At 41.9% G+C, this 144,179-nt stretch overlaps 2 protein-coding genes across 2 annotated transcripts; one reads left to right on the forward strand and one right to left on the reverse strand.

Moving 5' to 3' along the window:
* Positions 1-8,404: 8,404 nt before the first annotated feature.
* Positions 8,405-9,226, reverse strand: LOC137836371 (uncharacterized). Its single transcript, XM_068645102.2, has one exon. It carries the CDS (start codon positions 9,224-9,226, stop codon positions 8,405-8,407), a length of 822 nt encoding a protein of 273 aa, XP_068501203.2.
* A 1,834-nt stretch (positions 9,227-11,060) lies between these two features.
* On the forward strand, positions 11,061-12,568 carry LOC137825806 (trans-resveratrol di-O-methyltransferase). Its single transcript, XM_068631597.2, has 2 exons — positions 11,061-11,899; positions 12,134-12,568. Exons 1-2 carry the CDS (start codon positions 11,129-11,131, stop codon positions 12,419-12,421), a joined length of 1,059 nt encoding a protein of 352 aa, XP_068487698.1. The 5' UTR covers positions 11,061-11,128; the 3' UTR covers positions 12,422-12,568.
* Positions 12,569-144,179: the final 131,611 nt, after the last annotated feature.

Here is a 144,179-nt window from a genome sequence, read left to right on the forward strand (position 1 = left end):
ATTTCACTATTCAATTAATCTTTTCAATACATGAGCCAAACCCTCTTATTTATAGTGTTTAAAGGGCTGGAAATTCAAAAGAAAGTGGAGGGAAATTCAAATGAGAAGCATTTGAATTTGGAGTCAATTCCTAGTCACAAGGGAAGTGTGACTTGGTTTCTTTTTTTGGCACCTCCTAAATCTATACCTACACCTTCTTTTTGTTGGGTCTATTAGTGTCTAAGTTCAAGAGGGGAGGGGTGAATTGAGCTTATAAAATTTTCGCAAGAACACACAATTTTCAGTATACCAGAGGCAAAAAGAACAAATTGTTTTTACATGAAACAGATTGATTCTTCAGAGCAGTCTAGCACAATTTGAATTTGTTCAATATAAAATTGTGATCAACAGAGGATTATAACAGAGTCAGATCAGCTGAATATTATGAGGATGAAGGATATAGCTATGCTTAGAGATCAAACAAATTTACTCAACACAAGGTTCTAAGGAGAATGATTCTTTCTCAGATTTTAATGAATAGACTGTTTGTTCACAGATCACTTAAACCATCATATACAACTGCCTTGTTTGTGATTGGAAAGCTTTAACAAATCAGGAAGAACAGTTCTTACTTAAACCCAGAATTAACAGATTCAATTTCAAAAGAACAGATTTAGTTCTTGACAGAATTAAGCAAAACCAGGAATGAGTGCAGGGATGAGAAGAAAAGGCACACAAGTGTTTATACTGGTTCACTCATACAGAGCTACGTCCAGTCTCACCTTACCCCAAGGTGGAATCCACTAAAAATAGTACCAATTACTTACAAACACAGCAGTTCTTGAACACTACAAGAACAACACAATCAATGCTGAAAAACCCTATTTCAGCACACCTTGCACTCCAAGAAACCCTATCAAGGAGTGACTAACACTTACACCTTTACAAACCAGAATAAAGGAAAGATTACACCTGAAAAGAAGATGCAAGAACTCAAAACCAGTAGTTCAATTTGTTGTAGAACTGCACCAGCACCTTCACCAAGATCAAAGGTTTCCTAGAACAAGCACACTTGAAAACCTCTTTGGAAAACCTTTCAAAAAATCTTTCAATCCTTCTTCTCACATGGAAATTGTTTGATCTTTGTCAAAAACGTAATTGCTCAGCACTTTTTCATGTGAGAGATACTTTTCTTTATATAGAAAACAGTTTCTAACCTCTTTTCAAAAAACAGTTGAGAAGTAGTTATGAAAACAACAGATTCATTTTTGAACTTAACAGATTTATTTTGTGAAAACCGCCAACTCAGCTAACTGAAATAACTGTCTGAGTTGTACCTTTGGTGCCCTAACTAACTTGTGAAAAAACCTTTCAACTGACCAAAGGGCAAACCGATTCTTTCACAGTGAAACAGATTAAATGATAGCAAATAGGCCAGCTCAGCTTTAACTGAAATAACGAACTAAGCTTTGCCTGTGGTGCCCTAACAGAATTTTAGAAAAGCCTTTTAACAGAGAAGAAATAAAACGATTCTTTCTCCATAAAACAGATTTATTTGTGTACTGATTTAAAACTTTTAAAAACACTTTAAAAAGCTTTTCAAAAACCATTTAACCACATCATGTGCTTGATCTAGACTTGGTTAGGCATCTAGGATAGGTCTCATAGCAAAAGGCAACCATACACAATTACAAGCCTAATTACAAACGAATCTAAAAGCCTATTACAATCTTCAAAGCACTCAAGCTATTTTCTTCATCAAACACACATCAAGCCTTGGTAGGGAAGAAGCTTCCTCCAGCTTCAACACTTTTTATGTCACATGGATGGTGTGACTTAGCTTTATACATTTTCACCTCTTATATTTATATATACACCTCCCTTTATGTTCTACTAAAAATACTCAAAAGTAATTACAAAAGAAAGACATCCAATGATGCTTAGTTGGCCCATATCTTCTATTTGTTGGGCTTGAGCTGAAGCTTGAACTTGTATTTGGTCTTGGGCTTGGGCTTTTTTCTATCATGGGCTTGGGCCTCTTCCATCATCCCCTCCCTCTTGAAAAGAATTTGTCCTCAAATCCAATGCTTCTTCTTCAGCATCATTATGTGGATGTATGTGGCTGGATGGTTTCCATCACTTACTTTAAAGAGTTAGAAACGCTTTTAATCAAAGTAGAAATGCATGAAAGTGAGGAAGCTAAGATAGCTAGATTTGTAAGTGGTCTTAGAAAGGATATTCAAGATGTTGTTGAACTTCATGAGTATTCATCTTTGGGAACTTTGGTTCACCTTGCCATCAAGGTGGAATCCTAACTTACCAAGAAAAATGCTTTCAAAAACTATCCTAATGATGGCTACTACAACAACTCTTGGAAAAATAAAAAATCTTTTTCAAAGTTTCCTTCTAAAGATTCATCTTTCAAACCTAAGGAGTCTAAGCCTTCCATTTCTACTCATAAATCACCAATCAAATCGTCTAGTAAGAAATGTTTTAAATGTTTCGGATATGGTCACATAGCTTCTAATTGCCCTTCTAAAAGGAATATGTTTGTGCATAATGGGGTAGTGGTTAATGAGCATGATTCCGACTCCTCTAGGCATTCTTCACCTTCTAGGACATCAAGTGAGCATGAGAGCGAAAGTCCACTTGAAGGGGACTTGTTGGTAGTGAGACGTCTTTTTGGTCAAGTTTTACAACCCTTTGATGAAAGTCAAAGAGAAAATATTTTTCATACAAGATGTCTCATTAATAACAACATATGTTCTTTGATAGTGGATGAGGGTAGTTGTGCCAATGTGGCTAGTACAAGAGTGGTAGATAAGCTTGGATTGTCGACTATCTCTCATACAAAGCCCTACAAATTACAATGGTTAAGTGAGGTAGGAGAGATCATTGTTAACAAACAAGTCCTCATTACTTTCTTTATTGGTAAATACAAAGATGAGGTTTTGTGTGATGTTGTTCCAATGGAAGCTACACATGTTCTTTTTGGTAGGCCATGGCAATTTGATAGAAAAGTTTTTCATGATGGCTTTACCAATAAAATTTCTTTTGACTTCCATGGACACAATGTCATATTAAAGTCTCTCTCTCCAAGAGAAGTCCATGAGGACCAAAGTGAAACTAAAGATATTCGCCAACAAGTTGAAGAGTTAATTGCCAAAGGGTGGGTGCAAGATAGTGTGAGCCCTTGTGCCACGCCTATCATACTTGTCCCTAAAAAGGATGGGTAATGGAGGATGTGTTCGGATTGTAGGGCCATAAACAACATTACCATCAAATAAAGGCATCCCATTCCTAGGCTAGATGATTTGTTGGATGAATTGAATGGATCAAATTTTTTTACCAAAATTGATCTTAAAAGTGGGTATAATTAAATTCGTATTAAACCGGGAGATGAATGGAAAACCGCTTTTAAGACAAACTTTAGCTTGTATGAGTGGTTAGTTATGCCATTTGGTTTGACTAATGCACCAAGTACATTCATGCGTCTCATGCATCATGTCTTAAGACCATTCATTGGCAAGTTTGTAGTAGTTTATTTTGATGACATTCTCATTTATAGCTTGTCTTTGGGTGATCATGAAATGCATGTTAGACAAGTTTTGGAAATCCTTAGGAAAGAACATTTGTATGCTAACCTTGCTAAATGTATGTTTGCACTTGATCATATATAATTCTTAGGGTTTGTTGTAAGTAGTAAAGGGGTGCATGTAGATCAAACAAAGGTTGTAGCAATTCAACATTGGCCAACACCCACCAATGTGAACGATGTACGAAGCTTTCATGGCCTTGCTTCTTTTTATAGAAGGTTCGTGAAAGACTTTGGTACAATTGTCGCACCTCTCATTGACATATTAAAAAAGGATGTGGTTTTTAAGTGGGGAAAAGAGCAACAAAAAGCTTTTAAGATTTTGAAGGAAAGGTTAACTAATGCTCCCATCTTAGCCCTTCCTAATTTTACTAAGACATTTGAGATAGAATGTGATGCTTCTAGTATAGGCTTTGGGGTTGTTCTCCTTCAAGAGGGCCACCCCATAGCTTATTTTAGTGAGAAATTGAAAGGAAGTCATCTCAGTTATTCCACTTATGATAAAGAGTTATATGCACTTGTTAGAGCTTTGTATACTTGGCAACATTATCTTTTTCCTAAAGAATTTGTGATTCATAGTGATCATGAATCTCTTAAATATTTGAAAAGTCATAACAAGCTTAATAAGAGGCATGCCAAATGGGTGGAATTCCTTGAGCAATTCCCTTATGTGACCAAACACAAGCAAGGCAAAATTAATGTTGTTGCCGATGTGCTTTCTAGACGCTATACCTTGTTAAACCTTTTAGATGTCCAATATCTTGGGTTTGATCACATCAAGGAACTTTATCATGATGATCTTGATTTTTCTCTCATCTTTCAAGAGTGTGTTAAAGGTGGACACAAAGATTTTTTCTTACAATAGGGATTTCTTTTTAAAGGTAAACGACTTTGTGTTCCCCAAGGATCTATAAGACAATCTCTTGTTAGGGAAGCTCATAAGGGTGGGCTTATGGGACATTTTGGGGTTACTAAGACTTTATAAACATTGCATGAACATTTCTTTTCGCCTCACATGCGCAAATCCTTACATAGCTTCTGTAATAAATGTATAGCAGGTAGGAAGGCTAAATCTAAAGTCCATCCCCATGGTTTATATAACGCTCTTCCTATCCCAACAATGTCTTGGGTTGATATTTCTATGGATTTCATCTTAGGATTACCCAAGACATCGAAGGGTAAGGATTCCATCTTTGTGGTAGTGGACCGTTTTTCTAAAATGGCTCATTTTATTCCATGCCACAAAGTGATGCTTGTCATATTGCAAATCTCTTCTTTAAGGAAGTTGTTCATTTACATGGACTTCCTAGAAGTATAGTATTCGATAGGGATTCCAATTTCTTAAGTTACTTTTGGAGGACCTTATGGGAGAAACTTGGCACAACACTTTTATTTTCTACTACTTGCCACCCCCAAACTGATGGTCAAACTGAGGTGGTCAATAGAACTTTGGGCCAAATGTTGCGATGCTTTATTTCCGGGAATCCAAGGGTTTGGGAGAATTTACTACCACATGTTGAGTTTGCTTATAATAGAGTAGTAAATTCTACCACATCCCACTCTCCTTTTGAGGTTGTGTATGGGTTCAATCCCTTAACACCTATCGATCTTCTTCCAATACTTGTACTTGATGATGTATTATGCAAAGATGGTTGTGAAAAGGCTTCTTTTGTAAAAGATTTGCATAATAACATCAAGTTACAAATTGAGAAGAAAGTTGGCAAGTATGCTGAAAATGCCAACAAAAGGAGAAAGGCATTATTGTTTGATGTTGGTGATTGGGTTTGGCTTCATTTGAGATAGGATCGTTTTCCTACTCAAAGAAAGTCCAAACTTATGCCTCGTGGTGTTGGACCTTTTCAAGTCCTCAAGAGGATTAATAATAATGCTTATGAGTTAGATATGCTTGATACTTTTCTTGGAAGTCATACTTTTAATATCAGTGATCTAACTCCTTTTTCTGTAGGTCTTTAGAATTCGTGGTCGAATTCTCTCAACCTCGGGGAGTATGATGAAGATCAAGTTGAAGAAGAGAATGAGGTTCAAGTTCAAGATTCTCAAAGACAAATTAGGTCATCATCCTTTATACCTCAAAGAATTACAAGGAGCAAAGCTAAGGATTTGGGAAATAAGCTTCAAATGTTTTCCCTTTTTGTATAAATTTATAAAACATATAGGAGTGTTTAAGGAAGGTGCTAAGAGGGAAACCAAAAAGACACCTCTTTTGTAAGTACCTTAGGCGTTACTTTTTAGGAAAGAGCTAGAAGAAGTGACTTTTCCTTCTCCTGCTCATTTAGGCGCCAATTTAGGAATAGACTAGAAGGTGACTCTTCAAATGTTCCTTCCCTTGTACTCTTGGCCGGTCATATGTCTCTATATAAAGGCATGATAGGCACCTTCAATAACAAGATTGATTTTGGGAGTAAAGAACCTCTACCAAATTGGTGAGTGATTGAGAGAGACTTGTGTCTTCTTCTCTTCTAGTCTTATCTTGAGTGAATTCTTAGGCTCTCAAGTGGCGGCAACAACACTCATCTTGAAGCCAACCATCCTTCAAGTGGCGTGCACAATTCCAAGAGCTCCATGCAGACCTGCAATAATTCTTCCCCAAGCACTGGGAATGTGCATATCCTGGGCGTCTGCAGTGTCTCCTGGGTTAGTGAGCGATGACTCGTCGACACCCCTCTCGATGTGTTGACCTGGTGCACCCATCGGCGGTAAATGTTCGAGGTGTCTTCAGGGTTTCCTATATGACCTTCCTCTGCCTGCCCCCCTTGCCCGAGCTGGCGAGCTTAGCCAGCAAGTTTGCTCGGGCATTCTGCTCTCTTGGGACATGCACCAACTCGAATACCGCAAAATACCCCTTCAAAATCTGAACATACCCTAAGTAGGCATCCATCTGAGGGTCCGTGGCCTGATATTCACCAGTCACCGGACCTGTGACCAGTAGGGAGTCGCTCTTCGCTACCAGACTCCTCGCCCCCATCTCCTTTGCCAACAACATACCTGCAATGAGGGCTTCGTACTCCGCCTGGTTGTTGCTGGCCTTGAAGGCGAACCGCAGGGCCTGCTCGATCAACAACCCGTTCGGTCCTTCTAAGATAACACCTACTCCACTGCCTTGTTGGTTGGATGAGCCATCTACATAGAGCACCCATCGGAAGTTGGCTTCTTCTTGGTGTGCGTCTGTTGAGGAGAGCTCTACCACAAAGTCAGCGTAAACTTGGCCTTTGATAGGGCCTCTAGGCTCGTACCGAATATCGAACTCAGAAAGTTCCACCACCCAACGCACCATCCTACCTGCCACATCCGGCTTCTATAGGACCTTTTGAATGGGTAGATCTGTCATCACCACCATAGTGAAACTCTGGAAATAATGACGAAGCCTTCTCGCTGAGAATACCACCGCCAGGGCCGCCTTCTCCACCGCCTGGTACCTTACCTCAGGCCCTTGCAGTACCTTGCTCACGAAGTATATGGGTTTCTGAACCTGATCTTGTTCCTGAACAAGGACTGAACTGATCGCCCGGTCAGTCACCGCAAAATATAGGTGAAACGGTGTGCTTGGTTTCGACTTGCACAGGACTGGAGGGTTGGCTAGGTACTCCTTCAGCTTGTGGAACACCTCTTTACACTCTTGGGTCCATACAAACCTGGTTATACCTAGAAAAGGCATCAAGGAAGCTGAGTATCTTGCAGCCTGAGGCACTGTCCACCAATGCGTCGATGCTCGGTAGAGGATAAGAGTCCTTTGGGCATGCCTTGTTTAGGTCCGTGAAGTCGACGCACATTCTCCAATTACCATTGGCCTTCTTCACCAGGACCACATTCGCCAACCACTCTGAGTACTGGATTTCTCTGATGTGGCCGACACTTAGCAGCTTCTGCGTCTCTTCCCTGATTACCTGGCGCTTTTCGTCATTAAACTTCCTTCGTCTCTAGCGGAAAAGTCGGACCTTGGGGTCCATGGTTAGGCGGTGGAACAGGAAGTCTGGGTCTATGCCGGGCATGTCCAAAGCAGACCATGCAAAGGCGTTCGAGTCTCGTGCTATGACCTCGGCAATCTGATCCTGTGCTGCTCGGTCGAGAGCTTTGCCAAGCTTGAAAACCCTTCCACCAATCTTTCTTTCCCCTACCTCACCGGCCGGCTCGGGTCGCTTCTCCCGGGCGATCTCCACACAGGGGATCTCTGCTTTGGTCGCCCTCTCTTCACTCTGTTCCCGAGTGGTTTCGGTGGGTACTATTCTCTGCACTCGCTCCCCTCGGGCGATTTCGACGTGATTGGTCTCGGGCTGGGCGACCTCTTCTGAGTGCGGGGCACGCGTAGTGACCATGAATACCCCTCTCTTTGTCTTGGGGCTGTTCTCATAACACCTCTTGGCCTCCTTCTGATCTGACTTGATGGTAATCACCTTTCCCGCCAAGTCAGGTAGCTTCATCTTCATGTGTCTTGTCGATTGTACCGGCCCTAGCCTGATCAGTGTAGGTCTTCCCAGCAGCATGTTATAAGCGGAGGGGGCATTAATGACGAGGTACCTAATGTTCTCTGTGTGGAATGCAGTGCCATCCGTGAAGGTGGTTCTCAGCTCTAAATGCCCACGTACCTCCACCTGGTCTCCCACGAACCCATATAGGCAGCCAGTATCAGACCTCTGCATGTTGGGGGACACCTGCAGCTTGTTGAAAGTCGTCTAGAATATCACGTCTGCCGAGCTTCCTTGGTCTACCAGTACCCGGTGTACCTTCCTACTAGTGGTTACCACCGAGATCACCACTCGATCGTTTTCGTGGGGAACTACATCTTGGAGGTCGGCCTTGGTGAAGACAAGGTCAACGTCGAATGCATCGTTTGCCCTTTGTGCTTCTACCGACATTACCGCCCGTGCGTACCTCTTCCGCTGAGAGGAAGTGCACCCTCCACCAAAAAATGGGGTGGCCAAACGCTTGGTGAAACTCACACCAGACATTCTTGTTGGGCCCGAGCTTCTTATCGGTCTTGGGGGGCATCTTCAGACTCTCCGCTATGTTGGGGATAGCGATGAGGTCCCTCAACTCTACCACGAAATTGTGCCTCGGTGGCACATTCTCCCTTGCACGCCCCTTGGTTTGGGGCTTTCTTGGTTGGTAGGGTTGCTGCTTCACAGGAGCCTTCTTCTTTGTCGTTTCCTCATGTACCCTTAGGGGTTGAGGTCGACCTGGTGCTCGTGGGCGCGTGGGAACCACGCACGTGCGCTTGTCATTAACTTCCCCTTCCGCCGCAATATGAGCCACCGCGCGACATCTTATCTCGGCGAAAGTCCTGGGGCGGTTCCGGACGAGCGACTCGCTGAAGGGTCCTGGCACGATGCCCTTTCTAAACGCATGTACCATCATCGTTTCGTCTTTGAGGTTCAACCTCACCACCTGTGCTCCGAAATGGTGAATGAGCTCCTTCAGGGACTCTCCATGATATTGTCTTATGTCAAAGAGATCATAAGCGATAGATGGGGGAGCCCGATTCGCGATGTACTGTGCTTTGAACAACTTCGTGAGTTGTGGGAACGACGTCACGTGGCCATCAGAGAGGCTGATGAACCAATCCATCGCTGTTCCCACCAAAGTGGTCATGAACAGCTTGCAACGCACCACGTCAGAGCCCCCAACCAACATCATCTACGTATGGAAAGCCATGAGATGGGCCTCTGGGTCCTCCGTACCAGTGAAGGTAACTTTGGGCCCTATGAACGTGGCTGGTATCACGACATCCATGATCTCTTATGAGAATGGCATCGGGAACTCCCTGGGCGGTGTCGCAGGTTCTCGATCTTCCTCCTCTCGTTTGTCTTCCTGATTTAGCAAATCCCTGCGCAATTCCTCGTTCGATCGGCGCAGTTCTTTGTTTGTGGCCTGCGACGCAGCGAAATCAACCTGGATGCGTTCTTGATTCGCTCTCGACGTAACCACTTCTTCTTGGAGGGCCTGCATCGTCTCCATAATCTGTTGCAGGGTGAGGCTTTCGCCCTCGTTTGGTGCAACAGATCCTTGCCTCGTACTTCTCATCTTTTTAGTCTTTCTGATTCTTGCTAGTGGGACGGTGTTTTAGATCAAGCCCCATGGTGGGCACCAAATTTTCCTACCGGTTGACCGAAAGCTTCTTCGTGCATCTACGACAATCTCACGTTCAAGAATCCTTGTGTTCACACGTGTTTTCCTCCTGATTGAACACCTAGAAACACAAAGACAAAGGGCGCCCTCGAGGCTGTTTGCACTCCGACACTCAAGTCAATCTTAGGGCTAGGAAACATCGAAATTGTTAAGTGTAAATGCTTTGTGTAACTGTGTGTGTTAAGCGGCGCATAATGAATAGCGTACCTTGTTATGTCTATTACTTCTCTTTATATACTCTAGGGTTTCCACTGTTTTTGCTAACCATAATTAGGTTTACTGAGGGTGTGCCTTAGCGCCGCTATTGCCCACTCTTAGGGTAATCTGGCGAGTGAGGCTTCCTTACTGGAGTGCAACCTCTAACGGGATGACCACCTGGGTGCCACCTCGTGCACCTGATCTCTGGGGTCACCCATCATGGGAGTGCCCTAGCTGCTCACGTGCCATGCGTGCAGCTCGCCCCTGGAACGTAACCTTCTCAGGTCGTATCTTTCCCAGTGGCTCTTTACTTGTGTTACGCCTGAACGCGTCATCCACACCACACGCATGGGCTCCTTGTGATCTAGGCTTCTCCCTCACTGATAACTGGTGTGTAGTTTGTCACTGATGTCCGATCTCTCATCGCCCTCACTATATTGTCGAGGACACATCAGTACATCCTGGTGATCGGCACCAGACCGCTCTTCGGCACCCTGGCCCGCGTGTCTCGCAAGACACTGGCCCACGCCATTCGTGGGATCCACCTTACGTGGCCCCATCACTACTAGCGGCCAAACGAGGTCCAAGAACTGGTCGGTACATTAATAATGTTACTCTACATACTTAAAGTCAAAACAATTCATCTTCACAATAACATAGCTTTATTCACAATCTTTCATGACAATAACTCATCATATTGTAAACACTGTATTAAAATAAATAATATGCAGTTCAAAAAAATATATTAAGAGTGCTTTCTTAAAAGAAAGTAGTGACAGTAAAATCACAACCCAATTACCATATATTGCCTCAGGGCAACTATACCTTGTTTCCTGTAGGTAACAAGCAGAAGCATAAAATCAACTTTTACGACAATTGATTTTTCAATATATATAACTTTTATCTTCTCTGCAACGCTGAAAATGTGTGGAGTGCCTCAAAACATGAATACCATTTAATTTATATAGAGTTAATGACTTCTACGTAAGATTGAATAGTTAATATTTTCGGTACAGTAACTTCAATTTGTTTATCACGGAGTAGAACTACACACCTTAAAAACGTGAAATATATAATATAATTTCATTTACGGATATATAAGAAACGTGAAAAATATGTTGTTTGCCTTATAAATTGAGCAAAACTAATTTGAGATTTCATCAAAGTGAAATCACATATCCATAGATCTATAGTAGTTAAGGAAGAAAAAGTATGGAGTGCAAAAGTGAAGAGCGTGTCTCTAAACTACTTCGAGCCCAAACCCATGTTTGGAATCACATTTTCAGCTTCGTAAATTCCATGTCCCTCAAATGTGCAATTGATTTGGAGATACCTGATATCATACACAAGTATGGTGAAACCATGCCATTCTCACAACTCACTGCTTCACTATCACTCAACCCTTCCAAAGCCAACTGCATCTACCGCTTGATGCGAATCTTGACCCATTCTGGCTTCTTCTCTCAACTCCAGGTCAATGAGAATGATCTTGAAATGGGTTATGTCTTGACTGATGCTTCCACTCTACTACTTAAGGACAACCCCTTAAGTATGCTACCTTTCTTCCATGCCATGCTTGATCCAATTTTGACAAAGCCATGGCATCAATTGCCTACATGGTTCAGAAATGATGATCCTACGCCATTCCACACTGCACATGAGATGAAAATTTGGGATTATGCTGGCCGAGATCCAAAACTTAATCAACTTTTCAACGATGCCATGGCAAGTGACGCTCAATTGGTTTCCAATGTGGTGATTGAGAGGTGCAGCGGAGTGTTCAAGGGCTTGGAGTCACTTGTTGATGTTGGGGGAGGCACTGGTATCATGGCAAAGGCAATTGCCAAATCATTCCCTCACATAGATTGTACTGTATTTGATCTCCCACATGTTGTTGCCAACTTAAAAGGATGTGAGAACTTAAAATATGTTGGAGGTGACATGTTTGAATCAGTTCCTCCTGCAGATGCCGTTCTACTGAAGGTAAAATTAATATAAGTTTTCTTATCTTAGATTTATTCTTTTAATAGTAATTAGTTAATTCCAATTTTGATCATCATCACTAGTGAAATTCTTAGAAAATTTTAATTTTTTCAAAATCTCTTCATTTTTATAAATTCAAACTATATTTAGACCATTTTCATAAATTTCTCTAAATACTTTTTGTTTTTCAAATTAATTGGTCCCTGATTCATTTAATTTATGCATGAGATGCAGTGGATATTGCATGACTGGAATGATGAGCAGTGCGTGAAAATACTTAAGAAATGCAAGGAGGGAATAAAGAGGAAGGTGATTGTGATAGACATGGTGGTGGAGAGTGAAGAGGAAGATTTTGAATCAACTGAAACAAAGCTCTTGGTTGATATGGTTGTAATGGTATTGTATCCTGGAAAAGAGAGGACTGAGAAAGAATGGGCTAAGATAATTTTCTCTGCTGGCTTCAGTGACTACAAGATAACTCCAGTGGTGGGTTTGAGGTCTTTCATCGAGATTTATCCTTAACAGTTAACTTCTTATGTATTGTGTGTGGCATATTATTATATACCACAAGGACCACCACTACCAATAAAGGTCCTTTACTTATCCTTTATTCTATTACGTGATGGAATGAAATCAATAAATAACTTTTTCTAATTTATTTTTAACCTATATACATATCTCCTTTTGCTTTCCATAAGTTTTTTACCTTTTCTTTCGTGTTTGTGTTTCTTCTACCCCACATGGCTGTACCTGTACTTATTGGTGACAAAGAGCAAAATAGTGTCATCTCAAATAATTTTGCATTGTCTGAAAATGATTTAATACTTTAATAAAGTTTTTTTTGTCCTTCCTTCTCGTCAAGTTGTTTACAATAAATTGGTCTTTTATATTTGTCCCAATCACAACACCCAACCGGTGTCTCCATCCACAGCAATTCCGCAATCAATTTTGGTATCTCGTTGTGGCATATGCTGCTTTTTGCAAGGATATAATGTAATTTTGTATGTATATTACGTAAATTGGTAACTTTATTTTTATTATGAGTTTGGGTAACACAACTCCACTATGAAGAAGTCGTGTTAGGAACACACAAGGTTATCTTAGAATTTGGTTACGTGAAAGTCGTGTCAAGTAACATGATTTTAGTATAAAATATAGAATGGAAATGTTGACATTCTTTTAGTATAAAATATAGAATGGAAATCTTGAATGTCAACTATGACTTTGATTTATTTTGTAATTATGACTTAATTAAAGTCGTTTCATGATGACATAAATGTAAAAATAATACAAGTGAAGTCGTGTGACACCACTTTAGTTTAAAACTAATAGAACTGAAGTCATGTCATCCACACACGACTTCAGTTGTATCACTACAAGAAGATCTAGTTTTACATACAGTAGAAATCGGTATGTAATAGACAAAATATGTATATGTAAAACATAGTTACATACGGAAAGAAATCTGTATGTAAAATTGTCGTAGGTAATTGTAATTGTACCGACCAGTCCTCGGTCATCAACTCCGAAGACAGACTTCATACATCGCACACCGGTGCCTGGTAGTAAAGATGGGCAACGTAAGGTGGGTCCCAGATACACCTATCAGGGTATTGGTCAGTCTTCGAACATCGATACCATAGACATCGACGCCAGGGATCGAAATCAGACGCTGTGTACTGCAAGTTGCAGATGAGCACGTTGGCAGGCGCGACGTTGGAGTTGTACATCACTCTCCCTGATGGACACATCACTACCTTCGACCAGTTCCCAACGCTGTTCAGAAAACAGTACCTCACCAACAGGGTTCCCCCTCGAATCCCCTACGATGTCTTTGACATAAAGCAATACCAAGGAGAGTCCTTGAAAGAGTTCTAGAACAGGTTTGGGGTCCAGGTGGTGAGGTTAAAACCCACAGATGAGGCCATGACGGTGCACCCTTTCACCAAGAGAATGCTACCAGGGCCTTTCAGCGAGTCGCTGCTTAGGTACTACCCAAAGACCCATGGCACACATTGCCACAGAAGATCGAGTCACGGAGAAACAAGGCTTCGTCGGTCCTCTCCGACCTCGAGCAGCAGGTCGACCTCAATCCATGAGGGTGCACGAGGCGACAACAGAGAAGAAAGGCTCAGGGAAGCAGCAGCCTTATGAGAGGCCTCAAACTGGAGCACGCACACGAAGAGACCCGCCCCCCAAGCACAATTTTCGTGTAGAACTCAAGGAGTTGATCGCTATTCGTAACATAGCGGCAAGGCTAAAGGTGCACCCAAAGACTGACAAGAAGATCGGGCCCAACAAGAGCGCTTGGTGTGAATTCCACCAAGCATATGGCCACCACATACGCAACTGCTTGGCTCTGGTTACCAACTGGATGAGCTAGTGAAAAATGGCTTCTTAAAGGACTACCTTCAGGGGCCACAGGACGATCGGGCGTTGGTAACCGCAAAAGTAGATCAGGGGCACGAGGTGCCAATTCATGGTGAGATCAACATTATCTCTGGAGGGTTTTCAGGAGGAGGATGCACCGCCTCCCAGCGAAAGAAGTATGCACGAGAGGTGATGGCAATGGAGGTACATGAGGCAGATCAGACTCCCGATGTTGACCTCATCTTTACCAAGGCCGATCGTCAGGACATCATACCCCATGATAATGACCAGGTAGTGATTTTGGTAGTTACAACAGGAAGAAGGGTGCATCGAGTCCTCATAAACCAAGGAAATTCGGCCGATGTGATGTTCTGGTCGACTTTCAACAAGTTGTAGTTGTCTCCATACCATTTGAAACCTTATACCGGTTATTTGTATGGTTTCGTTGGAGACCAGGTAGAAGTGCGTGGGCATATAGGGCTGAGGAAGACCTTCACAGATGGCACAACTTCACGCACCGCCAATATCAAGTATCTCATTGTTAATGCTCCATCAGCCTACAATATACTGTTCGGTAGACCTACTTTGAATAGGATTGGAGCGATTGCCTCTACGAGGCATTTAAAGATGAAGCTGCCTTCCCTCGAAGGTACAGTGATCAACATCAAGTCTGACTAGAAAGAGGCTAAGAAGTGCTACGAGAATAGCCTCGAGACGAAGAGAGGGGTGTTCGCTGCTACCGAAGATGTGTTGGAGAGGGAGATCGGTGGAAAGATGTTCAAACTTGGCAAGTCTTCAGGCTAGGAGACTCAGGACCAGATCAACGAAATCATAGCACGACACCTGGACACATTTGCCTGGTCTTCCTCAGACATGCCTAACATAGACCCCGATTTCCTGTGTCATCGTCTTACCATGGAACCACAGGTCTGACCTGTTCGCCAGAGATGAAGAAAGTTTAGTGATGAGAGGCTTCAGGTTATCAGGGAGGAGACACAAAAGTTGTTGAGCATTGGCTACATCAAGGAGATCCAGTACCCAGAGTGGTTTGCGAATGTGGTGTTGGTGAAGAAGGCTAACGGGAAGTGGAGGATTTGCGTAAACTTCACAGACCTCAACAAGGCCTGTCCGAAGGAATCCGGCCCGCTGCCTAGCATTGACGCTTTGGTGAACAGTGCATCCGATTGCAGACTGCTCAGCTTCGTGGAAGCCTTTTTTGGTTACAACCAGATCATGATGCACCCTAGGGATGAGTGCAAGACAGCGTTCATGACAGAGCTGTTGATGGAAGAGGGCCAAGCACCAACCCAAAAGAGACCCAAACATCAAGAGATATTGGGCCAACTACAAGGGCCATGGCTAAGAGGCTTGATGAGGATTGGAACACTGCCACTAATGGCAGAGAAACTTACCTTTACATGTTCCAAGAGGTCCAAAATCAACCGTAGCATAGTCTTTAAATTCTTATCAAAGTAGTATAGGAATTTTCTTTTGTAAAATTGTTTAATTTGTAATTAGGATGAATTTTGGCTCCTAAAAACCAACCTAAGTTAGATTAAAGAGCAATGGCCAAGGTGTGAAGGCAGGAAGAAGCTGGTGTCGCCAAGAGTATCTGGCGACCAGGAAACGTTCAAGCAATGGCGAGAAGTCAAAGACCCGTTTGATGAAGCAGATCGGGTGTAACGGCGTCATAAAGCCAGGGGTTTGAGTTAAAGTCCATTGCTTGAAGTATCATTTCGCGCTAAGGTTCATTGCCTTAAGTTACGAGTTGATAGATGTGATTATTATTCGAAGTTGAGATGGTTCGAAACGGCTAAGTACAAGATCGTGCCTACGAGTTTACTAAGTTATTTCGTTGAAGTAAATCACGCAAGGAAAGTTAAAGGTAGACGAAGAGGTTACAAGAAGAAATGCGAAAGTGACTTTATTAAGTAAATTATCAGTTCAAAAATACATGTCCAAGAAAATACGAGTTTATTACAGAAGTATATGCAAGGGAAAGGCACGAAGGTAGCAGATGGAGAGAATCGATTAGTCTTCAGCAGGAACCACCTTTCCATCCACTACCTCGTTATCAAGAGACACCATGCTGAGGTCCAGGTCGGGGAACAAGCAGGCAAATTGTTCCCGCGCAGCTTCGAATCCAACAGCCAGAATTTGAGCAGAATTCAGCTTAAGTTCTTCAATCTGTTTCTGAAGTTCCTCAATCCGTTTCTTGAGATCTTCAGTTTGCTCTTTCAGCTCCTTATTCTGCTGCTCCAGCTCTTCAACTTGTTTCTTGAGTTGTTCATTGGTTTCTTGAGCCTGGAGAAGGTCTTCAGCAACCTTCTTGGATTCTGCTTGCGCTTGTCCCAATTCGGCGGCCAGCTCCCCTTTTTCCTTGTTGGCTTCAGCAAGCTCAGCCATGGCGTCATCCCTCGCCTTTTCCACCTGTCCAAGGAGGGTCTCTCGGTCGGCTGACCTTTGCTCCAATTCCTTCACCTTAGCGGCGTCAGTTTTTATGAGAGCCTCCAGGTCAGCCACCTTGACGCGATAAGGCACAATCTTGCTCTCCAGTTCAATCTTTTCTTGAGCCAGTTGCTGCACCTTATGGCGGAGATCAGTGGCCTCCTTGCGTGCCAATCTGAGCTTAGTGCTCATTGCGTCTTCTACTCGGGAGTGTTCAATCTCCACGAGCGTCAAGTTGAAGGACAACTTCTCCACCTCAACCTTCATGGTGTTGTTCTCTGTTTTGAGGTTGAAGAGGTCGCCCTGGAGCTTCTTGGTGGAGCTCTGCACCGCCCTAGTTATGATGGCGGGAATGTCTTCCGCTATCGTCTTCAGCTTGGCAGACAGAGGCTCCCACATCCTCGTGACCTCGAGAGGGAGGTTTGCTGCTTGGAGAGGCGCTAGTGGGGCCTGTTGTTGGTTTCCGTCGCCACCCTCTTTAGTTGGTTCTTCAGCGGGTGCTTCTGCTCGTGGTGGCGACGTCGGGGACTCGGTGATCAGAATCGGAGAGGTGTGGGCAACCTCATCCCCGATTGGAGCGGCATCTGCAGCTGAGGCGTTAGAGGGAGGACCCCCTCCAGCTGATACATGTGGCGTGGAGGCGCTTGGGGGGTCCTCCAAGAAGTTGTCTTCGGCGGCCTCGACCGTGGCGCGGTTGCCAATGGGATGGCTTGGACTGGGGAGGCGGGAGCTGGTGGAGATGGCATTGTTGGAGGCGGAGCAGGTGTGGATGGCGGTGTGGAGGTTGGAAGAGGGGGCGGGGCAGGTGGTGAAGAAGGTGCCACCCTCTTCCTCTTTGTAACAAGGCCATCTTCGGTGACCTCGTCATCTTCTTCCTCATCCTCATGGACTATCTGGGGAGCTTTCCTCTTAGGCCTCTTGAGGACAAGTTTCTTTCGCTGGGCGGCGGGTTGGACGTCGGAGGGAGCTGGGCCCTTAGGTGGCGATCGGCCCTGAGTGGCGGCGATCTCCACCATAGAATTTGGCACTGTTTGAGAGCCCGTCGCCAACCCGTGGGTTCGGGCGAGCGCCCTCAATTCAGCGAGCATACCCTTGCCCAACATGTTATCTGCATAGAACGAAAATGCATGGGTTAACTCAGAGAGAAAATAAGTGCATAAGGTAGTATGCAGCAAAGCAGATGATCGGTGCAGAAAAACAAAACCAAAGTCTTGCGCATAACGCACAAGACGCCCAGAAACAGTTAAACAGAAGCAGTATTAAAACAACAGTTTAAATGTTCTAACCTATTCGAATTTCGAGTTGATCCTCGTAGAATTCGAAGCAGATCAGGGTGGTGGTAAGGAAGGTGATGATGGCATCCGCCACCTTTTTCCAGAAAAGGCAGAGATCTCTGTCCAACGCTCCCATGCTATCAGGACTTCTGGGTCTCCTGAAGCAGCTCTTGGATTCTTTTTTCCCCTTGTCCACCCAGTACAAGGGGAAGCCATCGAGTAGGGAGTCGTCTTTGTCGTTGGGGCGTACCTGGACGAACTTCCCTTTCCAGTCCTTATAGGATTGCTGGAAGATGGAGAAAATTGACCTCCCAGTAATCGCATTCAAGCTAATCCACAGGCGGTCTCCTGGGTGCTTGGCCTCGAAGAGAAATAGAAACACGTCTACGGATGCGGGCAACCCTAGATGGTCGCACATCACTTGGAATGCTCGCACAAACGCCCAGCTGTTGGGATGAAGCTGGGCGGCGGCGATGTTGAGCTCGGTAAGGAGCTCCCTTTCGAAACGGGTGAAAGGGAACTTGAGCTTCACCTTCTTGAATAAGGTTGTGTAGACGAAGCAGAAGGGCCCGTTGGCGCTCACCTTGTCGTCGGCACAAACGGGCAGATCGGGGGGGCAAGGTAGCACTATCATCTTTTCATCGTGCTCCTTATGAAATGATTGGTGAGGCTCATCCCCCTTAGTCAATCGCAAGACTGCTCCAGCAGTATTCACGGAAGACGTTTCCCTCAACAGGGTCGAGTTGGCCCATGGGTAGAGTTTTTCGAAGTCTGGCGGGGGAACGGGGGCTCCTCCGGCGATAGGTGGAGTCGCCTGGGCCAGGTTGGGGCGGGAAGGTGCAGGCCTCTCAGCCTGGGAAGATGAAGCACCGCGTGCTCGCGGTGGGATGAGTGCTTGAGAAGAGGGGTGTCGCGATGAAGGAGGAGGATTCGGGGTGATCTTTGAGCGAGTCATTCTCGAAGCTGCAAAGGAAGAAGAAAAGGAAAAATGATCAGGGTTCGCAGAGGCTGACTCGATCATGGGAGAAGGGTGAAAAGCGAACGAACGAAGGTTCGTTGCGACGATTGACGAAGCCCTAAGTTACGCAGAAGGAGAAATGGAAAAAGCAACCCACAGTGTATGCACCAGACAGTTACAGGATGATGCGAAACGGTTAAAATGCAAGAAAAACCAGTGGAAGAAAGAAAGTAGGTACCTTTTGATGATCAGGAAGACGTCGAAGGATGATGGTGATTCAAAATGTTGGAGGGCGCTGAGAGTTTTTTGCAGGAGGAAGTTAGAGCGTTTGTGAATACGAAGAAAGGTGATGAAACAGTGTGGAGTGAAAATGGGTTTAAGAGTTTTTTCGAAATGGGTTTGGGAAGCGCAAACGGTAGCTGAAGGTAACCGTTGATGAAGCCACGTGTCGAACGATGGGTGAGGGGTTTGGTGGAGGGTCAGAGAAGCAGAAGGTACAACCGCTTGGAATTCTGCGTCAGTGCCACGTAGACCGGTGTTGACGTGACTCTTCTAGTCTTTTCGCTGGACAAGTCTTCGCTTAAGACTGGGGGGCTTGTGTACCGCCCTGGTAGTCGAAAGTGATGACGTGGCATCCAGCTACAGTATAGGCGTGTTGACAAGGCGCCAGGTTGGCAGAAGGGAAGGAAGTCGGGGGGCTCGTGAAGTCGCCAGTTATTAAGTTGGCATGTTCCGATCTCCAGCATACCAGAACCGGCGGTCACCCGGTTAAAGATGAAGTCGCCAGATGTAAACTCAGGCGACCTCGTGATTGGAGATCGCCAGAGCAAGCACATCGCCAGAGATGAAGGTGGTGCAGATTATGAAGGCGGCCGGCGAGACCACAGGGAAGGTGTACGAAGGCACCCTAACTCGCCAGTTCCAGTAGAGATCGCGCTCCCAAGTTAGCTATGCACTGGGCAGCACCATGCATAAGTAACTTAGCAAAATGAGAGTAGAAGCAACGCCCAAGTCAAGGAGGCTCCAGATGAAGGCACGTGTACGACTAGATGCGAGCCACGTGTCCAAGTCTGTAACTGCCAGGAGAGAGAAAGTAACCAGGTATATAAGAGTTCTCAACGAACTTTCTGAGGTACGCACGTTCAGATATACTCTTTACGCTTGCGAGTTCTAGAGCACACTGTGAGAGAGAATTTGCACGGTTCCTGTTCTCTTAGTATTTGGTGATTCGGTCACTGACTTGGGCGTTGGAGTGCGATCGGCCGCAGCGGCGCCGTTCTGTTCCTTTGCAGGTTCTTGAGGTGGATCTCGAAGAGGAACGGAGGTTCGAAGCGGTGCGCACGTCGATCCCTTGACGAGGCAGTTTCCAGCGTTCCGGTCAACAGGCAGGATCAGTACCATAACAGAAAAACTGTTTTGTGCTTTGACTGAGCATTAAATGATTCTAACTGTTTACGCTAATGCTTTGACCAATCTTTAAATGCAATGAATAAGTTTGTTAAGATTTGATAACAAACATCTTTAAATAAATTTAGAAAAACAGATTTAAGAAATAACAATCTTTTGAGAACAACAAGATTCTGATTTTCAAAGAGTTGAGATTGCTTAGAGATTGAGATTGATCAAAGATTGTGAAATAGGATTTCTGCTTGTATTGATTTCAGATTTACTTCTGTAACAAGTGTAATCCTTGTATCTGTTGAACAAGTGTGTGTTTGCTGAGAAGTGTTGTGTGTTCTTGAGGGGATCAAGATCAGCATTCTTAGTGTTGGTGTGTTGGCCAAGAGAAGTGTGTTTCTTGAGGGGATCAAGGTCACTTTCTTGGTTGTGTTGTAAGTGATCTAGGTTTGATTGCTTAGTGGAATTCCTCAGTGGTTTCTGAGAAGACTGGATGTAGCTCTGGGTTTAGAGTAAACTAGTCTAAACATTTGTGTGCATTCTCTCTTCTTTAACTCTTTAAATTCAATTTTGATTTTGTAAACTGGTATAAACAACCGATTGTTTCTGCGAAACAACCGATTGTTTTTCTGGTGCTGTTGTTTTTGCTTATTGTTTTGGCAAACTGGATTCCTTATCAATTTTTTCTTGAGATAATTTCATTCTTGACTTAAAAGTTTTCGAAATCCCTCTTTAAACCATTCACCCCCCTCTAGTTTAAAGTCATCCATTCTAACAAAGTATAGGAAAAAAATGGAGCTTTATACGATGAAAGCCTCCATTAGGGAGGATGAGTCCACCACCATAGCTAGATTCTTAAGTGGGCTAAATCTTGATATAAGAGATAGGGTTGAACTTCTACCTTATCAAGACTTGAATGAATTGGTTAAACTTTGTATCAAAGTTGAACAACAAAATTTAAGGAAAACTTCAAGTCAAAGGGTAGGTTCATATCCTAACTCCTATCCCAAGAGAGATTTCAAAAGGGAGGGTAGTACATCCAAAGAAAAACCAAAAGAGACTACCAAACCCTTAAGCAAAGATACCCTCACTCCACCCATTCGCACTAGGGGTGTTATATGTTTTAAATGCTTTGGAAGAGGACATGTGCAAGCACAATGTCCAAACCAAAGAACCTTGTTTTTTGAAAGGAATAGATGAATATACTAGTTGTGAAGACGAACCTAGTGAGAAAGAAGAAGAAGGGGGAGATGATGAGAGAGTGTATCCTTTAGAGGGGGAATTATTGATGATTAGAAGAACCCTCAACAATCAACCTAGTGCAACCAGGGAAACACAAAGAGAGAATATCTTTCACACAAGATGAAAAGTTTTAGAAAACATATGTTCTCTCATTGTGGATAGTGGTTCATGTTGCAATTGTTGTAGCACTAGGTTGGTTGAAAAGTTGAATCTACAAGTAGTCCCTCATCCTAAACCTTACAAGCTTCAATGGATAAATGAAGATGGGGAACTAACTGTAGATAAACAAGTGAAGGTTGAGTTTTCTATAGGTAACTACCTAGACAAAGTTTTATGTGATGTAGTGCCTATGGAAGCTTGCCACATTTTATTGGGTAGACCATGGCAATTCGATATGAAAACCTTACATAATGGTCTAACCAATGGAGTTTTCTTCACCCACAAGAAAAAGAAGTTTGTACTTAATCCATTACCACATTCCCAAGTGGTAAGAGATCAAATACAAATGAAACATAAGAGGGATGAGGAGAAAAAAAAACAAAAATAGAAAAAGAGAAAATCCTTAGGGATCAAAAGGCATGGGAGAAGAATGTTCCTTTGGTCATTCAACAAGACAAAACATTTGAAAATATGCTTCTTGTTGAAAAACCTAGCCTTATCTTTTGTAAAGGAACACTTACATGCACTGTCACAAACCTTGAGACTATGATCCTACCTCCTCAAGTTGAAAATCTTTTAAATGAATTTGATGATATATTCTTTAAAGAGGGACCCATAGGACTTCCTCATAGAACATCAAATTGATTTGATTCCGGGGGCAAGCCTACCAAATAGGCCAGCATATCGAACTAACCCCAAGGAAACAAAGGAGATAGAGTCTCAAGTCCAAGATTTGTTGGAGAAAGGATGGGTGCAAAAGAGCCTAAGCCCTTGTGATGTACCTATCTTGTTGGTGCCTAAAAAGAATGGCAAATGGAGAATGTGTTGTGATTGTAGAGCAATCAACAACATCACCATCAAGTATAGGCCTCCAATCCCAAGACTTAATGATATGCTTGATGAACTACATGGGTCAATCATATTTTCCAAAATTGATCTTAAAAGTGGATATCACCAAATTAGAATCAAGGAGGGTGATGAGTGGAAAACCGCTTTTAAAACCAAATTTGGACTATATGAATGGTTGGTGATGCCTTTTGGTCTCATTAATGCACCTAGTATATTCATGAGGCTAATGAATCATGTCTTGAGAGATTGTATAGGTAAATATGTAGTAGTTTATTTTGATGATATCTTAGTTTATAGTAAAAACCTAGAAGACCACCTAAGTCACCTTAGGGAAGTTTTTCTAGTGCTTAGAAATAATAATTTGTTTGCAAATAGTGATAAGTGTACTTTTTGTGTTGATAGCATAGTTTTTCTTGGTTTTGTAGTAAATAAAAAGGGGGTACATGTTGACCCCGAAAAAATCAAAGCCATCCAAGAATGGCCAACTCCACAAAATGTATGAGATGTTAGGAGCTTTCATGATTTGGCTAGCTTCTATAGGCGTTTTGTGCCTAACTTCTCTAGTCTAGCTTCACCAATCAATGAGTTAGTGAAGAAAGACACTACATTTTGTTGGGGTGAAAAGCATGAACAAGCCTTTCAAAGGCTAAAGGCTCAACTTACTAATGCACCCATTCTAGCTCTACCAAATTTTGCTAAAACTTTTGAGCTAAAGTGTGATGCATCGGGGGTTGGCATAGGTGTGGTTTTGTTACAAGGGGGGCATCCAATTGCTTATTTTAGTGAAAAACTTCATGGAGCCACCCTTAACTACCCCACCTATGACAAAGAGCTCTATGCACTTGTGAGGGCCTTAAAGAATTGGGAGCACTATCTTGTTTCAAAAGAATTTGTTATACATAGTGACCATGAGTCTTTAAAATATTTGAAAGGCCAACACAAGCTCAATAAAAGACTTGCAAAATGGATGGAATTTCTTGAACAATTTCTTTATGTCATCAAATACAAGAAGGGAATCACAAATATAGTGGCGGATGCTCTCTTAAGGAGACATGTGCTCTTTTCAAAACTTGGTGCTCAAATTCTTGGATTTGACAACATAAAAGAACTTTATCAAGAAGACCAAGATTTTGCATCCATCTTTGCTAAATGTGAACATAGAGCACAAAAAGGTTACTATGTGTCCAAGGGATATCTTTTTAAAGAAGGCAAACTTTGTATTCCCCAAGGTACACATAGAAAAATTCTTGTAAAGGAATCACATAAAGGGGGTCTCATGGGCCATTTTGGAGTTAACAAAACTCTTGATCTTTTAAAAGGAAAATTTTATTGGCCACACATGAGAAGAGATGTCCAAAGACATTGTTTTAGATGTATTTCATGTTTAAAAGCAAAATCTAAAACAATGCCTCATGGACTCTATACCCCTCTACCAATTGCAAATGCTCCTTTGGAAGATATTAGCATGGATTTCATCTTAGGACTTCCTAGGACTGCAAGAGGTCATGACTCCATCTTTTTGGTAGTGGATCGTTTTAGTAAAATGGCACATTTTATTCCTTGTCACAAAGTGGATGATGCTCAAAATATTTCTAAACTCTTCTTTAGAGAAGTGGTAAGACTTCATGGTTTACCAAGGAGTATAGTATCCGATAGAGATCCAACGTTTATAAGCCATTTTTGGAAAACCCTTTGGGAAAAACTTGGCACTAGACTACGTTTTTCAACATCATGTCATCCTCAAACGGATGGACAAACCGAGGTAGTCAATAGATCTCTTGGTATTATGCTTAGGGCAATCATGAAGGGTAACCACAAATCTTGGGAAGAGTACCTTCCCAACATTGAATTTGCTTACAATAGAGTAGTTCACAAGACCTTGCTGAATTTGTTAAGAAAATGCATGAGAAGGTTAAAATGCAAATACAACAACAAACTGAGAAGTATGCCAAATACAACAATAAGGGGAAGAGAGAAATCATTTTTGAGGAAGGAGACTTAATTTGGCTTCATCTTAGGAAGGATAGGTTTCCAACTAAGAGGAACTCCAAACTTAGCCCCCGTGGTGATGGACCCTTCCAAATCCTCAAGAAAGTCAATAATAATGCATATAAATTAGATTTACCTACCGAATATGGAGTACATGATACCTTTAATGTCATTGACTTGTCTCCTTTTGTAGGTACTAATGAAGAAGATGACGTCTTGGATTTGAGGACAAATCCTTTCCAAGGGGGAGGGGATGATGGAAGAGGGCTAAGCACCAACCCAAAAGAGAGCCAAACATCAAGACATATTGGGCCAACTACAAGGGCCATGGCTAAGAGGCTTGATGAGGATTGGAACACTGCCACTGATGGCAGAGAAACTTACATTTACATGTTCCAAGATTTAAATTCTTGTAAAAGTAGTATAGGAATTTTCTTTTGTAAAATTGTTTAATTTATATTTATGATGAATTTTGTTTCCTAAAAACCAACCTAAGTTAGATTAGGGTTTCTAGAAACTCCTAATCTAACTAAGGCCGGTCACTTTAGGCCTAATAGCATCACATGAGACACACCATGATATGATTCCAATTGCAAGATAGATGATTCTTTGACATTTTATGGAATCAACTTGGGTTGAAGAATGAAGAGGCACTTTTATAGAAATGGATCAATGTTCTATGTTACAAGAACTCACCAAAACTTGCGCCAAACACCAAAACTCATATGGAAGTTCCATTTCTTGCCAATTGAACCGATTAATAGGTGCAAGAATGCAAATGAACCTATTAAATTGCTTAAGAAATGAAATGAACCGATTAAAATGCTTCACAAATGAAATACACCGAACAAAAGCAAGGAAGAAGGAAGATGAACCGATTATATTAAGCAAATAAGAAGATGAACCGAACAAAACATGAAACTAAGCTAAAACACCGAATAGAAAGGACCTAAGACATGTTTAGGAATTCGTATGGACATGGAGATGAAAGGAATAGATGGAAAAAAGAGAAGACTTATGTGGTTGAAGAACTTGGTTGATGAACACGCCACTTGAAGTATGAATGCTCCAAGATAAGTGTGAATTGCCGCCACTTGAGGGAACCAAGGCTCTCAAGATGAGACTAGGAAGAGGAGAAGACAAGTTCTCACTACACTCAATCACCAATTTGGGAGAGTTTTGTTACTTCAAATATCAAATTTGAAATTAGAAGGACCCAAGCCCTCCTTTTAAAGGAGCAAGGGCCGGTCATGATGCTACAAAGCTTGTACCACAAGCTACCCAAAGGTCTCCTAAGCTAACGCCTATAGTGACTCATGAAGAGTCACCTTCTAGAAAATTCTAAACTAAAGCCTAAAGATGCTTTACAAAAGAGGTATCTAATGTTTCCCTCTAAGCACCTTCCTAAAAACTATGTATTTAAACATTCTACTTTTTATACAAAAGACACTATAAAAAGAGAAAACAATCTACCACTACTTCCTAATTCCTTAAACTTGCTCCTTGTAAGCCTTTGAGGTAGGTTAATGACTTCTTGAGCTTCTTCAACTTCGGCCTCTACCTCCTCTTGTCCTTGATCTTCGACCTCTATCTCTTCTTGATCTTGATCTTCATCACACCATGTCACGCTTATCATGTGTGCTTGCATTAGGCGCCAATTTCATTGCATTTGGTTTGAATTTCCTTCACATTTGGTTATTCATTTTTGGTCCTCCTTAGGCTATAAAAGGAGGAGCCTACCTCATGTTTTTCCAAGATTAATTAAATAGTGAAATGCTGCCAAAATTGTGCCATTCTCACTCCTTGCCTAAACTCTCTTAAGAATAGGCTTTTAATCTTCAAACCTTCACCTACAAAGGGAGTTGGCCGAACCACTCCTACTCTTCCTACTTATCATGCACCTCCAAGGCTATCACAACTCTTAGGAGAACCTTGTTCCACCATCAATCCATGGAGCTTTCGCATTCATCAACAAAAACCGCAAGAAAGGAGACACAGATCCATCAGTTGTCTTGTTATTGTTATAAGGTGATGCCCTTTGGGCTTAAGAATGTAGGGGCGACTTACCAAAGGCTGATGGACAGAGTGCTAGCGCCCATGTTAGGGCGGAATGTCCAAGCATACGTAGATGACATGGTCGTCACCTCCCAGCAGAGGGAACAACATGTGGCAGACCTAGAAGAGCTATTCACCACAATAGCTAAGTACAGACTGAAGCTGAACCCAGAGAAGTGTGTGTTCGGAGTAGAAGCAGGCAAGTTCTTGGGGGTTTCTACTCACTGAACGTGGGATAGAGGCGAATCCTGAGAAGTGCGCTACGATAATAGCGATGAGGAGCCCAGTTTTAGTAGAGGAGGTGCAACACTTAACATGACCGCTCTGTCCAGATTCGTATCGGCAGGAGGAGATAAGGGGAATCCTTATTTCCAGTGCTTGAAGAGAAACAATAGGTTCGTGTGAACCAGAGAATGCAAGAGGCGTTCTTAAAGCTGAAGGAGTACTTGGCCAGTCCACCAGTGTTATGCAAGCCACAGCTGGGTACTCCACTTTGCCTGTACTTCGCAGTTACAGAAAGGGCAATCAGTTCGGTTATGGTGCAAGACCAAGACCAGATGAAGACTTCGCCACTACTTTCAGAGCTTCACCGTAATAGTAATGACAGACCTTCCAATTTACACAAGCCAGATGTGGCAGGCAGGATGGTGTGATGGGTAGTAGAGCTATTAAAGTTGGATGTGCAGTATGTGCCTAGAGGCCCCATTAAAGGCCAAGTTTATGTTGACTTTGTAGTAGAGCTCTCATCGGAAGTCACGCACCAAGAAGGGGCGGGTTTCATATGGGTACTCTTTGTAGATTGTTCCTCCAGCCAACAAGGTAGTGGGGATGGTGTCATCTTGGAAGGGCTAAATGGGTTGCTGATTGAGCAGGCCCTGCAATTTGCTTTCAAGGCCAGTAACAACAAGGAAGAGTATGAGGCCCTGATTGCTGGAATGTTGCTTGCGAAAGAGATGGGTGCGAAAGGTTTGTTGGCGAAGAGTGATTCCTTGTTAGTCACAGGTCAGGTCACAGAGGAATACAAGGCTAAAGACCTTCAGATGGCCGCATATCTAGAGTACGTCCAGGTTCTAAGGGAGACGTTTGAGGTGTTCAAGCTAGTCCACGAGCCTAGAAAAAGAATGCCCGAGCTAACTTGCTAGCAAAGCTCGCCAGTTCGGGCAAGGGGGGCAGACAGAGGACCGTCATTTAGAAGACCCTGAGGACACCTCGAACTACCACAGATAATATGGCAGAAGTCCAGCAGATCAACACTTCGAAAGGGGTGACGAGGAGTTACCGGTCGCTGACTAAGGAAATGTTAAAAACGATCAGAATAAGCGTGTACCCAGTGGCTGGGGAAAGGTCGTTGCAGGTTTGCCTAGTTCAAGTAGGAGAAACTTGGATGACACCCTACCAACGCTACTTGGCTGATGGGGTACTCCCGCTACAACCTACGGAGGCGAGAAAAATTTGAGCAAGTACACCTTGATCAATGGAAAGTTGTTCACGCATGGGTTCACCCACCCTATCCTGGTATGTGTAAGTGGTGAGCAATGCACGCGCATTATGGCAGAACAACATGAAGGGATTTGTGAAAGCCACATCGACGGCCGATCTCTCTCTTCAAAGGCCATTCGTGCAGGATATTATTGGCCAACCATGAGGGGAGATTGCATGGGATATGATGGCATTTTCATGTGTTCTTCTTGAATCAAAGTAGAAAATAAGGTGCGGAAGCAATGGGTGAGATGATCAAGACCCTCCTAGGAGTTGTGTTGGCCTTGTAGGTGCATGATGAGTATGGTGTTTGAGTGGTTCGGCCAGCTCAAGGGAGAAGGTGAAAGGATTGAAGTTTAGAGCCTAGATTTCTAGGAGAAGTAAAGCTTGTGCACAAAAATGGCAGCATAACCTTACTCAATTAAACTTGAAAAATACAATGAGATAGCCTTCCTATTTATAGGCTATCTTGGACGTAAATGTTAAGCTGAATTCTAAGGAAAAGAAAACCAAAATTAAATCTAAATTCTAAGCCATGTGCCATGTGCAATGACCGGCCACACAACCCTAGATTCTAGAATGTTTCCATCCAAAAGTGCTTTCTACACTATCCTATCTACTAAGTACCCCTAATGGGCCTTTATGCAAACATATACAAAGCCTTCTCTCTTCCATCCGTGGCTTCATTTATTTGTGTTTGAGCATGTTTGGCCATTGATCTTGTAAGGGGGCCTAGACGGTCTAGCTCCATGGATAGCCTCCCTCCTTCACGTCCTAGACGCTCACCTTGGTCTTGGTCTAGACGCTCTCCTTGGCTTGGGCCTTGGCTTGGGCCTTGGCTTCCTTGGGTAGGTGTGCTTGGCCCTCCTCCATCATCCCCTCCCCCTTGGAAAGGATTTGTCCTCAAATCCAGCTCGTCATCGTCATTGGTACCTACAAATGGAGAAAGATCAATTACATTAAAAGTGTCATGTACTCCATATTCAAGAGGTAGGTCCAACTTATATGCATTGTTGTTGACTCGCTTGAGAACTTGGAAAGGTCCATCACCTCGGGGACTTAGTTTGGACTTCCTTTGATTTGGAAATCTATCTTTGCGAAGGTGAAGCCAAACTAAGTCTCCTTCCTCAAAAATTATTTCTCTCTTCCCTTTGTTGTTGTATTTTGTGTACTTCTCATTTTGTTGTTGTATTTGAATTTTAATCTTCTCATGCATTTTCTTGACAAAATCAGCTTTGAGTACTCCTTCCTTATGCACAAAATCTTGTGGATTAGGAAGGGGTATCAAATCCATGGGCGTGAGAGGATTAAAACCATATACTACCTCAAAAGGAGAAGCATTAGTAGTCTTGTGAACTACTCTATTGTAAGCAAATTCAATGTGGGGAAGGTACTCATCCCAAGATTTGTGGCTGCCCTTCATGATAGCCCTAAGCATAGTTCCAAGAGATCAATTGACTACTTCGGTTTGCCCATCCGTTTGAGGATGACAAGAAGTTGAAAATTGTAGTCTTGTTCCAAGTTTACCCCAAAGAGTTTTCCAAAAGTGGCTTATAAACTTGGGATCTCTATCGGACACTATACTTCTAGGGAGACCATGGAGTCTCACCACTTCTCTAAAGAAGAGTTTAGAAATATTTTGAGCATCATCTACTTTGTGGCATGGAATAAAATGGGACATTTTGCTAAAACGGTCCACTACCACAAAGATAGAGTCATGGCCTCTTGCAGTCCTAGGAAGTCCTAAAATGAAGTCCATGCTAATGTCTTCCCAAGGAGCATTTGCAATCGGCAAAGGGGTGTAGAGTCCATGCGGCATTGTTCTAGACTTTGCTTTTAAACATGAGATACATCTAGAACAATGTCGTTGGACATCTTTCCTCATGTGTGGCCAACAAAATTTTGCTTTTAAAAGATCTAGAGTCTTATCAACTCCAAAATGGCCCATGAGTCCCCCTTCATGTGATTCTTTGACAAGGAGTTTTCTATGTGTTCCTTGGGGAATGCAAAGTTTTCCTTCTTTAAAAAGATATCCCTCGGACACATAGTAACCTCCTTGTGCTCTATGTAGACATTGGGCATAGATGGATGAGAGTTCTTGATCTTCTTGGTAAAGCTCTCTTATGTAGTCAAATCCAAGAATTTGGGCACCTAGTTTTGAAAAGAGTGTGTGCCGTCTTGAAAGAGCATCGGCCACTATATTGGTGCTCCCTTTCTTGTATTTGATTACATAAGGAAATTGTTCAAGAAATTCCATCCATTTAGCATGTCTCTTGTTGAGCTTGTGTTGGCCCTTTAAATATTTTAAAGACTCGTGATCACTATGGATAACAAATTCTTTGGACACAAGGTAGTGTTCCCAAGTCTTTAGGGCTTGCACAAGAGCATAGAGCTCTTTGTCATAGGTGGGGTAGTTGAGGGTGGCACCATGGAGTTTTTCACTAAAATAAGCAATGGGGTGTCCACCTTGCAACAAAACCGCACCTATGCCTACCCCCGATGCATCACACTCTATCTCAAAAGTTTTGGAAAAATTTGGGAGAGATAGGATGGGTGCATTGGTGAGTTGAGCTTTTAGCCTTTGAAAGGCTTGCTCATGCTTTTCATTCCAACAAAATGCAACATCTTTTTTTACAAGTTCATTCAAAGGAGAAGCTAGGCTAGAAAAATTAGGCACAAACCTTCTATAGAAGCTAGCTAACCCATGAAAACTTCTTACATCACTTACATTTTGTGGAGTTGGCCACTCGCGGATGGCTTTGATTTTCTCGGGATCTACATGCACCCCCTTTTTGTTTACTATAAAGCCTAAGAAGACTACACTATCTACACAAAAGGTACACTTATCCCTATTGGCAAAAAGACTATTTTTCCTAAGGACTAGAAGAACTTCCCTAAGGTGGCTTAGATGGTCTTCTAGGGTTTTACTATATACTAAGATATCATCAAAGTAAACTACTACATATTTACCTATACAATCCCTCAAGGTGTGATTCATAAGCCTCATGAATGTGCTTGGAGCGTTAGTAAGCCCAAAGGGCATCACCAACCACTCATATAATCCAAATTTGGTCTTAAAAGCGGTTTTCCACTCATCACCCTCCTTGATTCGAATTTGGTGATATCCACTTTTAAGGTCAATCTTGGAGAATAGAGTTGACCCATGCAATTCATCAAGCATATCATCAAGCCTCGGGATTGGATGCCTATACTTGATGGTGATGTTGTTGATTGCTCTACAATCACAACACATACGCCATTTTCCATCCTTTTTGGGCACCAACAAGACAGGTACAGCACAAGGGCTTAGGCTCTTTTGAACCCAACCCTTCTCCAACAAGTCTTGAACTTGTGATTCTATCTCCTTTGTTTCCTCGGGGTTGGTTCTATAAGCAGGCCTATTTGGTAGGCTTGCCCCCGGTATAAAGTCAATTTGATGTTCTATCCCCCTAAGAGGAGGAAGCCCAATGGGTCCTTCTTGGGAGAATAGATCTTCAAATTCACTCAAAAGGTTTTCTACTTGAGGAGGTAAAACCATGAGTTCACTACTTGTGGCAGTGCATGTAAGTGCTCCTTTACAAAAGATAAGGCTTGGTTGTTCAACAAGAAGCAAGTTTTCAAAAACATTTTCAAGAGGTTTTTCTTGTTGACCAACCTTGTGGGAAGGAACACTCTTCTCCCACGCCTTCCTATCCCTAAGGATTTTCTCTTTTTCTAGCTCTTTTTTTTTTTTTGTTTTCCTCATCCCTCTTTTGTTTCATTTGTATTTGGTCTTTCACCACTTGAGAATGTGGTAAAGGACTAAGTACAAACTTTTTATACTTATGGGTGAAGGAAATCTCGTTAGTGAGACCATCATGCAAGGTTTTCTTATCAAATTGCCATGGTCTCCCTAATAAGATATGGCAAGCTTCCATAGGCACTACATCACATAAAACTTTGTCTTTGTAGTTCCCTATGGAAAACTTGATTTCCACTTGCTTTTCTACATGTAGTTCCCCATTTTCATTAAGCCATTGAAGTTTGTAAGGTTTTGGGTGAGGAACTACTTGTAGCTTAAGCTTTTCAACCATCCTAGCACTACAACAATTACAACTAGATCCACTATCCACAATGAGGGAACATATATTTTCTAAAACATTACATCTTGTATGAAATATGTTCTCCCTTTGTGTTTCAATGGATGTGCTAGGGTGATTGTTGAGGGTTCTCCTAATCATAAGCAATTCTCCCTCTAGTGGAGCTGCCCTCTCATCCTCTCCCCCTTCCTCTCTCTCACTAGGCTCATCCTCGCCATTAGTGTACTCATCTACACCTTTAAGAAACAAAGTCCTTTGGTTTGGACATTGTGCTTGCACATGCCCCCTACCATAGCACTTAAAACACTTAACATCTCTAGCTCGGATGGGTGGGGTTGAGGTTTCTTTGGTGAAGGGCTTGGTAGGCTCTTTTGGTTTTTCCTTGGATGTACTACCCTCCCTTCTAAACTCTTTCTTGGGATAAAAGCTAGAATAGGGGCTCACCTTTTGACTTGAGGTTTTGCGCAAGTTTTGTTGCTCAACTTTAATGCAAAGTTGAACCAAATCATTCAAGTCTTGATAAGGTAAGAGCTCTACTCTATCTCTTATCTCAAGTGATAGGCCACTAAGGAACCTAGCTATGGTGGTTTCCTCCTCTTCTCTAATGGAGGCTCTCATCATGTAGAGCTCCATTTTTTGCCTATACTCTTCCACACTCATGTTCTTTTGTTGGAGTCTTTGGAGCTTGTCCATCAACTCCCTATTGTAGTAGGAAGGTATATGTCGACGTCTTAGGGCTCCCCTAAGGTCATTCCAATATGTAATGGAAGGTTCCCTATGAAGACGTCTATCTCTTTCGAGAGAGGTCCACCAATACATGGCGTTCCCTTGGAAACTAAGGGTGGCTAAGGGTACTTTTCGTTCCTCACTTACCCTATGGCAAGCAAAGAGTTGCTCTACCTTCATCTCCCAATCTATATATACTTCTACATTTTCTTTTCCATGAAAATGAGGTAGGTCTACTCTTGTTTCCCTTGGCACCTCTTGTTCCCTTTGCCTAGTTCTTCAAGGGGGTGGTTGGTAATAATCATTGATTCTACGGCTTCCCTCCCCTAGAGACTCAATACTTTGAGAATGGGATGCATGAGTTTTTTTTTTATTTTTGTGATTTTTGTGATTTCTCTTCTTGAGCTTTAGCCAACTCATTGATTTTGTTCTCATTCTCCAATTGTCTAAAAGATATCAATTGTACCGCTTGGGATACTTCTTTTAAAAGAGTTTTCAAAGATTTTACTTCACTTTCTATAGACTTTGGAGAGTGAGAAGAAGAAGACATGGCTAAAACTTTGTGTATATAGGTGTTTTACTTTGAGAAAGTTTAGGAAAGTTAGAGAAGGTAGTTTTCCAGGTAAGGGAGGTGAGTCACAAAGGACTACTTAAGTACCAAGCCTTTTCCTTGCCAAAAACTATCCCCCAATATCTTCACACAAGACTTTCTCTTAGTGAAACACTTAGAACACAAATAAGTTGAGAAATAAATGCAAGAAAACAATGCAAGCTAACTATGCAACAAAGCTAGTCGGTTTAGCACAAAATTTAAACAAAATTAAGCATGCAAAGCGTAGCTATGAAAGCAAGAAAAGCAATTACAAACAAGTAACAATTACTAATCAAGAATTGCTATACTATTCGGCCCTAGGTGAGGCTTCTTGGACACTTTGAGCCCTTGAAGACACACTCACCGTCTAAAACGTAATTAAAAGAGGTAATTAACAATAAACCAAGTTGCAAAGGAAAATAAGAAAACTCCCTTTGTTGTTCCTCCTTTTGGTTAGTGCACTTCTTTGTTGTCTTGATTGTTGATCTCCTAAGTGTTTGTAGTGTTTGTTTCAAGGAAGCTTGTTTCGGCTTTGGCTTTGTCTCCTCCTTAGAATGTTGGCTTTAATTCTCCAATTTCCAGCACCTATTCACAAGGGCTAAACCTTAAACCAAGTCAAATTCCATGCACATAAGCACCAAGGGAGAAATTAAATTCCAGCACCCAAAAAGAAAGGTCAAGGAACAAAAGCAAGAAACAAATTTAATTGAAAGAAAACAGTACCACCAAAAGGATTTATAATATGACAACTTAAAAAGAGATTCAAGAAATTAAAGCAAACAATTAAAGGTACTCAATAAAAGTTGGCACACAAAAGGAATACCTAAAGAAAAGCACTAGATTAGATGACCAAATAAAAAAAAACAGCACCACTGGAAAATGTTGTGGAATTTGGCTCTGAAATTTTTTATGCAAGATATTCAGGATCTTATCTAAAATCTGGCTTTGGATTCACTCAAAACAGATGCACCATTTTTTTTTTCTAAATTTTGCAAAATTGGTGTTCGGTTAGGCCAGCTGGAGCGCTTCAGATTTGCACTCTGATCTTAAAAGATTTATCATTTTTTTTTCTGTTGCTTCTTTTGACCTAATTCTTTTTTTGTCTTTTCTATAACACTTTAAACTTGCATTTTCCAGAAAATCAGAATTTTTCTATGGGTGGAAATATTTTTCTGGGTTAAAACAGCCAAAACAGAGAAGGTGTAAACAGGGGAATCGGAAAACTGGAAACAAAAACAGCAAGATACCAAAGTTTAGACACAATGGAAATTTGTGAAATAGAATTGTGTATGATCTAAACACAATATGAACTCAAACTAAAAATTAAAAAGGCACCAAAGGAGCAAAGAACAGCAGATTCAAGCAAAATAAAGAGACCCAAAATCAAGAAACAATTAAGCCAATAATAGGACTACTAAGAATTGTTGACAAATATGGATTCACATGACTTGACACAACATTTATAGATTCAGAAAAATAAAGACTCAAAGCATAAAATGAAGCAAAATTAAGAAAGCAAAAAGGACTCAACTTCCTAAAAGAAAACAGCCACTCAATGGTGTAAGGAATCCTATCACAAGCTGCACAGAATTTGTTCAAGATCAATTGAACAATTGTGCTTCGGTTGGATCTTCCATAAGCACACCAAGAACAATTTAAAAAGTAAAAAAAAAACAGCAAGACAAGTATGGAATTTAAATGACAATATGAAATAAAGAAGATTTGAAAATTTAAAAGACCAAGCTACTCGTCTTGAAGAACCAAAAGCTCATGATACCAAATGATGGCATTTTCATGTGTTCTTCTTGAATCAAAGTAGAAAATAAGGTGCGGAAGCAATGGGTGAGATGATCAAGACCCTCCTAGGAGTTGTGTTGGCCTTGTAGATGCATGATGAGTATGGTGTTTGAGTGGTTCGGCCAGCTCAAGGGAGAAGGTGAAAGGATTGAAGTTTAGAGCCTAGATTTCTAGGAGAAGTAAAGCTTGTGCACAAAAATGGCAGCATAACCTTACTCAATTAAACTTGAAAAATACAATGAGATAGCCTTCCTATTTATAGGCTATCTTGGACGTAAATGTTAAGCTGAATTCTAAGGAAAAGAAAACCAAAATTAAATCTAAATTCTAAGCCATGTGCCATGTGCAATGACCGGCCACACAACCCTAGATTCTAGAATGTTTCCATCCAAAAGTGCTTTCTACACTATCCTATCTACTAAGTACCCCTAGTGGGCCTTTATGCAAACATATACAAAGCCTTCTCTCTTCCATCCGTGGCTTCATTTATTTGTGTTTGAGCATGTTTGGCCATTGATCTTGTAAGGGGGCCTAGACGGTCTAGCTCCATGGATAGCCTCCCTCCTTCACGTCCTAGACGCTCACCTTGGTCTTGGTCTAGACGCTCTCCTTGGCTTGGGCCTTGGCTTGGGCCTTGGCTTCCTTGGGTAGGTGTGCTTGGCTTCCTTCGGACGCAATGATTCCAGTAGAAATCCATGAGAACTCGCCACGTTTCCAGAACTTTGTGTTCGAGGAGTCCAACGAAGAGAGAAAGGTGAACTTGGTATTAGAAAATATGGCCTTAAACGAGAGGGGGCTGAATTGTTTAAGAAGGATTTTCGTAAAATTTTAAGCCTAGAATGAAAAATACTTCAAGAAAACCTTGATTAAGAATTCAGTTTTTCAAAACATAAAACAAAAGCACAATACTGGAAAAATAATCAGTTGTTTTACCGAAACAATCGGTTGTTTATACCAGTTTTTAATTGACAAAATTGAATTTAAAGAGATAGGGATAGAGAAATTGTACACAGTTGTTTATACTGGTTCACTCCAAATCCAGAGCTACATCCAGTCTTCTCAGAAACCCTGAGGATATCCACTAAGCAATCACCACTTGATCACTTACACAACAACCAAGAGAATGACCCTGAACACCTCAAGAAACACACAGCCAATCTCAGCAAACACAGAAACAAAATTGTTCAACAGAGTACAAGGATTACACTTGTTACAGAAAATAATCTGAAATCAATACAAGCAGAATCCTATTCCAGCACTTTCATCAATCACAAACAACTTAGCAATCTCAACACTTTGAAAAACTCTCTTAGAAAAACTTTGTCAAAGATTCTTAATTTTTAAATCTGTTTTTCTGAATATATTCAAAGATGTAGTTTGTTATCAAATCTTAACAAACTCTTAAATTGCATTAAAAAAGATTGGTCAAAGCATTTAATGACTGAAGCATAAACAGTTAAATAATTTAAAGCTCAGTCAAAGAAAACAGTTTTTCTGTTATAGTCCCAAAACAAACAATCGTTTGTTTCCTCGAATCAATCGGTTGTTTTGGTACTTAACAGTTTAACCATTCAAAACAGTTTTCAAACTTTTTCTCAAAACACCTAAGTACAAACAATCGGTTGTTTCGACAAAAAAATCGGTTGTTTTTACTTAGTTTGAAATCATTTTGTTTTCACAAAGATTGAGAATGCTAATGCTTTAGATTTAATCATAGGGTGGATTACAACATATAAACTACCCCAGAACAAAGCTTAAACCAGCACAACAACATCAAGCACAGCAGAGGCTTCAACATCCTTCAAAGGATTTGGATTCTTCAAAGCTTGAACACCACTTGGTTCAACACTTGGACCTACTGGACGAAGTAAGGGAGGAAGCAAGGATCAAGGCTGAAGCCTTGAAGAGAAGGGTGGAGTACAAGTACAGCTCCAAGTTGAGACCTCGATAGTTTAAGGTCACCGACCTGGTGATGCGGAAGGCCCACCTATACCAGATAGAGAACAAGTTGTCCCCCAAGTGGACTGGTCCTTTCAGAGTGACAGAGGCCCTAGGGAATGGAGCACACAAGCTCGAGACATTAGAAGGTGGGCAATCCCTCCAACCATCCTTCAAGTGGCGTGCACAATTCCAAAAGCTCCAACCACATAAGTTTCCTTGTCCTTTTCATCTTCTTCTTCCATTTCCATTCCAAAAACAAACTCTAAAACATGTCTTTGTTGTTTCTTGTTGATTCAATCGGTAGAACTTGTTTAGTTTGTGTTTATTTTCGGTAGTTTGTCTTAGTTCGTTGTTCTTATGGTTTTAATTGTGTTTCTTGAGGTTTCAATTGGTGCATTTGTGTTCTTCTTTGTTTCATTCGGTTCATATGTCCAAAAATGGGTTTCTATGTGAGTTTGGCTTGGTTCTTGTGATTTGGTGAGTTCTTAAATGATTAAGAACATTGATCCAATTCTTAAAAAGTGCCTTATCATATTCCAACTCTTATTGAATCCATAACATGTTCATATCATATCCCTATGATGTTCTTGGGTTCACATCACCCTCACTTTGGCTTCTTAAAGATATAGGGGAACTAGACCTTTAGGATTGGGAACTATGGTCACTCACAACAACCCGCCCTTTTACCATCTGGGTTCTCTTAGATGGACAATTTGCAGCTATGTTCCCAAAACCTAGACATTTAAAACATTTTGTTTTTGAGATTTTGGTGGGTGACTTAGGGGTAGAGGTGGAAGGTTTAGAAACTTTACGGTTAGATGTGGTTTCTTTTGAAAAATTGGAAGGAAAAGTTTTTGTAGAAATTTTGTTTTTATCCTTCCAAGAAGATTTGTAGAAGGCATCATTATAAGTATTTTTGAAATTGGTTTTCTTCAAAAGTTGTGATTCTACCTTGATGGCTAAGGTAACCAATTTTTCCAAAGAAGAGTACTCATATAATTCTACAATATCTTGAATTTTCTCTCCTTAAACCACTCACAAACTTAGCTATCTTTGATTCCTCACTATCATGCATATCAATTTTGGTCAAAGTATTTTCTAAGTCTTTGTAATATTCATCTACACTCCTAGGTCCTTGTTGAAGCACTTGGAGCTAAAACAAGAGTTGCTTCCTATAATGAGGAGGAACAAACCATGCGCACATACATTCCTTTAAATCATACTAAGAGACCACGATTGGCCTTTTGTTCAAAACAATGCCCATTACAATTTGATGCCACTACTGCATGGCATAATCTAAAAAATTCTAGGGAAGCTAAGTTAACCTTTTGGCCCTCTTGGACCTCATACACATTGAAAATTTGTTCTACTTTAGCTTCCCATCCTAAATACACATTGGGATCATTTTCCCTAATAAAACTAGGAAATTTAATAAAAGGGAAAGAAGAATTTGATGGTGGGTGTAGGTGGCGCCTTTCTTCAAAGTGATGCACTCTCCACTCTTGGTCTTCTTGTTGGCTCCCATTAGTGTGTGTAGCTTCTAGAGGCTCTTCTTTGTTCCCATCTCCTTCCTCTATGTTGTCTTTCTTGAGTCGCTTCTAGTGTTTGCAACCTTTCCACCAATTGCCTCGTCCCCTCTTCCTTTTGAGCCAAAGTCCTCTTGGTTTTCGTAAGTTCTCCCAAAAGAAAAGCCTTTTGAGGAGATTGTGGCTTTGAAAATTCTCCCAAAGACAAATGAGCCATAATTTGCACAAAAAGGAAACAATCAATTAGTGAAAAAGATTAACAATTTTATCCTCTCCTCACTTTTATCACTGATGTGAGTTGATCTCATGAATAGACACTTTCAAGAATTAAGATCAAGATTCAACAAGCAATTTAAGAACCCAACAAGAACAAGAGAACCAAATGGAAACCCATTCCAAGAACATGAACCGATTGATATCACCAACCAAGACACATGAACCGATTAGATACTCCAACAAGTCATTCTAATCGATTAAAAACAAAGATAACATCAAACTACCGAATGAAAACAAGAACTAAAAAAGTTCTACCGATTGAAATATCAAGAAACAACAAAAGACATGTTTATAGATTTTGATATGAGGTGGACATGGAAGAAGAAGATGAAAAGTTGAAGAAAACTTATGTGGTTGAAGACAATGGGAGTGGTCATGCCACTTGGGTGGTGGAAGGCAACAAGATGAGTGAGAGTGCTGCCACTTGAGGATTCCCAAGACCCACAAGATAAGACAAAGAGAAGGAGAGCAAATCATACAAAGAAAGGCTCCTCTTTATATAGGAATAGAGGACTGGTCATGAAAGGTAAGATACATGAAGAGTCATTGTAAATGAAGAGGCAAGGTACATGAAAAGAAAATGTAAATGTCGCCCCTATCCAAGTCACTTTCTTATTCTAGAAAAGTGACTTTTCCTAATATTTCCCTTCTAATGTTCTTTTTAGAATCTATTCTAAAGATATTACAAAAATATATTAATTGGGCTTGGGCCTCATCTTTTGAGAAGACTAATAAGAAGAACTTCAAATGCTTTGGGCTTTCTCCATTTCTTCTATTGATGAAGTTTTTATTTGCTTGTTGGGATGACCCTTCAAGTATAGCATCCTTGGTCATCTTCATGTATTTTTGGATTACACCAATCACTCAGTTGTGTAGAAAGGAGAGAAATAAGTAATGCACTCAAGAAATATTTTCTCTCTAAACACAAAGGTCTACACTTGGTAGCAAGCACCTCAAGTGAAACATGACAAAGCTCTTAGACTTGCTCACCAAATATTCCCACAACAAAACTTAAGAAAGTTTGAAGGACAAGCAAGAAAATCTTAAAAGCAAGAAAGCTAAACCAAATTAGAAATAAGATAATGAAAAAACTTTGAGAAGACAAGCAAGAAAAGCACTTAAAAAAAAGACTCAAAGCAAAAAGACTTAAAAACAAGACTCAATCCCTAAACTTTAAGTATATAAGTTTGCATGATTTTTAGAAATTTTGAAAGCAAGAAGGATTAAATTCCACAAGTATGAACATAATTTGCCATATACATAGAATCCTCTTTAGTAATTTGCAAAGTGAAAGTTAAAATGTGAATGCTTCTCAAAGTTTTATGGATTCAAAAGTTCCATATTCTTTTTTTTACATGCATATTTTTTGCTGTTGTCATTCCACTTTTCACTTTTCCGAAAAGGATGTTGATTTTGGATGCAAATCATATGAACACTTGCATTGTATGTTTAGAATTAAATCAATCACTAATCAAACAACTTCTATTTTTTTTAACACTTCACAATTAAAATCAAAAGCGGAATTTAAAGTGCTTAATGAATAAAATTGCAGAATTGTGAGTGATAAGAAATGTAAAGGTGGAATTTAAATTTCTTAAAGGTAAACCAAGAATTTAAATGTGCAAGAAAATAAATTTTTGAAATCAGCTCAAAGCAAATAAGCACAAAATAACCATGCTCTGATACCACATGATGTGAGTTGATTTTAGGATTGCACATTTTAATTGGTTGCTCTTTGTTTAATATTTTTGATTTAGCAATTATGGTGAGACAAGGAACAATTAAAGAAGAAGAAAAACAAAGTAAAGAACAAAATTAAATATTATAAGAATACATTTATGGAATGGAAGGAGGCGTAAATGAAAGATAAAAGAGGAAGGGATGAAGAGATCTTTTGGGAAGAAAGGAAGTCACACCACTTGGAGCAAAGGGACTCAAAGATGAGTGATGCAAGAGTCGCCACTTGAGATATTACCCACCCAAGATAAGACCCGGATAACTTGAGCCACCACATGAGATATTACCCACCCAAGATAAGAGATCTAACATGAAAGCTCACAAGTCTCACAAAATCACTTCTGCAGAGTTTCTTTACTATTCAAAATCAAGTTGAAAATACATGAGGGAAGACACCCTATTTATAGGAAGGGGTGCCTTTGTTGATACAAACCCGAAGATGACTAAAGACACTACAAGAAAAATCCAAAAAGGGCAGTCATCTCAAAATACAAAGTTGAGGCTCACATAACATCAAGTCAATATCCGCAGAAGAAGAAGCCCTGAGCCAGAGCATATCAAATTCTTCCTACTAGTCTTCTTAAGTGTTGAGAAAATGTAATAAATAAGATTGGGCTCACATGAGGGGTCTAAATAGTAGAAATAATCTAAGTAAAGTGTCATTAATCAAATGAACAATCCTAATATCAACTTACATCATGTGGTATCAGAGCTTAGGTTCTTATGCTTAATTTGCTTGAGTTGATTTGGCACTTTACAATTTCTTTACATTCTAGCACCTTTAATTCTTGTCTTTAAATTCAAGTACCTTTACTTTCTTGTCTTTAAATTCAAGTACCTTTACTTTCTTGTCTTTAAATTCAAGTACCTTTACTTTCTTGTCTTTAAATTCAAGTACCGTTAAATTCTTGTCATTATTTTCTTGCTTTTTATTTTCCAGCACTTTAATTTTTTGCTCTGATACCGATTAAACCACTTAACAGAATATTGTTAAGGTTTTCAGAAAAACAACTAGTTGATTTATCGAAACAACGTGTTGATTTTGTTTGTCAATAAAGCCAAAACAAAGTTAAGCTTTTCCAAGCCATTTTAAAAACCACTAAGTGTCAAACAAGTTGTTTCAACACCCTTTTCCAAGCCATTCGAAATTTCAACAAGTTGAAATTTCACACCCTTTTAGAAAACCCATCTTTTCAAAAAGATAAACATTCAATTGAGCTTGAATAATCTTAAGGAATGAATTAACAAATTTCAAACAACTAAGAAACACATAGACATCAATAGGGTCTTCAAGCTTTCCACTTGGATTTGGAGACATCAAAGCATATTGTTCAACAATCTCCCCCTATTTGGTGAAGATAAATCAATGGTTCAACAATCCTTGGTTTTTTGAACTTGAATGGTCCTGCAAAATAAAATTTGTGCACATACAAAGTAAGTATTGTTGAAGATGGGAGCTTTGATGTATCAAATCCACATGAAGCCTGAAGCTATGTTGCTTTCGAGGTTTAGTTTTAGATTAGTCGTTGAAAGCCAACACAAAGCTTGATTAAATATGTTTTAAACAACTAAGTCTTTTTTTCAAGCAAAGGAAAAGCAACCGATTGATTTATCGAAATAACCGGTTGTTTGTTACTTAGCTGGCTAGAAGTTGTGAAACTGTTTTTAAATCAGTTGTGTAACTGCTTGACACATTTTAACTGGTTAAATCGTGGTTTCAACTAGTTAAATGTATGTTTTAATAACAATATTTTGAAAACCTATTTTAACTAATTTAGTGTATCAAAACTGCCTACAACGGTAGCTTTTCAAAGGCTATAAATATAGCTTCGTTTTCAAAATAAAATACACGAAAAGTACAACAAGTATTCATTCAGATTTGAGAAAGAGTTTTTGTTTTGTGAAAGAGTTTTAAAAATCAAGAGTGCTTTCAAGCTTTGTTGTGTGGTAACAAGTGCTGATCATAGGATCTCTGGTTCTGTAAATCCAAGTGCTTTCTCTCTTGTTTAGTATCTTGTAATTGTTCTTCTATAAACTGTTTGTTGTTGAAATCTTGTAAGGGCAAAGGGTGTTCTGTCTTAAGGTGTTTTGTGTGCAAAGGGGATGAGTAGGCTTTGTGGGATTCAAAGTCACCTCTTTATGGTGTATGCTTGTAATCTGTGATTGATTGCTAGTTGAACTCAGTGGCTTGACTGAGAACTGGATGTAGCTCAGGGATTGAGTGAACCAGTATAATCTCTATGTGTAAATTTGTCTTTCTCTCAAACTCTCAAACTGTTTGATATTTTCGCTGCTATAAACAACCAATTAAATTGTGACTTTAATCGGTTGAAATTCTGATAATTGTTTTCTTGGATTGTTTGATTGCCTTCCTTAAGTGCTTATCTGAGTTGTTTGTTAAGGATTCATTTTTGAAGCAAGTATTTGCGAAAATCATTGATAAAACAATTCACCCCCCCCTCTTGTTTAAGCCATCAATTCTTACAATTGGCATCAAGAGCTATGTTCTTGAAAATTACTCAAGTCCTTGTTTCTGTTTTCTTTTAAAATCTTTTTTGATGGCTGATAAAATGCCTTTTGGGGAAGATGCTTCTGTAAACAGCCACCATTGTTTTGTGGGGTTAATTACCAGTTTTGGAAAGTAAGTTTGATTGGATAGCTAAAAATATTATAACATCTACTCTAAGCTGTGATGAGTTTTTCAGGGTTTCACAATGCAGCTCGGACAAAGAAACGTGGGACATCTTAGAGGTCACACGTGAAGGCACGATTGTTGTCAAGAGAGCTAGGAAGCAAGCTCTGATTCAAGAGTATGAACTGTTCAGGATGCAAAAGGGAGAATTTATCTGTCATGTGCAGAAGAGGTTTTCTCACATTTTGAACCATCTTATGAGTCTTGGTAAGATGTTTGATGAAGATTAACTTAACATCAAGATATTAAAGTGTCTTGATAGAACAAAGCAGCCAAAGGTCACTGCCATCTCTAAATCAAAGGATCTCGCCTCAATGTCTGTGGCATCTCTGTTTGGTAAGCTTAGAGAGCATGAGATTGAGATTCATAGGCTTGTTGTCCAAAAGAGTGAAGACAAGCACAACAAGAGCATAGCTCTTAAGGGTTGCAAACAACAACTAGATTCCAGTGGAAGTGAAGAGGAGAACATAAGTCTTTTATCAAGAAAATTCAGCAAATTCTTAAGAAATAGACAAGCTTCTAAAATGTATGGTTCTTCAGATGATGAGGAAGCTAATCTGTGTTTTCTAGACTCAATAACAAGTAGCATGATTTCTACTTCATCAAGTAAAGGTACCACCTACTATCAATTGCTTGATGCTTTTAATGAAACACATGATGAAGCCAACCGTTTGGCACTTTCTCTCAACTGGTTGAAAGGACTGAATAACTGGTTGGAAAATAGAGTTAAGTCTCTAGAGGAAGAGCTAAGCAAGACAAAAGAAGATTTTGAAAATTTGAACTTAGTTTACAAAATTCTTCTTGCAATTTTAAGACAAAAGCTTGTGAAAATTGTAAACTTCTTGAAAAGAAGATCCACTATCTTTTGAAAACCTTGGACAAGCTTACAACTGGAAAGTCCAAATTTGAAGATGTTCTTGAATCTCAAAACTGTGTTTTTGGAAAATTAGGTTGAGGTTTCTACCCTCAGAGCAAGAAAAATAAAGTTTCAAAACCTTTTTCACATGGTCCACAAAAACAATCGGTTAAAAAGTCGTTTCAACCGGTTGTTCCATGCTTCTATTGCATGAAGAAAGGTCACTCTATCAGGTACTCCAGGTTTCGTAAATCTCTTGTACCCAAGGGCATCTTTAAGTGGATTCCTAGATGTATTGTTGGTTCAAAAGACAAATCTAACACGGAAGGTCCCAAATTCTTTAAGGGATCAAATCTTGTAATTTGACAAAGTGTTGTTTTGCAGATTTCTGACTTTACTTGAAGGTTCATTAAGGACAGGACCTTAAGAGGATTTTTGTACATACCAATGTCTTGTGCTGATTTCATGAACTACATACATTTGTGTAATCTGAAATCTAAGAATACAGTTCTTAGTTCTTCTTTGTTAAAAACAATTGTTGCTTAAATTAAATTCAGTAGTTATACTTTATGTTTGATTCATAATTGTTGTGTATTCCATCTACTTTTTATACAATTGATATCATGTAAGAAATACTGATTGAATACAACATGAGAAATTGAAAATCTGTTTGTTTTTCATCAGAACAGAAATTCAACCGATACCGATTGTTTTCTCTCTGACAAAAACTGGGCAAATCTGTTTTTAATTTTTTTTTTAAATTCTAGTTTGTGATTTTGTTCAACCCAGTGACATGTATGGTCAAGATTGCATTAATTGCATGTTTGAATATAATTTAACTCTGTTGCATCTGTTATTAATAGATCAGATTCCTTTTATCTTGGAAATCTTATTTGCCTTTAATGCTTAGTCAAAATCACATGTGAATTTGTACTTTTTTTATTTGACTGACTATGTCAGCTTTATGGTTCAGATTTGATTTGCTTTTTATGTTGAAAACAACCAGCTTTGACCAGGTTTTCTCAGCTATAAAACCAAGTGCATTTAGCTGCAGTTTCACACATAAATAACCGATTATTACAACTGTTATTACAATCCTACTTCTTTTTAAAGCCTTCTTTGCACAAATTTCTTCTGATTTGAGCAGTGGTTGACACTCCTCCCTCAGCAAAAAGTGTTAGGATGTATGGCTTTAAACTAGAGGGGGTGAATGGTTTAAAGAGGGTTTTCACAAACTTTTCGAGATAGAATGAAATTCTTTGTAAGAAACCAGATTTAGGAATTCAGTTTGCCAAGAACAAAGCCCAAAACAGAAACCATCAGAAAAACAATCGGTTGTTTCGCATAAACAATTGGTTGTTTATACTAGTAAAAATAACAACAACTGAAATTAAAGAGTTTAAGTGATGGCATTCTCAAGGAGCTCTTCTTGGATGTTTGTGAGTATGGTGCGAAAGCTCAATGTAGGAGATGGACAAGGTCCTCCTAGGAGTTGTGGTGACCTTGAAGGTGCATGAAAAGTGTGGAAAGAGGGGAGGTTCGGCCAGCCCCTTGGTAGATGGTGAAAGGAAGATTAAAACCTAGAAACTAGGCAAGGAGAAAAGTATGGCACTAAATGGGCAGCATAACATTACTCAATTTAATCTTCCAAATACAAGTGATGGGCTTCTCCTTTTATAGGCTAAGGAGGCCGTAAATGTTAAGCTAATAGAAGATGAAATGCTAGCTAAATGAAATGTAAATGTGAAGCACATGGGTCACATGGAGCACATGGGTGCACATGGTCCTCCAACCTTCACATGGCCGAACTTGATTAGTGAAGGCTTCTAGAAACCTTTAGCTAATCAAGGTTAACTCTTCCTTAATTCTAATGTGCAGAAAAATAAACATTTGTCCACATGGCTATGCTATTTACACCCCAATTAAAACTAGGCTACACTTGATGGGCCTTTACGGAACATGTACTAATATGTCATTCTCCCATTCATAGCTTGATCCAAGTCTTCTTGTCCTAGACGCTCCTAGCTTGGTCTTAGACGCTCCTAGCTTGATCTTAGACGCTCTTAACTTGGGGTCTAGCCTTTCATGAGAGGTTGTGCTTGGCCCTCCTCCATCATCCCCTTCCTCTTGAAAAGGATTTGTCCTCAAATCCAATGCTTTTGCTTCTTAGAGGGATGGTTGTGGCTGGATGGTGTCCATCATCTCCTCCTTCTTGAGAAGATCTATCCTTAGATTTTCATACTCGATCTCGGATAGTAGCCTCTTGCTTCGTCAAGGTTGTTGGACCAAGTGGTGTTCAATGTTTTGAAGAATCCAAATCCTTTGAAGGATGTTGAAGCCTCTGCTTTGATTGGTGTTGTTGTGCTGGTTTAAGCTTTGTTCTGGGGTAGTTTATATGTTGTAATCCACCCTTGTATTAAATCTCAAGCAATTAGCATCTTAATCATTATGAAAGTAAAATGTTTTTCAAACTAAGTTGAAACAACCGATTGTTTTGTCGAAACAACCGATTGTTTATACTTAGGTGTTTTGAGAAAGATTGAAAACTATTTTTGAATGGTTGAAACTGTCAAGTACCAAAACAACCGATTGATTCGAGGAAACAACCGATTGTTTGTTTTGGGACCATAACAGAAAAACTGTTTTCTATGACTGAGCTTTAAATGCTTTAACTGTATACGCTCCAGTCATTAAATGCTTTGACCTATCTTTTAATGCAATTTAAGAGTTTGTTAAGATTTGATAACAAACTATATCTTTGAATATATTAAGAAAAATAGTTTTAAGAATTAAGAATCTTTTGAAAAAGTTTTTTCTAAGAGAGTTATTCAAAGTGCTGAGATTGCTTAAGAGTTTTGTGATTGATCAAGGTGCTGGAATAGGATTCTACTTGTATTGATTTCAGATATTCATTTGTAACAAGTGTAATCTTTGTAATCTATTGAACAATTCGTTTCTGTGTTTGCTGAGATTGGCTGTGTGTTCTTGAGGTGTTCAAGATCAGCAATCTTAGTGTTGGCCAAGGAGAGTGTGTTTCTTGAGGTGTTCAAGGTCATTCTCTTGGTTGTGGTGTAAGTGATCAAGTGGTGATTGCTTAGTGGTTATCCTCAGGGTTTCTGAGAAGACTGGATGTAGCTCTTGTTTGGAGTGAACCAGTATAAACAACTGTGTATATTTTCTTTATCCCTATCTCTTTAAATTCAGTTTTGTTATTATGAAACTGGTATAAACAACCGATTGTTTCGCTAAAACAACCGATTATTTTTCCAGCTTTGTGCTTTTGTTGTTTTGTTTTGAAAAACTGAATCCTTAATCAAGGTTCTTTTGGAAGAATTTTCATTCTAAGGTTAAAAGTTTACTAAAATCTTTCTTAAACAATTCACCCCCCCCCATCTCGTTTAAGGCCATATATTCTAACTGTACCGCCCTGGTAGTCGGAAGTGATGACGTGGCATCAAGCTACAGTGTAGGCGTGTTGACAAGACGCCAGATTTGCAGAAGGGAAGGAAGTCGGGGGCCTCGTGTAGTCGCCAGTTATTAAGTTGGCGTGCTCCGATCTCCAGTATACCAGAACCGGCGATCACTGGGTTAAAGATGAAGTCGCCAGATGTAAACTCAGGCGACCAAGTGATTGGAGATCGCCAGAGCAAGCACATCGCCGAAGATGAAGGTGGTGCAGATTATGAAGGCGGCCGGCGAGACTACAGGGAAGGTGAGGAAGGTGATGTTGGCATCTGCCACACTCTTCCAGAAGAAGTAGAGATCTCTGTCCAAAGCGCCCATGCTATCAGAACTTCTTGGTCTCCTGAAGCTGCTTTTGGACTCTTTGTTCCCCTTGTTTACCCAATACAAGGGGAAACCGTCGAGTAGGGAAGCGTCCTTGTCGTTGGGGCGCACCTGGACGAACTTGCCCTTCCAGTCTTTATAGGATTGCTGGAAGATGGAGAGGATCGACCTCCCAGCAATCCCGTTCAAGCTTACCCACAGGCGGTCTCCTGGGTGCTTGGCTTCAAAAAGAAACAAGAAAACATCCACCGACGCTGGTAGCCCCAAGTGGTCGCACATTATCTGGAACGCCCGTATGAACGCCCAGCTGTTGGGGTGAAGCTGGGCGGCGGCGATGTCGAGCTCGGTGAGAAGCTCCCTTTCAAAGCGGGTGAAGGGAAACCTAAGTTTCACCTTCTTGAACAGGGTGGTGTATATGAGGCAGAACAACCCGCCGATGTTCCCCTTATCATCGACGCACACCGGCATGTCGGGAGGGCAAGGTAGCACCGTCATTTTCTCGTCGTGCTCCTTGTGGAATGATTGGTGAGGCTCATCCCCCTTCGTCAATTGCAGAACTGCCCCAGCAGTGTTTACAGAAGATGTTTCCCTCAACAAGGTCGAGTTGGCCCAGGGATATAGTTTTTTGAAGTCTGGTGGGGGGACGGAGGCTCCTCCGGTGACAGGCGGAGTAGCCTGAGCCGGGTTGGGGTGGGAAGGTGCAGGCCTCTCAGCCTGAGAAGACGAAGCACCGCGTGCTCGCGGTGGGTCGTGTGCTTGTGAGGAGGGGTTTCGTGATGAAGGAGGAGGATTTTGGGTGATCTTTGAGCGAGTCATTGCGGAAGCTGCAGAGGAAAAAGAAAAGGAAAAATGATCAGGGTTCGCAGAGGCTGACTCGATCAGGAACGAAGGGTGAAAAAAAAAAAAACCAACGAACGAAGGTTCGTTGTAACGAAGACGAAGCCCTAAGTTACGAAGAAGGAGAAATAGCAAAAACAACCCACAACATATGCACCAGACAGTTAAAGGATGATGCGAATCGGTTAAAATGCAGGAAAAACCAGTAGAAGAAGGAAAGGAAGTACCTTTTTATGATCGGAAGAGTGATGGAAGAAGGTGGTGATTCAGGAAGTTGAAGAACGTTGAGAGCTTTTTTGCAGAAGAGAGTTGGAGCGTTTGAGAATACGAAGAAAGTGATGGAACAGTGGAGCGAAATGAGTTTAAGGGTTTTTCGAAATGGGTTTGGGAAGCGCAAACGTTAACTGAAGGTAACCGTTGATGAAGCCACGTGTCGAGCGATGGGTGAGGGGTTTGGTGGAGCGTCAGAGAAGCAGAAAGTACAACCGCTTGGAATTCTGCGTCAGTGCCACGTAGATCGGTGTTGACGTGACTCTTTCAGTCTTTTCGCTGGACAAGTCTTCGCTTAAGACTGGGGGGCTTGTGTACCGCCCTGGTAGTCGGAAGTGATGAGGTGGCATCAAGCTACAGTGTAGGCGTGTTGACAAGACGCCAGATTTGCAGAAGGGAAGGAAGTCGGGGGGCTCGTGTAGTTGCCAGTTATTAAGTTGGCGTGCTCCGATCTCCAGTATACCAGAACCGGCGATCACCGGGTTAAAGATGATGTCGCCAGATGTAAACTCAGGCCACCAAGTGATTGGAGATCGCCAGAGCAAGCACATTGCCGAAGATGAAGGTGGTGCAGATTATGAAGGCGGCCGGCGAGACTACAGGGAAGGTGTACGAAGGCACCCTAACTCGCCAATTCCAGTAAAGATCGCACTCCCAAGTTAGCTATGCACTGGCAGTACCATGCATAAGTAACTTAGTCAAAAGAGAGTCAGAAGCAGCGCCCAAGTCAAGGAGGCTCCAGATGATGGCACGTGTACGACTGGATGCGAGCCACGTGTCCAGCTGCGTAACTGCCAGGAGAGAGAAAGTGACCAGGTATAAAAGGGTTTCCCAACGAACTTTCGAGGTACGCACGTTCAGATTGTATTCTTTACGCTTGCGAGTTCTTGAGCATACTGTGAGAGAGAACATTGCACGGTTCCTTGAGAGTTCTTGAAGTATTTGGTGGTTCAGTCACTGACTTGGGCGTTGGAGTGCGATCGGCCGCAGCGGCGCCGCTCTGTTCTTTTGCAGGTTCTTGAGGTGGATCGTGACGAAGGACGGAGGTTGAAGCGGTGCACACGTCGATCCATTGACGAGGCAAGTTCCAACATTTTGGTCAACAGGCAGGATCACTAACAATTAGCATGAAGAGCTTGGTTCTTGAAAGTTATTCAAGTTGATCTAAATTTTTTTTGTATGGCCGGAAAACTATCTTTTGAGGAGGGTGCTTCAATCTACAAACCACCTTTATTTTGTGGATTGAATATAAGTTTTGGGAAGCAAGAATGAAAATCTTTATTCAATCTATTGATCAAAGAATTTGGGACTCAATTGAGAATGGCCCTTACATTCCAAAGTTCAAAAAGGATAATTCTTTCATTGCAAAACCTTTGTCCAAATGGACAAATGATGAATGTAAGATGGCTCAGCTTGATAGGTCTGCTCAGAACATTATAGCTTCTGCACTAGATACTAATGAATTTTTCAGGATATCAAAGTGCAAAACTGCTAAGGAAATGTCTCTCAAGGCTGCTCATGAACCAAAGGAAGCAATGACAAAGAGTCAAGCAAGAAGGCAGAAAAGGAAAAATAAGAAAAGCCTCAATCAAAGCTTTTCTTGATGAGTATAAACCAGATGGACCCACATTCATAAGGGGACCAAACCTTTGTACTTGAAAATCTCTTTTGTAGGAAATCTTGGAGGAGAGCAAGCAATTGTGGTACTTGGACAGTGGATGCTCCAAGCATATGACAGGGGACAAATCAAAGTTCCTAAGAATATCCTTTAAGCAAGAGGGTTATGTCACCTATGGAGACAACAACAAAGGAAGAATTCTTGGGAGAGGATCCATAGGAGATGAGAGCATCTTGGTGATTCTCGAAGGCCTAAAGCATAATCTGCTGAGCATTAGCCAACTCTGTGACAAGGGGTATCAAGTGATGTTCAAGACAAACATATGTGAAATTTGTCTACCCAACACCAAAGAGGTAATGTTGGTAGGTAAGAGAGTTCATAATGTGTATCTTCTAGATATCTCTTCACCATGTTCAATTGGATGTCTTCTATCCAAGCAAGATGAATCTTGGCTTTGGCATAGAAGAATTGCTCATATTCACATGAACCATTTGAACAAGCTAATATCAAAAGATCTTGTGATTGGGCTGCCAAAACTCTAGTTTGAGAGGGATCACATTTGTGAAGAATGCCAAATAGGGAAACAAGTGAAAAGTTCTTTTAAAACCAAAAATGTTGTCTCTTCATTGAGACCTCTTGAACTCCTTCACATGGATCTCTTTGGACCCTCTAAAACTATGAGTCTTGGTGGAAATTATTATGCTCTTGCTATTGTTGATGATTTCTCTAGGTACACTTGGACCTTGTTCTTGGAATCAAAGAGTGATGTCTTTGCTGCATTCAAAAAGCTAGCAAGAAGACTACAAAACACAAAGAACATCAACATAGGTTCTATAAGGAGTGACCATGGAGGAGAATTTCAGAATGAGAAGTTTGTCAAGTTATGTGAGAAGTTGGGGATTCTACACAATTTCTCTGCTCCAAGAGCACCACAGCAAAATGGAGTTGTAGAGAGGAAGAACATGTCTTTTGAAGAGCTTGCAAGAACAATGCTTAGTGAATCATCACTTCCTACGTATTTTTGGGCAGATGCAGTGAGTACCTCTTGTTATGTGATGAATAGGGTACTTATAAGGCCCATTTTGAAGAAAACTCCATATGAACTTTTCAATGGAAGGAAGCCCAACATCAGTCACCTTAAAGTCTTTGGTTGTAGCTGTTTTGTTCTCAACAATGGAAAGGAAAGCTTGGGAAAGTTTGATGAAAAAGTTGACCTTGGTATTTTCATTGGTTATTCACTCACAAACCATGCATATAGAGTCTACAACAAAAGGTTGATGACTGTAGAAGAATCTGTTCATGTTGTCTTTGATGAGGTAGATCGCAAAATCAATCAGATCCCAAAGATCAGTGCTGAGGAAGATGAACAGTGCATCAGTTTGGAGAAGCTGGAAATCTGTGCAGAAAAACAACCGGTTGATTCGCAGAAACAACCGATTGAAATTCTGCAACAGAGTGAGCTGCCCAAAGAGTGGAGGATTCCTAGAGATATGTCAGTGGATAACATCATAGGGCAGATAAAGGAAGGTGTCTCCACATGTAGCTCCATCTCAAACTACTGCAGGCACACAGCTTTTGTATCTCAAATTGAACCAAAGTCAATTGAGGAAGCTCTCAAGGATGAGAAGTGGGTTGAAGCTATGCATGAAGAGCTAAATCAGTTTGAAAGGAATGAGGTATGGTTTCTTGTCCCTAAAACTAATGAAATGAATATTATTGGTTCGAAATGGGTTTTCAGGAACAAGCTAGATGAGGATGGTGTGATCACAAGGAACAAAGCAAGGCTAGTTGCCAAAGACTACAATCAAGAAGAGGGCATAGACTATGGTGAAACCTTTGCTCCTGTGGCTAGATTGGAGGCTGTGAGGCTGCTGCTGGCCTTTGCATGTATGAGTGGTTTTAAACTCTTCCAAATGGATGTAAAGAGTGCCTTCTTGAATGGCTACATCAATGAGGAAGTCTATGTAGATCAACCACCGGGTTTTGAAGATCACAAGTATCCTAACCATGTCTTCAAGTTGAAGAAAGCTTTGTATGGACTGAAACAAGCTCCAAGGCAGTGGTATGAGAGGCTTAGCAACTTTCTGCTATCTCATGGTTATGAAAGAGGAATGGTAGACAAGACTCTCTACATCAAGAAGTCAAATGCAGAAATAATTCTTGTGCAAATCTATGTTGATGACATCATCTTTGGTGCTACACAAGATAGATTGTGTGAAGAATTTGTGGCTGCAATGAAAGGTGAGTTTGAAATGTCTATGATGGGAGAACTATCTTTCTTTCTTGGATTGCAGGTTAAACAAACAAAGGATGGGATTTTCTTAAGTCAATCAAAGTATTGCAAGGAGATTCTCAAGAAGTTTGAAATGGAGAATTGCAAAGAAGCAAGCACTCCAATGCCATCAAGCTGCTACATGGATGCGGATGCTGCTGGAAAAAGTATAGATCAAACAAAATACAGAGTTTGATTGGATCTTTGCTTTATCTAACAGCTAGTAGACCGGACATCATGTTTGCGGTGTGTCTATGTGCAAGATATCAAGCAAATCCTAAAGAGTCACACTTCAAAGCTGCAAAAAGAATTCAGGAATATCTCAAAGGAACATCATCTGTAGGACTATGGTATCCTTATCACTCTCCAATACATTTAATTGGTTATTCAGATTCTGACTTTGCAGGTTGCAAGCTAGATAGAAAAAGCACAAGTGGCACTTGTCACCTTCTTGGCTCAAGCCTAATCTCATGGCATAGCAAGAAGCAAGCATGTGTCGCTCTCTCTACTGCTGAGGCTGAATATATAGTTGCTGGTAGTTGTTGTGCACAGATTCTATGGCTCAAGCAACAACTTGCAGATTTTGGTTTACAAATCAGCAAGGTTCCCTTGATGTGTGATAACACAAGTGCAATCAATCTTACCAAAAATCAGATTCAGCACTCAAGGACCAAACATATTGAAATAAGCACATGATTCTTGACATTCTTAGGAACAACTTGAGCTGGATTTGAAAGGCACTTTACTTTAGAATTGGATCAATGTTCTAAATTCAAGAACTCACCAAAACTAAGCACCAACCAAGACTCATATTGAAGTCCATGTATTGTCAAATTGAATCAAAACAAAAGGAAAGAAGAACAAGAATTAAAACTGGACAGAATTTAAATGATAGCTACTGAACCAAAACAGAATTAAGAACACAATGTTGGAAACACAAAAATAAACGGTAGAAAAAGAAGTAAACTCTAGGAATCAAAACTACCGAATGGAAAATTGAAGAAAAGGGAAGAAGAACACTTATAGAATAAGATGCTTGCTGGATTTTGAGAATTGGAAGAAGCCATTCACGCCACTTGGAACCTTGAACCAAGATAAGTGATGGAGTGCCACCACTTGAAGCTCACCATAGCTCACAAGATAAGGCAAAGAAGAGGAAGACTCAAAACTCACAAATTCTCTCCAAAATTGAGTATAGTCTCTCTACTATAAAATTCCAATCTGAATTGTGAAGGACCTAAGCCCTCCTTTTATAGGAGTAAGGGCTGGTCATTTACATAGCTTATTCCCTAAGCTACCCAAAAAACTCCTAAGATCACACCCCCTTACTAAGCTCACTCCCCAAGCTTCTAGAATTTGCTAAACTAAAGCCTAAAGATGCTTTTACAAAAGAGGTGTCTCATGTTTCCCTCTAAGCACCTTTCTAAACATTATTCTATATTATTTACAATTTAAAAGAAACTATAAAGAGAGATATTTAATATGAAGCCTATTATTTGAGAGTTTGTAGACTTCTTTATCTTTAGGCTTGATCTTCTCTTTGATTTCTTTTAATTTGTGAGAAGACTAGAAGGAAGAACTTCAAATGTGTAGGTGAAAATCCTCTTCCTTCATTAATAAAATCCTCTCCTAGTGGATATCCATCAGGTATTCTTGATCTTAATAATCTCTCCCAAATTTGTTTTTGATACATGTTAAGGTCTATTTGTGAAAACAAATAGGGGGAGAATTATTGGTTCTTGTATATCTTTGTCTGGTTTTACATAAAATGTTAAAATCTCTGATATCTTTGTATAAAAGTGTTTTCTGCTGCTGCTGATAGAAACAACTGATTGTTTCGTGTAAACAACCGATTGTTTCGTGTAAACAACCGATTGTTTCGTGTAAACAACCGATTGTTTCGTGTAAACAACCGATTGTTTATCATGTTTTATACCTTGAATGTGTAATAAACTGTCTTGCTGCTGTAAGAAGCTTTGGATAGTATAAATGCTATTTTCTGCAAGAACTGCTTCAGATTTAATCAGGTACAACACAAGCACCAGGGATTTGTCTTCATCAAATAGGGGAGATTGTTGAACCAAGTGGTGTTCAATGTTTTGAAGAATCCAAATCCTTTGAAGGATGTTGAAGCCTCTGCTTTGCTTGGTGTTGCTGTGCTAGTTTAAGCTTTGTTCTGGGGTAATTTATATGTTGTAATCCACCCTTGTATTAAATCTCAAGCAATTAGCATCTCAATCTTTATGAAAGTAAAATGTTTTTCAAACTAAGTTGAAACAACCAATGGTTTTGTCGAAACAACAGATTGTTTATACTTAGGTGTTTTGAGAACGATTGAAAACTGTTTTTGAATGGTTGAAATTGTTAAGTACCATAACAACCGATTGATTCGAGGAAACAACCGACTGTTTGTTTTGGGACCATAACAGAAAAACTGTTTTCTTTGACTGAGCTTTAAATGCTTTAACTGTATACGCTCCAGTCATTAAATGCTTTGACCTATCTTTTAATGCAATTTAAGAGTTTGTTAAGATTTGATAACAAACTATATCTTTGAATATATTAAGAAAAACAGTTTTAAGAATTAAGAATCTTTTGACAAAGTTTTTTCTAAGAGAGTTATTCAAAGTGCTGAGATTGCTTAAGAGTTTTGTGATTGATCAAGGTGCGGGAATAGGATTCTACTTGTATTGATTTCAGATATTCATCTGTAACAAGTGTAATCTTTGTAATCTGTTGAACAATTTGTTTTTGTGTTTGCTGAGATTGGCTGTGTGTTCTTGACGTGTTCAAGATCAGCAATCTTAGTGTTGGCCAAGGAGAGTATGTTTCTTGAGGTGTTCAAGGTCATTCTCTTGGTTGTGGTGTATGTGATCAAGTGGTGATTGCTTAGTGGTTATCCTCAGGGTTTCTGAGAAGACTGGATGTAGCTCTTGTTTGGAGTGAACCAGTATAAACAACTGTGTACATTTTCTCTATCCCTATCTCTTTAAATTCAGTTTTGTTATTATGAAACTGGTATAAACAACCAATTGTTTTTCCAGCTTTGTGCTTTTGCTGTTTTGTTTTGAAAAACTGAATCCTTAATCAAGGTTCTTTTGGAAGAATTTTCATTCTAAGGTAAAAGTTTACTAAAATCTTTCTTAAACAATTCACCCCCCCTCTCGTTTAATGCCATATATTCTAACAAAGGTGTGTCCTCCCGGATCAAATGTCAATCTATGGGAATCTTGAAACAAAGCAAAGGAGTTAGTGTGAGCATTTGGAGAAAATTTAATTGTGTGAAGTTGCCATTTTTGTTTTTCTTTTGTTTTTGGCAACTTCTCACAATATCTCCCTTTTGATGGTTGTATGTGTCCTCTAATCCTCTTATGTTTTCTAAAATTTCCAATAGTAGTTACTTTTCCCTTAGGCATAATTCCTTTAGGAGGTGGTAACAACTTTAAAAGGGCAAGAGGACTATGTTCACATACAACTTCAAATGGAGAACTATGAGTAATCTTGTGGACTACTCCATTGTATGCATGTTCATTAGGAAAAGGATTCTTATCCCAAGAATTGTGGGTGTCCCTCATGATTTCGTGAAGCATAGAAGGAAGGGCTATGTTTTCAAATTTTGGAGCTCTATCCATCACTATTTTTGAAGATAAATCATGGAGGCTTGTCACTTTTCTAAGGAAGAGTTTATCCACATCCATGAAGAAGGAATCAAAACCTTTTGTTGTCCTAGGAAGCTCTAATATGAAATGTGTGTCTTCCCAGGGATCATTTACAAAAGGTGAAGGAGTATATAGAGTTCTTGAGACTTTGCCTTAGGTGTAGTTTGAAAACAAGAATTGTACCTAAAGTAATGTCTTTGAACCTCTTTTCTCATGGGTGACAAAAGTTTTCCTTTTAAAAGCTCTAGAGTTTTATCAACTCTAATTTGGCCCATGAGTTCTCCTTCATGTAGACTTTTTCTCTCATGTGTAAAGATAGTCTCGTTGGTACAACCATTGTTTATGAAAATTTGTACACTTTGCAATGGTTGTCTCAATAAGACATGACAAGTTGCTCTAGGCACTACTTCACACAAAACTTTGTTTTTGTAGATGCTTATAGATAACTTGACATTCTCTTGGGGATAACCTAGCACATTTGAGAAATAGTCTTTATCTATGCAAGCTTCTTTTAAAGACTCGTCTTTTTTGCTTATGCTTGCTAGTGTTCCTTTACAAGAGGTAAGGCTAGGTTGTTCAACAAGAAGCATGTTTTCAAGGGTATTTTCAATGTGCTTGTCTTGTTGAATGACCTTGTGGGAAGGAACACTCTTCTTCCACGCCTTTTGTTTCCCAAAAGTTTTCTCTTTTTCTATTTTCTCTTCATCCCTCTTATGTTTCATTTGTATTTGGTCTTTTACCACTTGGGAATGTGGTAAAGGGCTAAGTACAAACTTTTTGTGCTTGTGGATGAAGGAAATCTCGTTAGTTAGACCATCATGCAAGGTTTTCTTATCAAATTTCCATGGTCTACCTAATAAGATGTGGCAAGCTTCCATAGGTACTACGTCACATAAAACTTTGTCTTTGTAGTTACCTATAGAAAACTTGATTTCCACTTGTTTATCTACACGTAGTTCTCCATTCTCATTGATCCCTTGTAAATTGTAAGGTTTTGGATGAGGAACTACTTGTAGATTTAGTTTCTCAATCAATCTAGTGCTACAGCAATTGCAGCATGATCCACCATCCACAATAAGAGAGCATATATTTTCTAAAACATTGCATCTAGTATGAAAGATGTTCTCTCGTTGTGTCTCGATGGATGCACTAGGTTGATTGTGGAGGATTCTTTGAATCATCAATAAGTCCCCCTCCAAAGGATTTATCCTCTCTCCTTCCCCCTTTTCTTGTGTACTAGGTTCATCCTCACCACTAGTGTACTCATCTTTTCCTTTTACGAACAAAGCCCTTTGATTTGGACATTGCGCTTGCACATGCCCTCTTCCAAAACACTTAAAACACTTGGTGTTCCTAGCACGGATGGATGGGGTGGAGGCATCTTTCACTAAAGGTTTGGTAGTTTCTTTGGGTTCGTCTCTAGATGTGCTACCTTCCCTTTTAAAGTCTTTCTTGGGATAAAAGTTGGAGTAAGAACCCACCCTTTGACTTGAAGTTTTGCGCAAATTTTGTTGTTCAACTTTAATGCAAAGTTGAACCAAGTCATTCAAGTCTTGGTAGGGTAGAAGTTCTACTCTATCCCTTATCTCAAGGTTGAGCCCACTTAGAAACCTAGATATGGTAGTGATTTCTTCCTCTCTAATGGATGCTCTCATCATATAGAGCTCCATTTTCTGCCTATACTCTTCCAGACTCATGTTCTTTTGTTGGAGTCTTTGGAGCTTGTCCATTAACTCCCTATGGTAGTAGGAAGGTATGTGGCGACATCTTAGGGCTCCCCTAAGATCATTCCAATATTCTATGAGAGGCTCCCTATGAAGATGTCGGTCTCTCTCTAGAGAGGTCCACCAATACATGGCATTACTTTGGAAACTAAGGGTTGCTAAGGGTACCTTCCTTTCTTCACTCACCCTATGGCAAGCAAAGAGTTGCTCTACTTTCACCTCCCAATCTAGGTATATCTCTACATCTTCCTTACCATAGAAATGGGGTAGGTCTACCCTTACTTCCCTTGGGCTCTCTTCCTCCCTTTGCCTATTTCTTCTAGGGGGTGGTTGGTAATTGATGGAAGAGGGCCAAGCACAACCTCATATAAAAAGACAAGAGCCAAGACGTGAGCATCCAAAGCCAAACCAAGAGCGTCTAGGCCAAAGGAAGGAGTGTCTAGGCCAAAGTGAAGAGCGTCTAGCACAAGGTGGAGAGCGTCTAAAGGGAGAGCGTCTAGAAGGAAGGGTAGAACGTCTAGGACCTATTACTAGGTCCATGACCAAGCTACGGATGTGAGACTTGGACCAAGCTATGGATGGGAGAAGAAGCAACTTGTATATGCTACATGAAGGCCCATTAAGGATAGTTTAGTATTAGTTGTGGTGTAAATAGCATAAACTTGATTCCATGAGACTTGACCTAGATTTGTTAAAGATTTGGTCACTTTCTAGAAGGATTCTCCACATGGCCATGTGCTCCATGTGATGTAATTTGCATTTCATTTTGATTAGCATTAGGGTTGTATTATGGTCCTCCTTAGCCTATAAAAGGAAGAGCCTACACCTTGTATTTTGAAGATTGAATAGAGTATTGTTATGCTGCCTATTTAGTGCCATACATTACTCCTTGCCTAGCTTCTAGGTTTTAATCTTCATCTCACCACCTACAAAGGGGCTGGCCGAACCTCCCCATTTCCTCACTCTTTATGCACCTTCAAGGTCACCACACCTATTAGGAGGACCTTGTCCACTCTCATCCATAAGCTTCCGCACCATCTTCAACCAATCATCCAAGAAGAGCTCATAGGGAAATCCATCAGTAATAGTCATTGATTCTAAGGCTTCCCTCCCCTAGAGACTCATTACTTTTAGAATGGGATGTATGAGTATGAGTTTTTTTTTTTTTTTTGAGACTTCTCTTCCTTGGCTTTAGTCAACTCATTGGTTTTAGTCTCATTCTCCAATTGTCTAAATGAAATCATTTGCACAGCTTGTGAAACTTCTTTCAAAAGAGTTTTTAAAGATTTTACTTCACTTTCAATAGACTTAGCAGAATGAGAAGAAGTAGACATGACTAGAGCTTTGTGTGTAGAAGTATTTTACTTTGAGAAAATTTAGGGAAGTCAAAGAAGGTAGTCTTCCAGATAAGGGAGGTGAGTCACAGTGGACTACTTAAATACTAAGCCTTGCCTTAGCCAAAGACTATCCCTTAATGCCTTCACACAAAGCTTTTTCTTGGTAAACCACTTAAAACACAATTATGTTGGAGAAATCAAAATTTTAATGCAAGAAAACAATGCAAACTAACTAATTAACCAAGCAAAAAAAGTAACAAAGCTTTAAGAAATACAAGACAATTAAAAACGTAACTATCTAAAGCAAAGAGATGCAATTAAAACAATTAACAATTGTTAAACTAGATAGTTCTACACTAGTCGGCCCTAGGTGAGGCTTCTTGGACACTTGGAGCCCTTGAAGATACATTCACCGTCTAATCACGTAATTAAAGAAGTAATTAACAAAAGTTAAGTTGCAAAGAAAATAAATGAAACTCTCTTTGTTGATCTTTTTTTTTTGCTATTGGCACTTCCTTGGTTGTCTCTTCTTTGTTGGGCCTTCCTATGTTTGTGGTGTTTTGGTAGGTATTGGTTTCTGCCCTTGCCTTTGTTCCTCTTAGAATTAGGGAATTAATTCTCCAATCCAGCACATATCAAGCAAACTAGACCTCACTCAAGTCAAATTTCCACTCAAATAAGCACCAATTGAGAATCAATCCACCACCAAATTTAGAGGCCAAAGAATTAAAGCAAGAAACAAATTAATTGGAAAAACAGTACCACACAAATGGAATTAAAATGTGGCAACTAGAAAGAATTCCAAAGAAATATTAGACAAGCAAATAAAAGGTACTCAAAGAAAGGTAGGCACACAAAATGGATCCTAAGAATAACACTAGAATTGATTTCAAAAATCAAAAACAGCACCACTGGAATAATTGTTGTGGGCCAGAGGGCGTGATTTTCCCTGATTTATGTTGAGCTTTCCTTTTAAGATTTGCTTTTGAAAATTTATATGCCAATAATTCAAGATCTCAACTAAATTCTGGCATTGGTTTCACTCCAAACGCATGAACCATTTTTTTTTAATAAATTTTCTAAAATCAGTGTTCAGTTACGCCAGTTGTAGCGCCAGATTTGCACACTGTTTTTATAATATTTATCATTTTTTCTATTGACTTTTTTGAACTGATTCTTTTTTTGTCTTTTCTTTAACACCTCAATCTTGCAAAATCCAGAGGTTCAGAAATTTCCTATGTGGGAAAATAATTTTCTTAAGCAAAACAGCCAGCATAGAGTTGTGCAAAACAGGGGGTTCTGTAAATCTGGAAAAAACAGCAAGATATACCAAAAGAAAAAACACAATGGAATTGGTGAAATGGAATTTGTGTAGATCTAAACACAAATATGAACTCAAGCTAAAAATAAAAGGCACCAAAGGATCAAAAACACAGCAGATTCAAATCAAACATTTATACCAAAATCAAGAAAAAAATAAGTCAAACAAAGTACTACTATGATTTGATGACATTTTGGAAGAACATGACTAGACAAAACACATATAGATTCAAAAATTAAAAGACTCAAATGAACATAAAATGAACCAAATAAAATTGCAATAAGGACTCAAATACCTAAAATAAAACAGCAACACAAACTATATGGAATCCTACCAAAAATTGCACAAAGATTGCTCAAGAACAATTGAACAAGATGCACCGATTGGAATTTCCAAGCAGCACACCAATTCAAAGCAGAAATTAAAAAAAAAACAGCAAGACAATATGGAATATTAAGAACAATATGGATTAAAGAAGGACTCAAAAAGAAAATGACCAAGAAATACTCATCTTTGAAGAACCTTTGCTCATGATACCAAATGATGGCATTCTCAAGGAGCTCTTCTTGGATGTTGGTGAATATGGTGCGGAAGCTCAATGTAGGATATGGACAAGGTCCTCCTAGGAGTTGTGGTGACCTTGAAGGTGCATGAAAAGTGTGGAAAGAGGGGAGGTTCGGCCAGCCCCTTGGTAGATGGTGAAAGGAAGATTAAAACCTAGAAACTAGGCAAGGAGCAAAGTATGGCACTAAATGGGCAGCATAACATTACTCAATTTAATCTTCCAAATACAAGTGATGGGCTTCTCCTTTTATAGGCTAAGGAGGCCGTAAATGTTAAGCTAATAGAAGATGAAATGCTAGCTAAATTAAATGTAAATGTGAAGCACATGAGTCACATGGAGCACATGGGTGCACATGGTCCTCCAACCTTCACATGGCCGAACTTGATTAGTGAAGGCTTCTAGAAACCTTTAGCTAATCAAGGTTAACTCTTCCTTAATTCTAATGTGCAGAAAAGTAAACATTTGTCCACATGGCTATGCTATTTACACCCCAATTAAAACTAGGCTACACTTGATGGGCCTTTACGGAACATGTACTAATATGTCATTCTCCCATTCATAGCTTGATCCAAGTCTTCTTGTCCTAGACGCTCCTAGCTTGGTCTTAGACGCTCCTAGCTTGATCTTAGACGCTCTTGACTTGGGGTCTAGCCTTTCATGAGAGGTTGTGTTTGGCCCTCCTCCATCATTAAGGAAGAGAGAAATGCACAAACAATTTATACTGGTTCACTCTTAACCTAAGAGCTACATCCAGTTTCCCAGAAACCACTGGGGAATCCACTAGGTAATCAAATCGAGATTACATACACACACCACCAAAGAAGTGACCTTGATCCCCTCAAGACACACACTTCCTTTGGCTCAGCACATACACAACCAAGAATGTTGATCTTGACAACCTCAAGAGCACACAACCCTTCTTGGCTTTACAACACCAAAATGTACACAAATCACAGAACGAATTACACTGTTACAGAATCAACTGAAATCAATACAGAGTAATCCTATTCCACTTCTCTCTTAAATACCCAAAACTCAAAGTGAAAGTTCAAAATCTTGAAAACTCTTTGAAAACTCAAATTTGTTTTTCTTTCTTGTTGTTTGTTATAAAACATTAACAAACTATTTATAGTTTTCAAATCTTGGTCAAAGCATTTAAAGCAGGAGTGTATTCAGTTATGAAATCAATTAAAGCTCTTTTAACAAACAGAACTGTTTCTCTTAGGATTTCAAACAAACAATCGGTTGAAATAGCCAATCAATTAGTTGTTTGGGTTTGACAGCAAGTCAACCATCCAAAATAGTTTTCAAACTTTTTCAAAAACACCTAAGTATAAAACAATCGGTTGTTTCGACAAAACAACAGGTTGTTTTTCACTTAGTTTGAAAAACACTTTAAACTTAAAAGATTTCAAAAACTTAAGCTTTAGATTCAACAAAGAGTAGATTACAAATATAATTTACCCCAGATCTTATTCTAAAGCACACCAGCAATAGCAAGCTCCTCCAGCCTTCCATCAAACACAAAGGATTTGGATTCTTCAAAGCTTGAACACACTTGATTCAACAATCTCCCCCTATTTGATGAAGACAAATCCCTGGTTGCTTGTGTTGGACATGATTGAATCTGAAGCAGTTCCTCCAAAAACAACATATATACAATCCAGTGTTTCCTACAACAGCAGGTTAGTTTTTCATATTTTGAAAACAATATACCAGACAAAAAAGATCAGTTGTTTGCACGAAACAATCAGTTGTTTGTGTTAGCAGAAGCAAAAACAGTTATGATATCAGAGATTTTAGCAAATTTAAAACACTTTTTCAGAGAAATACACATAAGAACCAATCAATTCTCCCAATATTTGTCTTCACAAATAGACTATAACAGTTATAAGATAGTTTTAGGAAAGATTTTGAGAGTCAAGAATGCCTAACTCATTTCTCAAAAAGAAGAACCTTTCTTTTGGTAGTGGTTTTGTGAAGATATCAGCTAGTTGCAGTTTTGTTTCAATGAACTTCACTTCACAGTATATTTTGTTTGATCTACCCCTTTTCCAGCAGCATCTGCATCCATATAGCAACTTGAGGGCATAGGTGTGCTTGCTTCCTTGCAACTTTCCATTTCAAATTTCTTGAGAATTTCTTTACAATACTTTGATTGACATAGAAAGATTCCATCCTTTGTTTGCTTGACCTGCAATCCAAGAAAGAAAGAAAGTTCTCCCATCATAGACATTTCAAACTCACCTTTCATAGCTGCCACAAATTCTTCACACAAACTATCTTGTGTAGCACCAAAGATGATGTCATCAACATAGATTTGCACAAGGATAATTTTAGAATTTGACTTCTTGATGAAGAGAGTCTTGTCAATCATTCCTCTTTCATAACCATGTGACAGAAGGAAGTTGCTAAGCCTTTTATACCACTGCCTTGGAGCTTGTTTCAGCCCATACAAAGCCTTTTTCAGCTTGAAGACATGATTAGGGTGTTGATGATCTTCAAAGCCTAGTGGTTGATCCACATATACTTTCTCATTGATGTAGCCATTGAGAAAAGCACTCTTTGACATCCATTTGAAAGAGTTTAAATCCACTCATACATGTAAAAGCCAACAACAACCTCAACCTCACAGCTTCCAATCTTGCAACAGGAGCAAAGGTTTCCCCATAGTCAATTCCCTCATCTTAATTGTAGCCTTTGGCCACTAGCCTTGCCTTGTTCCTTGTGATCATACCATCCTCATCCAGTTTGTTTCTAAAGACCTATTTCAATCCAATGATGTTCATCTCAGCTGTTTTAGGGACAAGAAACCATACCTCATTTCTTGCAAATTGATTCAGCTCTTCATGCATAGCTTCAATCACTTTTCATCCTTGAGAGCTTCCTCAATTGACTTTGGTTCAATTTGAGAGACAAAAGCAGTGTGCATGCAGAAGTTTGAGATAGAGCTACGTGTAGAAACACCCTCTTTTATCTGCCCAATGATGTTCTCCACTGACAGATCTCTAGGAATCCTCCATTCTTTGGGCAACTCACTCTGCTGTAGAATTTCAATCGGTTGTTTCGAGCAATCAACCGGTTGTTTTTCTGCACAGACGTCCAGCTTCTCCAAACTGATGTTCTGCTCATCCTCTTCAGCACTATTTTTTTATATTTGAATGCTCTTACGATCCACTTCATCAAAGACCACGTGAACAGACTCTTCTACAGTCCTATATGCATGACTATTTAGGGAATAGCCAATAAAGATTCCATGATCAGTTTTTTCATCAAATTTCCCTAGGTTTTCCTTTCCATTGTTTAAAACAAAACAGATACAACCGAAAACTCTGAGGTGATTGATGTTTGGTTTCCTTCCATTGAAGAGTTCATAGGGAGTCGTCTTTAAGATTGGCTTTATTAGCACTTTATTCATCACATAGCAAGAGGTGCTAATAGCATCAGCCCAAAAGTACTTGGGTAGAGAAGATTCACTTTGCATTGTTCTTGCTAATTCTTCAATGGATCTGTTCTTCCTTTCCACTACACCATTATGTTGTAGAATTCTTGGAGCTGAGAAATTGTGCAGAATTCCCATCTTCTCACAGAATTTGCTGAATTTCTCATTTTGAAATTCCCCACCATGATCACTTCTTATTGAGTCAATGTTGCTATTCTTTGTGTTTTGCAAGCTTCTAGCAAGCTTCTTGAAGGCAGAGAAGGCATCACTCTTTGATTCCAAGAAGAGAGTCCAAGTGAACCTAGAAAAATCATCCACAATAACAAGAGCATAATAGTTGCCACCAAGGGGTTTTAAGGAAGAAACAACATTTTTTTTATTTTAAAAGAGCTTTTCACTTGTTTTCGCTTTTGGCAAGCTTCACAGATGTGGTCCTTCTCAAACTTGAGCTTGGGAAGCCCAATCACAAGATCTTTAGATATTAATTTGTTTAAGTGATTCATGTGAATGTGAGCAATTCTTCTATGCCATAGCCAAGACTCATCATGCTTAGAAAGAAGGCAACCAATAGAACAAGGAGAAGAGATATCCAAGAGATAAACATTATTGATTCTCTTACCAATCAACATTACCTCTTTTGAGTTGGGAAGATAGATTTCACATGAGATTGTCTTGAAGATCACTTGATATCCTTTGTCACACAGTTGGCTAATGCTTAGTAAGTTGTGCTTTAAGCCTTCTACATAAAGAACATCATGGATGATCAAGATATCTTTGTCTCCTATGGATCCTCTTCCAAGAATCCTTCCCTTGTTCTTATCTCCATAGGTTACATGCCCTTCTTGTTTAAAGGAGATGCTTAGAAACTTTTGATTTATCCCCAGTCATGTGCTTAGAGCATCCGCTGTCCAGATACCATTGTTGCATGCTCTCCTTCAAGGTTTCCTACAAAGATATTTTCAAGTACAAAGATTTGGTCCCCTTATGAATGTGGGTCCATTTGGTTTACATTCATCATTTGAAGCTTTACAACATTTGGGAATCCACTCCATAAAACCTCTAGGAACTGCATATTTCCTGATTTTACAATCTGACAGAATGGCCTCTTTTCATGCAATAAAAACATGTAACAACCGGTTGTTTCGACAGATCAATCGGTTGTTTTTCTGGCAGTTCCGAAAATAACTTTGAAAATTTATCTTGCTTGTTTTGTAGATTAAAACCTAATCCTGCTTTTCCAAAAACACGATTTTGAGATGCCAAGACATTCTCAAAGTTGGATTGACCTTTTGAAAGCTTATCCACAGTTTTAACAAGATAATGAATTTTCTTTTCAAGATTTTCGCAATTTTCACAAAGAAGAGTGTCACACTTGCAAGAAGAGTTTTTGTAAACGATTTCAAGGTTTTCAAAATCTGTTTTTGAATTTTCCAGTGTTTTGTCTCTGTTTTCAAGTCAGTTGTTCATTCCCTTTAACTGGTTGTTCAAGAGAGCCAATTGGTTAGCTTCTTCACGTCTTTCTTGAAAAGCTTGAAGCAATTGATTGTAATTTTAAGTATTTGAAGAATTAGAGGAACTTTCACTTCTTGAATCATCTTCTTTTTTGGCCATGAAGCAGAGGTTGAGGCTTTTCCGATTTTGCCTCATTTTCCTTCTTGCTTGACTTCTTGTCTTTACTTCCTTTGATTCAGTGATGTTTCCGAGAGTAGCTTTGAGTGTGTCCCACATTTCTTTGGCAGATTTCATTTTGATATCCTTAAAAATTCATTAGAATCTAGTGCAAAAGCTATTATATTTGGGCAATACAATCAAGCTTGGCCATCTTACATTCTTCATTGGTCCATCAAGGTTTTTTAATAAAAGATCCATTCTTTTTAAGCTTTGGAATGAAAGGGCCATTTTCAATTAAATCCCAAATTCCTTGATCAATGGATTCAACAAAGATTTTCATTCTAGCCTCCCGATACTTATAATTCAAACCACAAAATAAAGGTGGTTTGTTGATTGAAGCACCTTGCTCAAAAGATAGTTTTCCCGCCATTGAAAAAGATTTTAGGATCAAACTTGAGTATTTTTCAAGTACCAAGCTCTTGATGCCAATTGTTAGAATGTATGGCTTTAAACTAGGGGGGGATGAATGGTTTAAAGAGGGTTTTCGCAAACTTTTCGAGATAGAATGAAATTCTTTGCAAGAAACCAGATTTAGGAATTCAGTTTGCCAAGAACAAAGCTCAAAATAGAAAAACAATCGGTTGTTTATACCAGTAAAAATAACAGCAACTAAAATTAAAGAGTTTAAGGAAGAGAGAAATGCACAAACATTTTATACTGGTTCACTCTTAACCCAAGAGCTACATCCAGTTTCCCAGAAACCACTGGGAATCCACTAGGTAATCAAATCCAGATTACATACACACACTACCAAAGAAGTGACCTTGATCCCCTCAAGACACACACTTCCTTTGACTCAGCACATACACCACCAAGAATGTTGATCTTGACAACCTCAAGAGCACACAACCCTTCTTGGCTTTACAACACCAGAATGTACACTGTTCCGTCCGGTTGACTGGGACGTCTTCGCGCGCGACCTCAACCGTCAGCTAGGGACTCCTTCCCACTGGTAGCCTGTGGATTCCTGCAAAAAGAGGACAAAAGGGCGCCCTAGCGGCCGTTTGCACTCCGACGCTCAAGTCAGCCAGCAAGAAACACCAAAACCGTGCACCTCCGTCTCTGAGCATCGCGTATGGCACTCTGAAGGTGGTAAAAAGAACTGTGTCTTGTGTGTGTGTTTTCTCCCTCTGGCAAAGATCCTTCCCAGTCCCTTGTACGTAACCTCAAGGCTCGAGCAGCAACTAGAGAGTTTCTGGTAAATTTGCCAAAAGTTCGACCTCCGTTCCCAACATTCTCCGCGCTATTTAAACTACCCAAGCATTTACAGCGCCTTAAAGCGCTTTTAATCACAAACGTAACGCGCTCAATTAAAGCATCTAATTAGGAAACGTAGCGCATTTAAGACGTTGAAACGCTTGGGAGCCATTATAGTACCTGAACGCTCGAAACGGAAACTGTATTGAATGACTTTAATTACCTGGCACCTAACTAAAGGGTGTTTCTATTCTAACCTGGCTGTCGTACACGTGGAGGGCCTCACGACGCCATGACCCCCTTTGGGGGCGTTTCTGCCCATCTGGGGACGTTTCTACGTGTGAGTCCTCCTGCCTGGGAGTGCTACTGCGCTAGGGGTGACTTTTTGGGTGCCAACTCATGCCCCCAATCATCTAGTCACTCACTTTGAGAGCGTATCTGCCTTCCTCTTGTACCCTGCACCCGGCTACCCTGGGCGTGACCTTCCTCTTGAGTTGTATCTGTCCCAAAGGCATCTCTGGGGCGGCAGGGGTACTTCACGAGTCAGGCTGCCCTACACTGGTGTTGTTACTATGGCCTTGAAGCCACCTTTCTCTCCTCTTTATTACTGTTCCCTGGTTATCCAGGGTTTGGGGCCTTCCCACGGCGTCGCCCCCTCCATGGTCTTTCCTACCCATGGGTATCGGGGAGCAGCGCTGTGGTCACCTTGCCCTTGTGCCATTCCATCTTGGCGACACCCAGTTGGGCGGCACCCTATCTCGGCGATGCCCTGCTAGGCGACGCCTTACCTGGGCGACGCCTTACCTTGGCGACGCTTTACATTGACTTTGACCTTTACGTTGACTTTGACCTTGACTTTGTCAACGCCCGGGTACGTGACGGTACAGAAGCCCCCCAGTCTTAAGCTGATGACTTGTCTTCAGCGAAAAGACTAAGGCTTCGCCCATGCCATCCATGTGGCACCCGGTGACGTGTCATTCTTGCTAACGTAGCAACCTTGAAACCATTGACGTAACGCTCTCTGAACCCTTGGGGTGCTCTTAATGGTTGATTGGACATCCTCTGAAACGGGGAAAGCAATGCTTTTTGGGGCCACGCTTAATCGCGTGCCACGTGGTTCATCACGCGGTCATCCTTAAGAACCTCTTGCGCTCCCCTCGAGCGCCTAATCCTGCAACACGTGGCATCATCGCACGGTCACCATTTGTTGTCCCTCGCGCTCCTCGTAACGTTTAAGTTACCCAAACCCCGCGTTGGAACCACTGTTACATCCACTTTCTCTGCCTTTCCTCACTGTTCATCTTCTTCAAATCCCTTCTCTCGCGACCCCTACTCTTTCGTGCTTCCGCTCTCCACGCCCTTCAACCCCCAAAGGTACGGTTTTTCCTCTCCTTGATGATTCCCTTTACTGCATGAACTGCTTGGGACTGTCCATGTTACTGCATTTCTTTGGATATCGTTTGTATGCTTCTTCGTTCCTCTCGTTCCTCTTTTCTCTCGTGTGGGTAGGGTTCTCCTAGGATTCCCCCATTTTTTCCCTTTTTCTTCTCCCAACCCTTTTTCTCTGAACCCTTTCTTTTCTCTTTTGATCTTCAGCTCTTGCATCAATGGCGAAAACTAAGACCGTCGCGCCTCCCCCACTCCCTAAGTCTTACTATAAAGGTGAGTATGACTGGGCCCCCGACGATCTCCTCGACGAATGCTCCACCCTAAACTCTGTTGAGGACGTGGAGGCCCACAGGGGGGACCCTGCGCTTTACAATTTCAACGCCTTCCATAAAACTCACGACTCCCACGTCCTGGTATGCCGGGTGAGACCTGGGATACCCGTTTGTGTGGACTCAAGAGACACTGGGGGAAGCCCCTTCTTCTTCCTTTTTCAAATGGTACTCAAGAGAGTGGGCATGCGTCTGCCTCTTACTTCCTTCGAGAAGGAACTGCTTACAGAGATAAACACCGCCCCAGCCCAGCTCCACCCCAACAGCTGGGCTTTCGTAAGGGGGTTTCAGATTCTCTGCGGATATCTGGGTGTCCCCTCTTCCGTGGACGTTTTTCTTCATTTTTTCGAGGTAAAGAAACAGGGGAAGAGCCTATGGATGAGCTTTTCTGGCATTGCCGGGCGCATCATCCTTACGCTCTTCCAAAATTCGTTCAAAGGATGGAAAGGGAAGTTCTTCAAAGTACGTGCGACCAAGCGCGATCCTACCGTCCTAGAGGGCTTTCCCCTATACTGGACGGATAAGCCCATAACCATGAAGGCCCTGGCTTTGGATGAGCTCGCCCCCGCCGATCGGGACGTGTGCAAAGCCTTGGCGGGGCTGGGGGTAGTCTTTGATACCGCCAAACTCATCACAAACGAATTCAACGCCCATGGGCTCTCTACCTACTTTGGTATCTGCCCTTGATTATTTATACTGCATTAGCTGTTGTGGTTATACGGATTCACTTGCTTGCTTGAACCCTTGTGGTTATCTGCGTGTGTCTGGCCATAGAACTCCCCTTCTGCTTTATCTGAATTAATCTTTGCTCTGCTATTCTTCGCTGTTGCAGGTTCAGTGATGACTTCTTTGAGGCGACTCGCTCTTGCCAAAATTTTTGAAGAAGGCAAAATCTGCCAAAGAGGGTGGAGACGCCGTCGCCTCTGACGTGCCCACCGTCGCTTCCCTACCGACTCCTCCACCATCTGTTTCTCCTCCTCCCATTGCCGCGGTTCCCTTAGCCATGGTGTCGACCCCTGCCCCAGCACGCCCCAACAAAGGAAAAAGGGTGCTGGTCATAGACTCTGACAGCGAAGAGTCGGGCCCTGCCCTGGTTTCCCATAAGAGGAGGGCTACAGGCCTTCCTGCCTCGTCAGCCGCATCTCCCGGTGGTGGGAGCCCTCTCAGGGACGATCCTCCAAGTGCCACATCACCTCCACCTCCACCGGCCCACGAGGGACGAGAAGAAAGGATTGACTCGGTTCCCCCGCTCTCGCCGTTGCTGCATCGTGACGCAGCTGAGGCCTTGGGCTCCGCCCCTCCTGCACAAGTCCCTGCTTCGACTTCCCGCAAACCCCAAATTCCTCGCCCCGTCCATAGGGAGTTGACGCAGGGTTTCACCGAAGGAATGTCGCCAACTGATCCTCAAAAGAGGGGAGGCATGCCTTATTATATGGGGGCATTTCTGGCGGTGGCACTCAAGTGGCGCACCCAGGCTCGAAACGCTATCAAAGGGAGGGAGGCTCTCCGCAAGCTGAGACAAGAGGTGGGGGCGTTGAAGGAGGAGAAACAAAACTGGGGGCTCAAGGAGGAAGCTTCCCAATCTTTGCTAAAACTGGCCCACGAGGGTAGGGAGAGGGCTGAGGCGTACGCGCGAGAACTGGAACAGGCGCATGCCGATCAACTAGCCCAGCTCACCTCCTACCAAATCCAAAACATTGGCCTCCAAGAGGCGGCTCTTGCCTCCGAAGTGCAGCGAAGAAAACTTGAAGAGCTGGATGCTGCTTGGAGGCAGAAGCTAGGTGAGAGAGAGGACGCCTTGGCTGCGAAGGTTGAAGCCTTGAGCCTTCTCCAAGCCGAGGCTAACAAGCTCCGCGTGGAGAAGGAATTTCTAGAGAAGCAATTGATATCCAAGGACTCTAGGGTTGCGAAACTAGAGGGGGAGGTCCAAGAATTGACTGGGGAGATGGCAGGCGCGTTTGAAGAGGGCTTCCAAGAGGCTCTGACTCAGGCGTCCTGCGAGAACCCTGGCATCAATATTTCAAACTGCGACCCCACACACCATGTCGTCAACGGGAAGGTCGTGCCTATGGACTTGGATGACTGAATCACTGTCTCTCACCCGCCACCTTTACCTTTCAGGCTTTTACTCCTTTTACACTTTACCTTTGTTTTTGACTCTCTCTGTTAAACTTGTAATTCTTTGAACTGTCTGCACGCTTGTTACAACTATGGGTTTTTGTATGATTACTTTCGTGCCTTCGCGATATAGAATTCTGCCTGTGCGATCTTACTCTCATTCTTTGCCTTCGCGTGCTCCGGCTGTTTTGCTTGTATTATACCCGTTTAAGGTCACGCGTCGATGCTTACGCCCGTGGAGAGGCTCGTCTATCGGGGTCGTATCGTCCACGGGGTGTCCCCAACACCAAAGCGATCCGCTCCCTGGTTCTCGGTACCCGGCGCCCGCGCCTAAGGAGAGGCCTGCTACAGCAGTGTCGTATCGTCCCGGGTGTCTGAAACGCCTGGTGCTCCAGTGGGAGGGGGGGCGTTCCCTCCAAGGCCTTTATTTCCCGCAGGTCTTGGGGAACAACCCTGCCAGTGATTCGCTGGCGCTTGGCGATCTTGTCTCCCTCCACAGTCTTTCCTACCTGTGGGTATCGGGGAGGCGACGCCGCTAACTTGGGTTGGCGACGCCCGCAACGTCTCACGCTGACGTCGCACTTTGCGTCCTTCCTGGCGACGCCTCGGACGTCTCATGCTAGCGTCGTCTTCGCCTTGGCATTGACTTTGACCCTGGCCCTGGTCGCCTTTTGAGGACAGCGAAGAGCTCGAGGTTTCGCCGGTGCCATCCACGTGGCGCTTCTTGTATGGTTGATGGGACGTTCAGTCATTCGACTGAGTCCTGACTCCTACTGTGCCCCTGACCCACTTTCGACGGCGCATCGTACCACTGGGTATTCTGTCGATACGACGTTTTCTGAGTTTAACCAGCGGTGCCAGGGCCATCCTTTCATTTTCTGCCACGTGGCACGATCGTGCGGTGCATCCATTCGCGTCGTTTAATGCTCTGACTGCAATACTTCTACTTGCGTCGTTTGGCGCTCTAACTGCTTTATTTAACTCTTCAAACTCTGAAACTGTTCTCATCATTTCTGCACTCTTCGTAACCTACTTACACTCTCTCTTCTTGCACCCTTTCTTCTTGCACCCTTTCTTCTTGCACCCTTTCTCTTCTCACGAAGGGTTCTTCCAGCGTTCGCTCCCATCGCTCGACTCTTGCGTTACCGGCGGGCCATACGCCTTTGACAATCCCTGATCTTGTTAAAGAATGTCCTCTCATGCTACTTCCCCCAGGGTCAATCCCAAGGACCTGTACCCTTGGGCTTCGAGTGAGCTTCTCGACGAATGCTCATGCTTACTCGCCACCAGGGCCATAAGGGAACACAAAGGGGATTCATGTTCCTATGATCACCGTGCCTTCGCGAGGAGGCATGATGACGACATTGCTGTGCTCCCTTGCACTCTAGGGGAGCCAGTATGTGGAGACGATCGGGCCAACGAAGGGGTCCCCTTCTTCTACTTTTACCAGGTGGTGTTCAAAACCATCGGCGTGCGCCTGCCCTTCTCCCGGTTCGAGAAGGAACTGCTAACGGAGATCAATGCCGCTCCGACCCAGTTATACCCCAACAGCTGGGCCTTTGATATCCTCTTCGGGTTTCTGGGTTGTGCACCCTCGGTTGACCTCTTTCTTCACTTCTTTGAGGTGAAGAGGCAAAGGCACAACCTCTGGGTAACTCTCAACAACGTTCCTGGGAGAGTTCTTCTAACCCCCTTCCAAAACTCATTCACCGAGTGGAAAGGCCGGTTCTTCAAGATTTGCTGCACTGACCTCGTTCCCACCGCCCTGGATGGTTTTCCTCTGTACTGGGTGAGAGAGGCGAGGGCCCTCAAAACCAAACCCTTCAAGAAGCTGGCTCCAAGTGATCAAATAGCTTGCCGGATTCTTCCTGAGGCGGGAAGTTTTGACTCTGCCACTTTGATCAGCTTGGAGTTCAGCGCTGGAACTCTCAAAAAGTATATAGGTATGAGTCACTGCCCTAGAGACTTCCGCCTTTATCGCTTTCTATCTGTGCTTGTTTTGCGTCATGGTGCCTCTGACACATTCATCTCCCTTGGTGCAGGTTCGAAAATAAACCAAGAGAGGAGGGCACGACTCACTCGAGCTCTGCGGGCTGGGATCGGGGCTTCGCCTTCCTCCAGTGCTGACTCCGATGGCCACTGAGAAGTGGCTCGTTCGTGTTTTTGCATGATGTGTAATATTTGCCCCATTTGCGCTACTCCCCTTGTATCGAACATTGCTTGTAACATCAACTTTTCTATATCATACTTGATTTTTTGCAACGCCGCTTTACTTTGCATACGTTTCGCATATTGTGCGCTTTTCCTTCGTCATGTTCCTCAACGGCGCCTGCATTCAGGCGACACCTTCTCTCCGGGCGACGCCTTCACCTAGGCGATGCCTTCTCCCTTGGGCGACGCCTTCACCTAGGCGACGCCTTCTTTCTTAGCGACGCCTTCACCTAGGCGACGCCTTCTTTCTTGGCGACGCCTTCACCTAGGCGACGTCTTCTTTCTTGGCGACGCCTCACATTACTTCAAACGGAGAAAGATAAAGGCTGAAAACCAAGGCACTTCTTTTTCTCAAACTGGTTTTACCTTTTATTTGGGTGACCTCATTAAAAAACCCCCGAGAAGGAAAAAGAGTGTCCCCTTCAACTAAATTGTTACATGGCTGCTTACATAAGTCAACTAAAATAAAATTTTAAGTTGGCTGCATTCCAGCTGCGTAGGATGGGACCCCCCTCCAAGGTCTCTAGGTTATACGACCCGTTGCCCTTAGCCTCGGTAATTCTGAAGGGTCTGGTCCACTTGGGAGACAGCTTATTCTCCAACTCGTATGGATGAGCCTTCCTCATAACTAGGTCGCCAATCTGAAACTGTCGCGGCTTTACCTTAGAGCTGTATTGTCGCTCTACTCTTCTCTTCACTGCTTCAGCCTTTATTCTGGCTTCCTCCCTGGCTTCGTCCAGTAGGTCTAGGTTCACCCGCCTTTCTTCATTGGATTCTTCTGCCACGAAGTTTTGGAAACGAGGTGAGCTTTCGTGAATCTCAACTGGGATCATCGCGTCCGACCCATACACCAAGCTGAAAGGCGTCTCCATGGTGGAAGATTGGGGCGTGGTGTGGTATGCCCACACGATCCTTGGCACCTCCTCCGCCCATGCTCCATTGGCTTTTTCCAGCCTTCTCTTTAGCCCTCTTAGCAAAACTTTGTTTGCTGACTCTACCTGCCCATTAGTCTGGGGATGTTCAACTGATGCGAACACCTGCTTGATGCCTACTTCAGCACATAGGTTTCTCAACTGTTGACTGGCGAACTGGGTTCCGTTATCGGATATCAGCCGCCTAGGTACGCCGAAACGGCACACAATATTCTTCCACACAAAGTGTTGGACTTTGTGCGCGGTGATCTGTGCCACGGGCTCCGCCTCTATCCACTTGGTGAAGTACTCGATGGCGACAATCAAGTACTTCATCTGCCTTATAGCCAACGGAAACGGGCCTAGGATGTCGATCCCCCAGGTATGGAAAGGCCATGGGCTGTATATGGATCGCAGCTCCTCTGGCGGCGCCTTGTGCCAGTTAGCGTGTTTTTGGCATTGCTTACAACACTGGGCGTGTCGCACACAATCTTCCTTTACTGTTGGCCAATAAAACCCTGCGTGCACCACCTTAGAAGCTAAGGACCTTCCGCCTACATGGCTCCCACAAACGCCTTCGTGGAGCTCTGCCATTATTCTGGTACACTCGTCGCCGCTTACGCATGTTAAGATAGGGTGAGTGAAACCGTGTCTGAACAACACTCCGTCTATCAGGGTGTACCTTGCCGCATTTCTCTTTGTACCGCCCTGATGGTCGGGTGTGAAGACGTGGCATCCTGCTACAGTGTAGGCGTGTTGACAAGGCGCCAGGTTGGCAGAAAGGAAGGAAGTCGGGGGGCACGTGTAGTCGCCAGTTGTTAAGCTGGCGTGTTCCGACTTCCAGCTTACTAGAATGGGCGATCGCCAGGTTGAAGATGAAGTCGCCAGATGTAGACCCAGGCGACCAAGCAGTCGGAGATCGCCAGAACAAGCACATCGCCGAAGATGAAGGAGAAGCAGGTTACGAAGGCGGCCGGCAAGACCACAGGGAAGGTGTATGAAGGCCCCTAACTCGCCAGTTCCAGTAGAGATCGCACTCCTAAGTTAGCTATGCACTGGGCAGTACCATGCATAAGTAACTTAGCCAAAATGAGAGTAGAAGCAGCGCCAAGTCAGGGAGCCTCCAGATGATGGCACGTGTACAGTTGGATGCGAGCCACGTGTCCAAGTCTGTAACTGCAAGGAGAGAGAAAGCCACCAGGTATATAAGGTATATAAGAGTTCTTAACAAACTTTCTGAGGTACGCACGTTCAGTTCATACACTTTACGCTTGCGAGCGATAGAGCTAACTGTGAGAGAGGATTTGCACGGTTCCAGTTCTCTTAGTTTTTGGTGATACCGTCACTGACTTGAGCGTTAGAGTGCGATAGGCCGCAGCGGCGCCGCGCTGTTTCTTTGCAGGTTCTTGAGATAGATCCCGAAGAGGAACGGAGGTGAGAAGCGGTGCGCACGACGATCCTTTGACGAGGCAGTTTCCAGCGTTCCAGTCAACAGGCAGGATCATCAGGCGCCCACCGTGGGGCCGTGTAAAACAAGCTCCCATCCACAGCGTGAGTTCTTGGAAGTTTTCAAGGTTTTCTGCGTGGTTGTGTGCTGGTGCAACCGTCGTTCGCCGTTTCTTTGAGTTTCGTTCGGTGGATTTGCGTTTTGAACCGTTCGTTTGGCTTTTCGATCGGTGGAGTAAGGTTTACTGCTGCTTACGCGTAATCTGTTTGGTGGAAGTTCGAGTTCTTTCGCTTGTTTGGTTGTTCGCGGGGAAGCGGTGGTTTCTGGCGAAGTTGTGATTTTCTTTGAAGGCTTACGGTGTTCTTGAGTTTTCTTGCACTGTCCCGCACTGTTTTCTCCGATTGATCGCTGATTCGATCGAGGCTGAAGTGTTGTTTGCTGCATTCCTGTGATTCGCTGAAGTTAATGAGAAAAATGAGAAGCAATCGTTCCAGTCCCGTGGCGCCTGTCGCTGTTGAAGGCGACACCGCCATGACCATGGCGCAGATGGCAGAGATGATGCGCTCGTTGCAGGCAACTGTGGAAGCCTCGCGCGTAGAGCAGGCGAGGATACATGAGGACCTGGTCGCCTCTCGCGCCAGGAACGAGGAGCTCAGCAAGGTGACTGAGGAGCTGCGTCGAGCTCTTCAGGAGCAGCAAGGACGTTCTTCTGCTGAAGAGGTGGCGCCGTCGACGCCACCTCGTGTTTTCCCGATGCCTTTTGTTCAGGCGATTACCGACACGCCTATTCCCACGAGCGTGGTTCCGGTTAAGGCTGTCTTTACCGGCGTGGAGGATCCAGAGGCTCATCTGACCACGTTCCACACGCAGATGATGCTGTCGGGAGGGTCAGACGCCGTCTACTGCAAGATGTTCGTGAGTACGCTCCAGGGAACGACGATGGAGTGGTTTGTGAGCCTGCCTAACGGCCACATAACCAATTTTCAACAGTTCTCGAAAATCTTTGTCGAGTAGTACATTGTGAATAAGGCACCGCCCAGGGTGTCTTATGATCTGTTTGATATAAGGCAGTACCATGGGGAGTCCCTCAGAGACTACCTCAATCGCTTCGGAGCGCAGATGGTCAGATCGCCGGCCAAGGATGAAGAAATGCTGGTCTATGCCTTCAAGAAGGGCGTGCAGCCAGGGCCATTCTGCGAGGCCTTGATCAGGGCTCATTCAGCGACGTTTGCTGAAGTCAGGCGACTTGCGGTGGCCCACATCGCCGACGAGAGTGAAGTCGCCGAGAAGAGGGGCAGCGTGGCTCCCGCCAGGCCACGCGCCCAGACCAGGATCCAGCCGCAGAGGGTGCTGGAAACGGCGGCGGCGGCCAGAAAAGACCAGAGGACTCGCCATCCTTACGACAGGAGAAACAAGGGAAGAAGCCAAGCGCGCCAACAACCAGCACGCCAACAACCAGCACGCCGGGAATACAATCGCCCGCCTAAACACAAATTTGTCATGGGACTAGCGGACCTGATCGCTATCCTTAACATATCTGCTAGGTTGAAGGCGCCTGAGAAGGTGGGCGACAAGGTGCTGGGGTCAAAGCCGGACGCCTGGTGCGAGTTCCACCAATGTTTTGGCCACACCTTGGACTCGTGTTTGTCTTTAGGGTATCAGCTCAACGATCTGGTCAAGAGCGGGTTCCTAAATGACTATCTGCTGGATAGAAGGACGGGGGGAGCGTCAAGTTCCCAGCCAGCAGGTGGAGAAGCCCAGCAACACGGGGAGATCCACACCATTGCAGGGGGTTTCTCAGGTGGTGGATGCACCGCATCGCAGAGGAAAAAGTACGCGCGATCGGTGATGACAGTGGACATGTTTGAAGATCACTCGCCGGAAGTGGACATTACGTTCACCAAGCAAGATCTCCGGGACGTTGTGCCTCATGACAACGATCCCATAGTTATTTCGTTGGTTACAGCAGGGAGGAAGGTCCATAGAGTTCTGGTGGACCAAGGAAGCTCGGCAGACATGATGTTCTGGCCGACTTTCACACAGCTGGAATTGCCCCTTGATCAGCTAAGGCCCTATGGAGGGTGCTTATATGGGTTCGCTGGTGACCAGGTGGAGGTCAGGGGGTACATTGAGCTGAGAACCACGTTTACAGATGAGGCCGGGTCGAGGACGGAGAAAATCAAGTACCTCATCGTAAACGCCCCTTCAGCATATAACATCCTGTTGGGAAGGCCCACTCTCAACAGGATAGGCGCCATTCCGTCGACTCGGCACATGAAGGTGAAGTTGCCGTCCATGGAAGGGGTGGTGATCACGATCAAGTCTGATCAGAAAGAAGCGAAAAGGTGCTATGAGAATAGCCTGAAAAACAAAAGATCAGTGAGTTATGAAACAACCACCCCACCTCCCGGTGTGAAGCCCAGACCGCCGGTAACAGAGGAGGCCGCCGGAAGGGATGTAGAGATGGTAGACGCTGAGCTAGGGGAGAGGAATGCTGGCCTGGAGGAGGAAGAGGCGCGGAATCGCCCCGAGGAAGCAAGGGAACAGGGAATCGCCAGGGCGGTGATCGCCAGAGAATCCAGGCCTAAACCTGTCGAGCAGTGGCTCGAGAAGGAGATCGGAGGGAAAATCTTCAAGCTCGGAAGATCCCTGGAGGTCGATCTCCAGGACCAGATCGCCAAGGTGATAGAGCGGCATCTGGACGCATTTGCATGGTCCGCTTCGGACATGCCCGGGATTGATCCCGACTTCTTGTGCCATCATCTGGCGATGGACACTTTGGTGAGACCGGTGCGACAAAGGAGAAGAAAATTCAACGAGGAGAGGAGGCAGGCGATCAGGGATGAAACACAGAAACTCCTCGCTGCAGGCCACATCAGGGAAGTCCAGTACCCTGAATGGTTGGCAAATGTCGTACTGGTGAAGAAGAGTAACGGGAAATGGCGCATGTGCGTCGATTTCACCGATCTGAACAAAGCTTGCCCAAAGGATTCGTATCCTTTACCAAGCATTGATGCCCTGGTTGATAGTGCTGCAGGGTGCAAGCTGCTGAGTTTCCTGGATGCCTTCTCGGGCTATAATCAGATCAAGATGCATCCCATGGATGAAGAGATCGTGCTACTGCTATAAGGTGATGCCGTTTGGGCTGAAGAACGCGGGGGCCACATACCAGAGGCTGATGGATCGAGTACTTGCACCAATGCTGGGAAGGAACGTGCAAGCCTACGTCGATGACATGGTCGTTACCTCGCAGGAAAAGAGCAAGCACGTTGCAGACTTGGAAGAATTGTTCACGACGATCGCCAAGTTCAAGTTAAAGCTCAACCCGGAGAAATGCATTTTCGGCGTGGAGGCTGGAAAATTTTTGGGTTTTCTCTTGACTGATAGAGGAATAGAAGCTAACCCAGACAAGTGCGCCGCCATCTTGGCGATGAGAAGCCCGGCTACGGTGAAAGAAGTCCAGCAGCTAACAGGTCGGATGGCAGCCCTATCTCGCTTCGTGTCAGCTAGCGGAGAAAAGGGGCATCCCTATTTTCAATGTCTGCGGCGCAATAACAAGTTCGCTTGGACGAAAGAGTGCGAGGAAGCTTTCGTCAAACTAAAGGAGTATCTGGCGAGCCCGCCGGTTCTGTGCAAACCGCTGGCGGGAATCCCTCTCAGGTTGTATTTTGCTGTGACTGAGAGGGCGGTGAGTGCGGTGCTCGCCCAGGATCAAGATCAGGCTCAGAAGCCTATTTATTTTGTGAGCAAGGTGTTGTAGGGCCCAGAAACGAGATATCAGGCCCTAGAGAAGGCTGCGCTGGCTGTGGTGTTTTCGGCGAGGAGGTTGCGCCACTACTTCCACAGTTTCACGATACTGGTGATGACTGACCTGCCCATCCAGAAGGTCTTGAAGAAACCCGATGTTGCGGGAAGGATGGTGAAGTGGGCCGTAGAGTTGTCAGAGTTTGATATTAAGTACGAGCCCCGAGGCCCGATCAAGGGGCAAATCTTTGCAGATTTCGTGGCTGAGCTCTCGTCAGAGGCGACGCGGGTTGAAGGAGACGATTTCCGTTGGGTACTTTCGGTGGATGGATCGTCGAACCAGCAGGGCAGCGGTGCTGGAGTCATATTGGAAGGACCCAACGGCGTGCTGATTGAACAACCTTTGAGGTTTGCCTTCAAAGCCAGCAACAACCAAGCAGAGTATGAGGCGCTGATCGCCGGGATTTTGCTGGCCAAGGAGATGGGAGCTAGGGTGCTGATGGCTAAGAGTGACTCGCTGCTAGTAACAGGGCAAGTAACCGGCGAGTTCCAGGCTAAAGATCCACAAATGGCGGCTTACTTGGCGTATGTGCAGGAATTGAAGAGTTCCTTTGCCTCTTTTGAAGTAGTACATGTGCCCCGAGAGCAGAATGCCCGAGCTGATTTGCTTGCTAAGCTCGCCAGCTCAGGCAAGGGGGGTAGGCAGAGGACGGTGATTCAAGAAACTCTGAAGACGCCAAGGGCATTTGTAGCAGATCACCTGGTCCTTCAAATAAGCAAGTCGACGGAGAGAGCAGCGAGAAGCCATAAGTCCTTGACGCAAGAAACTCTGAGATCGCCGAGAGTTAGAGCATGTCGAGGAGAGAAGGTGGATGTGATGCAGGTCTGCGCCGCCCATGAGCCAGACACTTGGATAACGCAATACAAACGGTGCCTGGCGGATGGCCTCCTCCCGCTGGATCCGACAGAAGCTAGGAAGGTAAAGAAAAATTCCAGCAAGTATACGTTGATTGATGGCGACCTGTACAGGTTTGGGTTCACTCACCCACTCCTGGAATGTATACACGGCGAGAAGTGCACGAGAATCATGGCGGAGCTCCACGAAGGTATATGCGGAAGCCACGTCGGGGGTCGAGCTCTGGCCGCGAGGACTCTCCGTGCAGGCTACTACTGGCCATCCATGAGAGAAGATTGCAAGAAATATGCCCAATGTTGTAAACAATGCCAGCAGCACGCCGATTGGCATAAGGCACCTCCCGAGGAGTTGAAGTCGATCTATAGCCCTTGGCCGTTTCATACTTGGGGAATCGACATCCTGGGACCTTTCCCGCTGGCGATCAGGCAAATGAAGTACTTGGTGGTGGCGATTGAGTATTTCACCAAGTGGATTGAAGCAGAACCAGTGGCCCAGATCACCGCACACAAGATCGAAGGTTTTGTATGGAAGAACATCGTGTGCCGGTTTGGAGTGCCTAAACGCCTGGTGTCAGATAATGGGACGCAGTTTGCAAGCCACCTGTTGAAGAAGCTTTGCGAAGGGGTGGGAATTCAACAAGTGTTTGCATCCGTCGAGCACCCTCAGACAAATGGCCAGGTGGAGTCAGCTAATCGGGTGTTGTTGAGAGGTTTGAAGAGAAGGCTTGAGAAAGCCAAGGGAAGTTGGGCTGAGGAGGTGCCCCGTATAGTCTGGGCGTACCACACCACCGAGCAGTCAAGAACCCACGAGACCCCGTTCAGCTTGGTCTATGGGTGTGATGCCATGATTCCAGTGGAGATCCAGGAGAGCTCGCCGAGATTCCAGAACTTCGTAGAGGAAGACTCGAATGAAGAGAGAAGGCTAAACCTGGATCTGCTGGATGAGGTCAGGGAAGAGGCGAGGTTGAAGGCTGAGGCCGTGAAGAGAAGGGTTGAACGAAGATACAACTCAAAGGTGATGCCAAGGCAGTTTAGAGAGGGCGACTTGGTGATGAGGAAGGCCCACCAGTACGAGATGGAGAATAAATTGTCACCCAAGTGGACTGGACCGTTCAGAATAACCGAGGCGCTCGGAAACGGGGCCTACCGCTTAGAGACGCTGGAAGGAGGGGCGATCCCTCGCACCTGGAACGCCACACACCTGAAGTTGTACTATAGTTAAGAGCTTCGTAAGTAAAGACAAACACAAATGTTATATTACAATGTCTCTGTTAAAACAGTTTCAAGAGGGCACTCTTTTTTCCCTAAGGAGGGTTTTTAATGAGGCCACCCAATAAAAGAAGAGTTTTCGAAGTATAAGGCGTTTTCTGGTTGCATGTTTGCTGTTTTCCAAAAGTTTTGAAGAAAGACCTTGTCACTTGTAAGTGATTTAAGGCAAGAAAAGATATATCGCATGTTTCCAGTTAAAAGTTTTAAGTCCTCATCGTTTTTCGGCGATTGGAGGCACCAGTTAAGTTTTAAGTCCTCATCGTCTTTCGGCGATTGGAGGCACCAGTTAAGTTTTAAAAGTCCTCATCGTCTTTCGGCGATCGGAGGCACCAGATGAAAGACCTCAACGCCCTCGCGCGTCCTGAGGCAAGTAAAGACCTCCTCGCCGTCGAGCGAGTGCAGGCGAGAAAGAGTAAAAAGTCCTCCATGTTTCTGGGGGCGAGAAGATGGAACCCCTGGGGCAATGTAGAGGCAAGTTAAAGACCTCCTCGCCGTCGAGCGAGTGCAGGCGAGAAAGAGTAAAAAGTCCTCCATGTTTCTGGGGGCGAGAAGATGGAACCCCTGGGGCAATGTAGAGGCAAGTTAAAGACCTCCTCGCCGTCGAGCGAGTGCAGGCGAGAAAGAGAAAGGTCCTCAGTGCATCCAGGGGGGAGGAGATGTACACCCTGGGCAAGTTGAGGCACCAGATAAAGTCCTTCTCGCCGTTGTGCGAGCTAAGGCCAGTTAAAAACCTCCTCGCCGTCAGCGAGTGCAGGCGAGAGAAAGAAAAGGTCCTCAGTGCATCCAGGGGGGAGGAGATGTACACCCTGGGCAAGTTGAGGCACCAGATAAAGTCCTTCTCGCCGTTGAGCGAGTTCGGGCGAGTTAAAAGACCTTCTCGCTTACATGCGAGCTTAGGCAAGATAAAATCCTTCTCGTCTCGAACAAGTTCAGGTATGGCGCAGAGGGTGGAAGAAGTATGGAAGGTGGCTAAGGTAGGTTCGAAGAGAACGCCTAGTCAGCCGGTCTTTGTTCTGAAGTCCAGGAGGGTAAAGAAGGGATCCCTAAAGGCGTCTCTGCCCCATGCAGGGAAACGATTGCCAAAGCATGAGGCTAGGAAGAGCTAATGGTACCAAGAGTTCTTGGCGATCGGGAAAAGCTCAAACAGCGGCGAGAAGGTTAAAAGGCTTGTTTGATAAAGCAGGTCGAGGGGGACGCTGTTTGAGCCAATAATTGAGTTACAGTTCGTTGCTTGAAGGGTATTCTTGTGATAAGGTTAGTTGCTTTAAGAGTACAAGTTGGTTAAAGTGATTGTTACTTAAGTTTGAAGTGGTTCGAAGCGGTTAAGTCAGAAGGTTGTGTTTGCAAAAATCGTTAAGTTAAATCCGACAAAGTTAAACATGCAAAGAAGGTAAAGCGCTTAAAGAAGTCAAGAGAGTGAATACCCAAACTTTGTCATTGAGATAAGTATTTGTTAAAGGCATACATACAGGAGTTTTTATAGAATAATACAAGGGAAATCATAAAAGTAGCAGATGAGGTGGAGTTGATTAGTCTTCAGCAGGAACGACCTTTCCATCTACTACTTCGTTGTTCAACGACACCAGGCTGAGATCCAGATCGGGAAATAGGCAAGCGAATTGTTCCCGCGCAGCTTCGAATCCAGCAGCCAGAATCTGAGCAGAATTTAGCTTGAGTGCTTCGATTTGCCCCTGAAGTTCCTCAATCCGCTTCTTGAGGTCTTCGGTTTGCTCTTTCAGCTCTTTGTTCTGCTGTTTCAGCTCTTCAACCTGTTTTTTAAGTTGTTCGTTGGTCTCTTGAGCCTGGAGAAGGTCTTCAGTAACCTTCTTGGATTCCGATTGTGCTTGGGCCAACTCAGCAACCATCTTTCCCTTCTCTTTGTTGGCCTCAGCAAGATCAGCCATGGCGTCGTCCCTCGCCTTTTCTACTTGCCCAAGTAGTTTCTCTCGGTCGATCGACCTCTGCTCCAGTTTTTGCACCTTAGCGGCGTCAGCTTGAATGTGAGCCTCCAGGTCGATCGCCTTGGCGCGAAGAGGCACGATTTTGCTTTCCAGCTCGACCTTCTCTTGGGCAAGATCGTGAACTTTGCGGCGAAGGTCAGTAGCCTCCTTGCGCGCCAGCCTGAGCTCGGTACTCATTGCATCCTCCACTCGGGAGTGTTCGATTTCTGCGAGCGTCAGGTTGAAGGACAACTTCTCCACCTCGATCTTCATAGTGCTGTTTTCGGTTTTGAGGTTGAAGAGGTCGTCCTGGAGCCTCCTGGTTGAGCCCTCCACAGCCCTGGTTATAATCGCTGGGATGTCCTCTTCTATGGTTTTCAGTTTGGCGGTCAGAGGTTCCCACATCCTTGTGACCTCAAGGGGAAGGTTTGCTGCTTGGAGAGGCGCCAGGTGGGCTTGTTGTGGGTTCTCGTCGCCACCTTCCTTAGCAGGATCTTCAATGTTTGCTTCCTGGCGTGGCGACGGGATCGAGGATTCGGTGATTAGAATCGGAGAGGTGTGAGCAACCTCATCCCCGATTGGAACATCTCCTGCAGCGGAGGCGTTCAAAGGGGGACCCCCTCCGGCTGACACATATGGTGTAGAGGCGCTCGGGGGGTCCTCCAGGAAATTTGGCTCTTGGGCCTCAGCTGCAGGTGGCGCAGTGGCCAGTGGAACCGCTTGGACTAGTGAAGAAGGAGCCTGTGGTGTTGGCGAGGATGGAGGAGGAGCAGGCGTTGATGGTGGTGTCGAGCTTGGAAGAGGTGGTGGGGCAGGTGGTGAAGATGGTGCCACCCTTTTCCTCTTCGTAATGAGGCCATCCTCGGTGACCTCGTCGTCCTCTTCTTCCTCCTCATGGACGACTTGAGGGGCTTTCCTTTTGGGTCTCTTAAGGACCAATTTTTTGCGTTGGGCGGGCTCCTTGGGTGGTGATCGCCCTTGGACAATGGCGGCCTCCACCACCGAGTTGGGCACCGTTTGGGAACCGGTTGCCAACCCATGGTTTCGGGCGAGCGACTTGAGTTCGGCGAGCATGTTCCTGGGCAAGATGTTGTCTGCAGGGGACAGAGATGCGTGGGTTAACTCAAGGAAAACAGATAAGTGCATAGTGTAATAAACAGCAAAGCAGATGATATGTGCAGAAAAGGTAAAGCCAAAGTCTTGCGCATAACGCACAAGACGCCCAGAAACAGCTAAGCAGAAGCAGTATTAAAGCAATAGTTCAAATGACCTAACCTATTTGAAATTCTAGCTGATCTTCGTAGAATTCAAAGCTGATCAGGGAGGTGGTGAGGAAAGTTATATTTGCGTCCGCCACCTTCTTCCAGAAGAGACAAAGGTCTCTGTCCAATGCTCCCATGCTATCAGGACTTTGTGCGAGTCATGATAGCAACTGCAAAGGAAGAAGAAAGGAAAAATGATCAGGGGGTTACAGGGGCTGACTCGATCACAGAAGGAAGGTGAAAAAACGAACGAATGTAAGTTCGTTGCGACGATCGACAAAGCCCTAAGTTACGAAGAAGGAGAAATGGAAAAAACAACCCACAGCGTATGCACCAAGCAGTTACAGGATGATGCAAATCGGTGAAAATGCAAGAAAACCCAGCAGATGAAGGAAAGTAGTTACCTTTCGATGATCAGGAAGACGATGCAGGAAGATGGTGATCTTGAGCGTTGAAGAGCGTTGAGAGTTTTCGCAGAAGGAAGTTAGAGCGTTTGCAAGCACGAAGAAAGTGATGGAACAGTGAAGCGAAATGGGTTTAAGGGTTTTTCAAAAATGGGTTTAGGGAAACGCAAACGGCAAATGAAGGGAGCCGTTGATGAAGCCACGTGTCGAGCGATGAGTGAGGGGTTTGGTGGGGCGTCAGAGCAGCAGAAAGTACAACCGCTTGGAATTCCGCGTCAGGGCCACGTAGATTGCTGTTAACGAAGGCTCTTTCAGTCTTTTCGCTAGACAAGTCTTCGCTTAAGACTGGGGGGCTTGTGTACCGCCCTGATGGTCGGGTGTGATGACGTGGCATCCTGCTACAGTGTAGGCGTGTTAACAAGGCTCCAGGTTGGCAGAAAGGAAGGAAGTCGGGGGGCACGTGTAGTCGCCAGTTGTTAAGCTGGCGTGTTCCGACTTCCAGCTTACCAGAATGGGCGATCGCCAGGTTGAAGATGAAGTCGCCAGATGTAGACCCAGGCGACCAAGCAGTCGGAGATCGCCAGAACAAGCACATCGCCGAAGATGAAGGAGAAGCAGGTTACGAAGGCGGCCGGCGAGACCACAGGGAAGGTGTATGAAGGCCCCTAACTCGCCAGTTCCAGTAGAGATCGCACTCCTAAGTTAGCTATGCACTGGGCAGTACCATGCATAAGTAACTTAGCCAAAATGAGAGTAGAAGCAGCGCCAAGTCAGGGAGCCTCCAGATGATGGCACGTGTACAGTTGGATGCGAGCCACGTGTCCAAGTCTGTAACTGCCAGGAGAGAGAAAGCCACCAGGTATATAAGAGTTCTTAACAAACTTTCTGAGGTACGCACGTTCAGTTCATACACTTTACGCTTGCGAGTGATAGAGCTAAGATAGATCCCGAAGAGGAACGGAGGTGAGAAGCGGTGCGCACGATGATCCTTTGACGAGGCAGTTTCCAGCGTTCCAGTCAACAGGCAGGATCACTCTTAACCTTCTTACCTTCCTCAGGCTCCACTGGGAGAACCCCATCCGCCAGGTACCGCCTTATGGCGTCATCCAGGTGTCTCCTTCGGCTGAAACATGTATCAGCGCTCGCCTCCCTTCTTCGGGCGTGTCCGTGTATACACTAATGTGAGGCGCCTTCAACGTATCCTGAGTCAAGGAACGATGACTCCTTGGCCTTCCTCTCGCGGCGCTTACGTGGAGGACATCCACCCTGTTATCCTCTATGAATTTCCTCGGAGCCTTAAGCGTCTCTTGGATTACAGTCCTCTGCCTGCCCCCCTTGCTTGAGCTGGCCAGCTTGGCGAGCAGGTCAGCTCTGGCATTCTGCTCCCTTGGGACATGTACCAGTTCAAGAGCACTGAAGGCTCCCCTCAGCGATTCGACGTACCTTAAATATGCTGCCATCTGCGGGTCTTTCGCCTGAAACTCACCCAACACTTGCCCTGTAACCAGTTGAGAGTCACTCTTCACTAAGAGGTTCCGCGCGCCCATTTCTTTGGCTAAAAGCATTCCTGCAATCAGGGCTTCATACTCAGCCTGATTATTACTGGCTTTGAAAGCGAAGCGCAGGGCCTGCTCGATCAGTACACTGTCTGGTCCTTCCAAGACTATTCCCGCACCACTTCCTTGCTGGTTAGAAGAGCCGTCCACTGAGAGCGACCATTGCGAGCCTGCCTCCACCTCCTGCTCTCCTCCGGGCGAGAGTTCCGCTATAAAATCTGCGTATACCTGCCCTTTGATGGATCCTCTAGGCTCATACTGAATGTTGAATTCTGACAGTTCCACTGCCAACGCACCATCCTTCCAGCCACATCGGGCTTCTGCAGTACCTTCTGTATGGGGAGGTTTGTCATCACCGCCACCGTGAAGTTGTGGAAGTAATGACGAAGCCTCCTGGCGGAAAACACCACCGCCAGTGCTGCCTTCTCCAGCGCTTGGTATCTCGTCTCAGCTCCTTGTAATGCCTTGCTCACGAAATAGATGGGCTTTTGAGTCTGGTCCTGCTCCTGGACTAACACAGAGCTGATAGCCCGCTCCGTTACAGTAAAATATAGCCGGAGGGGCACGCCTGTTACCGGTTTGCAGAGGACTGGTGGCGTCGCCAGGTACTTCTTTAACTTAATGAAAGTCGCTTCGCATTCGTCAGTCCATGCAAAGCGACTGTTTCTCTTGAGGCACTGGAAATATGGGTGCCCCTTCTCTCCTCCGGCGGAAACAAACCTTGAGAGTGCCGCCATCCACCCTGTCAGCTGTTGCACCTCCTTTACCGACGTCGGGCTTCGCATGGCGATAATCGCTGCGCATTTGTCGGGGTTCGCCTCTATCCCCCTCTCTGTGAGCATAAAACCCAAGAACTTACCGGCCTCTACCCCGAAGACACACTTTTCAGGGTTTAGCTTGAGGCGGTACTTGGATATAGTGACAAATAATTCCTCCAGGTCTGCCACATGCTGTGCCTTATCCTTCGACGCCACTACCATATCATCCACATAGGCGTATACGTTTCTTCTTAACATAGGTGCTAGGACCTTGTCCATCAGCCTTTGGTAGGTGGCGCCCGCATTCTTCAAGCCGAAAGGCATCACCTTGTAACAATAACTGCTGGTTTACGTCATAAATGCGGTTTTGCTTTCGTCTCTCGGGTGCATTTTAATCTGGTTATACCCCGAGAAAGCATCTAGGAAACTTAGCACCTTGCTGCCGGATGCGCTATCTACCAGCGTGTCAATGCTGGGCAGCGGGTACGAGTCCTTTGGGCACGCCTTGTTTAGGTCTGTGAAGTCCACGCACATCCTCCACTTCCCATTCGCCTTCTTTACTAGAACGACGTTGGCTAGCCACTCGAGGTATTGGATTTCCCTGATGTGGCCAGCCCTCAACAGCTTATGTGTTTCTTCGCGTACCACTAGCTGCCTCTCTTCATTGAAATTTCTCCTCCTTTGGCGCACGGGGCGAACCGTGGCGTCCATGCTGAGGTGGTGGCATAAGAAATTAGGATCGATGCCAGGCATGTCCGAGGCAGACCACGCAAAGGCGTCCAAATGGCGTGAGATCACCTCTGCCACCGCCTCCTGTTCTTCTTGGCCCAGCTGACGCCCTAGTTTAAACGTCTTGCCGCCAATCTCCCTCTCCACGGTGTTAGCCGCCTGTTGATCTCCGCCATTTCCCTGGATGGGCGCCACCTCTTCCACGGGCGCCGTATCGTCAGGTCTCTCCTCCATCAGTGTATCTACCTCGGGCGTCGCCCCCACGGGCGTGGCTTCAACAGGCGTTGACCCGGAGGGCGTTGCCTCTATCATCGTTGCGTCGACACTTGGCGGACGTTCAAACACCATGAACACGCTCTTCTTCGATTTTAAGCTATTTTCATAGCACTTCCGCGCTTCCTCCTGATCCGACTTGATAACTATGACCTTACCACTAAGGTCCGGCAGCTTCATCTTCATATGACGTGTGGAGGATACCGCATTGAGCCTATTCAGCGCCGGTCTCCCCAACAAGATGTTGTAGGCGGAATGAGCGTTCACGACCAAGTATCATATGCTTTCGGTGCGCGAGGCTTCCCCGTCTGTGAATGTCGTCCGCAGTTCCAAGTAGCCTCGGACTTCCACTTGGTTGTCTGCGAACCCATATACGCAGCCTGTGTAGGGCCTCAGAAGGTCAGGGGACAATCGCAGCTTGTTGAATGTCGACAGGAACATGACGTCTGCTGAACTTCCCTGATCGACCAGAACCCTATGCACCTTTCTTCCGGCAGTGACGACTGAGATGACAACGGGGTCGTTGTCGTGGGGTACCACATCTCGGAGATCTCCTCTCGTGAACACGAGGTCCGACTCCCATGGCTCACCCGAGATTCTCTCTTCGATCGAATTGACCCCCCTCGCGTATTTCTTCTGCTGGGAGGCGGTGGGTCCCCCGCCGGAAAAGCCTCCAGCAATGGTGTGGACCTCGCCAAGCACAAGCATCTCGTGTGCTTGCTCCTCTGTTGGCGCCGGCAGGGCGGCGGTCGCGGCGGGTTCTGCGACGTAATCCTTCAGAAACCTGCTCTTCACCAGCTCATCGAGCTGATAACCCAACGAGAGGAAGTTGTCAATGTGATGACCGAAAGCCTCATGGAACTCGCACCAGGAGTCTTTCCGTGGCCCTAACACCTTGTCAGTTTTCGCCGGTCGCCTCAGCCTCTCAGCTATATTAGGCACGGCGATCAGGTCCTTCAAATCCACAACAAAACTGTACCTCGCCGGTCTCGCCCTCTCTCTAACTGGGCGATCCCCACCTGCTGGACCCCTAGGCTGGGGTTTCCTGCTCTCATAGGGGTGTCTCCCCTCTGGCTTTTTCCTCCCCGTCGTGGTCTCATTGACCCTGACGGGCTGAGCCCGCGTTTGCACTCTCGGGCGCGAAGGTACCACGCTGGTGCGCTTCTCGCACACCTCTCCTTCGGAGGCGATATGTTCCACCGCCCTACGCCGTATTTCAGCAAAAGTCCTTGGTCGATTGCGAATAATAGATTCGCAAAAAGGGCCAGGACATACGCCTTTCCTAAAGGCATACACAATCATGGGCTCCTCCGTCGTGCCCACTTTCACCACTTGGGACACGAACCGGTTGATATACTCCTTCAAACTTTCCCCTTGGTATTGCTTCACATCAAACAGATCGTAAGATACCGGCGGCGGGGCCCGGTTCGCCAGGTATTGTTCTCTAAACAACTGGGACAGCTGTTGGAAAGAGGTTATATGGCCGCTAGGAAGGCTGATAAACCAATCCATGGCCATTCCTGTCAAGGTACTCATGAAGAGCTTGCACCTTGCGGCGTCAGAACCGCCCACTAACACCATTTGTGTGTGGAACGCCGTGAGATGCGCCTCAGGGTCCTCCATCCCAGTGAAAATCGCCTTAGGCCCTGCGAAGGTGTTGGGGATCGGCGCGTCCAGGATCTCCTGCGAGAAGGGAGTAGAGAACTCCCTTGGTGGAATGAGATGCTCCACCTCTTCGTTCTCGCGCTGCACCTGATTGTCCCTCAGACTCCGACGCAACTCCTCATTCACACGACGGAGTTCGTCGTTTCTCACATGCGAGGCGTCAAGATCCGCCTGCATGCGCTCTTGCTCTATCTTCGAATCCGCCATATCATCCTGCAGCCCCCGCATTATCTCCAGGACCTGCTGCATGGACATCTCTTCCCCCGCAGCGCGTGCGGTACCTCGTCTAGTGGTGGCCATTCTTCACTGTTTCCTCAAACGCGATCGTGACTTGATAGACTTCTCGAACTTGCGATGGGACCAATGTTTTATATCAGCCCCACGGTGGGCGCCAAATGTTCTGTCCGGTTAACTGGGACGTCTTCGCGCGCGACCTCAACCGTCAGCTAGGGACTCCTTCCCACTGGTAGCCTGTGGATTCCTACAAAAAGAGGACAAAAGGGCGCCCTAGCGGCCGTTTGCACTCCGACGCTCAAGTCAGCCAGCAAGAAACACCAAAACCGTGCACCTCCGTCTCTGAGCACCGCGTATGGCACTCTGAAGGTGGTAAAAAGAACTGTGTCTTGTGTGTGTATTTTCTCCCTCTGGCAAAGATCCTTCCCAGTCCCTTGTATGTAACCTCAAGGCTCGAGCAAGCAACTAGAGAGTTTCTGGTAAATTTGCCAAAAGTTCGACCTCCGTTCCCAACATTCTTCGCGCTATTTAAACTACCCAAGCATTTACAGCGCCTTAAAGCGCATTTAATCACAAACGTAACGCGCTCAATAAAAGCGTCTAATTAGGAAACGTAGCGCATTTAAGACGTTGAAACGCTTGGGAGCCATTATAGTACCTGAACGCTCGAAACGGAAACTGTATTGAATGACTTTAATTACCTGGCACCTAACTAAAGAGTGTTTCTATTCTGACCTGGCTGTCGTACACGTGGAGGGCCTCACGACGCCATGACCCCCTCTGGGGGCGTTTCTGCCCATCTGGGGACGTTTCTACGTGTGAGTCCTCCTGCCTGGGAGTGCTACTGCGCTAGGGGTGACTTTTTCGGTGCCAACTCATGCCCCCAATCATCTAGTCACTCACTTTGAGAGCGTATCTGCCTTCCTCTTGTACCCTGCACCCGGCTACCCTGGGCGTGACCTTCCTCTTGAGTCGTATCTGTCCCAAAGGCGTCTCTGGGGCGGCAGGGGTACTTCACGAGTCAGGCTGCCCTACACTGGTGTTGTTACTATGGCCTTGAAGCCACCTTTCTCTCCTCTTTATTATTGTTCCCTGGTTATCAAGGGTTTGGGGCCTTCCCACGGCGTCGCCCCCTCCATGGTCTTTCCTACCCATGGGTATCGGGGAGCAGCGCTGTGGTCACCTTGCCCTTGTGCCATTCCATCTTGGCGACACCCAGTTGGGCGGCGCCCTATCTCGGCGATGCCCTGCTAGGCGACGCCTTACCTGGGCGACGCCTTACCTTGGCGACGCTTTACGTTGACTTTGACCTTTACGTTGACTTTGACCTTGACTTTGTCAACGCCCGGGTACGGGACGGTACATACACAAATCACAGAATGTACACAAATCATAGAACGAATTACACTGTTACAGAATCAACTGAAATCAATACAGAGTAATCTTATTCCACTTCTCTCTTGAATAACCAAAACTCAAAGTGAAAGTTCAAAATCTTGAAAACTCTTTGAAAAACTCAAATATGTTTTTCTTTCTAGTTGTTTGTTATAAAACATTAACAAACTATTTGTAATATTCAAATCTTGGTCAAAGCATTTAAAGCAGGAGTGTATTCAGTTATGAAATCAATTAAACTCTTTTAACAAACAGAACTGTTTCTCTTAGGATTTCAAACAAACAATCGGTTGAAATAGCCAATCAATTAGTTGTTTGGGTTTGACAGCAAGTCAACCATCCAAAACAGTTTTCAAACTTTTTCAAAAACACCTAAGTATAAAACAATCGGTTGTTTCGACAAAACAACGGGTTGTTTTTCACTTAGTTTGAAAAACACTTTAAACTTAAAAGATTTGAAAAGACTTAAGCTTTAGATTCAACAAAGAGTGGATTACAAATATAATCTACCCCAGATCCTATTCTAAAGCACACTAGCAACAATAAGCACCTCCTGCCTTCCATCAAACACAAAGGATTTGGATTCTTCAAAGCTTGAACATACTTGATTCAACAAAAAGAATTAAATCTAGGGGTGTTAAGAGCACTGCAAAGCTTGAAGGATGGTTTTCGGGTGATGCTACTCTCATCAACAAGTATCTACTTTAAACAAGTAGAAAGAATGTGAACACACCAAAAGTGGTCTCATTCACATGGATGAAACAACAGAAGCTGGATTCTGTGAGAAGTATCCTCAAGGAACAAAAATTGAAGAGATTCCTAGAGCTCACTGGGAACATATATCCTGATCTAGTGATGGTATTTTACACTAACCTTCAATTTAGTGATGACTCACTTATTTCACATGTCAATGGTGTAGATATGGTAATCACAAGTGATGTATGGTCTGCTGTGACGGGGCTGAAATCCTCTTGACTGAGGATCAATAGGGGAAACCTTAGAGTAGTGGAAGAGTTTAACAAAATCCAATTTTACAAAGGTTCTCTCAAGAATCCCCACTCCAAAGTGAGGAATTTTTCTGTTGGAGGACTAAAGCTTGATGAAAGGCTTGTGGCTTTCATTGTTTCATGGATTCTCACTCCTAGGGGAAGAAATCATTCAACCCTCTCTAAAGAAGATCTCCTTTTGATCTACTATATCATGAACAAAGTGAAGATCAACTGGATTCACACAATCAAAGAACACATGCAAAAATCCATGAGGTTATGTGACTTTCATTATCCCTATGCCATTTTGATTTCTAAGTTTCTTCATTATTTTCAAGTGAACATAGAAGGTGAGCTAGCTGAGGTAATCAAGCCGTCCAGTGAGATCAATAGTGGATCCCTTAGTAAGATGTGATTTACTAAGATTGGTGGAAGATGGGTGAGCAAGGATGGTGAGCAAGCAGACCCAAGAGGAACAAATGAAGGTGATGAACCTGAGGAGGCTGCAATGCAAAATGAACCTGCTGCTGAAACTCGACAGGATGATCACAATGACATCAATATGGGTGAAAGAATGACTACCATGTCACCTTTTGAAAGGCTGATGATCAATCGTATGGACACCTTGCTGACAAACAAAGGAACCTCTACGACATGTGTGAATCAAGGTTCAACAGCGTGGACACACGCTTTTCCACACTGGATGAGCGAATTGAGGAAGTCTAGAGATCTTGTAGCTACAATTTGAAAGGGAGGATAGTCCTTCATTCTAGCTTATTTGCCTTCAATTTTTCTTTATAATGTTTTTAAAATCCTACCATTTGTCTATTTGATGAGACAAATAAGGGGAGAAATTTGGAAGTTTGTAATGTTTTGTATTGGTTTGTAATATTTCTGAACATTGTTATTATAAACTGTTTTACCTGGTTTAGATTTACGTTTTGTTAAAATTGTCTTACAAAATTTTAACCTGTTATTCCTGCGAAATAACCGATTGTTTATCTATTTTTCACTTATGTATGTGTGCTAGTTTCTCAGCTGAGTTGGCTGATGTTCCTTTTTGGAAATCACCAAGTGAAAGCTAGTCTTTGGTGCATATATTTTTTGGATTATATTACCCTGTGTTTGTTTAATGAATGCAGGATTCAACAGATTCTAAACAAAGAACATTCCTGAAGCATCCCAAGGATTTGTCTCCATCAAATAGGGGGAGATTGTTGAAGATGGGAGCTTTGATGTATCAAATCCACATAAAGCCTGAAGCTGTGCTGCTTTCTAGGTTTGGGTTTAGATTAGGGTGTTTAGAATCTTTGTAAGATCAGTCGTTGAAAGCTTACACAAAGCTTGATTAAATCTGTTTTAAACAACTAAGTGTTTTTTCGAAGCAAAGAAAAAACAACTGATTTATTTATCGAAATAGCCGGTTGTTTGTTACTTAGCTGGCTGGAAGTTATGAAACTATTTTTAAATCAGTTGTGTAACTGCTTGACACATTTCAACCAGTTAAATCATAGTTTCAATCGGTTAAATGTATGTTTTCATAACAGTATTTTGAAAACCTATTTTTACTGATTTAGTGTATCAAAACTGCCTACAACGGTAGCTTTTCAAAGGGTATAAATATAGCTTTGTTTTCAAATCAAAAGACACGAAAAATACAACAAGTATGCATTTAGATTTGAGAAAGAGTTTTTGGTTTGTGAAAGAGTTTTAAAAAGCAAGAGTGCTTTCAAGCTTTGTTGTGTGGTGACAAGTGTTGATCATAGGATCTCTGGTTTTGTAAATCCAGGTGTTTTCTATCATGTTTAGTATCTTGTAATTGTTCTTCTACAAACTGTTTGTTGTTGAAATCCTGTAAAGGCAGAGGGTGTTCTGTCTTGAGGTGTTTTGTGTGCAAAGGGGGTAAGTAGGCTTTGTAGGATTCAAAGTCACCTCTTTGTGGTGTATGCTTGTAATTTGTGATTGGTTGCTAGTTGAACTCAGTGGTTTGACAGAGAACTGGATGTAGCTCAGGGATTGAGTGAACCAGTATAATCTCTATGTGTAAATCTCTCTTTCTCTCAAACTCTCTAACTGTTTGATATTTTCGCTGCTATAAACAACCGATTAAATCGTGACTTTCACTGGTTGAAATTCTGAAAACTGTTTTGTTGGATTATTTGATTGCCTTCCTTAAGTTCTTATCTGAGTATTTGGATTGTTAAGGATTAATTATGAAGCAAGTATTTGCAAAAATCTTTGATAAAATAATTCACCCCCCCCCCCCCCCTTTTGTTTAAGTCATCAATTCTTACAAGTATAATAGCAGGATAGCAAGGCACACAGAGATCCAGTTTTCTGCAAAACTCATTTGCAGAAAAACTAGAAAAAAACAATTAAACCATTCCCAAAAATCAGTTTTGTGTGCAACAGAACTATGCAGCAGAATTAGTGTGCATTAGCAACAGAAATTTACACACCATAGTTTAGCCATATTTACAACACATAAACCTCAATTTCCTCCTATTTGTCTTCACAAATAGGCTAAGAGAATGGATAAAACAGAATTAAAAGGAAATAACAAAAACAGACTAAAATAAACAGAAAAACAGTTCAGCAGTTTAACAAAATTAAAAAATTTCAATCATCCTTTCCATACTGGAGCTCAAAGATCTGGTTTTGCACAACTTCAATCTGTTCATCCAGATTCTAGAACCTAGCAGAACAAAACTCAAGATGATTACTTTGATCATTAGCCATATTATCCATGCGATTAATCATCAACCTCTCAAAAGGTGACATAGAAGCAGCATAATCATCCATATTTCCAGCACTTGTACCAGCTCCATAGGTTTCACTTGGAGCTTGTTCACATGGAATCTCATTTCCTTGACCATCATGTCCAATATTTCCGGCAGCTTGATCTTCCTCATTTGCTTTAGCTAGAGTTCCACAACAAGGACCATTTTTTTCTTCATCTTTACTTAGCCATTTTCGCCAACCTTAATGAATCCCATTTTACTAAGAAAACCATTATTAACTTCATGAGATGGGTTCACCACCTCAGACAATTCTTCTTCAAGATCAATTTTAAAATATTGCAGAAATTCTGAAATAAGAACAACATAGGGGAAATGGTAGTCACTTAACCTCATTGACTTTTGCATGTGCTCTTTGAAAATGTGAATCCAATTAGCCTTAATCTTCTTCATAATGCAGTATATGAGAACAAAATCTTCTTCAGTGAGGACTAAGTGATTACTCCCCCTTGGAGTCAGCATCCAAGATACTATGAAAGCAATAATTCTTTCATTCAGCTTCAAACCTCCCACAGGAAGTGATGGAAGAGGGACAAGCATCACTACAACTAAGAGCCAACCACCATGTCATATTGGCCAATCACAAGGGCCATGGGTAGAAAGCTTGAATAGGATTGGAACATTGCTACTGATGGCCGAAAAACTTATCTCTACATGCTCCAAGATGTTCAAATTCAAGCATAGAATAGCTTTTACATTTTTGTCAAAAGTAGCATAATTTGATTCTTTTGTATTTTTGTTGAAACATGCAAAGTGGTACCTAAAAGGCTAACCTAAGTTTAATTAGAGTTTCCTACTCCTAATTAAACTTAGGTCCGGCCCACACTTAACCTAAAGGAGCATAAGGTTCTAGATCTTCTAGCACATGGAAGCATTCTAGAACCTACCTCACATGTGATGAAAATAAGCGCCACTTACCCATGTGCCAACATTTGAATTTCCCTCTCTTTTCCACTTTGTAGACTGGCCTCCAAATGCTATTTAAGGAGTGCCTTGGCTCTTAGTTTTTCAAGATTAATATACTAGTGAATTGCTCCAAATTTGATCCAATTTCACTTCTTGTCTAGAACCTCCCAAGGTTAGACTATTGATCTTCAATTCTCACCTTTCCAAGTAGAGTTGGCCTCACCACTCTCAAATCCTACCTCTCATGCACCTTCAAGGTCACCACCACTTTTAGGAGGACCTTAATTCATCTTCAATCCATGATGCTTCCGCCATTCACCAACAAATTCTGAAAATATGAAGGCACATCTCCATCAGAAAAACCCTCTATTGAAGATAGAGAGCTTTGATGAAACAAATCCACATGAAGCCTGAAGTTGTGCTGCTTTCTGAGTTTGGGTTTAGATTAGGTTGTTCAGAATCTGTGTTAAGATCAGATCTAATTCCTATACAAAGGTTGATCAATAAGTTTTAAAAGAAACAAAGTTTTTTTCAATGCAAAGGGAAAACAACCGGTTAAATGAGTGTTGTGCTAACAGTTTTTTGAAAACTTATTTCAACTGTTTTAAATGAGATCAAAACTGATTTGACTCTGTTATGTTTCCTAAAATAGCTAGATTTCAAATGCTATAAATATAGCCTTCTTTCAAATGTTTTAGATAGAAGTTTAATACTCAGATTTGAGATTAAAAGAGAGATTACAATCTGTTTGTGAAAGAAGTTTTCCAAGATTAGCAAGATTGCTTTTAAGCTTTGTTGTGGTGTCAAGAACAGATCATAGGGTTTCTGGTTTACGCAATCAGGTATTTTCTACCCTTACTTAGTTTCTTGTAATTCAATTCTGATATTGTAAAAGTGTATAAAATCCTGTAAAGTCAGCATGATTTTGGCTTGAGGTGTGCGCTGGTGCAAAGAGGGTGAGTAGGCTTTGTGGGATTCAAAGTCACCTCTATTAGGTTTGATGACTACAACAAGAGGGGGGTGAATTGTTTTCAAACTATTTTCACAAATACTTTGCTTAGAATGAAGCTTTAACAAAATACATAGAAAAGCAATTCAGAAAACCAATCCAATAGTCAAACAGAACCTGGAATCAGAAATTCAATCGGTTAAAGTTGTGATTTAACTGGTTGTTTATGACAACAAAAATTACAAACAGTTTAATAAGAGATGATATAGAGAGAATTACACAAAGAGATTATACTGGTCCACTGAATCACAGAGCTACATCCAGACCTCAGTCAAACCACTGAGTTTTCACTATGCAATCAATCACAGATTACACAAACACCACACACAAAGAGGTGACTTTGAATCTCACAAAGCCTACTCACCCTCCTTGCACACAACAACCACCTCAAGCCAGAATCCCACTTACTTTACAGGATTTTACATAGTTATACAAAATGTTATATGAACAATTACAAGAACTTGAACAGGATTAGAAAACACCTGGTAAAACACAATACACCAGCACCCTATTGATCAGTTCTTTGAAAGACAACAAAGCACAAAGCAATCTTGCTAAAACTTGATGAAAAACCTTTTCACAAAGAGTTTTGGTAATCACTCAAATCAATCTCAACTCAGAGTATCAAAAGTTTCTGTTTCATCAATCTCTCGTCTCTTTCATCATCTTCTAAACATTTGAATTAAAAGCATATTTATAATACTTGAAATGCTAACGTTGGAGCAAATCAGTTAAAACAGATTTTCAAAAAACTGTTACAAGCATATACATTTAATTGGTTAAAACAACGAATTAATCGGTTGAATGCTCTTGTCAGTTATAAAACAGTTTTAAAACCTTCTTTCCCAGCTAAGTTACAAACAACCGATTATCTCAACATTTTAATCGGTTGATTTTTCCTTTGCATGGAAAAAATACTTTAATCTTTAAAACTAATTGAAATGAGCTTTGTCTAAGATTCAAAACTGATCTTACAAAGATTCTAAACCCCAACCCAAAACCTAAACCTAAAACAACACACAGCTTCAGGCTGCACTTGGATTTGGCACATCAAAGCTTCCCATCTTCAACAATCTCCCCCTATTTGATGAAGACAAATCTCTGGGAGCTTTTAGAAATGTTCTTTGTTTAGAATCTGTTGAATCCTGCAATCACTGAACAAACACAAAATATTTTTGTCCAAACATATATGTACTTTATATCAGTTTTCAAAATAAGCAGAACCATATAAGAACAATCAGTTATAATACAAAGATAACCGGTTGAAATTTTGCTGAAAACCAGAAACCATAGTTTCAAATACTTCCAGAAACTTAAAACAGTTTAATAGCAGTAATACAAGTGTTCAAAAAAAAGTAAACACACAATTAAGAACATATTACAACTTCCCAAACACTTCTCCCCCTATTTGTCTCATCAAAAAGACAAAAGGTAGGATTAAAAACAACATAAAGAAATCTAAAAACTTTTAAGCTAAAAAGGAAAGGCTATCCTCCCTTTGAAATTGTAGTTCTAGAATCTGCCTCTGAACTTCTTCAATCTGTTCATCCAGAGTAGAGAACCTTGTGTCCATGTTTGTAAACCTTGATTCACACATCTCATTAAGGTTCCTTTGATTATCGGCAAAGGTGTCCATTCTATTCAGCATTTGCATTTCAAGGGATGACATGCTTGCCATCCTTTCCTCCATGTTGATATCATGATGCATTCCTTCTTGAGTTCCAGCAGTAGGATCATCTTGCATTGCTGCCTCTTTAGTTTCATCTCCTTCATTGGTTCCACTTGGGCCAGCATAATCACCATATTTGCTTACCCATCTTCCACCAATCTTAGTAAACTCCATCTTGCTTAGGGATCCACTATTGATTTCACTGGAGGGCTTGATAACTTCTGCTAGCTCTCCTTCTATATCCACTTCAAAATAGTGAAGGAACGTAGAAATCAAAATAGCATAAGGATAATGAAAATCACATAACCTCATAGCTTTTTGCATATGCTCTTTGATAGTGTGAATCCAGTTGATCTTCACTTTATTCATGATGCAGTAGATCATGAGGAGATCTTCTTCAGAAAAAGTTGAGTGGTTGTTCCCCCTAGGTGTGAGAATCCATGAAACTATGAAGGCCACAAGCCTTTCATCAAGCTTCAACCCTCCAACAGAAAAATTCCTCACTTTGGAGTGGGGATTCTTGAGACAACTTTTGTAAAACTAGATTTTGTTGAAATCTTCCACAACTCCAAGTTTTCCCCTATTGATTCTTAGACTTGAAGACTTCAGCCCGATCACAGCAGATCATACCTCATTTGTAATAATCATACCTACACCTTTGACATGAGAAACAAGTGAGTCACCATCAAAAGTAAGGTTAGTGTAGAATACCTTTACAAGATCAGGATAAACGTTCCCTGTGAGTTCCATAAATCTCTTCAACTTTTGTTCTTTCAGGACACTCCTTACAGAATCTAACTTCTGTTGTTTCATCCAAGAGAAGGAAACAACTTTTGGAGTATTTACATTCTTTCTACTAGTCTCTAGTAGGTACTTGTTGATGAGATTGGTATCCCCTGCAAACCAACCTTCAAGCTTTCATGAACTTTTGACACCCGTGGACTTCATTCTTTTTGCAGATGGAGGAGTTCCATCCATTTGAATCAGAACCAGTTTCTGCAAAGAATTTTTTTGAAAAAAGATAGAAATAACATTTCTAGTTTAACCGGTTACTTGTGAGTGGAAACAACCGCTAGATGCATTGGGTTTTATAGCAGAGAATCCCTGGTCAAAGCTGAATGTATTCAACATAAAAATGAATCAAATCTGAACAATAAAGTCGACATGGTCAGTAAAATCAGAAAGTACAGATTCACATGTGATATTTGACCAAGCATTTAAGACAAATTTGATTTTCAAGATAGGTAGAGATCTGATCTATTAAAAGCTAATGTACTAGAGTTAAACTGTATTCAAACATTAATTAAGGCAAGTTTGACCATACGAGTCACTAGGTTTAACAGAATCATAAATCCCAAAATTAAAAAACAAAAACAGATTCATCCAAAGCTTACCTGACAAAAATAATCTGTTGTTTCGAGGAAACAATCGGTTAAATTCCTGTTCTGAAAAAAAAAATTCAAACTAGAAACACATGTTGCATGTAATTATTGGGTTTTCACATAACTGCAAGCTATAAAACATATGCAGGGAAAATGGAGCACATATAAATCATTCATAGAAACATAGAAAAGCATATTGAATTGAATTTTGTACATTGATAGCTCTTAACAAAGAATAAGAGTTTCATCCCTAGATTACTGATTTTCTAATTACAGAAGCTCAAGGAAACTAGCACAAGATTCTGATATGTTGACAAGTACAGAACATCCAGTCCTTGCCGAACCTTTCATGAGAAATAAAAAATCTTCAAAATATAACTTTGTTAAATCTTAAGATTTGATCCCTTGAAGAATTTGGGACCTTCAGTGTTAGATTTATCTTTTGTATTGAGAATACATCTTGGAATCCACTTATGCCTTTAGGTACAAGAAATTTACGAAACCTGCAATACCTGACATAATGGCCTTTCCTCATGCAATAAAAGCATGTAACAACCGGTTGAAACGATTTTTTAACCGATTGTTTTTCTGAAAAATTTGAAAAAGGTTTTGCAATTCTTTTCTCTTTGCTTTGGGGATAAAATCCCAAACCTGTTTTTCCAAAAACACATTTCTGTGAGGCTAAAACATCTTCAAAGTTGGACTTTCCAGTTGTAAGCTTGTCAAAGGTTTTCAAAAGATAGCAAATCTTCTTTTCAAGAAGTTCACAATTTTCACAACTCATTTTCTCACAACTGCAAGAAGAATTCTTGTAGATTAAATCCAGATGTTCTAAATCTTCATTAGTTTTGTACAGCTCTTTCTCAAGATCCTTAACTTTATTTTCTAACCAGTTGTTTAATCCTTTCAATCGGTTGAGAGAAAGGGCCAATCGGTTGGCTTCATCATGAGTTTCATAAAAAGCATTAAGCAATTGATCATAGGTGGTACCTTTACTTGTTGAAGTAGAATCCACACTACTTGTTACTAATGCTAGAAGACACAGATTAGCTTCCTCATCATCTGAAGAGCTTGAGGATGAGACATCCTTGTCATCCCATGCTATATAAGCTTTCTTTGTTTTTTCCCTTCTTCTCCCTTTTGAAGTCTCCCTTTTCTTTGACTTCATTATTTGGGCATTCAGACTTAATATGTCCCTGTTCACCACAGCCATAACAGGTATATTCATTATAATTGAATACACTAGGTTTCTTTGAGTCATACATTTTAGAAGCTTGTTTCTTTCTCAAGAATTTGCTGAATTTTTTTGATAGCAAACTTATGTTTTCATCTTCACTTTCACTGGAAACATGTTATTGTTTGCTAGCTTTGAGTGTTATGCTCTTGTTATGCTTATCTTCACTCTCTTGAATAACAAGCCTTTCAATCTCCATTCCATGCTCTCTTAGTTTGCCGAAAAGAGATGCCATAGTCATCGAGGTGAAATCCTTTGATTCTAAAATGGCAGTAACCTTTGGTTACCATATTCTATCAAGACACTTTAGTACCTTGATGTTGAGTTCCTCTTCATCAAACTTCTTACCAAGGCTTATAAGGTGATTCACAATGTGAGAGAACCTCTTTTGCACATCACATATTGATTCTCCCTTCTACATTCTGAAGAGTTCATACTCCTGGATTAGAGCATGTTTTCTAGCTCTCTTTACATCATTTGTGCCTTCATGTGTGACCTCCAAGATGTCCCACATTTCATTGGCCGAGCTACATTGTGAAACCCTGAAAAATTAATCACTACTCAAAGCAGATGTTATAATGTTCTTAGCTATCCAATCAAATTTAGCTTTCTTAGATTCTGCCTCTGTCCATTCAGAAGAAAGGTTTATCAACTAAAACATCATCTTTCTTAACTTGAGGTACAAAAGGACCATTTTCAATTGATTCCCAAATGCCTTTGTCAGTTGAATGTATAAAAATCTTCATTCTAACCTTCCAAAATTGGTAATTAACTCCACAAAACAAAGGTGGCCTGTTTATTGAGGCTCCTTCCCCAAAGGGCATTTTATCAGCCATCAAAAAAAGATTTTCAAAAAACCAGAAATTAAAAACTTGAATAACTTTCAAGAACCTTGCTCTTGATGCCAATTATTAGGTTTGATGGCTACAACAAGAGGGGGGTGAATTGTTTTCAAACTATTTTCACAAATACTTTGCTTAGAATGAAGCTTTAAAAAACTACATAGAAAAGCAATTCAAAAAACCAATCCAATAGTCAAACAGAACCTGGAATCAGAAATTCAATCGGTTAAAGTTGTGATTTAACCGGTTGTTTATGATAACGAAAATTACAAACAGTTTAATAAGAGATAAGATAGAGAGAATTTCACACAGAGATTATATTGGTTCACTCAATCACAGAGCTACATCCAGACCTCAGTCAAACCACTGAGTTTTCACTATGCAATCAATCACAGATTATACAAACACCACACACAAAGAGGTGACTTTGAATCCCACAAAGCCTACTCACCCTCCTTGCACACAACAGCCACCTCAAGCCAGAATCCCACTTACTTTACATGATTTTATATAGTTATACACAATGTTATATGAACAATTACAAGAACTTGAACAGTATTAGAAAACACCTGGTAAAACACAATACACCAGCACCCTATTGATCAGTTCTTTGAAAGACAACAAAGCACAAAGCAATCTTGCTAAAACTTGATGAAAAACCTTTTCACAAACAGTTTTGGTAATCACTCAAATCAATCTCAACTCAAAGTATCAAAAGTTTATGTTTCATCAATCTCTCGTCTCTTTCATCATCTTCTAAACGTTTAAATTAAAAGCATATTTATAATACTTCAAAAGCTAACGTTGGAGCAAATCAGTTAAAAACATATTTTCAAAAAACTGTTACAAGCACATACATTTAATCGGTTAAAAACACGAATTAACCGATTGAATGCTCTTGTTAGTTATAAAACAGTTTTAAAACCTTCTTTGCCAGCTAAGTTACATACAACCGATTATCTCGACATTTTAATCGTTTGTTTTTCCCTTTGCATGGAAAAACACTTTAATCTTTAAAATTGGTTGAAATGAGCTTTGTCTGAGATTCAAAACTGATCTTACAAAGATTCTAAACCCCAACCCAAAACCTAAACCTAAAACAGCACACAAGTTCAGGCTTCACTTGGATTTGACACATCAAAGTTTCCCATCTTCAACAACCTCTTTGTGGTGTGTTGTTGTAATTTGTGATTGATTACATAGTGGAATACTCAGAGGTTGTTCTGAGGACTGGATGTAGCTCAGGGTTGAGTGAACCAGTATAATCTGATTGTGTGAATCTCTCTATCTCTCTCTATTATAATCTGTTTGATATTTGCTTTGCTGTCAAAATCAACCAGTTATTTCATATTTCAACCGATTGATATTTCTGCTTTACAAACTGCTTATACTGGCCTTTGTCTCTGTAATATAAACAACTGGTTATATCAAAGTTTTAATCGATTGTTTTCCTGATAACAGTTTTATTAGCTTATTTCTTTTGGCCTCTATGATTCTTCTTTCTATAATTCAACAAAGAAATTCATTCTTAGTTATCATTTGTGAAAACCTTTCATAAAATAATTCACCCCCCCCTCTTTTTTAAGCCATCAATTCTAACACCCTTCACTTTTAAATGAGAATTTTTTAGGCAGCTCCTAAAATACTGCATCTTGTTGAAGTCCTCCACCACACCAATGTTTCCTTTGTTGATTCTGAGCCCAACATACTTCAACCCCATGACAGTAGTCCACACATCTGGAGTGATCTCCATATCAACTCCTTTTACATGTGAGCACAAGTTCTCACCATCAAAGTGAAGATTTGTGTAGAAAACCTTCACAAGATCTGGATATGTGTTCCCTGACATTTCCATAAACCTTTTCAGCTAGTGTTCTTTCAAGAAATTTCTCACATCATTGAGGTTTTGCATTTTAAGCTAGTTGAATGATATCAACTTAGGATTATTGATGGTTTTTCTACTTGCTTCATGCAAGAAATTCTCAATTTTCTCATCATCACCCGAAAACCATTTCTTTTTACAACACGTGTTTTCAACCTTTTTGATGAAAGAGATGAAAAGGCCATGATGCAGAGATGAACTTTGAGAAGAGGTAGTGAAAACAACAGGTTTCAAGTGAGGTAGCAGAAAAACAATAGGTTGTTTCTGTGAAATATTCAGTTGAAACAACACATATATATATAAGTAGAAAAAGCTAATCAAAATAAATTGGTTTTTTTTGAAGAAAAAGAATTTGTTGCAGTGGGAATATGCAGTGTGTCAGACCGAAACAAATATAGCTTTTACAGTCCCCTTATTTTGATTTGACCATCCATAAAAAGCTTCTTAAATCTCCAAGGAAACCATAGAATATATTCATTAATGACCATAATATATTCCATTATGATCTGATTTAGAAGCTCAATAAATTCATATTTGACCCATAATAGGTTTTGAAAGGCAGAAACAATTGTAACCATGCTTAAGCAATCATAACAACTTTAATTCAAAGGTGCCAAAGGTAAAACATTCAGTTGTTTCATTAAAACAATCGATTGTTTTACTATGAAGCAAGTGAATGTTTTGTCAAAGCAAATAATCTTTCAAAGTGATGAAAAATGTATAAAATAATTCATTCATACTTTTTCACATAAACAACCTCAACAGGTTTAACCAAGATAAAAATGTTTAGATGCTCATTTGGCCATATGAGGCACATGCATAGGATCAGAATATACAAGTTACTTTACATGATGAATTTTTGACTTGTCAAGAATCCGAGTAAGATGCATACTACTGAACCATAAGAATAACCATAACTTTTATGAGTTTTCTCCATAACACTTCTTCTTTAACCCAAACTTTTCTTGATTCCCAATAATGCTTTTGTTGTTGTCCCCATATGTCACATGACCTTCTTTCTTAAGGAGTAGATTGAAAACTTGCTTTTATCCCCTGTCATGTGCTTAGAACAACCACTGTCCAGGTACCACAAGTGTTGATTTGCCATCAAAGAACCCTACAAGAAACAACCTCAAGGAGCAAGATTTGGTCCCCTTTTAAATTTGGGTCCATGGGCATTAACTGTGACATTAGAAACCTTAGAATTCTTAGGAACCCACTTTAAAACACCTCTAGGGAATAGAAAACCTTCTTACTCTCCAGAATATAACAGTATGACCCCTTCTCATGCAGTGAAAGCACGTTTCAACCAATTGTTTCGACCAAAAATTGATTGTTTTTCAAAGAAACTAGAAAATGGTTTTGAAATTGATCCTTTCTTGCTATCTGGATTAAATCCCAGTCCAGCTTTGCCAAAAAAAAAACATTTTTGAAATGCAAGAACATATTCAAAATTTGATTGGCCTTTGGAAAACTTGTCCACAATTTTTAAAAGATAGTGGACCTTGTTTTGAAGTGATTCACAATTTTCACAAAAGCTTGAATCAATACACTTACAAGAATATTTTTGTAGATCATTTCCAAATTTTCAAAATCAGTTTCTGAATTGTTCAACTCTTTTTCCAAGGTCTTGACTCTGTTTTCCAACCAATTATTTAATCCTTTCAACCGGTTATTGGAAAAGGCCAAACCTATTAGCTTCTTCATGAGTTTTTTTTAATGCATAAAGCAGTTGGCTATAATTTTCAAAGTTTATGGAAGTGCTAGAACTTACACTACTTGTTTCTTATTCTTCTTTTGCCATCAAACATGGATTGGCTTCTTCATATTTCTTTGATGATAAGCTAAAGGATGAATCATCATTATCTTTCCATGCAATGTAGGCTTTTCTTGATTTGCCCTTCTTTTCAAACTTCTCACTTGCCCCTCTCTCATTACTCTCATTATTTGGACAATCGGCCTTGATATGACCTTGTTTACCATAACCAAAACAAGTATAGTTTGTATAATTTAATTCATTCACTTTTTTACTATTATACCTATTTGAGGATTGATTATTGTCCCGATTGTCCTTCTTCAAGAATTTGTTAAAAGCTTCCTTGTGAGCAAGTTGAAAGTCTCACCCTCACTGCACTCACTTGAGTCTTGACAATCCTTATGACCAACAGCTCTTAAAGCAATGCTTCTCACATGCTTTTCTTCATGTTCTTGGTCATTTAGCTAGTTTATCTCAAGTTCATGCTCCCTCAGCTTACCAAACAAGGAGGTTGTGGTCAATGTTGTCAAATCCTTGGATTCAGAAATTGCAGTGACCTTTGGTTGCCAAGATCTGTCCAAGCATTTGAGAATCTTGATGATCTGCTTCTTCCTTTCAAAGATCTTGTCAACGCTAATGAGGTGATTCATAATGTGGGTGAATCTATTTTGCACATCCAAGATGGTTTCCCCCTTAAGCATCCTGTACATTTCATATTATTGGATCAAGGCATGCTTCCTTGCCCTCTTCACATTAGTTGTGCCTTCATGGGTAACCTCAAGGATGTCCCACATCTCCTTTACAAAAGCACATTGTGAGACCATGAAAAACTCATCAGAATTCAAAGCAGAAGTGATGATGTTCTTGGCAATACAATCATATTGAGTTCTTTTAGTTTCGCTCTCAGTCTATTGGGACCAAGGTTTTTCAATGAAAACATCATCTTATTCAAATTTCGGTACAAAAGGGCCATTTACAATAGCATCTTAAATTCCTCTATCAATTGATTCAACAAATATTTTCATTCTATCCTTCCAAAATGGATAATTCAATCCACAAAACAAAGGTCGCCTGTTTATAGAAGCACCCTCCCCAAAGCGTAGTTTTTCATCCATTTTAGAAAAGGTTATAGGATTGAAACTTGAGTAACTCTACAAAACTCAGCTAACATACCAATTCTTAGAATTTGAGGCCTTAAACAAGAAGGGAGTGAATTGTTTTGGAAAGATTTTCATAAAGGTTGAACATAGAGTGAAAAGCTATGAAGAATCAATCAATTGAAAATTTTGTTCAACCAATAAAAAAGTTGTTTTAAGTTTGATTCCAGAAAATCAACCAGTTGTTTTCACGAAACAACCGCTTGTTTATGCCAACAAATTTGAAAAACAATGTTAAAACAATTTAACGAGTGTAGGGATAGAGAGATTCAGACAAGATGTTTATACTGGTTAACTCTTAACAAAGAGCTACATCAAGTCCTCAGCTAACCACTGAGAATTCACAATGTAATCAAACCTAGATTACAAAACACATACCAAAAGTGATGATCTTGAACCCCTTAAGAACACACCACTTTTGGAAAACAACACAGTTTCCAGAACCACCTTCTGAAACTGCACCACACAAGAACACACAAAAGTACAATGTTCAAGGAAGAAGGGAATAGAATACACCTGGGTAAATCAAAGCTTAAAGTTTAGAAGTATAAAACCCAATCCTATCCACATACTTGGGATGATCCAAAGCTTTCTCAAATCTTGAAAAATGTGTTTGATAAACTCTCTTTCTTAGTTAATGCTTAGAAGCATTAAACAACCTTTATATTACCTCAATCAAATAGTCAAAGAAGTTAAATAAAAAACCAAAAGCTATTGGAATCATTTAAAACAAATTAAACCACTTAACAAAATTTTGTTAAGGTTTTCAAAAAAACAACTAGTTGATTTACCGAAACAATCAGTTGATTTTGTTTGACAGCAAAGCCGAAACAAAGCTAAGATTTTCCAAGCCATTTTAAAAACCACTAAGTGTTAAACAACCAGTTGATTCGACATTTGAACAGGTTGAAATTTCACACCCTTTTAGAAAACCCATCTTTTCAAAAAGATAAAGATTCAATTGAGCTTCGATAATCTTAAGGAGTGAATTGACAAGTTTAAAACAACTAAACAACACACACATACACATCAACAAGGTCTTCAAGCTTTCCATTTGGATTTGGAGACCTCAAAGCATCTTGTTCAACAAAATTAAATATGTACAATTCTTAAGGACACCTTTGAAGGTTTTAGGCTCTTTGTCGTTCTGCGCCCACTTGATCATAGAGAACCAATATATAGTATGAATTAGATAAAATGTCGACAAACAAATGAATTTTTCTTTTAAAGTAATTTTTGCTTGCCACCTCCTCTAGTTAAGGAGCCTCGTGTGAGCCCAGTGCATGAATACCAACATATAAACATATTAAATTGACAAGTATTGTTCCTTTCGAAAATGAACTTGGAAGGCGTCTTGTCGAGGATAGGATGTTCCTCAGTAAAGGTGCTTTCAGTTGGTCTCCAACAAAGGGAGAGGTCCACTTGAAAAAGACTCTTTGATGCTTAAGTAAGTAGGAACACAAAGATGATGATAAGTGCGTAATAGTATGAGAATTAAGACTATATGATATGATAGATTGTACTTCATGGAGAGTATATATTTATAGATCTTTTTGTTAGAATATATGGCCTTAAACGAGAGGGGGTGAATTGTTTAAGAGGAATTTTCGCAAACTTTGAAGGTATAATGAAAATCAATGCTGAATTACAGAGAAAAGAACCAAGGAAACAAATACCCAAAGATGATATCAGAAAAACAATCGGTTGTTTTGTCGAAAAAATCGGTTGTTTTTATCAGCAGTTTATAAAAACAACTTAAAAACAGAATTTAAAGAGTTAAGGGTAAGAGATAAGCACACAAGCAATTTATACTGGTTCACTCTTACACCAAGAGCTACATCCAGTCCCCAGAAACCACCGGGTATTCCACTATGCAATCAAAACCAGATTACAAACACCACACACCAAAGTAGTGACCTTGAACCCCTCAAGAAACACACTACCTTTGGCAAACCACACCAAGAGTGTTGATCTTGAACTCCTCAAGAACACACAACACTTATTGGCAACACAAATACAGAAATACAGTAATCAAGGAAGAAGGGAATAGAATACACCTGGGTATTACAAAGCTTAAAGTTCAAAATTACAACCCAATCCTATTCCACACACTTAAGAATGATCCAAAGCTCTTTCAAATCTTGGAAAAACTATTTTGATAAACTCTTTTTGTTACTCCAAGATTAGGAGCATAAAACCACCTTTATATAGACCCACCAAGTGGTCAAAAGCATTTAATAAAGGAGCCAAGTTAGTTAGGATCATTTAAAACATATTAAAACCGCTTAACAGAATTCTGTTAAGGTTTTTAGGAAAACAATCGGTTGTTTTGTTGAAACAATCGATTGTTTTGGTTTGACAGCAAAGTCAACCAAGTTTTTCAAAAACAGTTAAGGTAAAACAACCTGTTGTTTTGAAAAACAACCTGTTGAATTTTTGACAGTTTTTAGAAAACACATCTTTTCAAAAGGTTAAAGATTCAAATGAACATGGATCATCTTAAGGAGTGAATTAACAAGTTTCAAACAACTAGACAACACACACACACCCAGCAGCAAGGTCTTCAAGCTTTCCTTTTGGATTTGGAGACATCAAAGCATCTTGTTCAACACTTTTCAGTGGTGGTCTTTGGATTGACGGTACGATGGTCATTTATTTCTTCATAAATAGTCGTTCATCAGTAAAGATTCATTGAGTAGATTGTTTTATTCATAACTATCATTGATGACAATGAAGACTCGGTTATAAGATACACACAGTCACCTGAATTGTTTGACATTTCCAACCTTATAACGGATAGGTACAAGTATCAACCTAAAAACTCTCAATCCAACCCAAAACATCTCGTCTTATTAAGGTATGATTATCGAAAGACCATCTCAAATTAACATTATTAGTTATATATGAGATGGAATAACATAGGTTGTTCATTGTAATGAAACAACCCCAAATTCAAGCAATCTAATTAGCACCAATATTAAAACAAACTTAAACTAGTAATCGCATTAAAAAATAATTAAACTATGATTAAAGACAATAATTGTTCATCCTCACTATACATATAAATAAATACAAATATAGGAGTATAAATATGAAAGTATCTTTTCGCATATAGATCTCTCTTTATTAACTATACACAGGAAGAAGAACACTCTTTATATGTAGTAAAAATGAAAACTTCATTATTCCTAACTAGGGTTTGAAAACACATTATCTAACAACAATCATTAACCATATATAATGTTAAATTGATCTTGAAAAATTTTCTTTTTACCTTTTGTCGTGTTTTACTGAGTTATTTGACATTTTTTTGACAATGTTATTTCCTTCAAATAATAATCACTGTTATGATTATATATTTTTAAATTACAAAATTTGCTAGCATATTTTATTTTTTCTGATAAAATAATTTTACCATATTATTGAAATAATGGACATGGCAAGTCACGGAGCTTAGCAGTTCACTTTTTAAACTTAAAAAGAAAATACTATATATTACTGATGCTGCATAATTTTTGCTAGTCAGAATTACATTTTTACAAAGTGAAAGGTCCAAATAATCTTATCTTAGTAAATAATTATTTCATTCCAAAATCGTTGTAATTTTAGTCTTTTAAAACCTTTATAAATTAACTTTATTCTCAATTTTAATGAAATATTTATTTTCTATTCGAATAATTTACCCTAAAATAAATTCATGTTTTATTTGTAACACATAAAAGTAACGCAATTATTAAAAATTATATCTTTTTAGTAACATTGTTTCGAAAGTGACAGTTGTTCTCGGTCTCTGACAAAAACTTTAAACTATAGTTATTTTGGAATAAAGAAAATATTTTAACTAGAATAATTTTCGTAACATGTTTTTAAGTCGGCCAATCAACTACATGGTTCAATCTAACATCAGAATTCATTGTCATGCGTACGAAATAATTATAAAAATAAATATATTGTTTGAGAAATAATAGATCAAAATATAATTCGGAAAACGTTTTATAAAAATAGTATATAGTATTAATTTGATCCTAAAATTTTATAATATAGGTTAAATTAATTATATATTAATTTAAAAAAATATTAATTTGTTTCTTTCCATTAAAAAAATAATTACTCAAAAATTTTAAATGGCCTTCGTGAAATAACTATGCCTAAACTTTTAGTTGTTAGAGCACAATAGAATCTCTTATAGTTTAGTTGGTTTATATACTAACATATCCAATAAAATTACAATACTTTATCTCTGACTAGTAATGACTATTATATACATTTGTCATTAATAAATACTATTACCACTCAAGAGTTCGGTACATCACTTCAATATTGTTTCGTTTTAGATTAGTTGAATTAAATTGTGAGAAAAGCTAATAATATACTTTTAACAAAATAAATTTAAGGATGTGTTAGTTTTAGGTGATGTACGGTTCACTATGATAGATTTATGGGATGAATACTTGTTTGGAGATGTCTATGTAGTATTCTATTTGTGGGTGATTGTGGTGTGGTCATCCATGTTGTCATTATTAATGCAACTTTGTTGAAATTGGATTTCATAAAAAGTAAAAAAATTATTTCATATGACATAATTGATTATGCCTAAATAATTCATTATGTTATTTTTTTAAAATAATAATCGATTACAGATTATTAAATATAATTGATTATACTAGTAAATAATTGATTATGCTATTTTTGTATGTTATTTCGTATTGTTAAATGTGAAAAGATAATTAATTATAAATATATATTTTCAATCATAATTAATTATGGATTTTTATAACCAATTATATTTGCATCATTTTAAGGTGTTGATAATGTTTTTACCAATATTTTGACTTTTTGTTTTTGTAAAAAAAAAATATTTTGAGTGGACTGATGCAAACTCTACTTTTATTAAGCATGGCAATTCAAGCACAAGTCAGCAAATTAAAAAACAAATTCGTCAAATAAATTCAATTAAATTACATTTTGTTAATAAGATGAGTATATTTACTAAAAATATAGATTCAAATAATTAAGTAAATTTTCAATAATATTAAAATACACTATTATTTAAAAATATTAATAGTAGACTCGGTTTAATTTCTAAAAATTGAATTTACATTTTTCTTCACTCTCCCATTTGGTATTTGGTTTTGTTGTTGTAAATAAAAACTAAAGAAGTATAAACCAATGAATAGTCTGTAGAATATTCTTATCACCAAGTTTATGTCATAGGTAGGATTTTATAATTATAATAATCAAAATAAATTTATTAAATAATATTATTAGGATATATTTCAATTCGCTGACATGTTTTACAATTATAAATATTTTAATTTTATTTTTAATTTAAATTAAAAAAATTGATAATTTTGTATATATATACAGTTAGATAATTTGTATTTTTTTATTAAGTTCTTAGATAGTGCGAAAAATAATGTTTTAATCACAAACAACTTTGATACATAAATAAGTAAATTATATTTTTTTAATGACAATGGAAAAATTATAATCTTATTTTTTTATTAAAAAAAATTCAATAACACTCATTACATCATATACTAACTTTAACTTTAACTTGTATAAACTTTCTCTTCATTTCTATTAACTTTAAATTTTATTTTTCTTAATACAAACAATATCACTTTTCATTCACTTTTCTCTTAAATCCATTATTTTTCACCTGAAGTTCATCTTCGAATCCAAATAAAACATAACTATTCTTTATTTCAACTTATTCAAGGCCTTATGCAAGAATGTGATTTTCTAAATTTATATGCATGCTCAGCAATAAGATTCTTACCTCTTAGACAATCTTTTATTTTCCTTTCTCCTTTAATTAGAGTAATTTAATTTATAATAGCTAACAATAGTTATCTATATCAGACTATGACAAAGAGTTAGTATTACCTTCCGATGTCATAATACACTAGTGCGAAAAGGCTAAACAAGGGCGACTATTTTACATTTACAAGGGCGACTATATAGCCACATTTGTAAATACTATTTATAAGGGCGGCTATTTCTGGTAGTCGCCCTTGTATATGCTTCTGAATCAGGGTTTATGGGTTTAGGGTAATGCATCTACGAATGCGACTATGGTAATAACCGCACTTACAAATTCTGCGCTGGATTTATAAGTGCGGTTATGGTAAATAGCCGCCTTTGTAAATAATGGTTTTTTTTTAGTGCAATCTTTTTAGTGCTAATTCCCATATAAATTAACCTATTCAATTATATATACCCATCCAGACAAATACATAAATTCAGAGAATCAAATATATATTAATCAAAATGTACATTACAAACACTAATCAAATTACATATAATCCCTACACTATTGATCAACTATCCTAGAGTTATAAAAATTTATGAAATATGTGGACCAAGAATGTCTCACATATGATATGGCTTCCGAACTCATTGGTACTTCTTCAGTGAAGAACTGCATTTCAAAATATAGTTGACATAAATTAGTTTTAAGATACATATATGTTCAAGAATAACAAAAATAATTTAACATATCATGTTACCTCTTTCCAACCACTTTTAATGCCTAGTCTGATGGAGAAAGGCCTTCATGAATTGTAGAAATTGTTGATGAATGGCGGAAGCTCTATGGATTGAAACATGCAAGGTCCTCCTAAGAGTGATGGTGACCTTGAAGGTGCATGAAAGGTAGGGATTGAGAGTGGTAAGGGGGAGATTTGAAGATCAATAGCCTAACCTAAGAGGTTTTTGGGCAAGAAGTGAAATTGGCACAATTTGGCAGCAATTCACTATGTATATTAATCTTGCAAATACATGAGCCAAGCCCTCTTATTTATAGTGTTTAGAGGACTGAAAATTCAAAAGAAAGTGGAGGGAAATTCAAATGAATTCCCTCCCAAAAATGGAGCCTAAATGAGCACACGGGGAGGGGTGTGTCTAGTTTGTATGCTCACCCCCTTCATGGGCTTTCTAGACCGGCCTAGGTAAATTTAGAGGTTTTTAGAAACTCGAAGTTTACCTAGGTTGGTGTTTTAGGTGCCAAAATTAATTCTAAGAAAATTACAAATAAAGTTCCTATGCTAATTTTTTACAAGAAAGAAAATGCAACTCTATACTAGAGTTTATGGCATGTAAAATGCGTCCTCTAGGTTCATCTTGACCATAACTCTAGTGGTTGACTCCATTTGACATGTTGGTGGCCTTTCAATAGAGTTGTTGTTGGGGCCTCTTCCATCATCCCCTCCCTCTTGAAAAGGATTTGTCCTCAAATCCAAGGCTTCGTCATAGTCATTAGTAGGGGAATGTATGTGGCTGGATGGTGTCCATCATCTCCTCCTTCTTGAGAAAATCTATCCTCAGATCTACAGGGTCGATCTCGAATAGCAGCCTCTTGCTTTGACAACTATGCTCATCCTCCCGGATCAAATGTCCATCTATGGAAATCATCAAACAAAGCAAATGTGTTAGTTTGAGTAGTTGTATAAAATTCAATTTTATTAAGTTTCCATTCTTCTTGTTTTTCTATTGCTTTTGGCAATGTCTTATGATATTTCTCTGTTTGTTGTTGTATTTTTTCTTTAATCCTCTCATGCATTTTTTTTAACAAAATCAGTTTTTGTTACTCCTTCCTTAGGCACAAATTTTTGTACTGACCGGTCCTCGGCCTCGGGCGTTGACTAAAGTCATGGTGGGGCCCTGAAGGCTGGGTCCACTGGGAGGTTAGCAGGACAGGGCGGAGTCTCGCTAGACTCACAACTAAGGGGAGCCGAGGAGGGAGCGGCATCGAGGCAGGGCGTGGAGGCCTCGGACCTCGGCACCCCAACAGTAAAGATGGACCGAGAAAAAGGTGGTTTCCAAGCCACACTCCAGTTACCAGTAAGGAGAGGCCCGAATCACGAGGGATCCGTGCATGAGGTGTAGGGAATGCGGTAGTACGCACCACCATCAAAGAGCCACCGAGAAAGACACGACTCGTAAAGGTCACATCCCAGGGGTGATCTGCATGCATGGCACGTGAATAAGGCAGGGAACGCCCAGGGCGGATGACCCCAGAGATTGGGCGCATGAGTCGGCACCCAAGTAGTCATCCCGCGCCAGATGCGCTTCGGCAGGGTAGTCTTACGGACTAAGATGGCCCTAAGACTGGGTGATAGTGTCGCTAAGGCGCGCCTACAGTATGCTTAAGTCACAGTTAGCAAGAGAGGCAGAGACACTAAAGAGTATATAAGAGGTAAAAACAACAGAATAAGGTACGCATTTTCTAATGCAAGTAAGACTAAGAGAGTTAAGAGTTTTTGGTGTTTCATTGCCCGAGAGTTTGACTTGAGCGTCGGAGTGCAAACGACCGCGAGGGCGCCCTTTGTCTCTTTCTTGCAGGTGTTTGTTCATCGAGGGGAGGGAACGTAGAGACAAGGGTTCTTGGACGCGAAGTTAACAGAGGTGCACGAAGACGTTTGGGTCACCGATGGGAATAGTATTTCCCTCTAAAAGCATATGCTTAAACAACTGAAGCAATTCCATGAAGCTTTTATCATTCCTTCCATTTATTGCCTTCAAATTCATCAATCTTAACACCGCCAACAACCGTGTGAAGTTAGTTGATCCAGGATACAATGGAGTCTTTGCATCACTTGACATACTTCCATATCCATGCGCTTCTGCAAAAGACTCAGCTCCCACATCATGAATCTTGTCCTCCAATCGATCATCATCTACATCATCATGTACTTCATCATCCATGGTGGACCCCACATATTCTTCTGTTACGGAAACATGTGGTAAATTTAACAATTCACCATGTCATGTCCAAGTTTTATAAGATCGAAGAAACCCATCACATAGTAGGTGTTCCCTCATTATCTTAACATCCAGTATGCTTCCATTTAAACAGTTAACGCATAGACACCTGATCTTTGGTCCATCATGACCACAATTAATCACATTACGTTGTGCAAATTATATAAATTCTTTTACTCCTTTTTCGTAAAGAATTAATCCAATTTCGATCCATTCTATTAAGAAATAGTCATGCGGGTGAATTTTAATTAGTGTTCTAACTAACGTGTTTGTCGAGGGTAGAACACCCCCGGACTCAATACTAGCACGTATCAATTCCCGAGGGTGGAACACCCTCGGACTCAATACAAACATGATAATTCTATTATGTACTAACAACAACATAATATAAATTTAAATTTAAATAAACACTAAATAATATAAATTTAAAAAAAAAATTATAATACATAAAAAAATTCATAACATTAAAAAAAATCAAAAAATACAACCAACCTTGTGTGTGAAGGCAACGTTCCCAAGGTGGCACGACGGCGGCAGTGGACGAGGCGGTGGACGCGAAAGCAGCGACGACGCACACAAGCAAGAAGAAAGGAACCTACGAAGACAATGAAACAGTATCAATGAAGGCAATGCAACAGTGTGAACAATATAACACTGTATGAACGAAAAATACATTGGTGAAGGCACGAAAGCTTTGAAAGAGAGCTCACAAACTTACCACGAAGGAATGAAAGCTTCAAGGACAGAGGAACGCGAAGCGCAAAGGAGAGCACAGTGAATGACGAAACGCTTCTGGAGAAAGAAAGTGTAGTGAATGGCGTGCTTCTAAAGTGAGTTAGGGTAAAAAAAGATTTACAAGGCCGACTGCACTTGATTTACGAGTGCGACTGTTACAAATAGCCATATTTGTAAATCAACTTAATTTTAAAAAGTCACCGCGTTTTTTACGAGTGCGTTTATTCATAAACCGCACTTAATATGCCGCCTTTGTTTTTCCTTTCTGCACTAGTGGTAAAATAGTAGAAGATTTATTTTACTTGTTCTTCTTTTCTATGACACTTTTAATTATGATACTTTCTTACAAGAAATATCATATGTCACCAACTTTAAGAACTTTGCAATTTTGGTTAAGTATGTATCTATTATCAATGAAGTTAAATAGAAAAAAAAAATGAGTTTGTAAATTATAGGACAAGTCAATTTGAGTGATGAATGTTATTATTATATTCATATTAGAAGGAGTACAATGAAATTAAACTTAAAAGAATGAGTTGATATTTTTATCAAGCACTTTAGAAAAATTAAAATATAAGCATTTTTTCACAAGACGAAAATTTTCCAAAATATTTAGTTTGACCTGTTTGAAAATAGATAATGGAGTAAGGGGGATTACATAGAAAGATTACCTCATAATCTCTTATGCCACAACATCTTTTATTTATTATTTTGAAAACTAAACCACTAAATTCCATGACAATGAGTAAAAATATGTACTATTAAAAAAAAATGAGAGGAAATGTTCAATTTTATTATTAAAAAAATAAAGTGTTCATAGATTTCTGAATAATACTTTTGTGAAAATAGGTTATTGAATATTTTTTGTCATACATATATTAGTTATTCTATTAATGAAACTTTTAATAGAAATATGTATCCACAATTAAATGTCAAGGGAACATGTGACTTTTGTGTTATGAGAGAAATATAATGAGATTTAAATAGTGTGGTAGCGGAAATCAATGAAGTAACAAACAAAATTTTTAAAAAATACCTCAACTACATTGACATAATTTCACTCATACAAAAATTATTATATTAGTAAAAATCAGACTTAATCAATAAATTAATAATACTTATCAAATGAAATCTAGATTCATAGAGTTTCTATTTATAAATGTAACACCCCAGAAAATACATCTAACTATTATAATACAAGTTCTATTGATTTATATTACAAGATTATGACTTATAGAAATACAAATATTAATAATATAAGATTTAAAGCTACATCCCAAAGACCTCCAGACCCTCCGACACCTGTATGATAATCTGCTCGTGTACGTAGTACAGTTATCGCAATTTACAATACAACAAGAAAAGTGTACCGCCCTGGTAGTCGGAAGTGATGACGTGACGTCAAGCTACAGTATAGGCGTGTTGACAAGGCGCCAAGTTGGCAGGAAGGAAGGAAGTCGGGGGGCTCGTGAAGTCGCCAGTTATTAAGTTGGCGTGTTCCGATCTCCAGCATACCAGAATCGGCGATCACCGGGTTAAAGATGAAGTCGCCAGATGTAAACTCAGGCGACCTTGAGACTGGAGATCGCCAGAGAAAGCACATCGCCAGAAATGAAGGTGGTGCAAATTATGAAGGTGGCCGGCGAGACCACATGGAAGGTGTACGAAGGCACCCTAACTCGCCAGTTCCAGTAGAGATCGCACTCCCAAGTTGGCTATGTACTGGGCAGTACCATGCATAGGTAACTTAGCAAAACGAGAGTAGAAGCAGCGCCCAAGTCAAGGAGGCTCCAGATGATGGCACGTGTACAGTTGGATGCGAGCCACGTGTCCAAATCTGTAACTGCCAGGAGAGAGAAAGTAACCAGGTATATAAGAGTTCTCAACGAACTTTCTGAAGTACGCACGTTCAGATTATACTCTTTACGCTTGCGAGTCATAGAGCTTACTGTGAGAGAGGATTTGCACGGTTCTTGTTCTCTAAGTATTTGGTGATTCGGTCACTGACTTGGGCGTTGGAGTGCGATCGGCCGCAGCGGCGCCGCTCTGTTTCTTTTGCAGGTTCTTGAGGTGGATCTCGTAGAGGAACGGAGGTTTGAAGCGGTGCACACGTCGATCCTTTGACGAGGCAGTTTCCAGCGTTCTGGTCAACAGGCAGGATCAAAAAGTAAGGGTAAGCTAATGAAAAGAAATTCCATAACATATTTAATTTAGGAAAAAAGAACTTATCAAACTAATCATTTATAAACATTTCTTTAAATGTTGTTAGACAAAATTTCAATACAAATTCTATCATTCATATAGACCACACATGGATCTATTTTCAATCATAATTATTGGATTTCATTTCAATCCCATCATCTTCCGGAAGACTCATTAAGTGTGCCCCTACCAGAGACTAACACCTAATCCAAAGATTACCAGTGAATCCAATAGAAAGGGTTAGGGTAAGTTCAAACATCCAATATCGAGTGTCTACAGCGGGACCCGGTGTGTATGAACTCCCTCTCAGCTTCTCACCACCTGATATCTTAGTCTACATGACTTAGATCATCAGTGAAACCAGAGGATCTCCGTTAAACATAGGCTTTTCATACTTAATGTACCATCAAACAACAACTCCTACACTATCCCAAATGTATGACATCAATTTCATACAATTTACATCATTCATATATAATACATATAATTCAATCACATAACATTTAAAAATTCATCATTCAAGAACGTTTCCAATATCAAAAACAATATTTAACTCTCAAACTATCAAAATATAATATTTATAAAGTTTAAATAATATATAAACAAACACACAATATATAAACAAATAACATCCCTGCAAGATAAATTGAATATTGGGACCACATCCCCTCCATATGCAGATCTTCTAGCCTAGGGTACTATTGAGAATTAAAGTTAGCTTCTTTTACCTTAATTGCTTGCTTTCCAAGCAACTTTTAGAATTTTATTCCCCACAGTCTGGATAAGCTTCAAGATTTACGGGCCAAATGCAAGCTATCCAAACAGAACAAAAGTTCAGTATGAGCTTAATGAAATTGAGAGAAACACTTTTCTCAACTGGCCCCACTAAGATTGATGACTAAATCATAGAGAAAAACAGAGAATAAGGAAACTTTAGAGTAAAAATGAACTTACTCTGTTTGAAAATCTGATCGAGTAGAAATGTAGCCTGACTCCTAATCTACAATATGGCGTGATCAAATTTTGGAATAGATGAGGTATGAGAGAAAAAATGAAGATAGAAGGGGGAGGAGAGAAGTTGATAGAGAGAGAAAGCATGAAAAAAGGAAAATAGGAAAATGATAGGGCAGGGGGGCTGCTGGTTTTTATTTCTGGGGGGTTACAATTATCCCCATCAACAAAAAATTTCGTCCTCGAAAATTAACTTACCAAGTAAAATTAGGATATGATTATCTTATCTTCTTTTTTATTCTTCAAGTGGAATCACAACATGTGAAAGTTCATAAAACTTTGACTATGCCGATGTTTCTACCATGAAGTTACCTTACTTGAGAATCCAAAATTTTAATTGACTCCACTTTAAAAGATAGATCTTTTATTTAACTAAATCAGACAGTAGAAGATGATTATGACCAATTATATATATTTCCTTAGTTACGATACACGAAATACATAATGAATGTTGGTTAACGAAAGAGACAAAACAAGTTTATAAGCAGTAGAACCTATTTTCTTGAGAATCTAGTAAGGACCTATGAACTTTGGAGTCATTCTTGGATATGATTGCTCTCCTTACATCAAGGAATGATGTAACTAAACAAAACATGATTATCCATAGAGAAACTTAAAGGTCTTTTTCATTTTTCTGTATCAAATGTTTGCCTGATAGAAGATGTCTTCAGTTATCATAGTTCTCAAAATTTGGCTCACAATTGTTGATAACTGAGGTGATGAAAAAATACGTTGAGTTTTTTTTTTATACTTGATTAACTTCCTCCTGGTGTATATCAATGAATGCTTCAATGTCTTTTTCCTCCATCTTAAATAGACGATCTAGGTCAACCCCCTGACCTTTGAGTGTTTTGCAATATTTCTGTTAAAAGGTTCTTGTCAAATTGCCTAAGAGATTTTCATGTGACCTAACTCAATGATCCATGACTTCGTTGTATTCTAACATGAATAGAGACACCTCACACCAATCTCTCTGCAAGCAAAGCTCCAATAAAACTCATGTTATCGAATCCAAGCTTATACTAATATAGGCAACACCAAATTCCAAAGAAATGGAATCCATAGAACCTTGAGATAGGTATAACTAAATCAACATGGATTCTTCCCATATTTATTAGGAGAACCTCTTTTACTTTCATATGTGGGTGTCAACATCACTAGCTCATTTTGTTCTTCAATTTCGAGCGATAATATTCTCATATTCAGAAGGACGTGCAACATCAATCACGAGAGACCTCTGCTTAGAACTAAGAGTAAGATCTACCACCATCTCACTCCATCCAATACCATGTGCTAAAAGATTCATTCCCAACCTTATGAAAATTGATCCTGCCTGCTGACCAGAACGCGAGAGCCTTGCCTCGTCAAACCTGGATCGACTTCTGCGCCGTGTTAGCCTCCGTCCTTCACCGCGATCCACCTCAAGAACCTGCAAAAGACAGAACGGCGCCGCTGCGGCCGATCACGCTCCGACGCCCAAGTCAGCGACTGAACCACCAAATACTAAGAGAAAACTCAAGAACTCTAAGGAACCGTGCACAAATTCTCTCTCAGCGTACTCAAGACTCGCAAGCGTAAAGAAACAATCTGAACGTGCGTACCTCAGAAGTTCGTTAGAAACTCTTATATACCTGGGCACTTTCTCTCTCCTGGCAGTTATACATCTGGACACGTGGCTCGCATCCAGCTGTACACGTGCCATCATCTGGAGCATCCTTAACTTGGGCGCTACTTCTTACTCTTCAGGTTTTTTGGCTAAGTTACTTATGCATGATACAACTCAGTGCATAGCTGCCTTGGAGCGTGATCTCTTCTCGGGTGGCGAGTTCGGGTGCCTTCGTACACACCTTCCCTGTGGTCTCGCCGGCCGCCTTCATGATCTGCCCTACCGGCTTCACCGTGTATGTTCAAGTAAGCTGTCTCCCGACCTCATCCTCTGGCCAGCTGGGAAATGACTATCTGCCTTCATCTTCGGCGATGTCCTTGTTTCGGCGATCTCTAATCACTTGGTCGCCTGGGTTTTCATCTGGCGACTTCATCTTCAACCCGGTGACTGCCGGTTTAGGTATGCTGGAGATCGGAGCACGCCAGCTTAATAACTGGCGACTACACGAACCCCCCGACTTCCTTCCCTTCTGCCAGCCAAATGTCCCATCCAACACGCCTATATAATAGCTCGATGCCACGTCATCACTTCCGACTACCAGGGCGGTACAAAAATATAAGAATAACCCAGCCAAAACAAACTTCCTTAACATTAATTCTAGTACCCAATGTCACCTCTTCACCACTTTTGTTAAACTGAGACCTCTTAGCTCACCCAATTATTTGCATAACTTCAAGCATATAATTCCCTTCCATAGGTAGAATGTGCGTAGTCTTCATTAATCCATTCCATATTACTCATACTTAGTCATTTTTCTTCACTGTATGTGACAAGTAGGTGATCAAACCCATGGAAATATTATTTCACTCTCATCCCGTGAATGTCAAAACTATGTTAACATACTTCCTAGTCATTATTTGTTCGGTCCTTGATTTTTGACAAAATAAACAAGTAGCTACATACTTGACTATATCTTCCTTGATACCATGTCACCAAATAAACTTCCTTAAATCTCAATACCATTGGGTCATTCTTAGATGTAAAATGAGTTTGCTTTCATGACTCTTAGATAACCTATCTGATTTAATTTATCATCCTATGACACACATATTTTGTTTTTAAATCTTAATATACCATTTGTTTCCCACCGAGAACTCTTTAGTTTCATCAGTATATAATAATCTTAGAATAATTTTCAAATTCAATTTCACCAATTTCCTTAGTCTCACTTTTTCTAGAAACTTATTAGTTATAACAAATGTACTATAACTTCCAAATTTAAATTGTTGAAACTTCCACTCAACTCCAACCATATAATCTTAAGTGTTGATACTCATGTCTCCTTGCGACTTTAACCATCTACAACAACATTTTCTTTCCTAGGATAGTACTTCCATTAAAATTAATAATCTTTCAAAACTTCGTCCATCTTCTCCAAAAGAAATTATGCATCGTTCATTACTCGGTCTACCACAATCCAGATTCCATTATGTACTCTTATTGTTCGTGGAAAAGGAACCACACGTATAACAAAAACAACTTTATTTATACTTAGTCACTTCCAATATTTGTAATATTTTCCCAAGTCTTTGATACTCCACTTCAATCTTTTATAGGTATGACAAACAAGGACCTATGGAGCCACTTCCTCTTTATGTTGAACCATTAAGAAAACTTCAAATATTATCTTAACACTCCATTAATTTGATTCTTTAACCATTACATCTGACACTTGAAATATCTCCTTGCTCATGATGGTTTTTGTTAGAATTGATGGCTTAAACAAGAGGGGGTGAATTGTTTCTAAAAGATTTTCGCAATTACTTTACTTTAGAATAAATCTTTAACAATCAACTCAGATGAGCATTTCAGAAAGTCAATCAAACAGTCTAACAGACACTGATATCAGAATTTCAATCCGTTAAAACACGATTTAATTGGTAGTTTATGGCATCGAAAATATCAAACAGTTAGAGAGTTGAGAGAGAGAGAGATATACACACAAGGTTTATACTAGTTCACTCAATCCCTGTGCTACATCCAGTCCTCAGTCAAACCACTGAGTATTCCACTATGTAACCAAACACAGATTACAAACACCGACAAAGAGGTGATCCTTAAACCACAAGACCTACTCACCCTTTTTGCACACAACACACACCTCAAGCCAAAATCAAATTGATTTTACAGGATTTTACAAACACGTTTACAGAATGTAATATGAACAATTACAAGAAACTAATAAAGGGTATAAAACACCTGGAATAACAGTAAACCAGAAGCCCTATGATCAGTTCTTGAATCACAACAAAGCTCAAAAGCAATCTTGCTAAGCTTGAAAAACTCCTTTTCACAAACAGATTGTAATCTCTCTTTTTTAATCTCAAATCAGAGTGTAAAACTTCTATATGTATATTTATAACCTTTGAAATATATTTATAACCTTTTCACGTATGAAACATTTGAAAGAAGGCTATATTTATAACCTTTGAAAAGCTACTGTTTAAGGCAGATTTGAACAACTGAATCAGTTAAAACAGGTTTTCAAAATACTGTTATGAAAACTCACTTTTAATCGGTTAAAACCACGATATAACTGGTTGAATAGTTTCAGCAGTTACACAACTGATTCAAAAAACAGTTTCGAAACCCCTTTGCCAGCTAAGTGACAAACAATCGATTGTCTCGAAACTTTAATCGGTTGTTTTTCCTTTTGCATGGAAAAACACTTAGTTCTTTAAAATAGATTGAAACAAGCTTTCTGTAGGAATCAAGACTGATCTTACAAAGATTCTAAACCCCATAACTAAACCCAAACCTAAAACACAACATAACTTTAGGTTCCATGAGGATTTGATACATCAAAGCTTCCCATCTTCAACAATCTCCCCCTATTTGATGGAGACAAATCCTTGGGATGCTTTTAGGAATGTTCTTTGTTTAGAATCTGTTGAATCCTGCATTCATTGAACAAACACAGGGTAATCCAATCCAAAATAGATGTACACCATACACTAGTTCTCAATAGGTGATTTCCATAAGAAACATCAACCATAATCAGATGAGAAACCAACAATTATACAAGAATGCATAAGAATAGCTAGTTATTTCGCAGAGATAACCAATTAAAATTCTGTAAACCAGAAATAACAGCAGTTTTAAAACTCCAAATTTAAAGCAGTTAAAACAATTTATAATAGCAATGTTTAAAAGCAGTAAAAACCACAATTAAGAAAATTACAAAACCCAACAATACTTTTACCCCTATTTGTCTCAAATAGACAAATTAAAAGAAGACAAGCTCAAGATAAAGCATGCATATCAATTATTCCTAATTCATTTCTTAGAGAATAGAACATGTCCTTTGATAAAGGTTTGGTGAAGATGTCAACAAACTGACTTTCTGTTGAAACAAACTTGATCTCACAATCTCCATTGTTGATATGATCACGGATGAAGTGATGCCTTATTTCAATGTGCTTTGTCCTTGAGTGTTATAGCACTTGTGTTGTCACATAGTAGAGAAACTTTGTTAATCTTTAATCCAAAGTCTTCAAGTTGTTGTTTGATCCACAAGATCCGTGCACAACAACTATATATTCAGCTTCAGCAGTTGATAGAGCTACACATGCTTGTTTTTCACTATGCTATGAAATGAGGCTTGATCCAAGTAGATGGCATGTTCCACTTGTGCTTTTTCTGTCTAATTTGCAACCTACAAAATCAGAGTCAGAATATCCTACTAAATGAATAGGAGAGTGTGAGGGATACCATAAACCCATGGATATTGTGCCTTTCAGATATTTCAGGATCCTCTTTGCAGCTTTGAGAAGTGATTCCTTAGAACATTGACTGGAATCTTGCACAAAGGCAAACAAGAAACATAATGTATGGTCTGTGATCCTGCCTGTTGACCAAAACGCTGGAGCTTTGCCTCGTCAAACTTGGATCGACGTATGCGCCGTGTTTGCCTCCGTCCTTCACCGCGATCCACCTCAAGAACCTGCAAAAGACGAAACGGCGCCGCTGCGGCCGATCACGCTCCGACGCCCAAGTCAGCGACTGAACCACCAATTACTTAAGAGTAAAACTCAAGAACTCTAAGGAACCGTGACCAGTTCTCTCTCAGTGTACTCAAGACTCGCAAGCGTAAAGAAACAATCTGAACGTGCGTACCTCAGAAGTTCGTTGGAAACTCTTATATACTTGGGCACTTTCTCTCTCCTGGCAGTTACACATCTGAACACGTGGCTCGCATCCGGCTGTACACGTGCCTTCATCTGGAGCATCCTTGACTTGGGCGCTACTTCTGACTCTTCTTTGGCTAAGTTACTTATGCATGATATACTCAGTGCATAGATGCCTTGGAGCGTGATCTCTTCTGGATGGCGAGTTCGGGTGCCTTCGTACACACCTTCCCTGTGGTCTCGCCGGCCGCCTTCATGATCTGCACTACCTGTTTCACCGTATATGTTCAAGTAAGCTGTCCCCCGACCTCATCCTCTGGCCAGCTGGGTAGTGTCTATCTGCCTTCATCTTCGGCGATGTCCTTGTTTCGGCGATCTCTGATCACTTGGTCGCTTAGGTTCACATCTGGCGACTTCATCTTCAACTTGGTGACCGCCGGTTTAGGTATGATGGAGATCGGAGCACGCCAACTTAATAACTGGCGACTACGCGAACCCCCCGACTTCCTCCCCTTCTGCCAGCCAGGTGTCCCATCCAACACGCCTATATAATAGCTTGATGCCACGTCACCACTTCCGACTACCAGGGCGGTACAGTCTGCTTGCAGTTAGATAAAGAATAGAACCTATTAAACCCCTGTACATGGTTTGATTTAGTTCTGGTCCAGCTTCATTAGCACCTAAATAACAGTTTGTTGACATAGGTGTTGTTGCAGCTTTGCATGCTTCCATCTCAAACTTCTTAAGAATGTCTTTGCAGTACTTAGATTAACATACAAAGATTCCTTCTCTGGATTGTTTAACTTGTAGACCGAGGAAGAATGAAAGTTCTCCCATCATTGACATTTTGAACTTCCCCTGCATAGCTTTGATAAAATCTTCACAAAGTTTTGCATTAGAAGAGCCAAAAACAATGTCATCTACATATATTTGCACTAAGATAATATCATGTACCGCCCTGGTAGTCGGAAGTGATGACGTGGCATCCAACTACAGTATAGGCGTGTTGACAAGGCGCCAGGTTGGCAGAAGGGAAGGAAGTCGGGGGGCTCGTGAAGTCGCCAGTTATTAAGTTGGCGTGTTCCGATCTCCAGCATACCAGAACCGGCGATCACCCGGTTAAAGATGAAGTCGCCAGATGTAAGCTCAGGCGACCTAGTGATTGGAGATCGCCAGAGCAAGCACATCGCCAGAGATGAAGGTGGTGCAGATTATGAAGGCGGCCGGCGAGACCACAGGGAGGTGTACGAAGGCACCCTAACTCGCCAATTCCAGTAGAGATCGCACTCCCAAGTTAGCTATGCACTGGGCAGTACCATGCATAAGTAACTTAGCAAAATGAGAGTAGAAGCAGCGCCCAAGTCAAGGAGGCTCCAGATGAAGGCACGTGTACGACCAGATGCGGGCCACGTGTCCAAGTCTGTAACTGCCAGGAGAGAGAAAGTAACCAGGTATATAAGAGTTCTCAACAAACTTTCTGAGGTACGCACGTTCAGATATACTCTTTACGCTTGCGAGTCATAGAGCACACTGTGAGAGAGAATTTGCACGGTTCCTGTTCTCTTAGTATTTGGTGATTCGGTCACTGACTTGGGCGTTGGAGTGCGATCGGCCGCAGCGGCGCCGTTCTGTTCCTTTGCAGGTTCTTAAGGTGGATCTCGAAGAGGAACGGAGGTTTGAAGCGGTGCGCACGTCGATCCCTTGACGAGGCAGTTTCCAGCGTTCCGGTCAACAGGCAGGATCATCAGGCGCCCACCGTGGGGCCGTGTAAAACTTGCTCCCATCCACAGCGTGAGTTCTTGAAGGTTTTCGAAGTTTTCTGCGTTGTTGTGTGCTGGTGCAACCATCGTTCGCTGTTTGCTTGAAGTTTGTTCGGTGAATTCGCGTTTTGTACCGTTCGTTTGGGTTTTCGATCGGAGAAGGGAGGTTTTCCTGCTGTTTACGCGTAATTTGTTCGGTGGAGTTGAGTTCTTTCGCTCGATTAGTTATCCGTGGGAAGAGCAGTGGTTTCTTTGGAGGTTGCGGTGTTCTTGAATTTTCTTGCGTAGTTTCGCACAGTTTTTTTCGATTGATCGCTGAGTCGATCGTAGCTGAAGTAAGTGTTGCTCGCTGCATTCTGTGATTCGCTGAAGTTCATGAGAAAAATGAGAAGCAATCGTTCATGCCCCGTGGCGCCTGTCGTTGCTGAAGGCGACGCCGCCATGACCATGGCGCAAATGGTAGATATTATGCGCTCGTTATAGGAGACTGTGGAAGCCTCGCGCATAGAGCAGGCGCGAATGCATGAGGACCTGGCCGCCTCTCGGGCCAGGAATGATGAGCTTACCAAGGTGACTGAGGAGCTGCCTCAAGCTCTGCAGGAGCAGCAAGGGCGTCCTATTGCTGAAGAGGTCGCGTTTTTCCTATGCCTTTCGCTCAGACGATTACTGACACGCCTATTCCTGCGAGCGTGGTCCCTGTCAAGGCTGTCTTTACCGGCGTGGAGGATCCAGAGGCTCATCTGACCACGTTCCATACGCAGATGATGCTGTCGGGAGGGTCAGACGCCGTATATTGCAAGATGTTCGTAAGCACGCTCCAGGGAATGGCGTTGGAGTGGTTTGTGAGCCTACCTAACGGTCACATAACCAATTTTCGGCAGTTCTCGAAGGTTTTCGTCGAGCAATACATCGTGAACAAGGCACCGCCCAGGGTGTCTTATGATTTGTTTGATATAAGGCAGTACCAGGGAGAGTCCCTCAGAGACTACCTGAATCGCTTTGGAGCGCAGATGGTCAGATCGCCGGCCAAAGATGAAGAAATGCTGGTCTATGCATTCAAGAAGGGCGTGCTGCCAGGACCATTCTGCGAGGCCTTGATCAGGGCTCACCCTGCAACGTTTGCTGAGGTCAGGCGACTTGCGGTTGCTCACATCACCGACGAGAGTGAGGTCGCCGAGAAGAGAGGGAGCGTGGCTCTCGCTAGGCCACGCGCCCAGACCAGGATCCAGCCGCAAAGGGTGCTGGAGACAGCGGCGGCGGCCAGGAAGGACCAGAGGACTCGCCATCCTTATGATAGGAGGAACAAGGGGAGGGGCCAGGGACGTCAGCAACCAGCACGCCGGGAATACAACCGCCCGCCTAAGCACAAGTTTGTTATGGGATTGGCGGACCTGATCGCCATTCCCAATATATCTGCCAGGTTGAAAGCGCCTGAGAAGATGGGCGACAAGGTGCTGGGACCAAAGCCAGACGCCTGGTGTGAGTTTCACCAGGACTTTGGCCACACTTTGGACTCGTGTTTGTCCTTAGGGTATCAGCTCGATGATCTGGTTAAGAGCGGGTTCCTAAATGACTATCTGCTGAACAGGAGAACGGGGGGAGCGTCGAGTTCCCAGCCAGCAGGTGGAGAAGCCCAGCAACACGAGATGCCTATCCACGGGGAAATCCACACCATTGCAGGAGGCTTCTCAGGTGGTGGATGCACCGCATCGCAGAGGAAGAAGTACGCGCGGTCGGTGATGACAGTGGATATGTTCGAAGATCACTCGCCGGAGGTGGACATTACGTTCACCAAGCAGGATCTTCGGGACGTTGTGCCCCATGACAACGATCCCATAGTCATTTCGTTGATTACGGCGGGAAGGAAGGTCCACAGAGTTCTGGTGGACCAGGGAAGCTCGGCAGACGTGATGTTCTGGCTGACTTTCACGCAGCTGGAGTTGCCCCTTGACCAGCTAAGGCCCTATGGAGGGTGCCTATATGGGTTCGCCGGTGACCAGGTGGAGGTCAGGGGGTACATTGAGTTGAGAACCACGTTTACAGATGAGGCTGGTTCGAGGACGGAGAAAATCAAGTACCTCATTGTAAACGCTCCTTCAGCGTACAACATCCTGTTGGGAAGGCCCACGCTTAACAGGATAGGCGCTATACCGTCGACTCGGCACATGAAGGTGAAGTTGCCATCTATGGAGGGGGTGGTGATCACGATCAAGTCTGATCAGAAAGAAGCAAAAAAGTGCTATGAGAATAGCCTGAAAAACAAGAGATCAGTGAGTTATGTAACAACCACCCCACCTCCCGGTATGAAGCCCAGATCGACGGTAGCGGAAGAGACCGCCGGAAGGAACGTGGAGATGGTGGACGCTGAGCTGGGGGAGGGAAACGCTGGTCTGGAAGAGGAAGAGGCGCGGAATCGCCCTGAGGAAGCGAGAGAGCATGGAATCGCCAGGGCGGTGATCGCCAGAGAATCCAGGCCAAAACCTGTCGAGCAGTGGCTCGAGAAAGAGATCGGGGGAAAAATCTTCAAGCTGGGAAGATCTCTGGAGGTCGAGCTCCAAGACCAGATCGCCAAGGTGATTGAGCGGCATCTGGACGCGTTTGCATGGTCCGCTTCGGACATGCCCGGAATTGATCCCGACTTCTTGTGCCATCATCTGGCGATGGACAGCTTGGTGAGACCAGTGCGACAAAGAAGAAGAAAGTTCAACGAAGAAAGGAGGCAGGCGATTAGAGATGAGACACGGAAACTCCTTGCTGCAGGCCACATCAGGGAAGTCCAGTACCCTGAATGGCTGGCGAATGTCGTGCTGGTGAAGAAGAGTAACGGGAAATGGCGCATGTGCGTCGATTTCACCGACCTGAACAAAACTTGTCCAAAGGATTCGTATCCTTTACCAAGCATAGATGCCCTGGTAGATAGTGCCGCAGGGTGTAAGTTGCTGAGTTTCCTGGATGCCTTCTCGGGGTATAACCAGATCAAGATGCATCCCATGGATGAAGAGAAGACAGCCTTCATGACGGAGAGATCGTGCTACTGCTACAAGGTGATGCCGTTTGGGCTGAAGAACGCGGGGGCCACATACCAGAGGTTGATGGATCGAGTGCTTGCACCAATGCTGGGAAGGAACGTGCAAGCGTACGTCGATGACATGGTCGTGACCTCGCCGGAAAAGAACAAGCACGTTGCCGACTTGGAGGAATTGTTCACAACGATCGCCAAGTTGAGATTGAAGCTGAATCCAGAGAAATGCATTTTCGGCGTGGATGCTGGGAAGTTTTTGGGTTTCCTCTTGACTGAAAGAGGCATAGAGGCCAACCTCGACAAGTGTTCCGCCATCTTGGCGATGAGGAGCCCAGCTACGGTGAAAGAGGTCCAGCAGCTAACAGGACGGATGGCAGCCCTGTCTCGCTTCGTGTCAGCTAGCGGAGAGAAGGGCCATCCCTATTTTCAGTGCTTGAGGCACAATAACAAGTTTGCCTGGACGAAGGAGTGCGAGGAAGCCTTCGTCAAGCTAAAGGAGTATCTGGCGAGCCCGCCGGTTTTGTGCAAACCGCTGGTGGGAACCCCTCTCAGGTTGTATTTTGCTGTAACTGAGAGGGCGGTGAGTGCGGTGCTCGCGATCAGGCTCAGAAGCCTATTTATTTTGTTAGTAAGGTGTTGCAGGGCCCCAAACGAGATATCAGGCCCTGGAGAAGGCTGCGCTGGCTGTGGTGTTTTCGGCGAGGAGGTTGCGCCACTATTTCCATAGCTTCACCATACTGGTGATGACTGACCTGCCCATCCAGAAAGTTTTGAAGAAGCCCGACGTTGCTGGAAGGATGGTGAAATGGGCAGTGGAGCTGTCATAATTTGACATCAAGTATGAGCCCCGAGGCCCGATCAAGGGGCAAATCTTTGCAGATTTCGTGGTCGAGCTCTCCTCTGAGGCGACACGAGTTGAAGGGGACGGTTTCCGTTGGGTACTCTCGGTGGATGGATCGTCGAACCAGTAGGGCAGCGGTGCTGGGGTCATTTTAGAAGGGCCCAATGGCGTGCTGATCGAGCAATCTTTGAGATTTGCCTTCAAAGCCAGTAACAATCAAGCAGAGTATGAGGCGCTGATCGCCGGAATTTTGCTGGCCAAGGAGATGGGAGCTAGGGTGCTGATGGCTAAGACTGACTCGCTACTAGTCACAGGGCAAGTGACAGGCGAGTTCCAGGCTAAAGATCCACAAATGGCGGCCTATCTGGAATATGTGCAGGAGTTGAAGAGTTCCTTTTCCTCCTTTGAAGTAGTGCATGTGCCCAGAGAGCAGAATGCCCGAGCTGACTTGCTAGCCAAGCTCGCCAGTTCAGGCAAGGGGGGTAGGCAGAGGACGGTGATTCAAGAAACTCTGAAGACGCCAAGAGCATTTGTGGCAGATCACCTGGTCCTTCAGATAAGCAAGTCGACGGAGAAAGCAGCGAGAAGCCACAAGTCCCTGACGCAAGAAACTCTGAGATCGCCGAGAATCAGAGCATGTCGGGGAGAGAAGGTAAACGTGATGCAGGTTTGCGCTACCCATGAGCCAGACACTTGGATAACCCAGTACAAGCGGTGCCTGGCAGATGGCCTTCTCCCACTGGATACGACTGAGGCTAGGAAGGTAAAGAAGAATTCTAGCAAGTACACCCTGATTGATGGCGATCTGTACAGGTTTGGGTTCACTCACCCGCTCCTGGAATGTATACATGGCAAGAAGTGCACAAGAATCATGGCGGAGCTCCACGAAGCTATATGCGGAAGCCACGTCGGGGGTCGAGCTCTGGCCGCAAGGACTCTCCGTGCAGGCTACTACTGGCCAACGATGAGAGAAGACTGCAAGAAGTATGCGCAGTGTTGCAAACAGTGCCAACAGCACGCCGATTGGCACAAGGCACCTCCCGAGGAGTTGAAGTCGATTTACAGCCCTTGGCCGTTTCATACGTGGGGAATCGACATCCTGGGACCTTTTCCGCTGGCGATCAGGCAGATGAAGTACTTGGTGGTGGCAATTGAATATTTCACCAAGTGGATCGAAGCAGAACCAGTGGCCCAGATCACCGCACACAAGATCGAAGGTTTCGTGTGGAAGAACATCGTGTGCCGGTTTGGAGTGCCTAAGCGCCTGGTGTCGGATAATGGGACTCAGTTTGCAAGTCACCTGTTGAAGAAGCTTTGCGAAGGGGTGGGAATTCAACAAGTGTTTGCATCCGTCGAGCACCCTCAGACAAATGGCCAAGTGGAGTCAGCTAATCGGGTGTTGTTGAGAGGTTTAAAGAGAAGGCTAGAAAAAGCCAAGAGAAGCTGGGCTGAGGAGGTGCCCCGTATAGTCTGGGCATACCACACCACCGAGCAGTTAGGAACCCATGAGACCCCGTTCAGTTTGGTCTATGGGTGTGATGCGATGATTCCAGTAGAGATCCAGGAGAGCTCGCCGAGATTCCAGAACTTTGTAGAGGAAGACTCGAATGAAGAGAGAAGGCTGAACCTGGATCTACTGGATGAGGTCAGGGAAGAGGCGAGATTGAAGGCTGAGGCGGTGAAGAGAAGGATTGAACGAAGGTACAACTCGAAGGTGATGCCAAGGCAATTTAGAGAAGGCGACCTGGTGATGAGAAAAGCCCACCAGTACGAGATGGAGAATAAGCTGTCGCCTAAGTGGACGGGACCGTTCAGAATAACCGAGGCGCTCGGGAACGGTGCCTACCGCTTAGAGACGCTGGAAGGAGGGGCGATTCCTCGCACCTGGAACGCCACGCACCTGGAGTTGTACTATAGTTAAGAGCTTTGTAAGTAAAGACAAACACAAAAGTTATATTACAATGTCTCTGATAAAACAGTTTGAAGGGGGCACTCTTTTTTCCCTAAGGAGGGTTTTTAATGAGGCCACCCAATAAAAGAAGAGTTTTCGAAGTATAAGGCGTTTTCAGATCGCATGCTTGCCGTTTTTCAAAAAAGTTTTAAAGAAAGACCTTGTCACTTGTACGTGACTCAAGGCGAGTTAAAGATATATTGCATGCTTTCTAAAAAGTTTTTAAGTCCTCATCGTTTTTCGGCGATTGGAGGCATCAGTTAAAGTTTTTAAGTCCTCATCGTTTTTCGGCGATTGGAGGCATCAGTTAAAGTTTTTAAGTCCTCATCGTTTTTCGGCGATTGGAGGCATCAGTTAAAGTTTTTAAGTCCTCATCGTCTTTCGGCAATCGGAGGCACCAGATGAAAGACCTCAACGCCCTCGCGTGTCCTGAGGCAGGTTAAAGACCTCCTCGCCGTCGAGCGAGTGTAGGCGAGAAAGAGCGGAAAGTCCTCAGTGTTTCTGGGGGCGAGAAGATGTAACCCCTGGGGCAATGTAGAGGCACCAGTGAAAAGTCCTCAGTGTTTCTAGGGGCGAGAAGATGTAACCCCTGGGGCAATGTAGAGGCACCAGTGAAAAGTCCTTAGTGTTTCTGGGGGCGAGAAGATGTAACCCTTGGGGCAATGTAGAGGCACCAGTGAAAAGTCCTTAGTGTTTCTGGGGGCGAGAAGATGTAACCCCTGGAGCAATGTAGAGGCACCAGTGAAAAGTCCTCAGTGTTTCTGGGGGCGAGAAGATGTAACCCCTGGAGCAATGTAGAGGCGCCAGTAAAAGTCCTCAGTGTTTCTGGGGGCGAGAAGATGTAACCCCTGGGGCAATGTAGAGGCACGAGTTAAAGACCTTCTCGCCTATGAGCGAGTTTAGGCGAGTTAAAGACCTTCTCGCCTATGAGCGAGTTTAGGCGAGTTAAAGACCTTCTCGCCTATGAGCGAGTTCAGGCAAGTTAAAATCCTTCTCGTCTCGAACGAGTTCAGGTATGGTGTAGAGGGTGGAAGAAGTCCTGAGGGTGGCTAAGGTAGGTTCGAAGAGAACGCCTAGCCACCCGGTCTCTTGCTCTGAAGCACAAGGCGGTAGAGAAGGATCCGAAAGGCGCCTCTACCCCCAGATGAAAGAGCAATGGCCAAGGTGTGAAGGCAGGAAGAAGCTGGTGTCGCCAAGAGTCTCTGGCGACCAGGAAATGTTCAAGCAACGGCAAGAAGTCAAAGACCCGTTTTGATGAAGCAGATCGGGTGTAGCGACGTTATAAAGCTAGGGGTTGAGTTAAAGTCCATTGCTTGAGGTATCATTTTACGCTAAGGTTCATTGCCTTAAGTTACGAGTTGATAAATGTGATTATTATTCGAAGTTGAGATGGTTCGAAACAGCCAAGTACAAGATCGTGCCTACGAGATTACTAAGATTATTTCATTGAAAGTAAATCACGCAAGGAAAGTTAAAGGCAGACAAAGAGGTTACAAGAAGAAATGCGAAAGTAACTTCATTAAGTAAAGTATCAGCTCAAAAGTACATGTACAAGAAAATGCGAGTTCATTACAGAATTATATACAAGGGAAAGGCGCGAAGGTAGCAGATGGAGAGAATCGATTAGTCTTCAGCGGGGACCACTTTTCTATCCACTACCTCGTTATCAAGAGACACCATGCTGAGGTCCAGGTCGGGGAACAAGCAGGCAAATTGTTCCCGCGCAGCTTCGAATCCAGCAGCCAGAATTTGAGCAGAATTCAGCTTGAGTTCTTCAATTTGTTTCTGAAGTTCCTCAATCCGTTTCTTGAGATCTTCAGTTTGCTCTTTCAGCTCCTTATTCTGCTGCTCCAGCTCTTCAACTTGTTTCTTGAGTTGTTCATTGGTTTCTTGAGCCTAGAGAAGGTCTTCAGCAACCTTCTTGGATTCTGCTTGCGCTTGTCCCAATTCGGCGGCCAGCTCCCCTTTTTCCTTGTTGGCTTCAGCAAGCTCAGCCATGGCGTCATCCCTCGCCTTTTCCACCTGTCCAAGGAGGGTCTCTCGGTCGGCTAACCTTTGCTCCAATTTCTTCACCTTGGCGGCGTCAGTTTTTATGAGAGCCTCCAGGTCAGCCACCTTGACGCGATAAGGCACAATCTTGCTCTCCAGTTCAATCTTTTCTTGAGCCAGTTGGTGCACCTTATGGCGGAGATCAGTGGCCTCCTTGCGCGCCAATCTGAGCTCAGTGCTCATTGCGTCTTCTACTCAGGAGTGTTCAATCTCCGCGAGTGTCAAGTTGAAGGACAACTTCTCCACCTCAACCTTCATGGTGCTGTTCTCTGTTTTGAGGTTGAAGAGGTCGTCCTGGAGCTTCCTGGTGGAGCTCTGCACCGTCCTGGTTATGATGGCGGGAATGTCTTCCGCTATCGTCTTCAGCTTGGCAGACAGAGGCTCCCACATCCTCGTGACCTCGAGAGGGAGGTTTGCTGCTTGGAGAGGCGCTGGTGGGGCCTGTTGTTGGTTTCCGTCGCCACCCTCTTTAGTTGGTTCTTCAGCGGGTGCTTCTGCTCGTGGTGGCGACGTCGGGGACTCGGTGATCAGAATCGGAGAGGTGTGGGTGAGGAGAATCAACTAAAGGTGGCTTTTTATAATGAAGAACAAGATCATTCGCCTTCACATTTAAAGTTTTTCTTGTTAATCTTTGCAAAAGATAAAGCCCAAGCCCAAGCCCAAGCCCAAGAAGGCCAAAACCCACAAAAGCCCAAAGACCATCCCATGAAGGGCAAGGCCAAGTTTTAAATAAATATTGTTTAGAAAGGTGCTTAGAGGGAAACATTAGAAACCTCTATTGTTAAAGCATCTTTTAGTCTTTAGTTAAGAGTCTTAGGGGGGGTGTATTAGTAGATAGGTGTAGGAGTAAATAAGGAGGTGCCAAATTGAGAGAAAGGATCACACCTTCCTCATGCCTTGTTTTAGGCGCAAATTCTAGAAGCTTTTTGGGAGGGAGTTTTTTTGAATTTGTGTAGCTTACATTTCAGCACCTTAGGCTATAAATAGAGGTGCTCTCTTTGTAAAATTCAGATTTGAATTCATCTAAAGAAACTATACTCAAAATTGGAGTGAGCATTTGGAGAGCTTTTGAGCTTCTACTCTAGTCTTATCTTGAAGGACCATGGTTTCCTCAAGTGGCGGCTTCCACACTCATCTAGGAGCATCCATACTTCTAGTGGCGTGATCATCCAACCTATCTTCCATCTTCATGAGCATTCTCTTCTCCTTCCTTTCTTCTCTTTCAATTACTCTTGTTGTCTTGTGTTCTTGAGCATTTTTTTGGTTCGGCTGTCCTTAATTTTCCAGCACCTATGTTTTGGTTTTCTAAATTCTGTTCGGTACATTTGTTTGTGGTTTAATTCTGTTCGGTCTTCTCTTTTATAATTCCTTTGTTGATTCAATTTGACAATATTTGGTTCATCCAAATGAGTTTGGGAATTGGTACTTGTATTGGTGAGTTCTTGACTTAGAACCATGATCCAACTTCTAAGAAAGTGCCTCTATATTTTCCAGCTCAAGGTGATTCCTCAAAGTGTCAAGAATCTTGTTCTATGTGGCTATTGGAATCACATCATGTGGTATCATGAGTCTTAGGTTCATTCTTGTTTAATTGTTGAGTTGTGTGCACTTTAATTTCAAGAGCTCTTTAATTTCTTGCAATTTAAGTTTCTGTTTTAGAATTTTCATTGAGTTTTCTTGCTGTTTTTCTTTTGCTCCAAGTGTTTGAGGAAAGGTTTATGGCACTCATAATTCTTATGAGTATGGTTGCTCTTTTGGAATGGCATTATCCTTCCTAGAGTTTACCTTAAGCTTCCTTTCCCTTGTTACAATTTGTGTTGTGTCTTTTAATTTTTGAATCATGTCAAGTTTTGTCTTAGTCATGTTATTCCATATATGTCATTACTTCTAGTAGTACTTTTATTGTTTTGATTGTTTCTTGCTTTAGTGTCATATAATTTTCTGAATTGATGTTGATCCTTTGTGCATTTTCTTTTTAGAATTGAGTTCATACTTGTATTCTAGACCTATACAAGTTCCAATACATCATTTTCTATTATGTCTTTGCTAGTTCATCATCCTGTTTTTTTTATTCCTATTAGGATTCCTCTGTTTCTGAAAAAAGTGCTTACTGTTTTTCCTTATTGCAACTGATTTACGTACTGTAAAATTCTGAAATTCTGGATTTGAGATATTCAAAGTGTTAGAAAAGAATAGAAAAAAGAATCATTCAAAAATATGAAGTACACAAAAAATGATAAATAAAATAAAAAAAGTGTACATTCCTGCCGAAAATAATACGGTAATCTGGCAGTGATTTTAAAAAATTTATTTCTCTCAATTGGCTTACTGTTTTTAATTGATTCCAGTGCCATTATTGAGTTAACATCTTGAAGTTTCTGTGGTATAAATTTAATAATCCAGTTCGCTCTACAACGTTCCAGTTAAATCAGTGAATATCAAACACAGTTTGCATAAAAAAAAAATTTCCAGTAGCTAAATTTTTTTGTTTTCTTCATCTACTCTAGTGCTTTTCCTTAGGTATTCTTTTGTGTGCCTACTTTTCTCATTGAGTTCTTTATTTTCTTGATTGTCTTTCATTCTTACTCTTTGAGTTTGTCTTACATATAGTATTCCTTTTGCAATTACCTTTTCCTTGCTTATACCTTTTCTTGTTTGTCTTTATTGTTTCTTTGGTTTTGTGGTGGTTTGCTCTTAAGATTGGTGTGCTTGCTTTGACATATTTCATTTGAGGATTCCAAGGCCTCAAGATCAGATTGGAGCAAGAACATTATTTCTTTGAGAGTGATATCTTTTTCAGCCTTAAGTTCACTTCGGCAGTTTCATTATAGCTCACTGTTTTTGCTAATTTTTTTTTTTTTAACTTGTTTGCTGTTTTGTGTGTTTGCTGTTTTTAATTACACATGGCTGGATTTTCAAGTGATGCATCCTACAAGCAGAATTCTCCTTCCAAAGCTTCAATTCTTGGGGAATTACATGAAGCTCAAAGAACAATTAGAAGGTTGGAAGAGAAAATGCAAAAGATGGAGGTCCAACAATCTAGACCATCTCCTTCTATCCATGATGGCCATCATTCTCATAGACCATCTTCAAGAGCTTCTTCAAATGATGTTGGCCGTGAAGATGAGCATAGGAGAAGGAGACCTCCACCCCAATTCCTTGGACATAGACATCACAACCAAGGGGAGAGACCTCACTATGGCAATGGCTACTACCAAGATGCAAAGGCTAGGCTACCTTCGGTCAAGCTTCCTTGTTTCAATGGCTCAAGTGATCCTAATGTATATTTAGATTGGGAGGCTAAGTGTGAACAAATATTTGAGATCCATGAGATCCAAGATGAGCATAAGCTTAAGCTAGCCACCCTAGAGTTTAGTGATTATGCCATGAAATGGTGGCATGGAATTGTAAAGGACATTATCTATCACAAGGGTCCTCCCGTGGACTCTTGGAACTCTTTAAAGGATCAAATGCGCGCTAGATTTGTGCCCCCACATTTTAGGAAAGACCTCATGTTGAGACTCCAACGGTTTCAACAAGGCACGCTAAATGTGGATGAATATTATAAAGAGCTAGAAACGCTTGTGCTTAAAATTGAATTAGAGGAAAGTGAGGAAGCTATGATTGCTAGGTTTGTGAGTGGTCTTAGGAAGGATATTCAAGACTTTGTTGAGTTACAAGAGTATTCATCATTGGGCTCTTTAGTTCATCTTGCAATGAAGGTGGAAGCCCAACTTGCTAAGAAAAACTCTTTCAAAAATGCTTCCAATGATGGATACTACTCCAAGTCTTGGAGAACCAAAAATTCTTTTTCTAAACATCCTTCCAAAGATTCTTCTTTCAAACCCAAGGATCCTACGCCATCTACTTCTAGGCCTAAATCCCAAATTAAATCGTCTAGTCAAAAGTGTTTTAAATGTTTGGGATATGGTCACATTGCTGCTAATTGCCCTTCTAAAAGAAGTATGTACATGCATGAAGGCATTGTAGTTAGTGAGCATGATTCCACTTCACCTAGGCATTCTTCACCTTCTAGACCATCAAGTGAAAATGAGAGTGAAAGTCCTTGTGAAGGTGACTTATTGATGGTAAGACGTATGTTGGGCACAATTCCAAAATCTTTGAATGATACTCAAAGAGAAAATATTTTTCACACCCGATGTCTTATCAACAACAAGTTATGTTCCTTGATTATTGATGGGGGAAGTTGCACTAATGTGGCTAGTACAAGAGTTGTGGAGAAGTTAGCCTTACCCACTATCTCTCATACCAAGCCCTACAAATTACAATGGCTTAGTGAAGTAGGTGAAATCATGGTGAATAAACAAGTCCTCATTAACTTCGCTATAGGAAAGTATAAAGATGAGGTTTTATGTGATGTTGTGCCCAAGGAAGCTTCTCATCTTCTTTTAGGAAGGCCTTGGCAATATGATAGGCTCTGATACCACATGATGTGATTCCAATAGCCACATAGAACAAGATTCTTGACACTTTGAGGAATCACCTTGAGCTGGAAAATATAGAGGCACTTTCTTAGAAGTTGGATCATGGTTCTAAGTCAAGAACTCACCAATACAAGTACCAATTCCCAAACTCATTTGGATGAACCAAATATTGTCAAATTGAATCAACAAAGGAATTATAAAAGAGAAGACCGAACAGAATTAAACCACAAACAAATGTACCGAACAGAATTTAGAAAACCAAAACATAGGTGCTGGAAAATTAAGGACAGCCGAACCAAAAAAATGCTCAAGAACACAAGACAACAAGAGTAATTGAAAGAGAAGAAAGGAAGGAGAAGAGAATGCTCATGAAGATGGAAGATAGGTTGGATGATCACGCCACTAGAAGTATGGATGCTCCTAGATGAGTGTGGAAGCCGCCACTTGAGGAAACCATGGTCCTTCAAGATAAGACTAGAGTAGAAGCTCAAAAGCTCTCCAAATGCTCACTCCAATTTTGAGTATAGTTTCTTTAGATGAATTCAAATCTGAATTTTACAAAGAGAGCACCTCTATTTATAGCCTAAGGTGCTGAAATGTAAGCTACACAAATTCAAAAAAACTCCCTCCCAAAAAGCTTCTAGAATTTGCGCCTAAAACAAGGCATGAGGAAGGTGTGATCCTTTCTCTCAATTTGGCACCTCCTTATTTACTCCTACACCTATCTACTAATACACCCCCCCTAAGACTCTTAACTAAAGACTAAAAGATGCTTTAACAATAGAGGTTTCTAATGTTTCCCTCTAAGCACCTTTCTAAACAATATTTATTTAAAACTTGGCCTTGCCCTTCATGGGATGGTCTTTGGGCTTTTGTGGGTTTTGGCCTTCTTGGGCTTGGGCTTGGGCTTGGGCTTTATCTTTTGCAAAGATTAACAAGAAAAACTTTAAATGTGAAGGCGAATGATCTTGTTCTTCATTATAAAAAGCCACCTTTAGTTGATTCTCATTAGTGGGCAACCTCATCCCCGATTGGAGCGGCATCTGCAGCTGAGGCGTTAGAGGGAGGACCCCCTCCAGCTGATACATGTGGCGTGGAGGCGCTTGGGGGGTCCTCCAAGAAGTTGTCTTCGGCGGCCTCGACCGCAGGTGGCGCGGTTGCCAATGGGATGGCTTGGACTGGGGAGGCGGGAGCTGGTGGAGATGGCATTGTTGGAGGCGGAGCAGGTGTGGATGGCGGTGTGGAGGTTGGAAGAGGGGGCGGGGCAGGTGGTGAAGAAGGTGCCACCCTCTTCCTCTTTGTAACAAGGCCATCTTCGGTGACCTCGTCATCTTCTTCCTCATCCTCATGGACTATCTGGGGAGCTTTCCTCTTAGGCCTCTTGAGGACAAGTTTCTTTCGCTGGGCGGCGGGTTGGACGTCGAAGGGAGCTGGGCCCTTAGGTGGCGATCGGCCCTGAGTGGCGGCGATCTCCACCATGGAATTTGGCACTGTTTGAGAGCCCGTCACCAACCCGTGGGTTCGGGCGAGCGCCCTCAATTCAGCGAGCATACCCTTGCCCAACATGTTATCTGCATAGAACGAAAATGCATGGGTTAACTCAGAGAGAAAATAAGTGCATAAGGTAGTATGCAGCAAAGCAGATGATCGGTGCAGAAAAACAAAACCAAAGTCTTGCGCATAACGCACAAGACGCCCAGAAACAGTTAAACAGAAGCAGTATTAAAACAACAGTTTAAATGTTCTAACCTATTCGAATTTCGAGTTGATCCTCGTAGAATTCGAAGCAGATCAGGGTGGTGGTAAGGAAGGTGATGTTGGCATCCGCCACCTTTTTCCAGAAAAGGAAGAGATCTCTGTCCAACGCTCCCATGCTATCAGGACTTCTGGGTCTCCTGAAGCAGCTCTTAGATTCTTTTTTCCCCTTGTCCACCCAGTACAAGGGGAAGCCGTCGAGTAGGGAGTCGTCTTTGTCGTTGGGGCGCACCTGGACGAACTTCCCTTTCCAGTCCTTATAGGATTGCTGGAAGATGGAGAAGATTGACCTCCCAGCAATCGCATTCAAGCTAATCCACAGGCGGTCTCCTGGGTGCTTGGCCTCGAAGAGAAACAGAAACACGTCTACGGATGCGGGCAACCCCAGATGGTCGCACATCACTTGGAATGGTCGCACAAACGCCCAGCTGTTCGGATGAAGCTGGGCGGCGGCGATGTTGAGCTCGGTAAGGAGCTCCCTTTCGAAACGGGTGAAAGGGAACTTGAGCTTCACCTTCTTGAATAAGGTTGTGTAGACAAAGCAGAAGGGCCCGTCAGCGCTCACCTTGTCGTCGGCACAAACGGGCAGATCGGGGGGGCAAGGTAGCACTATCATCTTTTCATCGTGCTCCTTATGAAATGATTGGTGAGGCTCATCCCCCTTAGTCAATCGCAAGACTGCTCCAGCAGTATTCACGGAAGACGTTTCCCTGAACAGGGTCGAGTTGGCCCATGGGTAGAGTTTTTCGAAGTCTGGCGGGGGAACGGGGGCTCCTCCGGCGATAGGTGGAGTCGCCTGGGCCAGGTTGGGGCGGGAAGGTGCAGGCCTCTCAGCCTGGGAAGATGAAGCACCGCGTGCTCGCGGTGGGATGAGTGCTTGAGAAGAGGGGTGTCGCGATGAAGGAGGAGGATTCGGGGTGATCTTTGAGCGGGTCATTCTCGAAGCTGCAAAGGAAGAAGAAAAGGAAAAATGATCAGGGTTCGCAGAGGCTGACTCGATCATGGGAGAAGGGTGAAAAGCGAACGAACGAAGGTTCGTTGCGACGATTGACGAAGCCCTAAGTTACGCAGAAGGAGAAATGGAAAAAGCAACCCACAACGTATGCACCAGACAGTTACAGGATGATGCGAAACGGTTAAAATGCAAGAAAAACCAGTGGAAGAAGGAAAGTAGGTACCTTTTGATGATCAGGAAGACGTCGAAGGATGATGGTGATTCAGAATGTTGGAGAGCGCTGAGAGTTTTTTGCAGGAGGAAGTTAGAGCGTTTGTGAATACGAAGAAAGGTGATGGAACAGTGTGGAGTGAAAATGGGTTTAAGAGTTTTTTCGAAATGGGTTTGGGAAGCGCAAACGGTAGCTGAAGGTAACCGTTGATGAAGCCACGTGTCGAACGATGGGTGAGGGGTTTGGTGGAGCGTCAGAGAAGCAGAAGGTACAACCGCTTGGAATTCTGTGTCAGTGCCACGTAGACCGGTGTTGACGCGACTCTTCTAGTCTTTTCGCTGGACAAGTCTTCGCTTAAGACTGGGGGGCTTGTGTACCGCCCTGGTAGTCGGAAGTGATGACGTGGCATCCAGCTACAGTATAGGCGTGTTGACAAGGCGCCAGGTTGGCAGAAGGGATGGAAGTCGGGGGG

This window comes from Phaseolus vulgaris, chromosome 11, assembly GCF_051622355.1.
Source record: "Phaseolus vulgaris cultivar YP4 chromosome 11, ASM5162235v1, whole genome shotgun sequence".
Lineage (NCBI taxonomy): Eukaryota > Viridiplantae > Streptophyta > Magnoliopsida > Fabales > Fabaceae > Phaseolus > Phaseolus vulgaris.

Excerpts from the sequence above, each read along its gene's own strand:
- LOC137836371 (XM_068645102.2), bottom strand. The coding sequence starts at position 9,226 with ATGATGTTGGTTGGGGGCTCTGACGTGGTGCGTTGCAAGCTGTTCATG.
- LOC137825806 (XM_068631597.2), top strand. The coding sequence starts at position 11,129 with ATGGAGTGCAAAAGTGAAGAGCGTGTCTCTAAACTACTTCGAGCCCAA. Across the intron at positions 11,900-12,133 it reads CAGATGCCGTTCTACTGAAG|TGGATATTGCATGACTGGAA; the intron begins GTAAAATTAATA and ends CATGAGATGCAG.